At 36.8% G+C, this 144,179-nt stretch overlaps 2 protein-coding genes across 9 annotated transcripts; both read left to right on the forward strand.

Annotated features, from left to right (window-relative positions):
- The first annotated feature begins 21,167 nt into the window (after window positions 1-21,167).
- Window positions 21,168-67,076, forward strand: RNPC3 (RNA binding region (RNP1, RRM) containing 3). 5 transcript variants are annotated; one of them, XR_015161613.1, is made up of 18 exons: window positions 21,168-21,466; window positions 22,616-22,663; window positions 22,830-22,984; window positions 27,788-27,906; window positions 28,794-28,877; window positions 29,302-29,413; window positions 30,472-30,540; window positions 32,618-32,760; window positions 35,594-35,719; window positions 38,368-38,519; window positions 40,436-40,597; window positions 41,645-41,739; window positions 41,827-41,885; window positions 45,050-45,182; window positions 45,822-45,894; window positions 46,897-47,599; window positions 48,392-48,459; window positions 66,039-67,076. XR_015161613.1 is itself a non-coding variant. In XM_086394457.1 (15 exons), exons 1-14 carry the CDS (start codon window positions 21,275-21,277, stop codon window positions 45,879-45,881), a joined length of 1,554 nt encoding a protein of 517 aa, XP_086250583.1. In that variant the 5' UTR covers window positions 21,168-21,274; the 3' UTR covers window positions 45,882-45,894; window positions 48,392-48,588. The 5 variants fall into 5 exon arrangements, 1 of the variants encoding a protein (XP_086250583.1); XR_015161609.1 differs by lacking the exon at window positions 22,830-22,984; XR_015161612.1 differs by lacking the exons at window positions 22,830-22,984; window positions 46,897-47,599.
- Window positions 47,530-120,261, forward strand: LOC147375922 (alpha-amylase 2B-like). Of its 4 annotated transcripts, XM_086394461.1 has the most exons (13): window positions 47,532-47,599; window positions 48,392-48,459; window positions 101,816-101,949; window positions 109,031-109,244; window positions 109,580-109,726; window positions 110,780-110,977; window positions 111,372-111,602; window positions 112,417-112,550; window positions 115,289-115,411; window positions 115,505-115,604; window positions 118,335-118,453; window positions 118,561-118,686; window positions 120,007-120,261. In XM_086394461.1, exons 4-13 carry the CDS (start codon window positions 109,077-109,079, stop codon window positions 120,194-120,196), a joined length of 1,536 nt encoding a protein of 511 aa, XP_086250587.1. In that variant the 5' UTR covers window positions 47,532-47,599; window positions 48,392-48,459; window positions 101,816-101,949; window positions 109,031-109,076; the 3' UTR covers window positions 120,197-120,261. The 4 variants fall into 4 exon arrangements, with proteins under 4 accessions (XP_086250584.1, XP_086250587.1, XP_086250585.1 ...); XM_086394458.1 differs by lacking the exon at window positions 101,816-101,949 and having other exon boundaries at window positions 47,530-47,599; XM_086394459.1 differs by lacking the exons at window positions 47,532-47,599; window positions 48,392-48,459; window positions 101,816-101,949 and adding an exon at window positions 96,117-97,852.
- The last annotated feature ends 23,918 nt before the right edge of the window (window positions 120,262-144,179 follow it).

The raw sequence follows: 144,179 nt of genomic DNA on the forward strand, positions 1-144,179 counted from the left end.
TGGAAGTTGTGTAAAAGGAACATTTTTAAGGTATTTTTGGCAGGTGCTTTGGCTAGCTTAACTGAATCTATTCATTAGTACAAGGGGACATTTTCCACTAGTTGAAGACCAACCATAAGGTAAAGCTTACTGAGTAAACATTTCTGTTTACTTGTCATGGCAAATTATTTGATTTACATTTGAACTAGTTTGCTATAGACAATAGATTTCCTTGATAAATTAATAAATAACACATAGGGGCCAAGGTACATGGCTGGTAATATGTTAAGGACAACATAACATTGAAAGGTTTTAAATAAAGTGAATAATAATATAATTCAGTTCAGTTCAGTCACTCAGTCGTGTCCAACTCTTTGGGACCCCAGAATTGCAGAATGCCAGGATCTCTGTCCATCACCAACTTCTGGAGTTCACTCAAACTCATGTTCATCGAGTCTGTGATGCCGTCCAGCCATCTCGTCCTCTATCGTCCCCTTTTCCTCCTGCCCCTAATCCCTCCCAGCATCAGTGTTTTTTCTGAGTCAACTCTTCATATGAGGTGGCCAAAGCACTGGAGTTTCAGCTTTAGCATCAGTTCTTACAAGGAACACCCAGGACTGATCTCCTTTAGGATGGACTGGTTGGATCTCCTTGCAGTCCAAGGGACTCTGAAGAGTCTTCTCTAACATCACAGTTCAAAAGCATCAATTCTTCGATGCTCAGCTTTCTTCACAGTCCAACTCTCACATCCATACATGACCACAGGAAAAACCATAGCCTTGATTAGATGGACCTTTGTTGGCAAAGTAATGTCTCTGCTTTTTAAAATGCTATCTAGGTTGGTCATAACTTTCCTTCCAAGGAGTAAGCGCCTTTTAATTTCATGGCTGCAGTCACCATCTGCAGTGATTTTGGAGCCCAGAAAAATAGTCTGACACTGTTTCCACTGTTTCCCCATCTATTTCCCATGAAGTGATGGGGCCACATGCCATGATCTCAGTTTTCTGAATATTGAGCTTTAAGCCAACTTTTTCACTCTCCTCTTTCACTTTCATCAAGAGGTTTTTTAGTTCCTCCTCATTTTCAGCCATAAGGGTGGTGTCATCTGCATATCTGAGGTTAGTGATATTTCTCCCAGCAATCTTGATTCCAGCTTGTGCTTCTTCCAGCCCAGCGTTTCTCATAATGTACTCTGCATAAGTTAAATAAGCAGGGTCACAATATACAGCCTTGACATATTCCTTTTCCTATTTGGAACCAGTCCGTTGTATCATGTCCAGTTCTAACTGTTGCTTCCTGACCTGCATACAGGTTTCTCAAGAGGCAGGTCAGGTGGTCTGGTGTTTCCATCTCTTTCAGAATTTTCCACAGTTTATTGTGATCCACACAGTTAAAGGCTTTGCCATAGTCAATAAAGCAGAAATAGATGTTTTTCTGGAACTCTCTTGTTTTATTGATGATCCAGCAGATGTTGGCAATTTGATTTCTGGTTTCTCTGCCTTTTCTAAATCCAGCTTGAACATCTGGAAGTTCACGGTTCGCGTATTGCTGAAGCTGGCTTGGAGAATTTTGAGCATTACTTTACTAGCATGTCAGATGATCATACTTACCTTATCACTTTTGCTATTCTGGATAAGTAAGTTGTCTGCAAAACACTTCACTCTGACTTTTTTGATCTCCACTCCCACTCTCTAACCCTTATACCTACTTTGAAGACATTAATCCTATTGTTGCTGTTGTTTTAGTCACATTAATCCTATTGTTGCTGTTGTTTTAGTCACTAAGTCATCCTACTCTTTGGGACTTCATGGACTGTAGCCCACCAGGCTTGTCTGTCCATGGTATGACCCAGGCAAGAATACTGGAGCAGGTTGCCATTTCCTTCTCCAGGGGATCTTCCTGTCCAAGAATCAAACTCACATCTCCAGCATTGGCAGGTGATTCTTTACCACTGAGACACTAGGGAAGCCTCAAAATTAATCTTATGTTAGCCTTATTAAAAAATGCAAGCAGGCAATAAGTGGCATGTCATATGTTTCTCCCCTGCTGCCACTCCCCTTCTCTTCTCCTCTGCTTCTGTCTTCTCCCCTCTTCTCTTTGGTAGCCTCTAAGCCCAGGGACTTGTGAACACTGCTCTGGAGAGGTACGTTTGACATTAATACCTTACACAGGAGGGAATGAACACATGACAACTGGCCTAGTCAGGCAAGTGCAATAACAGCACCAAACTCTTAAGACCCGTCCTAGACAAGAGAGTGCAGAGGGTAAGATTTCTAATTTCTTACTCAATGCATAAGCACACTAACACATATATTTTGTAATTTTTAAAAATACGTAAAACATTAAGCCATCTAATTGGAATAACTCAGATGACTATGATATGCATTTTTATGATACACATTTCAAATATAGCATTACCAATGGCACAAATAAAACAGAAATTTATTCTCACACAAGTTAAGGGCCCATGCTGGTGTGGCAGTTGTGCTACACAAATTAATCACAGAGTCAGCTTCCTTCTATCCTGTGTCCACCTATGTGTTCATAGAAGATTCACTACCATCTATACAAAAGTAAAAAGGAAAGAGGGAAGGAAAGATATTTCCTTTTTCTTTAAGGGTATTATTTACAGGAGGTGGAGAGTAGGTCTGTTTATATGCCACTGTCCAGTACATAAATATATCTAGCTTGGAGGGAGACTGGAAAACTTCTTTTCCAGTCTAACTGATGTATCATTATTATAAGGGGAAAGAAAATGGATGAGGGGCATTAATAAATAGCAGTGTTGACCACAAATCTAAATTTTAGCTTAATAATTATTATATACATATATAATTTTATATATGTGATTTATATTATTTATATATAATTATTCTATTACATATATGTAAAAAATTAGGAACTGTAGCCTAATTTTCATTTTCACAGTGGTCAAAGTTTAAGTAATCCAAGTCTATGCCCCAAACACTAATGCCGAAAAGCTGAAGTTGAACGGTTCTATGATGACATACAAGACCCTCCAGAATTAACACCAAAAAAAGACATCCTTGTCATCATAGGGGACTGGAATGCAAGTGTTGGAAGTCAAGAGATACCTGGAATAAGCAGGCAAGTTTGGCCTTGGAGTACAAAATGAAGCAGGGCAAAGGCTAACAGTTTTGCCAAGAGAACGCAATGGTCATAGCAAATACCCTCTTCTAACAACACAAGAGATGACTCTACATAGGGACATCACCAGATGGTCAATGCCAAAATCAGACTGATTATATTCTTTGCAGCCAAAGTTGGAGAAACACTATGCAGTCAGCAAAATAAAGCCTGGGACCTGACTGTGGCTCAGATCATGAATTTCTTACTGCAAAATTCAGACTTAACCTGAAGAAAGTAGGGAAAACCACTAGACTATTCAACTATGACCTAAATCAAATCCCTTAAGATTATACACTGGAAGTGACAAATAGATTAAAAGGATTAAATATCATAGACAGAGTCACTGAAGAATTATGAATGAAGGTCGGTAACATTGTACAGGAGGTAGTGATCAAGACCATCCTCCCCCACAAAAAATAAAAAAGGCAAAATGGTTGTCTGAGGAGGCCTTACAAATAGCTAAGAAAAGAAGAGAGGCTTAAGGCAAAGGAAAAAAGGAAAGATTTATCCATCTGAATGCAGAGTTCCAGAGAACAGCAAGGAGAGATAAGAAAGCCTTCCTCAGTGATCAGTGCAAAGGAACAGAGGAAAACAATAGAATGGGAAAGAAAACTAGAGATAACCAGGGAAATTTTCATGCAAAGATGGGCACAATAAAGGACAGAAATGATATGGACCTAACAGAAGCAGAAGATATTAGGAAAAGGTGGCAAGGATACATAGAAGAACTATACAAAAAAGATTGTAATGACTCAGATAACCATGATGATGTGATCACTCACCTAAAGCCAGACATCCTTGAATGGGAACTCAAGTGTGCCTTAGGAAGCACCACTACAAACAAAACTATTGGAGGTGATGGAATTCCAGTTGAGCTATTTCAAATCCTAAAAGATGAAGCTGTGAAAGTGCTGCACTCAATATGTCAGCAAATTTGAAAAAACACAGCAGTGGCTACAGGACTGGAGAAGGTCAGTTTTCATTCCAGTCCCAAAGAAAGACAATGCCAAAGAATGTTCAAACTATCAGACAATTGCACTCATCTCACTCTAGCCAAGTAAGGCTCAAAATTCTCCAAGCAACGCTTCAACAGTACATGAACCAAGAACTTCCAGATGTGGTGTTGAAGAAAGGACATCTATTTTAGGTGTTAGTTCTAAAAGGTCTATAGGTCTTCATAGAATCATTCAACTTCAGCTTCTTCAGCATTTTTGGGCATAGACTTGGATTACCATGATATTGAATGGTTTGCCTTGGAAATGAACAAAGATCATTCTATCGTTTTTCAGATTGCATCCAAGTACTGCATTTTGGACTCTTTTGTTGACTATGATGGCTACTCCATTTCTTCTAAGGGATTCCTGCCCACAGTAGTAGACATAATGGCCATCTGAGTTAAATTCACCCATTCCAGTCCATTTTAGTTTGCTGACTTCTAAAATGTTGACGTTCACTCTTGCCATCTCCTGTTTGACCACTTCCAATTTGCCTTGATTCATGGATCTAACATTCCAGGTTCCTAGTTAATATTGCTCTTTACAACATCAGACCTTGCTTCTATCACCAGTCACATCCACATCTGGGTGTTGTTTTGCTTTGGCTCCATTCCTTCATTCTTTCTGGAGTTATTTCTCCACTGATCTCCAGTAGCATAGGTGAAAAGGAAAGATACACCCATTTGAATGCAGAGTTCCAAAGAATAGAAAGGAGAGATAAGAAAGCCTTCCTCAATGATCAATGCAAAGAAATAGAGGAAAACAATAGAATGGGAAATACTAGAGACCTCTTCAAAAAATTAGAGATACCAACAGAATATTTCATGCAAAGGTGTGCTCAATAAAGGATAGAAATGGTATGGACCTAACAGAAGTAGAAGATTATAAGAAGAGGTGGCAAGAATACACAGAAGAACTGTACAAAAAAGATCTTCACAACCAAGATAATGATGATTTTGTGATCACTCACCTAGAGCCAGACATCCTGGAATGTGAAGTCAAGTAGGCCTTAGAAAGCATCTCTACGAACAAAGCTAGTGGAGGTGATGGAATTCCAGTTGAGCTATTTCAAATCCTGAAAGATGATGCTGTGAAAGTGCTGCATTCAATATGCCAGCAAATTGGGAAAACTCAGCAGTGGCCGCAGGACTGGATAAGGTCATTTTCATTCCAATCCCAAAGAAAGGCAATGCCAAAGAATGCTCAAACTACTGCACAATTGCATCATCTCACACGCTAGTAAAGTAATGTTCAAAATTCTTCAAGCCAGGCTTCAGCAATATGTGAACCGTGAACTTCCAGATGTTCAAGCTGTATTTAGAAAAGGCAAGGAACCAGAGATCAAATTGCCAACATCCGCTGGATCATCGAAAAAGCAAGAGAGTTCCAGAAAAACATCTATTTCTGCTTTATTGACTATGCCAAAGCCTTTGACTGTGTGGATCACAATAAACCGTGGAAAATTCTGAAAGAGATAGGAATACTAGACCATCTGACCTGCCTCTTGAGAAACCTGTATGCAGGTCAGGAAGCAACAGTAAGAACTGAACATGGAACAATAGACTGGTTCCAAATAGGAAAAGGAGTATATCATGGCTGTATAGTGTCACCCTGCTTATTAAACTTCTATGCAGAGTACATCATGAGAAATGTTGGGCTGGAAGAAGCACAAGTTGGAATCAAGATTTCCAGGAGAAATATCAATAACCTCAGATATACAGATGAGACCACCCTTATGGCAGAAAGCGAAGAAAAACTAAAAAGCCTCTTGACGAAAGTGAAAGAGGAAAGTGAAAAAGCTGGCTTAAAGCTCAACATTCAGAAAACTAATATCATGGTATCTAGTCCCATCACTTCATGGCAAATAGATGTGGAAACAGTGGCTGACTTTATTTTTTGGGGCTCCAAAATCACTGCAGATGGTGACTGCAGCAATGAAATTAAAAGATACTTAATCTTTGAAAGGAGAGTTATGACCAACCTAGATAGCATATTAAAAAGCAGAGACATTACTTGTCAACAAAGGTATGTCTAGTCAAGGCTATGGTTTTTCCAGTAGTCATGTATGGATGTGAGAGTTGGACTATAAAGAAAGCTGAGTGCTGAAGAATTGATGCTTTTGAACTGTGGTGTTGGAGAAGACTCTTGAGAGTCTCTTGGACAGCAAGGAGATCAAACTAGTCCATCCTAAAGGAGATTAGTCCTGGGTGTCCATTAGAAGGGCTGATTTTGAAGCTGAAACTCCAGTACTTTGGCCACCTGATGTGAAGAGCTAATTCATTTCAAAATACCCTAATGCTGGGATAGATAGAGGGCAGGAGAAGAATGGGACGACAGAGGATGAGATGGTTGGATGGCATCCCCTTCCGACTCAATGGACCTGAGTTTGGGTAAAGTCCAGGAGTTGGTGATGGACAGGGAGGCCTGGCGTGCTGCGGTTCATGGGGTTGCAATGAGTCAGACATGACTGAGCGAATGAACTGAACTGAGATGAACTAAGAGACCTTTTTAAACATTGTTTTTTAACAAACAATTTTAACAAAAATTTTAAGAAAAAATTATAAATATAGTAATAAGAGGTTGGTGGAATGATAGAAATGCTAAAATGAATTACTATATAAAAAGATGAGCTAGTCAGAGGGTAAAGTACACAATGAAATGAAGCAGAATAAAATATATGCAATTCTTCTTTTATGCTTAAACTTTCAGATTCCTTTCATCTCACCAACCTTACAAACACATATATGACATTTGCCCCAATTTTGTGCCCTCATTCTTCAGTCTGAGGTCTCAATACCAGCAACATTTGCCTTGTCTATGACACGCTTGCCATCTAGTGACAATGACTTGTAACTACAGAATATGGGAATGTCGTTAGTGCATACAAACATGGATGTGCTTGTGTTTGTGCTTAGTCACTAGGCCCTGTCCAACTCTTTGTAGCCTGCCAGGATACTCTGCCTTTGGGGATTCTTCAGGAAGGAATATTCAAGTGGGTTGCCATGCCCTCCTCCAGGGCATCTTCCCAACCCAGGGATCAAACCCAGGTCTGACCCACATTACAGGCAGATTCTTTACCAACTGAGCCACTAGGGAAGCCCACAAACATGCATGCTTTACCTCAAAACAAACCATTCTTTTTTGTTTCCCCCAACGAATATTTATAGAGTTCATGTTATGAGTTGGAATGTGGAGAGACAATGGTTGGAAACAATTAATATGGCTCCTAAAAGTTTAGTGGAAAACAGATATCCAAATAATCACCAGTTAAATGCAAAAAATAGCAAATATAATTACATCTCTAGCACCAAAACTCTGCCAGAATAATTCACTTAATACTTACAGCAATTCTAAGATAAAGACATTGTCTTCTTACAGATCAGAAAACTGAAGAAGAGAAGTAACTTTCCCTATGTCACAAAGCAGAGCAAGATTAGAAGACACAGACTGTTTCACTCTCAAATCTATGTTTTTAAATTGACTATGAATGTAAAACTGAAACTGTGATATATGAAAGCAAGATAAAAATATGACTTGACAACATTCATTAATTCAATAAATATTTACCAACCTCCTACAATGTATCAGATACTATGTTTGGCCTGTAGATAAAGAAGCAAATAAAGACAAACATTCTAACCTCATGGAGCTTATATCATAAGCACATATATGCATGCACACACAAATACACATATAAGAATTAATATATAACTTTTAGGTTGTTATATGCCAAGAAATGAATAAGGCAAGTAAGTGATTACTACTACTACTACTACTAAGTCGCTTCAGTCATGTCCGACTCTATGTGACCCCATACACAGCAGCCCACCAGGCTCCCCCTTCCCTGGGATTCTCCAGGCAAGAACACTGGAATGGGTTGCCATTTCCTTCTCCAATGCGTGAAAGTGAAAAGTGAAAGTGAAGTCGCTCAGTTGTGTCCAACTCTAGCGACACCATGGACTGCAGCCTACCAGGCTCCTCCGTCCATGGGATTTTCTGGGCAAAAGTACTGGAGTGGGGTGCCATTGCCTTCTCTGAAGTAAGTGATTAGTGATGTTTAAATGAAATGGCATGCTACTTCCAGAGAGCACTGGCAAAGTCCTCTCTGAGGACAGGACATCTGAAAAGAGACTGAATAAATGTGAAGGATGTGCACATCTAAACCAAGAATGCTAGAAAAGAGTGACAGCAAACACAAAGGCATTAGAAGGGAGCCCGTTTTTCCTTTGGTGCCTTCACCCCAATATCCCCAACCCCCACTGAAGCAAGAATGACTAAAGGGAAGTATTCAAGAAGAATAGTAGTGGGATATCAAATTACAGCAGTACCCAGAAAACCTTAGAGGGCGTAAGAACTTTATATTTTATTCCAAGTGTGATGGGAAATCAAACTTTTAAGGAGGGAAGTAACATGATCAAATTAATTTTTTAAATTTCACATTAGTTAGTGTGAGGAAAGTAGACTTTAGAGTATATAAGGTAGAGGATAGTGCAAAATTCCAGGTAAGGGATATTGATGAAGAATCAAATCAAACTCACAAATAACCATAATTCAAAAAACTATAAATGTCGTAACAGAAGGTACAAAGTACATAGGGAATAAAAGAAAAGGTCACATTTGAATGAGGATCAAGAAAACATGAATCAGAGTCAAGTAATGGAGGGACCCAAAGAATTAGGGGAAAAAAAGATTAATCTCTATTTTTTTTTTTCCTCCATGCTTTCTTAACACAGCTTCCAGGTAGTCCTACAACAATTCTATTATTGCTGGTTTCTGACAATGTGATTAGTATATGTATTTTTAAGTTCTTGGAGTGTTGAGCACAGAAAATGTTGTTTGGAAATGATTAATAAATCTGCTCAAAGACCATTAAACTGCGGCACATTCATAGTCTGACAAAGTTATGTTTATTAATTTTCTGCAGTAAGAGATTGCACATCAGCAGAACTGGTGGAGAATTTCATCAGAATTAAGGAAGGAAAAACCAATATTCTCACTGGTATGGGGGCAAGGTGAAGTTTAAGTAAAATTTAAGTGAATAGTTCTTTGATAAGCTGAAAGCAAAGGATCAGGACTGGATTGAGAAATGGGCTTAAGGTCCTGTTTCCTTGGAAACTATGAAGTAAAAATGAATGCGGAATCATATCTGAGAACACATTATCTGACGCTTTACACTTGGGTAGGAAATTGAGGCTACTTCTCTGTATCAAAATAGCCACACAGTTCATTCCTCAGGAAGTATGGGGGTGTTCCCATCTCACTAAGGTGATTGCAAAAAAGCAAAGTTTCTTGTTGTCTATTATTTAAAGGAACAAAGTTTTTTCAGTGGTACATCACCGGAGTTAATTAACAAAGAGGTTTTTATCTATTTATTTTACAGTTTTTCACCCTCGTGCATAGCTTTTAACATTATTATCTCATTTATTAGAGAAAAATTTTTAAATGCGAATTTTGCCTAAAATGTTGAAGTTCAATTTAATAAAGCTCTTGAGAGTCCCTTGGACTGCAAGGAGATCCAACCAGTCCATTCTAAAGGAGATCAGTCCTGGGTGTTCATTGGAAGGACTGATGCTAAAGCTTAAACTCCAGTGCTTTGGCCACCTCATGCGAAGAGTTGACTCATTGGAAAAGACTCTGATGCTGGGAGGGATTGGGGGCAGGAGGAGAAGGGGACAACAGAGGATGAGATGGCTGGATGGCATCACTGACTCGATGGACATGAGTTTGAGTGAACTCTAGGAGTTGGTGATGGACAGGGAGGCCTAGCATGCTTCGATTCATGGAGTTGCAAAGAGTCGGACATGACTGAGTGACTGAACTGAACTGAACTGATGAAGCAGGCACATGCCTGTTTTGGGAATGAATGAATGAGAAGAGCACAGCAGTTTAGAGGTGAGTGGAGACATCTGCCATTTTCTCAGCCCACTTGTGAGTTAGTCATAAGAAAGCTGAAACTTCCTAGAAAGTAACCGACATTTAAGCTAGCAAATCACTGTAAGAAATAGCTGGATTACTTGTGCATAGGGTCTGTCCAACAGGGTCATTTCCTTGAATGAATGGCTCCAAGTGATTAGAAGCAGTAACTGAAGGGGACTCATAAGTAGTCAGCTAGAAGTGGAGTGGAGTGTTAGTTGCTCTTTGTGACCCAATGGACTGTAGCCCATCAGGCTCATCTATCCATGGAATTCTCCATACAAGAATACTAGAGTGGGTTACCATTCTCTTCTCAAGGGGATCTTCACAACCCAGGGATCAAATCCAGGTCTCTAGCATTGCAGGCAGATTCTTTACCTTCTGAGTCATCAGGGAACCATCAATATCATGAAGTTGTATGGCAGAGATCTTGCCCTTTAAAGGTCCACCAAAATGACCCATATAGTTGGATATCTGCCACAAAGAGGAAACCAAGAGCCAAGAAAGAACTACATCTTTTTCCAGGGGCTCTTAAAGCAGAAAGAGGTGAAGGAACGCTGAAAGAAAAGATTACCCTAGCTTCTTCACTACAGATTTCCACAGAGAAGGGTATATATAAACTTAGAACTGAGATTACTATTTTAACTAGACTGAATGATAAATAATAGTGTTTTTTTTAAATCAAAATGTAAAAAAAATAAATAAATAAAAAATAAAATAAAATAAAATAAAAATGTAGGAAACCTAAGGGACATGTCAGGGAATGCAGATCCAATAAAACATGTTTGAAGCTGTAAAATACATATATATTTGTTACCATGATTTACATCTTGAAGAAACTGCAGATAAAGTTTATTTGGAACTTACTTATGTCACTAAACTGGAATTATGGGAAATGTACATGTTATGAACAGAGGTCAGTACCCACATATTCATAATACAAAGATAGATGATTATACAAGACAAAGGTTTTCCAAAAACAGATCACAAAATTATTTTTAAGTAATATTTTTATTCCACAGTACTTCCAGAGACTTGAACTCATTTATCTCAAAAGAGAAAAATTAAATCCATAAAGAGACTAGTAGAATTATATATGTGTAAGCAGATGACAAAGGAAGAGATGGTTGGATGGCATCACCAACTCGATGGACATGAGTTTGAGCAACCTCTGGGATTTGGTGATGGACAGGGAAGCCTGGCGTGCTGCAGTCTATGGGGTCCCAAAGAGTCGGACATGACTGAGCAACTGAACTGAACTGAAGGTTCATGTGCAGAAAGCTAGTTTACTTACTACTCAGCAAACTAAGCTGTAAAGTGACAGGTGTAAGTTGTTAGGTCACAAAGAAAAGCTTGATTTGGGTCTCAGAAACATATATAATTAATTAAAAAATATATATATGTAATTAGGTTAAGATGAAATCATGATGGTGGGGCCCTCATAATGGGATTATGCCCTTTTAAGAGTTATACCAGAACATTCACTCTATCTATCTCCCTCTCCCTCTCTCTTCTACCATGTGAGAACACAGCTAGAAGGCCAGCCAGGAAAAGAGTTGTCACAAAAACTTGACAATGCTGACACTGATTCTGGACTTTCAGCTTCCAAAACTGTAAGAAAGTAAATTTCTTTAGGTAACCCACTCAGTTTATGGTATCTTTTTTATGGCAGCCCAAGCTGCTGCTGCCAAGTCACTTCAGTTGTGTTCAACTCTGTGCGACCCCATAGACCGCAGCCCACCAGGCTCCCCCATCCCCGGGATTCTCCAGGCAAGAACACTGGAGTGGGTCTAATGTAAATTCTGAAAACAGAATTGCTAGATGAAAAGGTGTATTTATATTTTATTTAAGCAAAGGTTAAGGATTTACTCTTCTGAAAGCTATGACAAAATCTACCATCATATGCATGCCAACATAAGATTTCACAGCTGGTTAAAAGGCTTATTTTACCCAGAAGTAAATCTACACAGGCTATCCATGAGATCCACACATCATCATCTCTCAATAAGTAACACAGTATAACACTGACATTTTGTCTTGACCAGCATGATAATTTTGCAATGAATTCTTTAGCCTAGTTTCTTAAAGTCAGCATGCAAATCAATGAATATGTAACCCCTAGTTGCCAGCAGGATATATTTTAGTTTCTTGTGAGCAATATTAATTTACATATTACATTCAGTGACCACTAATCTACTTATAAAGCATACGTTGGACCATTCAACTTCAGCTTCTTCAGCATTATTGGTGGGGGCATAGACTGGGATTACTGTGATATTAATGTCCTTTTCATTATAGGGGACCAGAAAGCAAAAGTATGAAGTCAAGAAACACCTGGCTGCTGCTGCTAAGTCACTTCAGTCATGTCCGACTCTGCGCGACCCCATAGACGGCAGCCCACCAGGCTCCCCCGTCCCTGGGACTCTCCAGGCAAGAACACTGGAGTGGGTTGCCATTTCCTTCTCCAATGCATGAAAGTGACAAGTGAAAATGAAGTTGCTCAGTCGTGTCTGACCCTCAGAGACCCCATGGACTGCAGTCTTCCAGGCTTCTCCATCCATGGGATTTTCCAGGCTAGAGTATTGGAGTGGGGTGCCATTGCCTTCTCCAGAAACACCTGGAGTAACAGGCAAATTTGGCTTTTGAGAACAGAATGAAGCAGGGCAAAGGCTAATAGACTTTGCCAAGAGAACGCACTGGTCATAGCAAACACCTTTCCAAAAACACAAGAGAAGACTCTACACATAGACATTACCAGATGCTCAATACCGAAATCAGACTGATTATATTTTTTGCAGCCAAAGATGGAGAAGTTCTAAACAAGACTGGCAGCTGGCTGTGGCTCAGATCATGAACTCCTTATTGCCAAATTCGAACTTAATTGAAGAAAGTAGGGAAAACCACTAGACCATTCAGGTATGACCTAAATCAAATCCCTTACGATTATACAGTGGAAGAGAGAAATAGATTCAAGGGATTAGATATGATAGACAAAGTGCCTGAAGAACCATGCATGGAAGTTCATGACATTGTAAGGAGGCAGGGATCAAGACCATCCCCAAGAAAAAGAAATGCAAAAAGGCAAAATGGTCATTTGAGGAGGCCTTACAAATAGCTGAGAAAAGAAGAGAAGTGAAAGGCAAAGGAGAAAAGGAAAGATACACCCATTTGAATGCAGAGTTCCAAAGAATAGCAAGGAGAGATAAGAAAGCCTTCCTCAGCGATCAATACAAAGAAATAGAGGAAAACAACAGAAAAGAAAGACTAGGGATCTCTTCAAGAAAATTAGAGATACCAAGGGAACTTGTCATGCAAAGATGGGCACAATAAAGGACAGAAATGGTATGGACCTAACAGAAGCAGATTTTAAGAAGAGGTGGCAAGAATACACAGAAGAACTATAAACAAGATCTTCATGATCCAGATAATCACAATGGTATGATCACTGACCTAGAGCCAGACATCCTGGAATGTGAAGTCAAGTGGGCCTTAGGAAGCATCAGTGAGAACAAAGCTAGTGGAGGTGATAGAATTCCAGCTGAGCTATTTCAAATCTTAAAAGATGAAGTTGTAAAAGTGCTACACTCAATATGCCACCAAATTTGGAAAACTCAGCAGTAGCTATAGGAGTAGAAAAGGTCAGTTTTCATTCCAATCTCAAAGAAAGGCAATGCCAAACAATGTTCAAACTACTGCACAATTGCACTCATCTCACAGGCTAGTAAAGTAATGCTCAAAATTCTCCAAGCCAGGTTTCAACAGTACATGAACTTCAAACTTCCAGATGTTCAAGGTGGTTTAGAAAAGGCAGAGGAACCATATATCAAACTGGCAACATCTGTTGGATCATCAAAAAAGTAATAGAGTTCCAGAAAAACATCTACTTCTTTTATTGACTACACCAAAGTCTGACTGTGCGGATCACAACAGTGGAAAATTCTGAAAGGGATGGGAATACCAGACCACCTGACAGATTTCTTGAGAAATCTGTATGCAGGTCAGGAAGCAACAGTTAAAACTGGACATGGAACAACAGACTGGTTCTAAATCAGGAAAAGTGTACTTCAAGGCTGTATATTGTCACCCTACTTACTTAACTTACATGCAGAGTACATCATGATAAATGCTGGGCTGGAAGAAGCACAAGCTGGAATCAAGATTGCCAGGAGAAATATCAATAACCTCAGATATGCAGATAACACCACCCTTATGGCAGAAAGAGAAGAGAAACTGAAGAGCCTCTTGATGAAAGTGAAAAAGGAGAATGAAAAAGCTGGCTTAAAACTCAACATTCAGAAAACTAAGATCATGGCATCCGGTCCCATCACTTCATTGCAAATAGATGGGGAAACAGTGGAAACAGTGGCAGACTTTATTTTCTTGGGCTCCAAAATCACTGCAGATGGTGACTACAGCCATGAAATTAAAAGATGATTGCTCCTTGAAGAAAAGTTATGACCAACCTAGACAGCATATTAAAAAGCAGAGATGTTACTTTGCCAAAAAAGTCCATCCAGTCAAAGCTATGGTTTTTCCAGTAGTCATATATAGATGTGAAAGTTGGACTATAAAGAAAGCTGAGTACCAAAGAATTGATGCTTTTGAACTCTGGTGTTGGAGAAGACTCTTGAGAGTCCCTTGGACAACAAGGAGATCAAACCAGTCCATCCTAAAAGAAATCAGTTCTGGATATTCATTGGAAAGACTGATGTTGCAGCTGAAACTCCAATACTTTGGCTACTTGATGCGAAGAACTGACTCACTGGAAAAGACCCTGATGCTGGGAAAGATTGAAGGTGGAAGGAGAAGGGGATGACAGAGGATAAGATGGTTGGATGGCATCACCAACTTAATGGACATGAGTTTGAGTAAGCTCCAGGAGTTGGTGAGGGACAGTGAGGCCTGGCTACTGCAGTCCATGGGATCACAAAGAGTCGGACACAACTCAGAGACTGAACTGAAGGCATACATTAATGCTTAGGGGATACAGAGAACAATACAGCAATTACTATTTTCAAGCTTACTAGCAAGAGGGAAACCATACACACATTCAGTTAACTATAATAAAATGTATATATGATGATTTGAACCATAAAAATAAATTCTGCCTTAGGAAAAGGAGTCTTTGGTGGTGGTTGCATTAAACTACAGAGTTTTGGCATGGTTTATTACACAGCAGTAAACAACAAAACCATTGAAAAATCTGCTGCTGCTGCTGCTGCTGCTAAATCGCTTCAGTTGTGTCCGACTCTGTGCGACCCCATAGATGGCAGCCCACCAGGCTCCCCCATCCCTGGGACTCTCCAGGCAAGAACACTGGAGTGGGTTGCTATTTCCTTCTCCAGTGCATGAAAGTGAAAGTGAAAATGAAGTCGATCAGTCGTGTCCGACTCTTAGAGACCCCATGGACTACAGCCTACCAGGCTCTTCCGTCCATGGGATTTTCCAGGCAAGAGTACTGGAGTGGAGTGCCATTGCCTTCTCCGTTGAAAAATCTAGTTTTCTGTATTTCAGCTGCTGCAACACAAAGGAGAACAGAAAGTGCAGAGATAGTGTTGATGGACAAGGAACAATATAGTGAAAATGTAACATTTGAACACATGAACAAAATTAGGAGCCAAAATGCAGATGTCTGTGGGAAAAATATTTTTGAAAGTTTTAGCTAGTATAAAGATCTTAGTCACGGGTCTGAAGAACTCAAGAACAGAGAGAAGGTTCATATGTCTATAGTACTGTGTGAAGGAGGGGGAAAAGAATAGATGAAGTTCGAAAAGTATTAAATACTACCCTGAAGAAGCCAGATCACATAAGCTCTTACAAATCAAAGGAAGAACTTTACCTTTTAGTCTAAGTGAGAGGAAAGGCCACTGGAGAGTTCCAAGGGCATAACAGAATCACTGTGGCTTTTGTAACAAAAACATATTGAGGAATGTATTATACATAATATTACACATGTACAATAAATTCTAAAATATAAAAATACATAAAATTGAGCATATGATTTATGAATGTATTTTCATACTTGAATAAATAAAAATAAAATTATATATTTATTATTGGGTTGGTCATAAAGTTTGGGTTTTTCTGTAACATCTTATGGAACATTTGAACAAACATTTTGTCCAACCCATTATATATTTATATTTTATAAAAATATATAATATCATTTATTTATAAATTAAAATATGTATTTATTTATATATTTTTAAAATATAAATATATATATTTATTACGAAGAATTCCAAGAAGGCAATGGCAACCCACTCTAATACTCTTGCCTGGAAACTCCCATGGACAGAGGAGCCTGGTAGGCTGCAGTCCATGGGGTGGCTAAGAGCAGGACACGACTGAGCGACTTCACTTTCACTTTTCACTTTCATGCATTGGAGAAGGAAATGGCAACCCACTCCAGTGTTCTTGCCTGGAGAATCGCAGGGTCGGGGGAGCTTGGTGGGCTGCCATCTATGGGGTCACACAGAGTTGGACACGACTGAAGCGACTTAGCAGCAGCAGCAGCAGCAGCAGTATGAAGAATTGGCTCATGTGACTATGGAGGCTGAAAAGTCCCATGATGTGTCATCTGCAAGCTGGAGATCCAGAAAAGCTGGTGGTGTAATTCAGCCTAGGTTTGAAAGCCAAAGAACCAAGGGGAATTGATGCTGCAGAACTCAGTCTGATTGTTGAAGATGAGATGTCTCATTATAATCAGTGAGGCATGATAAAGGGGATGATTCTTCTTTTCTCCACCTTCTGTAGTATTCTGGCCCTCAGTGGATTATATGATGCCCATTCATATTAGGGAAAGCAATCTACTTTACTGAGTTCACCAAGGCAAATGTTAATCTCATCTAGAAACACCCTCAGCTACATACCCATAAATAATGTTTCATCTGGGTACTTATGGTCAAACTGACACATAAAATGAGCTGTCACAGAGTATATTTTTAATGGTGAAAGAATAGGCTTTACTATGGAAAAAAAAATTAGCCCTAAACTAACAGTGTATTTATTTAATAAAAATGAATAAAAGCTATGTCTTACTTATGCAAAATTTGGAGAGAGTCAAGCATCTTTGATATGGTGACCAGGTAGGTATTCTATGTAGTGTTTATCTCACAGCTCTTTGACCTTAATATGTAGCCCCCACAATCACTGCTTTCACATCTCTTCTTCTATAATATAGTTTGAAATTGACACATGTTGCTTTCATTAGCAGCCCACTGACCAGACTGAATTGTACAGTCCCACCTAACAAGGGAGTTGGAAAATGTAGAGAAATAATATGGAATAATTGCTGAGCCTTATTGAGTCTGCCCAGGTGGCAGTGCCTCTTAAAAATCAAAAGGTAGGACTTCCCAGGTGGCCCAGTGGCTAAGACTCTGCTCTCTCAATCCAGGGGGCATTTCCAGGTCAGGAAACTAGATCCAACACGCCACAACTAAGAACTTACTTGTTGCAACTAAGATCTTAAAAAAAAAAAAAGAGGGATAATAGGCAACAAGGAAGCACTGAGGGATGTTGTGAAAAAATTACTAAAACAATAAGGGTACCATAAGCTGAGAAAAGTTTGGGAACCTCTGGGCTATAGCAAGAAAAGGAAATGAGAAAAGCACAACTCAAAGCAGACCACAGCCACTTCCACTTAAACATAAAAGAAATGAAAGCAAATTACATTTTCCTCCTATCCCTCAGGTCAAGCCTTATAAGAGGGGAGGGTAAAAATTGTGAATTTATTAGAGTTTGAAGTTGATATTTCAAACCAACTTGGACTGTTAGTAACTGAGGGTGACCAAGATATTATGAAATCCACCTGAGTTACTGTCAAGGGAAGGATAAGGTGTATTTAATTGAGTACCACTAAAAGCAATTAAGTATAGAGAAAATAAAATTCTGTCATGTTCTTATCTCACTGAGTTGTGACAGCTCAATTATAGTAAAGACAATTAAACTCATCTTAATGATTCATGTAGTTATTACTGACTATAAGAGGAAGTGGTAATACTAAAGTTAATCCATTCATGAATTCATTCATTGAACAAATATATACATATGCCTACCATATGCTAGGGCTTCCTTGGTGGCTCAGACAGTAAAGAGTCTGCCTGCAATACAGGAGACCCAGGTTCAATCCCTAAGTTGGAAAGATCCCCTGGAAAAGGAAATGGCACCCCACTTTGGTATTCTTGCCTAGAAAATCCCATGGACTGAGGAGCCTGGCAGGCTATAGTCCATGGGGTCACAGAGAGTCAGACATGACTGCTGACTAACACACACACACACACACACACACACCCCATATGCTAATTATATATGATAACTGTTAGAGATGCTGGAGAAAGCATGCAAAGATAGTGTTTAAAGCAGCATGCTCCAATCAGTTTGGGGTTCCCAGGTGACTGAGTAAAGAACTGGCCTGCCAAAGCAAGAGACGCAAGAGATGAAGGTTCAATCCCTGAGTTGCGAAGGTCCCCTGAAGGAAGAACTGGCAACCCACTCCAGTATTCTTGCCTGGAAAAACCCATAGACAGAGGAGCCCAGTGGGTTACAATCCACGGGGCTGTAAAGAGTTGGACACGACTTAGCAACTGAGCACACCAATCCGTTTCTCTCTCTACCTTGGCTGTAGTTTTTTTTCTTTCTTTCTCACTCAAAGCACTTATTAATTCTCCAAAAGGAACCCATTTACTTACTTATCCACATGTTTCAGTCCGTCTTTACTACTAGAATATAAGTGCCAAGAGAGAAAGGATTGCTTTGTTCTTCCTCCTCTCAATTCTCAACACTGGCATTCCCCATGGATCAATACTGGTCCTGTTTCTCTCTACCTACACTCTTACACCTTGGATATAAATATTATATGTGCTGATGCTACATATGTACCCAGTGTTGCTGTTTCACCAGAATGCCGTACTTACACATCTAATTGCTGCTGCTGCTGCTGCTAAGTCGCTTCAGTTGTGTCTGACTCTGTGTGACCCCATAGATGGCAGCCCACCAGGCTCCCCCGTCCCTGGGATTCTCCAGGCAAGAACACTGGAGTGGGTTGTCATTTCCTTCTCCAATGCATGAAAGTGAAAAGTGAAAGTGAAGTCGCTCAGTCGTGTCCTACTCTTACCGACCCTATGGACTACAGTCCACCAGGCTCCTCCGTCCATGGGATTTTCCAGGCAAGAGTACTGGAGTGGGGTGCCATTGCTTTCTCTGACACATCCAACTACCTACTTTAAAAACGGATACTGAATAGGTTCTTTAAATTTAATGTTTTCCTTCCTCCCCTACAGTTCTTAAACTAGCTGCAATTTAGGAACTCTACTCATCCTCAGTAAATGACATCATCATTCACCTAGATGGTTTGGGACTTAAGCCAAAACCCCCAACTTTATGTGTAACTACTCTTTTTCATCTGCAAATCTATTAATTCTACTTACAAAATATATCCCAATTTCTGTTTGTTTTCTCCATATCTACTGTTACCAAGGGCTTCCCTGTTGGTTCAGTGATAAAGAATCCATCTGCCAATGAAGGAGAGGTGGGTTCCATCCCTGGGTTGGGAAGATCCTCTGGAGAATGAAATAGCAACCCACTCCAGTATTATTGCCTGGGAAATCCCATGGACAGAGGAGCCTGCTGGGTTATATCCATGGGGTTGCAAGAGTTGGACATGACTTAGCGACTAAACAACAACTGTTACCATACTATTTCTAACAGTGTCTTTTGCCTAGGCTGCTGCAGTAGCCCAATTAGTCTTCCTGCTTCTACTCCATTTTTCATATTGCAACTAGAGAAATTTTCATATCTAAAATGTAATCATTACATACATATTTACACAGGGCTCTACTAAAAAATTGTGTCGGTTTCCAATTGCTTTTCAGATAATCAAGACTCCGAACTAACCCACAGGACCCTCATGGTCTGGCTCTCCATACATGACATTTTGTGGATGGGTTCGTCACGGTTTCTCTAGTTTTTATTCGTTTTTCCCTTCCCAGCTCCCCAATCTGTTTTCCATAGAAGCCAAACTTTGGTATACTATTTATTGCTATATAGTTATCATCTGATCGAGTAGCAAATTAAAAAGAGCAGTAAGAGGCACCTTAGACCTCCAGACTGTAGTAGCTGCACCTAAAATACCTCTACCTAGAATTCTCAAGGCCCTCACTGAATGGAATCAGTAAAACATCTCAGCTTCACTCCATTCAGAAACAGAGCAGAATAGTCTAAAGTCCAGTCTTACTAGCAGGGTCAAATTCCAGCTCTCTCATTTACTAGCTGTGTGATTTACACCTCCTTGTACACAACAGAGTCTTCAACTGTAAATAGGGACTGATGTTAGGGTATCTCTCCCTGCATGCCAGTCCTGTCCAACTATGTGCGACCCTAAGGACTGTAACCTGAGAAGATCCTCTGTCCTCATGGGAGAATCCCATGGAATACTGGAGAGGGTTGCCATTTCCTCCTCCAGGGGGATCTTCCCGACCCAGGGATCCAACCTGTGTCTCCTGCATTGGCAGGCGGATTCTTTTACCACTAAGCCCCAGAGGCCGCTAGTTTCATGAAAGGGAACAATGGCCATACCTTATCAGGCTGCTGTGTCCCATGATTCAACAAAACAAAACACTGTTTGTGTCTCAATTTTTTCATCCTTAAAACTGAGTTAGCCTGGCTATGCGAAGGCTGCTGAGCCGAAAAACAAACAAACTTGCAACCGTCAGGTATTACCATCCCAATGCCGTGGACAAACACCCTGTATTTGTCAGCCAATCACAAGCACTTGGAAATCTGCCAGGATTAGAAACCTAACCAGCGTCTTTCGGGACCGTCCCGGTGCCACGCCCAGACCGGCGCGCCGCTCGCACATGCGCAGCAGTAAGTCCTTCTGCCCTTGGGGTTACTTCCTCCTCGAAAAAGGAGGCTGAAGTCCATCGTACTTTAACATATTTTAATCCTCACACCTCTCTCGGGGGAATTTTAGTTTTAAACATCATCAGCAGCTACCTGGAATTTGAATCAGTTTGGTTTCCCATCACTGGAACTTCCCCTTTCAATCTAAGGAACTTGTCTCCGAAAAGTTGTCATCAGTCTGTATTGCAGGTCTCGCGAGAAGGCGACCGTCTCTCGCGTTATTTCCTTGTTTCCAGAATCCTTAGCGCGGAGTGGAAGAAGACTCTTTTAGCTCCGCTTCTTTTGATGACTGCGGTTTCCTCAGCGGCTTCCCAGGTGCTGAGTCTGTGTGAGAAATGGCGGCCCCAGAACAGCCGCTTCCGATGTCCAGAGGATGCCAGAATTCTGCTTCGCTTTCTCCCCCGCGGGGCGACCGAACCCTTCTAGTGAGGCACCTGCCAGCCGAGCTTACCGCTGAGGAGAAAGAAGACTTGCTGAAGTATTTCGGGGCGCAGTCCGTGCGCGTCCTATCCGATAAGGGGCGCCTGGTAAGAGCGCGCGAACCCCTAGTTTCCGGGGAAGGTCCTAGGCCGGTGACGTGGGGAAGGGAAGTTCTGACAGAAGGAAAAAGAAGAGTGGGGAAGATGCGCTGGTGGAGTGGAGGCTTCCTCTTCCCCTTCCCAGTCTTTCTTCTTTCATATCAAAATATCTTTCGTCCCAAATCAAGTTTTAATTGGCTTGTGCCTCGATTAGTCGCCGCGCTGCGGAAAAGGGCGATTGAGAAAGGCGAAGCAGAAAGAATGAAAAGTAACCTTTATTATATTCCGTTTCTCACCCACCCTGGGAATCTCGAAACTCCTCGGAATTTAGAAATATTTCTCTTAAACTCAAGAGTACTCCCAAAAATATGTAACAAAGGGATACTTAAAAATCTTGGTTTGCTTATAAGCCAGCGTTAAGATATTCATCAAAATAGAGGAGAAACTACAGAAGTCGGCAACTTGAGTAAGCTAATTACAGGATTTCTACTAGATTTTTGAGGAAGATGTTCTTCATAAAAATTGTACAGCGTAGTCTTTCAGGGAGTGATAATTTAAAACTATTAAAAGTCCAACCCAGGAATGTACAAAATTACTTTATTTTCCATTATACCCGAAGATGTTTTACATGATTGCTCTTCATTAAAATAGTGACGGTGATGTTATTAAGTTTCTGCCAGATGATCTATGACGGGACAGGACATCAATAGTTGTCTCCCTAGGTGATTTTAATATGCAGCCAAGGTTGTGAATTGAGTTAAAAGAAAGACCCATTTAAACTTTGCATTTGGCTATATAGTGAAAAGTTTAGATCTTTGGATGCGTTACACATGGAACATATTTTATGATTTTGGATAGTTTAAGAATGGACCTCCCTGGATAGTAGAGGTTTTTAAACTTAAGGATTGTTGAAGTACATGAAAATATATTTAAAACATGCTGTGTGTGTGCACTTGCAAGGCTTTCATTTCAAAGAAGTCTGATCCTAAACTGATTTAAAAACTGTCCTGAAATTCGTAATCAGTTAAATGATCTCGATTTCCTGCCTTTTCTGTGATTTTATTAGTGTCAAATCACTGTCAGCTGGTAAAATATCAGATGTCCTTATGAGAAATTGAAATTATATTTTAAATAATTTGTACCTTAATTGTTTTTCAGAAACATACAGCTTTTGCAACTTTCCCTAATGAAAAAACAGCTGTAAAGGTACGACTCCTTCTTTTGTGTTACTTATTACCAACTTTCTATTATCCAGGCATAGTTAAAAAATGAAACATTAGGCTAAACTATAATTTTTAAAAGCAAAGTGAAGTAAGTCAAAGTCGCTCAGTCCTTTCCTTTCCTACTCTTTGCGACCCCGTGGCCTATACAGTCCATGGAATTCTCCAGGCCAGAATACTGGAGTGGGCAGCCTTTTCCTTCTTTGGAGGATTTTCCCAACCCAGGGATCGAACCCAGCGTCTCCTGCATTGCAGGCGGATTCTTTACCAACTGAGCTACCAGGGAAGCCCTTTCAAAAGCAAAAAGGTTTGTATTTCCAGAATTTGCCTCATTGGCTACATTCGGCTTGTCAGTTGGCAGATTTTGCCCAAAGTGTAGATATTTGGGCATAAGACTATTATGAGTTGACCAAAAGATTCATTGGGGTTTTTCCTTATGATGTTATGGAATAGATTAACAGGAACATGAATAAAAATTGAATTGTAACCTTTTGTATAATTAAAAATGACAAGCTTTGAAGGATGAAAACATCCTTTAGACATAAAAATTGTAAGGCAAGATGCTTTAAGCATTAAATAGAGAATGTATATTTAAAAAATCCTGGGGGATCATTTGCAAAGGTGACCTTTGAGGTAGACCTTTAATGATTAGTTGGATCTTGAGACGAAAACAAAGGGAAATGGGCTTTCCATGTTTTGAGACCACTAAAGAAGACTGTGGAGCATGGAAAGCTCTAAGTGAAGCAAAAGCTGAGGGTTGAAATAGGACTTGGAAAGTAGGTTGAGTCTAAATTTGGGTTGAGGGGAGGAAGGGATTGAATTTTGTTTAGTAGTTATTCTTAAGGTACTTGATAAATTTAAGCTGACCAGTAATATAGTCAGCTCTATGAAAGATATCTTGTAGAGTTCATGTAATGGATTAGATGGGGAAAAAGATTAGACGTAGAAAAATCAAAAGGAAAACCTAGACAAGAGAACTGTTACAGTGGCCAAGGCAGGAGAAAAGATCTGAGTAAGGAAGTAAGAAGACAAAAGAAGAAGTAGATACACATTGGGTAGAGATTGTGTTTGTAGGTCCTGTGATCCCTGTAGATATGGTTGAGAGAGAGGGAACACTTGAAGATTTTCAGACTGAGTTCTTGGGTTATTACTTTAGCTGATATGAGGGGCAGGACTCAGAGAGTGTTTTCAAAGGTATGTAATGAATTCATATGTTATCTATTAACTGTGAGGAGTCGGTGGGCTACTTCTGTGGAAATATTTTAAAAAGCAATGAAAAATATGGGTCTAGAGTGGAGGTAGGCTTAAAAATGGAATTTCTTCAACAAAGTGAATGAATATGGCTGGCCAAAGGAAGAAGAACCAGCAAAGAAGACAGGGAGGGAGGGAGAAGTTAAAAAGGAAGTAGAACTAGAAAACAAATTCTCATGGATGCAAAGAGAAGAGAGTTTTAAGAAGACAAGATCCTCTAATGACACAAGGTGAAGAATTAACAGTCTAATAGTAAAGTACTTTTTATTGGGAAACTGTAGAAATGACCAAATTCTTAATAAGGGGAAAGGACACTTTAAATTGTAGTGTATCCATACACTGGACTACAACCCTCAGAAAATGAAGTCAAATGAATATGTATTGATCAGAAATGTAACCCAGATAGATTCATAAACAAAGTTGGGAAATACATATTATGTAACCTCGGAGTTCTTGAAAACTAGTACTATGTATGTTAGTGTATGCCTAGAACAAAATGTAGCAGAGCTATATACCAAATAATAAATGTTTTTCTCCCAGGGTGGAATTACAGAAGACTTTCACATTGTATATATTAAAATATAGGAAAACATTTTTTTCAAAAAAGATATTTTGAAATACAGTTTTAAAATATTGTTGGTAAAATATGGTAATGAACCACATTGTTTTAGAGTCAAGATTAACTTGTAGGAGAGGACATGGAGCCCGTCATTATCTTTGGGAAATACTTGTATCGAAAAGAAGGAATGAGAAGATGGTAGCAGTGATAGAGTTTTTAGGCTATAGTGCACCTGATTAATAGTTTTTTAAAACAAAGGGAGAGAGATGTTTATAGTAAGTAGCTGAGAAAGCTATGAGGACTAGTTAACATTAAAAATTAAAAGCTATAACTTTGAAGAGAACGTGTAACACATTTTGAGAGGAAGAAACTTGAAGTAATTCAGCTGTATTTCAGATAATCAGAGGTTCGTTGACAGTGAAGAGGTCTAGATTGAATTAAGGACTTGAAAATTATTAAAACATTTAGAAACTTGGTTTGTATAATGGAGTCAAATAAGAATGCATAAAGATGGTAAAATAAAATTATAGTCCCAGTTAAGCCCTAAAGTTCCATTTGTTCAAAAAATCCACGGTACCTGCTATGTGCTGGATGCTCCTTTAAATCTTGGGATCTATTAGTAAGTCAAACGCAGGTTTATGCCATCATATGAACTCATGTTCTTGAATGGAGAGACAGACCATAAATAATAAACTTAATAAGTTATTTAGTATTTTAGAAAATGAAGGATCAGGAGTGCTGGGTTGAGAAGGTTAAGCTACAGTTAAGGTAGTTAGGGTTATGTTTGACCAATATTTTGAAAGAAGTAAAGGAAGTTAGCTAAGGAAATAATATGGGGAAAGTGAATTCCAGTAAGGGGAATAAGCAAAATGCACTAGCTTGTGATCAAGGCATAAAAAATGGGGGGAGAAACTGAATTTGAGGTCAGAGAACTTAGAGAGGGCCATGACATGTGCATTCTAAGTACATTAGATTTTGCTGAATAAAATTGGGTGCCATTGTAGTACTGTGAGCAAAAGAGCATCATAATTTGACTTATATTTAGAAACTATGAGGACTAGTTGGGAGAAGGCAATGGCAGCCCACTTCTTTACTCTTGCCTGGAAAATCCCATGGACGGAGGAGCCTGGTAGGCTGCAGTAGAGTTGGACATGACTGAGTGACTTCACTATCACTTTTCACTTTCATGCATTGGAGAAGGAAATGGCAACCCACTCCAGTATTCTTGCCTGGAGAGTCCCAGGGACAGGGAAGCCTGGTGGGCTGCCGTGTATGGGGTCGCACAGAGTCAGACACGACTGAAGCGACTTAGCAGCAGCAGCAGAGGACTAATTAACATTAAAATTGAAAGCTATAACTTTGAAGAGAATGTGTGACACATTTTGAGAGGAAGAAACTTAAACTCAACACTTTGTGTTGAGAATAGATGGAAGGCAGGGAAGAGTAGAAACAGGAAAATGTGTTAAAAGATTAAACTGCTAGTTCAGTCCAAAGATGGTGGTTTCTTGGACCATGGTGGTAGCAGTGGAGATGGTAAGGAGTAGTTAGATTTTAGATTAATTTGGAGGTAGAAGCAAATAGCAATTTTTGATGGCTTGGTTATGCAACATGGGAAAGAGGTGTTAAGGGTTATTGCAAGATTTTTGACATGAGTAAATGAAAGAAGGGAGTTGCCATTGAAAGTTTCCAGATGGGAAACATTTGAGGTGAGGGTGGGGAGAGAAGATTCAATTCCTGGAGTGTTAATTTTAAAATGTTTAAAATTAAGAGAAGCTATCCAGTAGTTTGGAAATATGTTCCTTGACTTAAGGACAGAGATTTTGACTGAAATTATAAGTTGGGAAATTATCAGCGTAGAGACAGTCTTTAAATTTAGGGTACTGGATTAGATCCAAATATAGATCTCTGGAGTATACCAACATTAAGAGTTCAAGACAGCATAAATAAACCAAAGTGATTGAGGAGTAAAACACAATAACGTGGAAGAAAACTGTAGGGAAGTTATAATGTCTAGGGAAGTTATAATGTCTAGACTCCAAGTGAAGAACATGTATAAAAAAAAGAGTGATTGTGTTAAATACTATAAAATGAAGATTGAGAGTTGACCATTGGTGTGGCAGTACAGAATTTGTTTGTGACAGACAGTGTCAGTGGACTGATTAAGGTATAAACCTGATTGGAGTGAGTTTGAAACTGGATGGGAGAGGAATTTTAGATAGAGGGCATAGATGTTCCTCGAGGAGCTTTACTGTAAGAGTAATTTAAGGGGAGGGAGGGGGAAGGGGGGAATAGTGATAAGTGGGATCTATTAATGAGGAAAAAATACTTTGTAGGATGGGAGAAATCAGATTGTGTTTGTATGCTGTTGGGGACAATCCCGTAGAGGACAGAAAATTAGCAATGTAGGTAGGAACACACCCTGTACAGTTCCAGAAAGAAGAAGAGGGGCTGGGATTTAGTGTACAAGTGAAGTGAAGTGAAGTTGCTCAGTCGCGTCTGACTCTGTGATCCCATGGAATGTAGCCTAGTAGGCTCCTCCATCCATGGAATTTTCCAGGCAAGAGTACTGGCGTGGATTGCCATTTCCTTCGCCAGGGGATCTTCCTGATTCAGGGATTGAACCCAGGTCTCTCACATTGCAGACAGTCACTTTACTGTCTGAGCTACCAGGGAAGCATATACAACAAGTCAACTAGATTTAAATAAGAACATAGATCGTTGATATGTGATAACAGATAGAAGGTAGAATATGTGGATTCAGAAGATGGTAAATGAGAAATTATGGTTTGGAATCCGAAATTCTCATTTTGTAGCTTCAGTTTTCTTAAAGTAGGAAGCGATATCCAAGGCTAAAAGAATGGGACAGGACTATCATGAAGTTAAGGAAGAAGGAAATAGTGCAAAATATTATCTTAGAGATTGGTAGAAAAAAATGAACTGAGAATGTAGTATGTAACTGGTTGGCTTCATTAGAGGTTGCCCTCAGATTTGTGATTGTGATTGTGAATTTAAAGTGAGACCAGCCCAGTTCATTATGTTTGTTTTTCTAAACATTTTCTGCTGCATTAGCACAGGAAAAGTTGGATTTAACCAGATCTTAGTTTTGCTAAGCGATTGGAAGTGATTGCCTAATGAGTAATGAAGGCTTGGCAGCCTGACATTAGAAATGGGTGAAAAATAGCCAAGGAAATGTTATCAGCATTAACAAAAAAAGTGTATAAATTACTTTATATGTGGTCTGTAACAGATAACTTAGGTACAGTTATTAATTATTTTACTCTTTTGTTCTTCCAACTGAAGGCATTGACAAGACTTCATCAACTGAAACTTTTGGGTCATACTTTAGTTGTTGAATTTGCAAAAGAGCAAGATCGAGTTCATTCACCATGTCCCTCTTTGGGCACTGAAAAAAAGAAAAGGTATGTAGATAGGTTTTCCTAGCCTTTTAAAAGTTTATTATTATTTTTTTAATTTATTAAAAAATTTTTTTAAATTAAATTACTAATTTTTTTAAAGAGTTGTATCGCTCTTGGATTATTTTCAGACTAACAAGTAAATAATCTGAAACAGTAAATGATTGTATCTCTCTACTAAATCTAGTACTTGAAAGCAATACATTTGTTTGTTCCTAATTATGCATTCGTAACCTGAGTATTGATTTAATATTAGGACTTAACCAGTGTGAAATGAAAAGAGAGTAGGTGAAAGCGTTCAACTATTAAGTGGAGGGAAGGTAACTAGTATAAAGTCCTAATATATAGCAAGGTATCATTAATAGGCACAGACTTGATTCCTAGCTGTAATTCTTTGTAGCTATATAACCTTTATAAATTGCTTTACACCAGTGGTTCTCATAGTACAATCCCTGCACCAGCTGCATCATCTAGAATCTTGACTGAAGGAAAGATTGTTCGTCCTTAACCTAGTCGTACTGAATCAGAAATTTGGGTTGTTGGGGGTGGTGAGGAGGATAGGCCCCAGCTGTCTGATTTTTAAGAAACCCTTGCTGATGGACATTAAAGACATTTGTGTGCCACTATTTTATACCTGTGAACTTCAGTTTTGGTGGGTGAGGGCTGTCAGTAAGATTCATCATACCATCTTCGTGTCATTGCTATGAAGAATAAATGAAAACGTGGCTTGCCTTATATCTGGAATTAGTTTTCTTTTTCATTGGTATTTACTTAATAGCTGAAAATTGTACTTTCGCAGCTATTTTTATAATGCTGTGTTTGAAAAGATAGTGTCATTTTTGTCATTCTGTTTCTTCTATAGATAACATCAATTTTGATTCCATATTTCTTAGGTCTGATGATCCTGTGGAAGATGATAAAGAAAAGAAAGAACTTGATTGTTTAACCATAGAAAATGGAATTGCACCAAACCATGGGTTAGCATTTTTGTTTGTATTTCATTGTGTCTTTTGCTTTTATTTTGGATAGGTAGGTTTGTGTGTGGGGGTTATGTGTGTGTGTGTGTGTTGTCAAGATATTTTTAAAGGATATTTTAGTATATATAATGAAGATTTTTAGTGTGTTGATTAAACATATAGAGCATTAAGAGTTTGTCACTGAATTTGGTTCCATTAAAATGTTCAAAGTTGTAAGATAAGCTCTGAAAAGAAATGCTATATTCTATAATGCAGAGAGAAGGCAACTTGCTGTTTAAATGTAATCATTTAGATCTTTTAGGAACAGAGTACTCTTAGATTTACTGAATCATTTGAGCAATTTGTATGTTATTAGGTTACCTAAAATAAGTTATTGATATGAATCTTACTAAAACACAATAAGCATTTTAAGTATTTTTTTTAGGCTGACTTTTCCTCTAAATTCATGCCTCAAGTATATGTACCCACCACCTTCAAGTACAATCCTAGCAAATATAGTAAATGCTTTGGCAAGTGTGCCAAAGTTCTATGTGCAGGTAAGTAGAATAAACATTTCTCAAAGTAAATACTTTCTCGTACTTTTTAAAAAATAGTTGTATTAATCAGACTAATTCCTATAAGGGTGATAATATTACAGAATTTTAAAGATGCCTTAGATTGGGCTGTTATAGCTAAGTACCATGATCTGGGCGGTTTTTAAATAATAGAAAATTATTTTTCACAGTCTGGAGGTTGGAAGTTGTATATCAGTGTGCCGGTAGAGTCAGGTTCTGGTGAGGGCCCTCTTCTGGGTGGAAGATGGCCATTTTCTCTTTGTAACCTCATGTAACTGAAAGAGCGTGAGAGAGCTCTCAGTTGTGCTTTTTATAAGGTACACTAATCCCATTTATGGGAGTTCTACCCTTATGACCTAATAACTTCCCCAAAGCCTCATGTCTTAATACCATACCATTACATGTTAGGATTTAACATATGAATTTTTGAGAGGGACATAAACATTCAGTCCATTGCAGAAAGTATTGAAAAAATAACTACATTCAAGTAAGGGTTTTTATAAACTATAGTGTAAAAATACTATGTTTAGTATTAATACTAATAAGCATAAGCTAATTTGGGAAATGTAATTTCTGGTAATTCTTCATTACTTTAGCATATGCTTTTTCCTTTCTTAGAGGAAAAGATATAGAGGATCCCTCAATAAATGCTTAGAAATATGGACAATAAAAGATACTTTTAAGTACAAAATATAGATGATGATTTTCTTTATTTTTCTCTATGTTTAATAATTCGCAATAATCAAGGAAAAAACACTTTAGTAAATTTCACATTGTAAGAATATGACATTTTTAATAATGAGAATAATGGTATTTTGTACAATTGATAAATATTTTAGGAAGGTTGATCTTCTAAGATATACCAGTGCCTGAGATATACCAGTTTAGCCCTTTCCTGGTATTATAAAGGCAAGAGGTGATCCTTCCTTTGCACTAAATTAATCACTAGTATTATTGCAGAGTTTTTAAGTACACTATCAGATGTGAGTTGAATCATGATTTTTCTATTTGATTTCACATGTTTTATCCCTTTTATTAAGGTGCTTCATCTTATGAATAAAATGAATTTGCCCACACCTTTTGGACCAATTACTACCCGGCCTCCCATGGTAAGAAAGCTTTTGGAATTTTCAACATTCAAAATTTCGCTTCTTGTGGTGAGATTATTGAGGCTAAATTTTACAAATGTTGTGCCAGTGATCTCTAACGTGTATTGAAAATGAAGAACAAATACAAAGTTAACGTAATAATAGTCCTGTGGAGAACTGAAAGTGGGAAAAAGCCAGAACTTTTTTTTTTTTTTAATTTTTTCTTACTTGGCCATGCTGTGCAGCATGTGGTATCTTAGTTCTTTGATCAGAAATTGAACCCATGACTCCTGCAGTGGAATCATGGAATCCTAACCACTGAACAGCCAGTGAATTCCCCAGAATATTAAAGTAATGTTTTTGGTAATAGAGGCCATCATTTCTCTTAGGGTTATTCAGTCCTTTGATCTAGAACATTGTGCTATCCTACAAAATAGTAACATTTAACAAGCTGAATTGCCTAAAATTTCCATTTTTCTGGTTTTATTGCTAGTAAGTTACATTTGCAGAAAAACGGTTGATAATTTTTTTTATTAGAATTTACTATGCAAATCTATTGATACTTTTGTTGGTAGGTTATGTCTGCTCTTCAGTAATTTTAGTAGTTTTATTATTTTGCTGTAATACTCAGTACTTCGTTGTTGGTTTTTTTTTTTTTTTTAAATTAATTGGAGTATAGTTTACAGTGTTGTATTTCAGGTGTGCAGTCACACCTAAATCAGTTATATTAATACATATAGGTATGCTGCTAAGTCACTTCAGTCGTGTCTGACTCTGTGTGACCCCATAGACGGCAGCCCACCAGGCTTCCCTGTCCCTGGGATTCTCCAGGCAAGAACACTGAAGTGGGTTGCCATTTCCTTCTCTGATGCATGAAAGTGAAAAGTGAAAGTGAAGTCACTCAGTCGTATCCGACTATTAGCGACCCCATGGACTGCAGCCTACCAGGCTCCTCCATCCATGGGATTTTCCAGGCAAGAGTACTGGAGTGGGGTGCCATTGCCTTCTCCGACATATACGTATAGCCACTCTTTTTTAGATTCTTTTCCCTATATAGACCATTGTAGATTATTGAGTGGTTTCCTATGCTATACAGTAGGTTCTTATGTATATTATGTATAGTAGTATGTATATGTCAATCCCAATCTCCCAATTTATCCCTCCCTCACTTCCCACCTGGTAATCATAAGTTTGTTCAGATTCATGAGTGATTCTTAAGTCATGTTGTAACTCTTTTATTTCTGTTTTCTAAATAAGTTCATTGTACCATTTTTTTAGATTCCATGTATAAGCAATATTATATGATATTTGTCTTTCTCTGACTTAACTTCATTTAGTAAGACAGTTTCTAGGTCATCTGTGTCACTGCAAGTGACATTGCTTCATTCTCTTTAATGGCTGAGTAATATTCCATTGTATATATGTCCCTTTAGTACTTTTTCAGATAACAGCAATGAGAAATTATTTTAGAAGGCTAACAAATTGAAAATTTGCTTTTGTATTGTGCATTGATTGCTTTTCTAATGTCTATATTAGCTTCATAATTTTTCTTTGTAACTCCAAAACCTCAATGCCTGGCATGTTGCGAGGATAATAGTTAAAATTACACTAGCTGCTGTTAACAAAGCTCAAATCTTAGTCACTTAACACAATTCAGATTATCTCTTGCTTGTGCCAGGTTCATTCCAAAAGTAGGGCAGAATGGTGTTCTTTCCTGAGTTACTAAAAAGATTCAAGTTAATCTGCACTATGTGCATTCCCTGGTTGGTGAGGACGTTACTGTGCAGCCTGCAGATAAAGAAACGAGAGAATTTTATGTGTGGGAAGTCTTTATGCTTACCTTTTCATTGACTAAAACTCGGGTGAAATCTAACTGCAAGGGAAGTTTGGAAATTTAGTCCAGCTAGGTGCCAAGGCAGAAGAAACAAGTTTTGTGATCGACTAAAGTCTACTAAGGCAAGTGTTCCATCAATATATGTTGAATGTGTAAAAGAAAATCATGAGGAATAGAGAAATGTGAGAATCATGTACCTGAATGGAAATAGTTTTCTATTCATAAACATCATAGATTACCATAGTATTTTTTGTTTTTACTTAGTATGAGGACTATATGCCATTACATGCACCTCTTCCACCTACATCTCCTCAGCCACCAGAGGAACCTCCTTTGCCAGATGAGGATGGGGAATTATCTAGTAAAGAATCAGAATATGAAAGCAGTGATGATGAAGACCGTCAAAGGTATGTAATGTCAGATATTTGTGTAGATTCTAATAAACATAGAATATATGAATGAGATTCTCTTACTCTTCATAAATTTTGCATATAGTTCTTCCTAATTCAGGGTCCTTAGCATTTGTCCATTCCCAGCTCCCCATCATACTATAGATTAAGGCCTGAGACTAGAAATCAAGACCTAAGGAAAAATTTTTGCATGATGAGTAATTTTTTTGATTGATCATGGTATAAAGTTGATCATTGTTTTTTATTGATTCTGTATTTGAGAACTTGCCCACTTGTTACAGTTTATTTATAACTTCAACATCAGTAATTGCAGTGCTTTTACGGTCTTCTAGCAGACATGGGCATGTACGGAATGGTGAAAAATTTGAGTCATTTGATATGCACATCACTCATGAGGTAGAACAAAGTGACATTCTGTCTTCTTGTTTCAGCTTATACTATAAATAAGGGTCTTTTTCGCCATGCTTTTCACATTTTTGTGCTGTTTGTTGTTGGTTTTGCTGTTTAAAATGCCCCCAAGTGTAGTGTTGAAGTGCTGTCTAGGGTTTCCAAAATCAAGAAGGCTGTGATGTGTTTTATGGAGAAAATTCTGTGTGTTAGATAAACTTTGTTCAGGCCTGAGTTATAGTGCTGTTGACTATGAGTTCAGTGTTATTGAATCAAAAATATATATTAAATAAGATGTTCTTAAAAGTAAACAAACATAAAACGAGGTGTGTAATGATCAGTTGATGAAATGTGAGCACGTGCTTGCAGGAACCTAATCCAGAATTTCCTTTAGGGACAGTGATTGATTATTCACTAATTCAGTGTTTGCGAAGGCTTTACAGAACAAAGTTAGGTTGTATTTCTGTTTTGTCAGTTTACTTCCCTGGAATTTATTTACTTCAAAGTAATTTCTAGAGCAACTTTATAGAATTTTATACAAGAATATTCACAATAAAATTACTGCAAACGAATTATTCTTTTATTGGTTGTTCTTGACGATCTACATATATTTTATTTAAAGCTTCTGGCAAAGAGCAATAAGTTGTTAATAATGTTCAGCAGAGCCTAAAATAGAAATTGCTAAACATTTTCTGTAAAGAGCCAGAGTTCTGTTGTAGTGGGAAAGCACCAGTGGATGATACCTAAATGAATGGATGTTGCTATCTTCCAATAAAACTTTCTATTTAAAAATGAACAGACAATGACTAGATTTGGTCCTTTGGCTGTGTTTTGTCAACCCTAGCCTTGAAGACCTGTATAGGCAAATGGTGAGAATCATAGATACACACAGAAGCCACCAGATACAGAGGGAGTGTTTTAACAGGAGTCAGAATCCAAGCAGAGAATCTAGGCACCGTATACAAGTAATCAGCAGCAATTTGACTGTTATTGAGGCAACATCCACTTGTATAGTGTGGCTCCTTATACATTCTCTTTCTAGGGAGAGAGTTAAAAGTCAAAGCTTAGGTGGGGTTAAAACTACCAAAACGGGAGTTAATAGATCATCGGTCTTGAATAGAAATATTTTTAAGGCTGGCAGCTTTTGATAGACTAATTTGTTGCTAAATAAAGAACAAGAAGTATTACAGTGGATTAATTAACCTCTGTAAATTTTATTTTCTTTATGAAAACAATGATAATAATGAGAAATGTTTTATAGGCTGGCCACAACTGTTTTCGTTTTATTTGAATTTCCATTTAGGGATGTAGTGAGGAAGTCTGCAACTAATTCATCTCAAGTCATGAGAACAAAGCCTTTGAATGAACTAAGCTCTGGTTTCATGCTTCTCTGTTATCTTTTGGAAATATTATAAAACATGCTACTATATATTTATCAGCAAATATTTATTGATTACATAAAATATGCCTTGCACTGTTGTAGAGGCTTAGTATACTTTTGGAGAGCAATTTATGAATATAGATATATGTTTCATATAACTGGATTTATTCATAAAATTTCTGTTAAACCATGGTTTTTAAGAGGCTTTAAAAATTTGTAGCATATGTTTTCATTTTTTTCTTGCTTATGGAAAAAGGGTTTAATACTTATTTTAACTCTTCTTAACTACATTTTATTGTGCTTGTTTTCAAATTTCACAAATTTAACTCTGGAGAAGTAGAGCTGTGACTAATGGTTTTGAACTTGCTTTGTGGAAACATTGTATCTGATCCTGTGGAAGAGCCAATAAAGACTAGAGAAGATCTATTCTAAATATTCATAATCATAATGGAGATAAGTTATATACAAAGTATCAATTGTCGCCCTTTGGTTGATTAAGCTACTTTAGAGTATAATATTTGAAAACTGTGTTTTCAGGAACAGTGTAAGTTATCTTGTTTATATAAGGATGCTTTCCAACAATTATGCACAAAATATTTTAAAATTAAGTGTTTAAGTCTAGGTTTTCTTTAATAATTAGAATATTAATCAAAATAATTTTACTGTGTTTGTAAGATCTGTTGACTATCTGTCAAGGCAAGAGCAGTAAAGTTACATAGATTTTATTTAGTGTATCTTGTTTAACTTTTTGACACAAAGTTCAGTCATTTATTTGGGGAACTAATAATTTTCGTAATAAAACATATCTTTAAAACTTGACAAGTTGCAATTAAGTAAATTCCCAGTTCCTTCAGGCTAAGATGAAAATTGATCAAGGAGATTGATAACTTGAGCTTTTGTCAAATGAATTATATCTTAAATTATGACTTAGAAATTCTACTTAAGCCATACAAATCATTTTATAATTTATAAGCTCAAATAAAAATTTAAGCTTAACAAAAACAGTGGTAAATAACTGGGCTTTTACATAAATCTTTTTTACTCTTCTTTCCGCTAATGTAGAATGACCAAACTAATGGAACTGGCAAATCTTCAGCCCAAAAGACCAAAACCAATAAAGCAGCGCCATGTGAGAAAAAAGAGAAAAATAAAGGATATGTTGAATATACCATCATCTGCTTCACACAGGTAGTTTTGTTTTAGATTATACGATAAGAGTTCTTTATATAATTTGTTTAATTGCTTCACTGAAATCATTTCTCATTCTGACTTCTATCAGTGCATTTCGTTTACCAATGATTTCTTATTTGCCAAATTCACAAGTATCCCTAATTTTCTCAAAGTTGACCAGCATTTGATACTATTGACTATGCCAGGTTTCAAAACTGTCCACCTTTAATTTTTTTGTTTCTCATATTTAACTCCGTCTCTTCTTCTTTTTCTTCCTACTTTTTTCTTTTATGACTTTCACTGACTCCCTTACTTGCTTTTTAAGTATTGGATTCCATATATTCCTGTCTGTAGTCATTTTCTATTCATATATTTTTACTTCTTGTTAATATCATTAATTTTTATGATTCACCAGTTGTAACTGATAGATTCCAAATCTCCATCTCTAGATTTAAACTCCTGAGTTTTATTTCCAGTTTCCTGTTTGTATACTCAATGTCTTGTATGCACTTAAGGTAGTATTCAAAGCAAAATTAATGTACTTTCATTATGTCTTTCTCTTCCTGTACTGACAGTTTTGATAATGGCATCACCAGTGTGCTTATATGAAAGTTTGTTAGTTTTTCCTAACTTCACTACCTGATATCAAACATTTTTTTGCTTCAGAGTACCCTCGCAGGTAAAAGTTCACATGGCTTAGCACACAGGACCCACCTTTAAATATTTATTAAATGTGTGATAAGTTCTATGCTAAATATTGTGGGGTTTGGAGCATGCTTCCAAAGCTCAGTGCTATCTTTTCAAACAGTGAGTTAATAGTCTTATGGGCAGGTAAAACATACGCACAGATGACTGTTGTATTATCAATTATAATATTAAATGATATAACAAGATGTAACTGAGAATGAAAGATTGTGAGAAAGGAGAAGTCACAGCCAGTTAAGAAATCTGGAAAGACTTTAAGACAGAGGAGACAATTTGAGCTGGGCTTGAAGGACGAGAGGCAAAAATGAGTCAGGGAAGAGAGATGCAGTTTGAATAAAATAGTACATTTCCAGAGGTAAGGCAGTTTGGTGCGTAGGAATAGAAATGATGAAAGGGAAAGCTAGAAGGATGTGGAGATACCTGCCTTAAATGTTATGTAATGATATTTGAATACATTGAAGGAGCTGTTTTAATACATTAAAAAATGAAAAATTTCTCTCAGATTTTATCATCTTATAGTAAGCTTTCAGGAAATATACTGATGTGGGGTGATGATCAGGGCAATGCATATGAAAGAATTTTATTAGATATAAATTAACTTCCCAGTATGTCTTAAACTTTGTGTTAGAATAGAGAAATTGCCAATGTAATAGTGTTTATTACTGTGTATTTTGTTTGAAATGTATTATCCCTTTTGACTGATTATCTGACATTTTGCATTAACAAATTTTTTTTTGTTGAAATTATGGTAGAAATTATTAGCCTGTTTGCCATGGATTTCTGTGTACTTAAATATCTTAATCAATGAAAATTGCCATTAATTGCAGTTTTAATTCTGTTCAGCTTTTCTACAAGGTAAATTTCCTTTGAACTTGTAAGTAACTTCATAAATTGAGAAAAGTTTGTTAAAATGATGTTTTTACATTTTTCAAGGAATGGGTCTTTAATCTTTGGATTTTTTAGAATTATTTTCTCATGTTAAGTGTACATAATATGATGCATATTTCCCACCTATGTATGTTTTGACACCACAGTCCCGTGCTTTTAATCCCTATAACAGCACCAAACAATTAAAAACTAATATAGTTGACCCTTAAACAACATGGGTTTTAACTGTGTGGGTCCACTTGTATGCAGATTTTTTCAGTAAATACTACAGTACTACATGATCTGAGATTGGTTAAGTCCATGGATATGGATCCATGAATACAGAGGAACCATGGATATGGAAGGCTGACGAAGTTACATACATACAGGTTTTTGACTGCTGGGGTCAGGGCCATTAACTTCTTGAGTTGTTCAAAGGTCAGCTGTAATGTGAACCAATTAAATTTTCCAGTGACTACATTAAAAGGTGAAATTAATTTTAATAATGTATTTTATTTAACCAGTTATACCTGAACTGTTATTTCAAAATACAATTAATATAAAACATTGAAATGTTTTACATTTCTTTTTTTCCACACAAAGTTGTCAAACTCTGGTGTATATTTTGTACTTAGAACATAAGTACAGATTAGAACATAAGCAAGATTTCAAGTGCTTATTAGCCACATGTGGCTTATGGCTACTCCATTGGCCAGCATAGATATGTAGTATATAGAATACAGTGCATAAAATGCTTACATTACACACAGAATGAACTTTTTTGCATATTGGCCAATATCCTGACGTTTAGAATCAGTAGTCCTAAAGTTCTATCTCTTGTCATTTACTGACTGACTTTATGCAATTATTTAACATCCTTTAACCTCAAACTCCTTACCTGTCTAAACTGAGAATTTAATAATATCCATATGAGAATAGTTGTTAGGATTTTTGAAGCATTAAATGTAAGTTACTTTGTTCAGTGCCTCTAGTGTGTTTTATTAGCTTTTTAAATTTAAAGTTAATATGAAATTATGTTTTTCTCAAAATTTTGTTTGCAATTACAAAGTAATGCTATCATTGTTTATAAACAGCAGTTTACATCCAGTGTTGTTACCTTCGGATGTATTTGACCAACCACAACCTGTAGGTAATAAAAAAATTGAATTCCATATATCTACTGACATGCAAGCTGCATTTAAGAAAGATTTAGAAAAGCAACAGAATTGTGAAGAAGAAAATAGTGGTAAGCATATTCTAGTTCTTTAACATGCTATGTAAAAATTTTTCTCAGTCAGTTTTTTGTATTAGAATTAAATTTTATATGCTTCTGTTTTTAGTATTTGTGAGTATATTTAAAATGTGCAATTAGATCTTCCTTAGTGTCATGGAATACTATTCATTTTAAACTTTTTAAGTAAAACTAAAATTGGTGCTAAATGTGTTACCTTTTATTAGTAATGAACTCTAGGGTGAAATTTAGTCTGGTTTTTCCTGATGTTTACTTACCCCAAAAATATAAATGTTTCTTGTATTGAATTATTTTTCATTGCTTACTAAATGTGTGATGCTCTGTGGTTTTATTAGTACAGTTGAATTACTGGTTAGGAAAACAAGCTGTGAAATCTTTAGTAGATTTCATGTAATTTTTTTTTAATCCAAAAGACACGGAAGGTTGTTAAACAAGATACCATTCTTTAGTTTAAAGATAATATACTGATATTACAGATTTCTTTCCTGCTTATTTTAAACATTATTTTGATATTATACTACAATGGCATTTCTTTATTCTTTTAATTTTTAAATTTTAGAAATAATACCAGCCTATAGAAAATATAATCAGAACAGAAGCCTGTGAAATTTTAAAAAGTTAACACCTCAAACCCCACTTTTCCCTATTTGACTTCTTAGAGATAAGCATTGTTAGTAATTTGATATGAAGATAGTCCTTCCAGATCTCATCCTATGCTTGTGTATAAACATTTTATTTTCTCTTTTTTTTAATAATCATCATAGGTTACTTTTTGAGGCTGCATTACACTCCATGATAGAGTTATGTCAATATTTCAATCAAACTCTAATGATTGAAGTTGAGGTTTTCATTTTATTATTACAGAAATTCTGGTATGTACATTTTTGTACATATATCTTTAAAAGCCCTTGTATGAATATAGGGTAGAGTTCTAGTAAGTATTGCAGATGTACTGAATGAATAACTAGTTTTAAGTCTTGTCTCTCTGATGGTAGTGAGAACACGTTGCCTTTACAGATAACTCTTTTTTTTTTTCTTTCAGTGTCTGTATTTGATGGCTAGTGACCCTTTGATGCAAATTTCTATTTTTTAAGCATAATTTACTCAAAGACTTAGACCTTATTGAGGGGTGTGGCAGTCATCCCATTCTGCATCACTGTAGAGTAATGGTGAATAAACAATGAAAACAGTTCTAAAGGCTCTTTTCTTCCTGATGCCTTCAGGCCATAAAAGATCTCTTGGAACAATAGTTTTTCTACATTAGGAGACTTTTAAGATCCTAAATGTGGCATGCAAATGTGGCATGTTTGCATCATTTTCATAGCTTTTTTAAGGTTTTGTTTGCCTTTTTAGGTAGTATAACTGGGAATTTTTATACTGCATGTTTAATCCTGTTCTTCCCAACCCTCTACCCCAAATCAGTTTAACTTTCACTGAAGCTAAAATTCATGTTTTCTGAATGAAATTCATTATATTGCTATGTTGTGAATTTAAAATTTATAATGATTTTAATTTTCTTAATTGAGTAAGTGTGCAAATACATATTTTTCTTGACTTCTTGTAGGACCACCAGTATTGACCTTTGTGTTTTTTGTTTTTTTTTTGGTGGGGAGAAGTATAATGGATGGATTTTTTTTTTTTTTAGTATCCTCAAATGGAAGTGTCTTATTTTATGATTTTCATGTTATAGTGACAGAGTTGAACAGTCATGATAGAAACCATATGGCCTGCAAAACCTAAAATATTTACTGTTTGAACCTTTATAGAAAAAGTTTGCTCACCCGTTTCAAAGTGTTGAGAAAAACACCAAAGAGGTTTAGTGCTAGAAGATATCTTAAAAATTAAAAATGGAAAAGAAAAACTATTTTGAAGGGAAGATTTTTAATGGCTAATGTCAATGTTAACTCTAGATTTACCTGCTACTGAAGCTGATGCATCTAATATAGGATTTGGAAAAATCTTTCCCCAACCAAATTTGAACATCACAGAGGAGATTAAAGATGACTCTGATGAAATGCCATCAGAATGTATTTCTAGAAGGGAGTTGGAAAAGGGCAGAATTTCTCGAGAAGGTAATTGCATGAAATAAACCAGAACTTACTATTTTACATTTCTTTGGCCCTTCAGAAGCAAAATAAATCTCTTCATGTTATTTACCTTAACTAAAGCATGTACTTCAAGACATATCTTCAGTTAAATGTTTTTAATCATTACTTTTGGTTTTTAGTGCTCATACTTTTATAGGGAAGAAACTATCAAAGTATCGCTCAATACAATGTTCCCAAAGTATATTTGTTTGGAAGACTGTTTTCATTTCTGAGACTTTTATATGACATCTTAAGTCAGTGTGACCAACAGTTTGGAATTCTGTATTCAAGATACAGTTGATAGACCATCACAATACTGTGTCTGAGATGTATGCAAAGCAGTTGTTTGTCTAAAAATATAGTTTTAACTCTTTGGTAATTAAAAGCTTGTGTTTATGAATTTTATATCCTAATATGATAGTTTTTTTTACTTCTAATGGATTTTTTCCTATTTTAATATATCTTAAAATATTTAGGGATTTTAGATTGACATGTGACACATAATATTTTCATAATAATTGGAAACTGACTTTCAAATAGCATTTTTGCTTAAACATCTAGTTGTCAGGAACACATTTCAGAGACTGAATAGAAATAGCTAAATAGAGATTCAGAGCCCACAGTTTGTCTGAAATACTTGATAATTACATTTTGAGTAATTTATTTTACATTTGACTATACTGGTTTCTGGTACTTAGGGAGATTGACTTTAATCAGAAAATAACACAGATGTTTGATAGCATCTTTATTTGCTTCAGTCTTTCAAATAAAAATTAAGCTTTAATAAAAATATTTTGTGGATACATTTTAGTAATTTTAGATGCCTGATATTTTTTAACATCACTTTAGATTCTTAATGGGTATTTTTATACCATTAGTAACATTGTCATTAATTTCTATGATTTTAACATTTTCTTAATGCTTATTTTGTCTATTTAGCAGTTATATTTGATTTCTGTTAAAGTTTTTCTTCAAAAAATTGATGAAGCTGTCTTAATTTTGTATCCTTGTCTTGCTTTGTTTTTATGTAAGAAATGGAAACACTTTCAGTTTTTAGAAGTTACGAACCTGGTGAACCAAACTGTAGAATTTATGTAAAGAATTTAGCTAAACATGTTCAGGAAAAGGTAAGTTGAAATTTATAAATTGGTTTTATTATTTTGCATGTTTTCCCCTGGTTTTCCTTATTAGTCTTTTCTTTGTTGAAATTCTAGGACCTTAAATTTATTTTTGGAAGATATGTTGACTTTTCATCAGAAACCCAACGGATAATGTAAGTGGCATGTATATTCTCAAATTTTGTTTTGTTTTTAATCTGTTAGAAATTAACCCTTTTTAAATATCATTTTCCCTTTAGTGATTAAAATTATATGAAGAAATTGTTCATACCTATTGCATAATTAATCTTTTAGACATCTAGATCAGGATTCAGCAAATTTCTTTTTAAATGAACAGTAAAAATTTAATATTTTTATATTAAAATATTACAGTGTCTGTTGCAACTACTCAGTTTTGTCTTTGTAGCATGAAAGCAGCTGTAAACAATACATAAATGAATATTAATGACTGAGTTCCAGTAAAACATTTATAGAAACAGGCTTCATCATAAATTCTAGACTTCTTTCCTAACCCTAAAGCAGTGGTCCTCAAACTTTAACCTGTCTAAGAGTTTAGTAAAACCATTTCCTTGGCTCATCCTAGAAAGTTTGGTTTTCTAAACTGAGATAGGATGGATGAATTGGTGTTTCTAAAAAGCCTGTGGATAATGCCACAGCTGCTGGTCCAAAGATTAGATTTTGAAAACTAGTGTTTTAATGACTAAACCAGCAGTATATGGTACTAAAGCCAAGTGTTTTAGATTCTTCCTGTAGTGGCAGCTTCTCTCTCAGTTGGAAAGACTTCCGTTTTATGAGTGCAAAAGAGAAGGATATGACTGTAAATGATTTAAAAGGTAATGTTTGAAGTTAGAATTTCATTCTTTGAAATTTTATAATTAGTTAAGTCTAAAATATGTATGACCTTGGCCATATAAATTGGAAGTAAAAATTAGAAAATGTAAGGAGGGAGACTCTTGAATGGAAGTTAGATAGAAAGTGACTAATTAATGTAAAATTAATATTTTAAAATCTTAACCCGGGCAATATACTTCTTTATATAAGCATGCACTGTATTTTAAAAATGTCCCATTTATACTCATTAGTGGCAGATACCTCTTTTTATTGGGATACCAAAAGTTTATTTTGCTGGACGTGCAAAATGGTAACCCTTGTTCCTGTTGTTGCTTTTGTATAAGTGGAAAAAATTTAAAAATATATACATTTGTGTGTGTGTGTATGTAAATGTATGTATGTCACACACAAATGTATTGTGTTATTGTGTGTGCCGAAAAACATCTATTTCTGCTTTATTGACTATGCCAAAGCCTTTGACTGTGTGGATCACAATAAACTTTGGAAAATTCTGGAAGAGATGGGAATACCAGACCACCTGATCTGCCTCTTGAGAAATTTGTATGCAGGTCAGGAAGCAACAGTTAGAACTGGGCATGGAACAACAGTCTGGTTCCAAATTGGAAAAGGAGTACATCAAGGCTGTATATTGTCACCCTGCTTCTTTAACTTCAGTGCAGAGTACATCATGAGAAACGCTGGACTGGAAGAAACACAAACTGGAATCAAGATTGCTGGGAGAAATATCAATAACCTCAGATATGCAGATGACATCACCCTTATGGCAGAAAGTGAAGAGGAACTTAAAAAGCCTCTTGATGAAAGTGAAAGTGGAGAGTGAAAAAGTTGGCTTAAAGCTCAACATTCAGAAAACGAAGATCATGGCATCCGGTCCCACCACTTCATGGGAAATAGATGGTGGAATAGTGGAAACAGTGTCAGACTTTATTTTTGGGGGCTCCAAAATCAACTGCAGATGGTGACTGCAGCCATGAAATTAAAAGACGCTTACTCCTTGGAAGGAAAATTATGGCCAACCTAGATAGCATATTCAAAAGCAGAGACATTACTTTGCCAACAGAGGTTCGTCTAGTCAAGGCTATGGTTTTTCCTGTGGTCATGTATGGATGTGAGAGTTGGACTGTGAAGAAGGCTGAGCGCCAAAGAATTGATGCTTTTGAACTGTGGTGTTGGAGAAGACTCTTGAGAGTCCCTTGGACTGCAAGGAGATCCAACCAGTCCATTCTGAAGGAGATCAGCCCTGGGATTTCTTTGGAAGGAATGATGCTGAAGCTGAAACTCCAGTACTTTGGCCGCCTCATGACAAGAGTTGACTCATTGGAAAAGACTCTGATGCTGGGAGGGATTGAGGGCAGGAGAAGGGGACGACAGAGGATGAGATGGTTAGATGGCATCACTGACTCGATGGACGTGAGTCTGAGTGAACTCCGGGAGTTGGTGATGGACAGGGAGGCCTGGCGTGCTGCGATTCATGGGGTCGCAAAGAGACATGACTGAGTGACTGATCTGATATATATATATATATATATATATGCGCATGTGTGTGTGTATATATATATGTGTGTGTGTGTATGTACACACCATGTTTATGCATCCTTTCTATTTCCAGTATTGCCTCCCATTAGCATTTGAGAGGAAAAATAATTCTGTATTGAGAAACTGTACACATCAAAATGATAAATTAATAATTGTTTCCTGTGGGACTAGTCTTGTGAATTTTTTAGAAAAAAATTTAACTGCACATTTTGATTCTTAAAATTTCTTTATATGCTTTTGCTAGTCTCATAGACTAAATGCTAGGCAGTATTTTAGTTGTAAATTATAGTCTGTTTTTTAAGTAGTTTATAGTTTCCTCCCCTGAAATATGGACAGGAGAATACACTGTGGAATAATAGAGTAACTTGGAATGCAAAATCTGGTTTGTATTTTTGGCCCTAACTTTAGCTATCGGTATAACACTGAAGAATTCACTCAATCTCTGTACACATTGTCTGTAAAATGGTAATTTTTGACTAGGTGATCGATAAGGTCCCTTTCTCTTCTGAAATTCCATGTTACTTTTCTATAGTTTCTGTCAACCCTTTTATTCTTGGTTGTATAGTTGTTTTTGTCACTTGAGTAAACAGTATTAAATTGGCTGCATAAAACTTTTAAAAAAGAGAGATGAAAGAAAAACTTATTTACTTTTATAGTTGCAAGTATATATGATTTTTTAAAATCATATATACTTTTATGATAGTTAAAAAATGATAAGAACATCATCAAACTTATATTACCTACTTATGAAAACAATTTTAAAACAGAATATAAAATATAATTTTAGAATGCCTAAATAATGTGCTAATCAGATAGTGGAGTCATTTTTATTCTGAAATAGCAGAATTTTAACTTAACACATTCTCATTCACTTTATCAGAATTCTTTGACATTCTTTAAGTCAAAACATTATTTCTTCCTTGACTTCTAGGTTTGATATACGCTTGATGAAAGAAGGTCGCATGAAAGGACAAGCTTTCATTGGCCTTCCAAATGAAAAAGCAGCGGCAAAAGCGTTAAAGGAAGCTAATGGATATGTTCTTTTTGGAAAACCTATGGTGGTTGTATCCTTCAAATTAGTTGGTTCCAGATTGAGTTTATAGCAGTAAGGGTATAGTTGAAACTAATTTTTATATTATGCTTTGGAAATCTCAACAGCTTGCATTCCAGCTTGAGAATATTCAGTTATAATATTTATAATACAAACATTTGAGTCAGATGACAATGTTATTTAGATTTTTATTGGAAAATAAGCATAATGAGGCTATTAAAATCCAGCCAAGTCTAAACATTTTATTTAATACTTAAAATATATATACTTGCTAAACCAAAGATAGTACAGTATCATTTTATTGTATTGTAATTCATATTTATGTTTAAGAATTTTAATAACAATATATCATTGATTAGCCATCGTGCTTTCTGCAGTTAATGCAATTTCAAACTAGAAATTAGTGGGATAAATGAAGGAGCAGAGGTATAGGTGTAAAAAATGACTATAAAAGAAAGGGAAAATTTTTTACTTCTCCCCCAGGTCATAGACAAGTAGGAGGCAGTCAAGAAATACTGACGAATGACTGAGTAGGAAGACAAATAGAGAAATTAAAAACTCTGCTCCTACCCTACATTAGGATGTTCTTGATAATTCTTTAGAAAAGATTCCTTTCATGTTTGTGAAGTTAACCTTAATTTTTAAATATTAGCAATTTGCTCGATCTGCTAGACCAAAACAAGATTCTAAAGAAGGAAAAAGAAAGTGTTAAAAATTAGTTAAAGGTAAGTGTGGCGATAACATACTAAAAGGACAAGACTTTCTTGAGAGAAAATTAAGAAAGGATAACAGCCTGAGTAATGTTTTTAAAGGATGCATCACTCTGACTGTCTAACTATGCTGTTAATTTTCATTAAACTTCACAATTATGCAATAAAGTTCATTTGTATGTAAAAAATTAAATTTGGACAGAATGAATTTTATAAGGGCAATGTATCTTTATTATTCTTAATTTACTTTCTTTTCTTAGAAAAAAAGAGTACTTCTTAAATTTTAACGTGTATTATAATCACCTAGAGAGCCTGATAAAACACAGATTATGGGGTTTCCTCTAACCCCTACACAGAATTTCTGATTCAGTAGGTCTGCAAGGGTGTTTGGCTTTGGGTAATCAATTTTCCTAGTTTTCCGGTGAATAAGAGATTTTCTAGGATACTGGACTTTTTAATGCTAACACTGGGAAGATGTCTGCCAAGTCAGGACAAATTGGTTACCCTTGGTGGGACCTGAGAATTTGCATTGCTAATTACTAATTGTCCTCCTCACAGAAATATGTCCATATTTTTTGGAATGAAGTATTTCAGCTTTAAAATAAGTAATTTTAATTCATAATTAAATAATTTCATAATTAAGAAGTGGTAAAATGAAGCACTTTATGTCAATGTTGATTTAAGAAAGATGAGTGGAACTATATTCATTTTGTTTTAAATCTTTCTGCTTTAGAATAATGAAGAACATGAATAAATGGGCCAAAATTATTGATGGTTAAGCTGAAAAAATTATATAAAGAAAGTTTTGCTAATGTTTATTCCTTTTGGGAAGCACCTTGAATATTTGAATTTTGTAATAAAGTATCTATACTGATATAGTCAGACAGATGTCTTACAAATACTTTAGAAGAACAGATGAAAATAAACCATTTTCTATGTGTTTAAAAAAAATTACTTGTAAATTTAACATGAAATATGAGAAAAAAAATTAAACTACATTCTGCTGTTCTTCTTTAGAAGCATCCCTGCGTAAATACTGCTGTAATACTGTCATACAAAGTGTATCCTTTCTTGTCGTATCCTTTTGGGGCAGTGTTTTTTTATTTTCATAGAAGTGTTTTGTCTCTCCCCAACCCACTGATCCAGCTTATGCAATAATTTTTCTTTTTAACAATGTACTGAAATTAAGTATTTCTAAATTATCTGTGTTGATTGAATAGATCTTTTATGTGGTTTTTAGATTTGTTGCTGAATTTTCTGTGCTATCCTTTAAGTTATGTAGTTTTTCCAGAGAAAGTTAGTGAATCAGGTCAACTTATTTACGTGGAGAATGGATACATTTGTTTTAACACAGATTTTATTCTTGCTTCTTCTATTTATGTATTTTCTAATTCAGTAACATAAATGCTTTCTCTTTCATGATACATGTGGTTTAGGCATTCTGTATAACCTATTATAAAATTTGGGGAAAAGGGTTTTTCCCCCCTATAAAAAGTACATGTGTTGAAATTTTAAATAACTGAATTTCAGTGTGAATTCCAAATAAGAGTAGCAGACATCTGAGGTTTTATTATTGAAATCTCCTTTGAGATAGCAACTAGAAGTATCTTTTTTCCCTTTCTTTTTCGAAACAAAAGGATTAAGAAAAGAGTAACAGAGAGGAGAAGACATAAAGTTGACTCAGGGTAGCACAATAAGTGGAAAGAAACAGTTCTGGAAGGTATGTAAGTGGTTTCCAGACCTGTTGATAATCAGAACTGCCCAAATAGTGGTTCTCAATTTTGGCTGCATATTAGAATGACTTGCAGAACTTAAAAAAAAAAAAAAACTAAAGAAAAATAATAAAAAGGGTTTCTTCCCAGAGTTTTGTTTTAATTGGCCTGGATTTCTGCATGGATATCAATATTTTCAAACCTCACAGAGTATTGGTTCTAATGTGCAACCAAGATTGAGAACCACTGAGGAAGGATTTTTATATGTTAAGATTCCTGGACTCTATCCTAGAACTGATAGATAAGAATCTCTGGAATCAGGACCAAGAATCTAATTTTCCCTTATTCTAAGGACTGACCAATTTGAATACTGCTTTGTTAGATTAAACTGATTACATGGATCCAAGATATCACCCTAGCCATCTAAACTTTTCTTAGTAGGAAAATACAGCATTGGAGTCTTTACATCCCTTTTCTTACTAATCCTACTAATAGTAGGATTTTCTTACTAAATCCTACTAATAGTACAATGAAAACAATGCAAAATTCTGTTAATCATTATCATTCAAAGATACAAAAAGCAGGAGATATTGAAATTGCTGTTGCTTTTTTCTCTTGACACAGTTAAATATTTGATTTTTTAATGTTATAAATCAGTTTACGTGCTGTTAGATAATTAAAATTTTCTTGCACTGACATGATTCACTAATTTTCCAAATATAAATGTTCTAGCTTTTAGTTATTTTAGAACTAGTGAACTGTTCAATAATCATTTTTAATGAATTTTTATGGTGTTTTAGGTTCCTTTTATCTCTCAAGTACTTTCCACCTTTGTGGAGATGAAATTGACCACCTGGACTATGGAACTGTGCGTAATAGCTTTTAAAGTGTATTTAAAAATTAAATCTATATGCATTTAAATCAGTTTATTAGAGATCTATCACATGTATTTTAATCATCTTCCTCATATAATAAATTATTTTCTTTCCAATTAAAATAATGATCTTAATTTTTCTTTGTTATTTATATGTTGAGGAAAGTATAATTTGATAATTACATAAATTTTTTATCAAGTAATTTTATAATACTAAATATAAATTTTCTTTTATGGTTACAAATATTGCCCTTTTTCATTCTTACTTGTATACTGATGCACTTAATACTTTTTTTTTAATAGTAATCTTATTTTTTGTAGTTATTCTCAGAGTAGTTTTACTTGGTTGAGTTTTGATGATTTTGATGTTGTTGTTTTGATTTTGTTTTTTCTCTTAAGTGGTGGGGGATTTTTCACAGGTTAGGGAATTTGTATACTTGCCCTAACAGGTTTTCATTGTTGTGTCTCCCAGTGTATCAGAATGTCACTCAATAAATTCTTCCTATATAAAATTATTCTGTTCCCTTAGTAAAATTAATTTCAGCTGTATGTTAAGTAGGAAACATTGATATGTTTTATTGAATTTGTTCTGGTTGATACTCTTCTGTGAGTATGTAGTAACAGTTTTACCTTAGAGCCACTTAGATCTTTGTTGGAATGATATTGTGTATCACAGCTTCTTCCCTTTTACTCATAGCTTTGTGAAGTAAGGTAAGTGAAAAGTTTAAAGGTAGGAAATAGAAGAATGGGATTTGAACCCTGGAACAATTTAATATTTAGATGTCAAGTGGTAAGAAAATGTAACTAAGAGTAGGTAAACCCAAATGAAGAAAGAAGCCCAGCTAGGAAGGAGTGATTAAATATGTTAGGTCTGTTGATGATGTAAGAAAGATGAGTTCCAAAGACAACTGTTAAGGAGTCTTGCTTTCTGAGGGAATAGTGAAATGGGTTGTTAATACAAGGGGATATAGTATCAAGAAGGTTTTGTTTTTATTTGCTAAAGATTGAAAATATAGCCGATTTGTATGGTGAAATGTAGTAGAGAAAAAACAGAGACATGATACAGGAGTGAGAGGAATGTCACTGGAACCATAGTTATGGTGTATAAATAGAAGAGTTAGTTTTAAAGATGGGTGTGTAAACAGCTCATTAATAGCAGTGGAAGGAAGGACAGATTATAAAGATCTAGATATTTGCAGTTTGGTATAGCTAATGGGAGCATATAAAATTTTTGTTGTATTTTCTCAGTAAATAGTAAGCAAGGTCATAAAGTAGAGGGAAGAACTCTTGGGGGAAAATGGATTGAAGAAAGAAGATATAGATATTTAGGGAAGTGAGAAAAAAATGCTTAGAGGGATTGCTGGATATTACTTAAAAAGTGCCTACTTGAAGTCCATGGTTGTTAATTTAATTGAGATCAGTCAATGTGGTTTTGTGTTTTTCCCAATTTAGCCTTTGTACTGCTATTGAGTAGACAGTCAGATTTTTAAAATTAGTATTTTCTCACATGAATATAACAAAAAGGGAGAAGGGGAAAAGTGTTGACATAATCAAAAGAATGATTATGAAGGATGGACATGGAAAGTAATTTGGTAATAAGCAAATTGAGAAAATGGAGTTTCAGGCACAATAGACAAATGGTATGATCCATTGAGATTGCAGTGTGGTTGAAGATGTGTTGTTATTTCTTAGAGGTAGGAAATTTGGGAGGTTGAAATAGAGTAAGGGACTGAGATTGAAAATATTAGAGCACAGTAATTAGTGACGTCTAGAATGTGAGTATGGTAGTTGAGTGAAAGTGAGGTTATGGAAAGAGATGAATTCAAGAAATTGAGAAACTTGGATTACAAAAGGATCATATGTGTTATTTGAAATTATCATTAATTATGATAGGAGTAGTGAGCCAAAAGCTAAATTATTCCTTGGAATGTGTGAGTTTGTCAGGTCTATGACAGTCCACTCCAGTATTTGTGCCTGGAGAATCCCATGGACGGAGAAGCCTGCAGGGCTACAGTCCCTGTGGTTGCAAAGAGTTGGACACAACTGAGTGACTAACACAAACTCTATCAAAAAAGAATATTTTTAAAAATCAACCTAAATAAAATCCTGGAGTACCTATCCTCCTGTAGTGTTAAGAATTTCACTCTTAATAGTTCACTGAAAAATAGTGTATTAAAGTTGTTTTACAGGTATAGGTTCAAAATTCAAATCTTGTGTCCATGCCTTAGTTTGCTTTATGACTTTTTCATTTTTTTTGCATCTTCCATGGGAATAATAAAAATGCCTAATTTGGGATTGTTTTAAAGTTGATTAGATGGATATAAAGTACTTACGTCTGATTGTGTGTGTGTGTGTGTATATATATATATAGAGAGAGAGAGGGAGTCACATTTTCAATAAATATTAGCTCTCATAAAGCGGTAGTTGTGGTGGTTCTCAACTCGCCTTGATATTGAAGGTGATAAAAAATTCTGAGATTTTCAGTAAAACATCAGTCATCTTTCCGCCTTAATTATCACTGAGATGCCCAGATTCTTCCTTGCCACACCAAGGGAGCAAGAGACTATTTGAAAAGTTTAGGATCTTTGGTGTCTAGAAATTATGGAGCTGGAGAAGTACTTACAGAGCAAGAGCCCAAATAGCTAGTGTGTCATTGGATTTTTCAGTTACTTTAAACAATAAGTACCTTTTTCCTTTTGCCAGAGAGATTTGGCACACTGGCCAAGTGTGGGTCAGACATGTCACCTCTGAGGCGAGAAGTGAAGTTTCATATAAACCATGTGAAATGAGAGTTGGGCTTGTTCTCTAAAGGAAAAGCATAGCATTGTAAAATCAGAAAAGAAACTTAGATATTAGGCAGCTAAAAACAAATGTTTTGCTACAAAAAATATACAGTATATAAAACTCTTTTTGCCATGTGATTGTTTTCCATTTATGCCTTTTACAAGGGCCTGGACTAGTGTAAAGCAAAGGAAATTCCTAGGGTGTAAAATTTAAGGAGGCATATACTTTCAAGTAATGCAAGTGCTCCTCACTGTACCCTAGTCATTAACAGAATTAGCATAATCCTGATTAGGTAAATCACCACATTAAAAAAAAAAATGGTAGCATACAAGTTGGGCTTTCCTGGTGGTTTGTAGTAAAGAATCTGCCTGGCAATACAGGAGACGTGGGTTCGATCCCTGGGTCAGGAACAGCCCCTGGAGAAGGAAATGGCAATCCACTCCAGTATTCTTGCCTGGGAAATCCCATGGATAGAGGAGCCTGGCGGGCTACTGTCCAAGAGGTTGCAAAAGAGTTGGACACAACTTAGCAACTAGACAACAACAGCAAAGCATACAAGTTGCTGGTTTAGATGATTTGGAAAGTATTTGCTGTGCAAGTGAAACTCCTTCAGAAACCAGTGTCTTGAGAGATTAAGTCTTTGAAATTTGAAAGGAAGTAAGACAAAGGAATCAATACCTATTAAAAGTACCTTTGTCTTTAAAGACATTGTACTGTTTATGTATAGTAGTTTGATCTTTAACACACTATAAGAAGAGAACACTTCCCTTTGTGAGTAATGAAGTTTTTTGATAAACTTCAACTGTAAATTAAGATACTTTATTACATTTAATTGTTTTTACTAATACATGTAAAGCAAAAGATAGTGACTTCAGTAGGACTGTTCAGTAGAGATGACAGCTAAACTACATGTGTTAGGCACATAAGAGAGAACTGATGATTCTCAGAAATAGAATTCCCACCCCCATGACTTAAGCTACTATATATTATACACTGGAATTTCCTGAAAGCAAACTATAATAGAGATACAGCATTCACACAAAGGATAGTATAGGGAATTTTAATTAAACAACCCAAGACTCACCAAATACTGAAAAAGTACAAGGAAAGAGAGATTCTGTACCCACTGAGCTTAAGCTTTATTACCATGGGGAAGAACTGGGAGATCAATTAATTAATTATGATTTAATATACAAAGATTTAAAGGGATGATATTTTAAAATATGGGGAGGGAGGAGGGTTCAGGATGGGGAACACATGTATACCTGTGGCAGATTCATTTTGATATTTGGCAAAACTAATACAATTATGTAAAGTTTAAAAATAAAATTAAAAAAAAATAAATAAAATATATGTGTATATTTATATGTATATCAGAAATCAGTAAAAGCGTATTTGACATTTTTTTTTTACATTATGGTATGGCATCAATATACCATTTCTCTAGTACTTATATACCAAGATCTTTGAAAATTTAAGAATTCCAGAAGAACATATGAACAGTTGATTAATTTCTTTATCATGAATCTTTTCAGAGCTTAGTATACATAAAATGTTATATATTATTTATGAAAACATTTAATATCTTTCTGTTGAAGAAGAATATGGAGGGGAAAGATTGAAATTTGGGTTGTTCTCTATATTGGATTTTTCTTTAAAAAAGATATTTGTATATTTTTCTAAATGTTAACATTATTAAATTTGGGTCTTGGGATATGGGATCTGTTACACTTTTTCACACTTTTCTGTATGACAAATATATCACCTCTTAAATGAAAAATAAAATAGTGAAACAGCTCTAATCCAGTGTTTCTTAGCCATTTTTTGTCCTTTTACCGCCATGAATTTTTAGACTTTTTTTTTTCCTAATCATCCTTATGAAATTTTAATACCACAGTATAATCTTGTCTCTTTTGGACTATTTGTGTATCTGTTCTTATGTTTTAAGAGTAAGGTTTTTCTTCCTGCACAACCCAGTGAACTAACCAGCAGTAGAATTTAGAAGATAATTATTCTTATTAGCGAACTAAGAATCTTAAATCATGCAATTCTCTGATCTTAGCTGAACAAAATCAGATATTGGTAACAAATATCTGAAAAAAATTCAAGTTTATAGATACTAAGTAATGCATTTCCATGTTATATGTATGGATCAAGATAGACTTTTTAAGAGAAATTAGGAAATACTTGAATGAAAATGAAAATACTACATCAGAATTAGGGAACTCCAGCTAAAAGGAGAGAATTTGGCATATTAGAAAAGAAGAAAAATAACAGATTTAACCTTCTACCATAAGGAACTGAAAAAGAATAAACAGAATGCAGAACAAGGAAATAATGAAAATAATTATAAATCAGTGAACTTGTAGACAGAAAAGAGTTGAAAATATTGGAAACAGAACTAGTTCCTGAGAAGATCAATTGAAAAAGTTCTAGCCTGAAGGCAAAGGAAAACCCCTCTTCCCTCTCAGGTTGTAAGAAAATGATTCTGGAGTATTTTTAGTAAATTTATTTCCATAAATATGACAACTTTGATGAAATGAGCTAACTTCCTGAAAGTATTAAATTAATTTGAGAAGCAGGTAACCTACTTCTCAACTCTGAATAACTCTGTACCTAATAAATTTACTTTGTAGTTAAAAGTTTCCCTGGAGGCCTGAAGGGCTTCACTTGTGAATTCTGCAAAACATTAAATGAAGAAACCAACAATACTGTACAACAAAACACTTCCAAATTCATGTTGAGATGCATGCATTACCTTGGTCATAAAAGAAAACTTTCTATTTCTTGTAAGTATAGATGCAAAAATCTGCAACAAAATATTAGCAAGTTGAATGAAGCCATATATAAAAAGGATTTAAATCATGACCAAGAGAACTTTATATTGGGAAAGGCAGTCTGTCGAACCTCTTGAGATCAATAAATGTAAATTATCCTGTTGACAGACTAAAGAAGAAAACGCATATGATCATCTTAATAAATGAAAGAAAAGCATTTGACAAAGCTAAATATCCATTCTTGGTAAAAACTCAGTGAACTGGGAATGGAAAAGAGCTTCCTTAAGCTGAAAAGTGTCCACAAAGTCTCCCAATTGTTCTTCAAAGTGAAGTCACTCAGTCGTGTCCCATTCTTTGTGACCCCATGAACTGTAGTCTAACAGGCTCCTCCATCCATGGGACTTTGCAGGCAGATGTACTAGAGTGGGTTGCAATTTCCTTCTCCAGAGGATCTTTGTGACCCAGGGATTGAACCTGGTTCTCTTGCATTGTAGGCAGATGCTTTGTCGTCTGAGCCACAGAGAAGTCCTAAAGGCTAAATGTTTTTCCCAAAAGTAAGGCGAAACAAGTCAAGGAAGGCCCCACTCATTACTATTCAACATCTCACTGACAGCCAGTTCATAAAATGAGAAACAGAAGAGTATACATATTGGAAATTAAGAAATAAAACTATTCCTATACAGAGGTGATATGATTGTTCATGTAGAAAATCCCAAAGATTTAAAGACTCCAACAATTGAGTTAAACAAGATTGTAAGATTAAAAGTAAATATGTAGAAGTCAGTAAATAAGCTAGCAATGAACTACTAAATCTTGAAAATTTTTTCTACAATTAACATTTGCAGTAGTACCAGAATTGAAATAATTAGGTATCAGTTCAGTTCAGTTCAGTCGCTCAGTCGTGTCCGACTCTTTGCGACCCCATGAATCGCAGCACCCCAGGCCTCCCTGTCCATCACCAACTCCGGAGTTCACTCAGACTCAGGTCCATCGAGTCAGTGATGCCACCCAGACATCTCATCCTCTATAGTCCCCTTCTCCTCCTGCCCCCAATCCCTCCCAGCATCAGGGTCTTTTCCAATGAGTCAACTCTTCGCATGAGGTGGCCAAAATACTGGGAGTTTCAGCTTTAGCATCATTCCTTCCAAAGAAATCCCAGGGCTGATCTTCAGAAGGGACTGGTTGGATCTCCTTGCAGTCCAAAGGACTCTGAAGAGTCTTCTCCAACACCACAATTCAAAAGCATCAATTCTTGGGCGCTCAGCTTTCTTCACAGTCCAACTCTCACATCCATACACGACCACTGGAAAAACCATAGCCTTGACTAGACGGACCTTTGTTGGCAAAGTAATGTCTCTGTTTTTCAATATGCTATTTAGGTTGGTCATAACTTTGCTTCCAAGGAGTAAGCGTCTTTTAATTTCATGGCTGCAATCACAACCTGCAGTGATTTTGGAGCCCCCAAAAATAAAGTCTGACACTGTTTCCCCATCTATTTCCCATGCAGTGATGGGACCAGAGCCATGATCTTCATTTTCTGAATGTTGAGTTTTAAGCCAACTTTTTCACTCTCCTCTTTCACCTTTGTCAAGAGGCTTTTGAGTTCCTCTTCACTTTCTGCCATAAGGGTGGTGTCATCTGCATATCTGAGGTTATTGATATTTCTCCCTGCAATCTTGATTCCAGCTTGTGCTTCTTCCAGCCCAGCATTTCTCATGATGTACTCTGCATGTAAGTTAAATAAGCAGGCTGACAATATACAGCCTTGACGTACTCCTTTTCCTATTTGGAACCAGTCTGTTGTTCCATGTCCAGTTCTAACTTGCTTTCTGACCTGCATATAGGTTTCTCAAGAGGCAGGTCAGGTGGTCTGGTATTCCCATCTTTCAGAATTTTCCACAGTTTATTGTGATCCACACAGTCAAAGGCTTTGGCATAGTCAGTGATCAGAAATAGATGTTTTTCTGGAGCTTTCTTGCTTTTTCGATGATCCAGTGGTTGTTGGCTCTTTGGTTTCTGATTCCTCTGCTTTTTCTAAAACCAGCTTGAGTATCTAAGTCTACCAAAATGTGTACTAGACACTTATGCCAAAGGCCCTTCCCCAAATTTTGATAAAAAATAAAGACCTAAGTAAATAGAGAACTATACTGTATACATGACCTGAAAGAGTCATGATTATTGTGATGTCACCTCAAATAGATTCATTTCAAATTGAAAATCGTAGCAGGATAATTTGTTGATATTGCTAAACTGACTTTCAGAGCTCTTTGGAAAAACAGCAACCAGAATGTCCAGCACAATTTAAAAAAACAAAACAATTATATGACTTGTTACATACTTCTAAGGTTTATTATAAACCTAGAATAGCAGTGTATTTGGCAGAAGGATAGATGCATAGATCACTGAAATAGAAAAGTCCACAAGTAGACCCACACGTGTATGGCACATTAATTTTTGACAAAAATGAGAAGACAGTTCAGTGGAGAGGATTGCTATTTAAATATAAGATGTTGGAATAATTGGACACCTATACCCCCCCCCCCCACACACACACACAAAAGGGAAACCTTTAAAAAATTTCTCTCACACAAAATTTGAAATACAGACCAAAAGTTACAGGAAAAAATATCTGTGTGACATTGCTTACACAAGGAATTCCTGTATACAACACCAAAAGTTTTCTCCATTGAAAATAAAGATAAATTAGATGTCATCCAATAAAAATCTTATTCAGAAGATGCTATGAAAAATAAAGAGGCAGTCACACACTGGGGACAGTCTTTGGGGAGCATATATTTGACAAAAGAATATCCAGGATATATATAAATAACTAAAAATAAAAATGAACAATAAATTTGTAAACACCAAAGATTTACAGATGACAAATAAGCACATGAAATGATGCTTCACATCATCATCCATTCAGTTCAGTCGTGTCCAACTCTGCAACCCCATGAACTGCAGCACACTAGGCCTCCTTGACCATCACCAGCTCCTGGAGTTTACCCAAACTCATGTCCATTGAGTTGGTGATGCCGTCCAACGATCTCATCCTCTGTCGTCCCCTTCTGCCCTCAGTCTTACCCAGCATCAGGGTCTTTTCCAATGAGTCAGCTTTTTGCATCAAGTGGCCAAACTATTGGAGTTTCAGCTTCAACATCAGTCCTTCCAGTGAACACCCAGGACTGATCTCCTTTAGGATGGACTGGTTGGATCTCCTTGCAATCCAAGAGACTCTCAAAAGTCTTTTCCAACACCACAGTTCAAAAGCATCAATTCTTTGGCCCTCAGCTTTCTTATAGTCCAACACTCATATCCATACATGACTACTGGAAAAACCATAGCCTTGACTAGATGGACCTTTGTTGACAAAGTAATGTCTCTGCTTTTCACATGCTGTTTAGTTTGGTCATAACTTTTTTTCCAAGGAGTAAGCGTCCTTAAATTTCATGGCTGCAGTCACCATCTGCAGTGATTTTGGAACCTTCCAAAATAAAGTCTGCCACTGTTTCCCATCTATTTGTCATGAAGTGATGGGACCAGATGCCATGATCTTAGTTTTCTGAATGTTGAGCTTTAAGCCAACTTTTTCACTCTCCTCTTTCACCTTCATCAAGAGGCTCTTTAGTTCCTCTTTCTGCCAGAAGGGTGGTGTCATCTGCATACCTGAGGTTATTGATATTTCTCCTGGCAATCTTGATTCCAGCTTGTGCTTCTTCCAGCCCAGCGTTTCTCATGATGTACTCTGCATATAAGTTAAATAAGCATAGTGACAATATACAGCCTTGATGTACTCCTTTTCCTATTTGGAACCAGTCTGTTGTTCCATGTCCAGTTCTAACTGTTGCTTCCCGACCTGCATACATGTTTCTCAAAAGGCAGGTCAGGTGGTCTGGTATTCCCATCTCTTTCAGAATTTTCCACAGTTTATGGTGATCCACACAGTCAAAGGCTTTGGCATAGTCAATAAAGCAGGAATAGATGTTTTTCTGGAACTCTTACTTTTTTGATGATCCAACGGATGTTGGCAATTTGATCTATTTAGACAAATACAAAATACAACCACAATAAGATGGCATCACACACCTATTAGAGTGGCTTAAAATACACTCTGATAGTACTAAGATTAGTCAAGAATGTGGAGCAACTACAGCTTTCATACATTGCTAGTGAAATTACAAAATGGTACAACCTGTTTTACAAAACAGTTTGAGGAAGTTTGTAGTAATGTTAACATGTGACCTATCCACCACACTTCTGAGTATTTATCTAAGAACAACGAAAACTATGTTCACACAAAAATCTATACCTAAGAGTTTTCTGGGAAGATGATGGAGTAGGAAGTACCAGGAGTCCAACCTAACACCTAATATAGTTGCACCAGAGTCACTATTTTGGAATTCTGGAGTCTAGGGCTTGCAACTTCCAGACGAAGCCTTGGACAATAAATTGTAGTTAATTTAGGCCAGTTTCAGCTCTTAGCATAGTAATAGCAACCAGTTTCCCAACCCCAACCATGTGGCAGGCATCCATATATGTATCCTGGAGCACCTTGCTGATAGGAGTCAAGGTGGGCAAAGAGAACACTGAACTCTTAAATATTGAGGGATCTATGCCATAATTGTTTATGCCACTTTTGATCACAGAGGTGCAGAGATTGGCAGTCATAGCTGTTATACCTCCCACGTTTGTAAGCCATATATCCTATCTCTACCACCCCCAGTGAAGTGACTTACAGGGGAATAATAAGCCAGGTCCCCCCCTTTTCCTTTCCTCTTTAGTTTTCCCACTTTGGAGAGTCAGACATGCTTAAAGACTAGGACATTCCAAAAAACTGCACATATGGGGAAGATTAGAAATTGACCACTAAACCCAGGGAAAGGGTAAAAAATATGAGAAGACTTTGATTTTACAATTCAGGTTGATCCTTAACACAGATACAGCATGCAATAATTTAAAAACCAAAAACAATAACCAATGAGCAAACTGTAGAAGGGGGAGAATCTGAACTCCAGAGTTAACATAATGTAAAATCAAGTGACTAGTTTTCAACAAAAGAAAAATTTACAAGGCACACAAAGGAACAGGAAAATTTGAGTGATTCAAAGGAAAATAATGTATGGAAACTGTTCCTGAAGAAGATCTGATGGTAGATATACTAAGCAAAGAGTAAAATAACTGTTCTAAAGATGCCCAAGAGACTAACAGAAGATGTGGAGGAAGTAAAAGCAAAGCAATTTATGAATAAATGGCAGTATCAATAGATAGGAAACCTAAAAATCAAATATTTTTAGAGCTGAAAAGTACAATAACTGAAACAGAGAATTCACTAGAGGAATGCCCAGGAGATTTGAGTATGCAGAAGAAAGAATCAGTGTACACCAGACAAAAAATATAGGACAATGAAAATTATCAAATTTGAGGAACAATCCAAAGATTGAAGAAAAATGAACATAGGCTAAGTGTCCTGTGGAAAGCCATCAAGCAGGCCAGCAGGCACACTGAATCACAGGAGAGACAGAAAGAGAATAATTGAGGAAGTAATAGCTGAAAACAAATCTGATGAAAGTTATGAATATAAATATCCAAGAAGTTCAGTGAATTCCAAGTAAAACTGACTCAAAAGTCCATATCAAGACATAATAAAATTGCATAAGACAGAGAAGTGAATACCCACATAAAAGGGATTCTCAAAAATTATCAGAAGATTTTCCATCAGGAACTTGGGAGGCCAAAAGAAGTGGGCTGATATAAAGTGCTAAAAGAAGAAAAATTCAACTAGGAATTTCCTATCTGGCAAGACCATTTTGTTTGTTTTTTTCTCTTCAAAAGTGAAGGAGATATTGACATTCCTACATAAAGCTCAGAGAGTTTACCACTAGACTTTCCTTGCAAGAAATGCTCATGAAAATCTTGCAAGGGTCAAATGAAAGGACACTAGATCATAACTAAAGTCATATGGAGAAATGCAGAGCATAATAAAGAGAAATATAGGAACAATTATAAAAGCTAATATTGTAAAAGTGTTCAGTTACTACATTTGTTATCTACAGGATTTAATAGACTAATACATTGAATAGACAATGTTTAGTCAATACGTTTGTTTTATTGTAATTATGGTCTGTAAATCTACATGTTTTCTACTTCATTTAAGGGACTAATGAATTTAAAATAGTTGTTTATGTTTAGGGGCACACAGTGTATAAAGATTTAATTCAGGGAACCTCAATGACTGAAGACTGGAAACAGAAGTGTAAAGACATTTTTTGTATGTTATTGAAGCTAAGCTAGTATAAAATGAATTAGAATTTATAACTAGTATGTTAAGTGTAAACTCCATGGTAACCACAAGGAAAAGAGCTATAAAATACACACATAAAAAAATGAAGAAGTATTTAAACCTTTTACTACCAAAAAATGTCAACGTAAAAGACACTGTGGTGCTGGAGTGGTGGCAGTGTGGCACTGAGCGAATTTGAAGAGATACCCCACATCCAAGGGCAAAGGGGAAACCCCAGCAAGATGGTAGGAGGGGTGAAATCACATTTAGACTCTAACCCCATACCTGCCAAAGATGCTCAGAGGGATCAAACATGCTTTGTGTGCACCAGAACACAGAGACTGAGACAGAACAGTCTTTGAGTATCTTCTGAGGAGACACATCACAGAAAAATAACCAGTCTGATCACATGGACCACAGCCTTGTCTAAATAAAACTATGAGCCATGCCATTCAGGGCCACCCAAGATGGATGGGACATGGTGGAGAATTCTGATAAAACGTGGTCCACTGGAGAAGGGAATGGCATACCACTTCAGTACTCTTACCTTGAGAACCCTATGAACAGTATGAAAAGGCAAAAAGCAAGGACACTGAAAGATGAACTCCCCAGGACAGTAGGTGCCCAATATGCTACTGGAGATCAGTGGAGATATAACTCCAGAAGGAATGAAGAGATGGAGCCAAAGCAAAAACAACACCCAGTTGTTGATGTGGCTGGTGATGGAAGTAAAGTCTGATGCTATAAAGAGCAATATTGCATAGGAACCTGGAATGTTAGGTCCATGAATCAAGGCAAATTGGAAGTGATCAATCAGGAGATGGCAAGAGTGAACATTGGCATTTTAGGAATCAGCAAACTAAAATGGACTGGAATGGGTGAACTTAACTCAGATGACCATTATATCTACTACTGTCAGCAAGAATCCCTTAAAAGAAATGGAGTAGCCATAGTTAGCAAGAGTCCAGATGCAGTACTTGGATGCAGTCTCAAAAAATACAAAAGGATTTCTGTTCATTTCCAAGGCAAACCATTAAATATCACAGTAATCCAAGTCTATGTCCCGACAAGTAATGCTGAAGAAGCTGAAGTTGAATGTTTCTATGAAGACCTACAAGACCTTTTAGAACTAACACCCAAAAAAGATGTCCCCTTCATTACAGGGAAGTGGATGCAAAAGCAGGAAGTCAAGAATTCCCTGGATTAACAGGCAAATTTGGTCTTGGAGTACAGAATGAAGCAGGGCAAAGGCTAATAGAGTTCTTCGAAGAGAATGCACTGGTCATAGCAAACACCCTCTTCCAACCACACAGGAGAAGACTCTACACATGGACATCACCAAGTGGTCAATAGTGAAATCAGATTGGTTATATTATTTGCAGCATTGGAGAAGGAAACAGCAACCCACTCCAGTGTTTTTGCCTGGAGAATCCCAGGGACGGGGGAGCTTGGTGGGTTGCCATCTATGGGGTCGCACAGAGCCGGACACGACTGAAGCGACTTAGCAGCAGCAGCAGCAGCATGCAGACGCTCTATACAGTCAGCAAAAACAAGACTAGCAGTTGACCGTGCCTCAGATCATGAACTCATTATTACCAAATTCAGACTTAAATTGAGGACAGTAGGGAAAACTGCTAGACTATTCAGGTATGACCTAAATCAAATTGCTTAAAATTATACAGTGGAAGTGACAAATAGATTCAAGGAATTAGATCTGATAGACAGAGAGCCTGAAGAACTATGGGTGGAGGTTTGTGATATTGTACAGGATACAGGGATCAAGACCATCCTCAAGAAAAATAAATACAAAAAAGCAAAAGGCTATCTGAGGAGGCCTTACAAATAGCTGTGAAAAGAAGAGAAGTGAAAAGGAAAGATACACCCATTTGAATGCAGAGTTCCAAAGAATAGCAAGGAGAGGTAAGAAAGCCTTCCTCAGTGATCAATGCAAAGAAATAGAGAAAGACAATAGAATGGGAAAGACTAGAGATCTCTTCAAGAAAATTAGAGATACTAAGGGAACTCTTCATGCAAATATGGGCACAATAAAGGACAGAAATGGTATGGACCTAACAGAAGCAGAAGATATTAAGAAGAGGTGACAAGAATACATGGAAGAAGTATACAAAAATGATCTTTATGACCCAGATAACCAAGATGGTTTTTTCACTCACCTAGAGCCAGACATCCTGGAATGTGAAGTCAAGTGGGCCTTAGGAAGCATCACTAGAAACAAAGCTAGTGGAGGTAATGGATTCCAGTTGAGCTGTTTCATATCCCAAAAGATGATGCTGCGGAAGTGCTGCACTCAATATGTCACCAAATTTGGAAAACTCAGCAGTGGCCAAAACTGGAAAAGGTCAGTTTTCATTCCAATCCCAGAGAAAGGCAATGCCAAAGAATGCTCAAACTACTGCACAATTGCACTCATCTCATGCTAGCAAAGTAATGCTCAAAATTCTCCAAGTCAGGCTTCAACAGTACGTCAATGGTGAATTTCAAGATGATCAAGCTAGATTTAGAAAAGGCAGAGGAACCTAGATCAAATTGCCAACATCTGTTGGATCATCAAAAAAGCAATAAAGTTCCAGAAAAGCATCTACTTCTGCTTTATTGACTATGCAAAAGCCTTTGATTGTGTGGATCACAATAAACTGTGGAATGTTCTTCCAGAGATTGGAATACCAGACCACCTGACCTGCCTCCTGAGAAATCTGTATGCAGGTCAAGAAGCAACAGTTAGAACTGGACATTGAACAACAGACAGGTTCCAAATCGGGAAAGGAGTATGTCAAGGCTGTATATTGTCACCCTGCTCATTTAACTTATATCCGGAGTACATCATGAGTAATGTTGGACTGGATGAAGCACAAGCTGGAATCAAGATTGCTGGAAGAAATATCAATAACCTCAGATATGCAGATGACACCACCCTTATGGCAAGAAAGTGAAGAACTAAGGAACCTCTTGGTGAAAGTGAAATAGGAGAGTGAAAAAGTTGGCTTAAAACTCAGCATTCAGAAAACTAAGATCGTGGCATCAGGTCCCATCACTTCGTGGCAAATGGAGAAACGATGGAAACAGTGAGAGACTTTATTTTGGGGGGCTGCAAAATCACTGCAGATGATGACTGCAGCCATGAGATTAAAAGACGCTTGCTCCTTGGAAGAAATGTTATGACTAATCTAGACAGCAAATTAAAAAATAGAGACATTAGTTTTCCAACGAAGATCTGTCTAGTCAAAGCTATGGTTTTTTCAGGAGTCATGTATGGATGTGAAAGTTGGACTATAAAGAAAGCTGAGCACCGAACAATTGATGTGTTTGAACTGTGGTGTTGGAGAATATCTTGAGAGTCCCTTGGACAGCATGGAGATCCAACCAGTCAATCCTAAAGGAAGTCAGTCCTGGGTGTTCATTGGAAGGACTGATGCTGAAGGTGAAACTCCAGTTCTTAGGCCTCTTGATGTAAAGAACTGCTGCTGCTGCTAAGTCACTTCAGTTGTGTCTGACTCTGTGCGACCCCATAGATGGCAGCCCACCAGGCTTCCCCGTCCCTGGGATTCTCCAGTCAAGAACACTGGAGTGGGTTGCCATTTCCTTCTCCAATGCATGAAAGTGAAAAGTGAAAGTGAAGTCACTCAGTCGTGACCGACTCCTATCGACCGCGTATACTGCAGCCTACCAGGCTCCTCCATCCATGGGATTTTCCAGGCAAGAGTACGGGACTGGGTTGCCATTGCCTTCTCTGGATGTAAAGACCCTGATGCTGGAAAAGATTGAAGGTTGGAGGAGAAGGGGATAGCAAAGGATGAGATAGTTGGATGGCATCACGCACTCAATGGACATGAGTTTGAGCAAACTCCAGGAGTTGGTGATGGACAGGGAAGCCTAGTGTGCTGCAGTCCATGCAGTCACAAAGAGTTGGACACAACTGAGCGACTGACCTAAACTGAAAAGTCACTAAAGGAATTAATGAGCTGCCCCCCACCTTAAAACAACAACTATGAGGCATATAGTAAGCAAGCAAAATAATAGTCTCTTTAAAGTATAAATGAATTAAACTCTCCCAGCAAAACACCAAGATTGAGAAAATGGATTTAAACACTGGAATCCACTGTGTACTCTAACTACAACAGTCACTTCAGATCCAAAGGCCAAATAGTTTGAAATTTTGAAAATAATACTCCATGCAAATAATAAGCAAAAAAGTTCAGGTGTGGCTGTATTAAAATAGACATATACAAAATAGACAAAGTCTAAAAAGTTGGAAGAAACAAAAACATTAATGCAAATTTCAATAGAGAAAAATGATATTATAATTATTTACATGCCTACTGACAGATTGTCAAAATATATGAATCAAAAACTGACAGTTGGAAGAGAATAATAGATAATTCTACAATAATAGTTGGAAACTCCTGGGCTCTGGTAATGATAATGTGTAGTTCAGTTAAACAGAAGTAAGGAAATAAATGACTAAGTAACTCCCTGCCTAACAGCCATATACAGAACACCATAGCCAACAATAGCATACATGTTTATCTCAAGTGTCCATGGAACATTTTCCAGAATAGACCATATGTCTGGCCACAGATTAAGTTTCAATAGATTTGTAAAAAGATGTATAAAGTATCTTCTCCAACTACAATGGGATAATGTTAGAAATAAATAAAGGAGGAAAACTGGAAAATCCACACTATTGTTGAAATTAAACAGTACACTGTTGAACAACTAGTGGGTCAAAGAAATTACATGGGAAATTAGGAAGTACTTAGAAACAAAAACAGAAACGCAACATGCCAAAACTATTGTTCATCGCTAAGCTGTGTCCAACTCTTTGTGACCCTATGAACTGCAGCACAACAGGCTTCACTGTTCTTTGTTATCTCCTGGAATTTGTGCAAACTCATGTCCATTGAGTCAGTGATGCCGTCCAACCATTTCATCCTCTGTCACCCCCTTCTTCTCTTGCCCTCAATCTTTCCCAGAATCAAAATCTTTTCCAGTGAATCAGCTCTTCTCATGAGGGAGCAAAATTACTGGAGCTTCAGCTTCAGCATTAGTCCTTCCAATGAATATTCAAGGGTTGATTTCCTTTAAGATTGACTGGTTGCTTTGACCAAAACTATGGGATGTATCAAAAGTAGTGCTTAGAGGAGATTTTATAGTTAGAATCACTAACATTAAAAAACAAAGATTTCAAATCAATGAGTTAGCTTTATAACTTTAAAGGACTAGAAAAAGAAGAACAAACTAAACCCAACGTAGGAACATAATAAAAATTAGAGTGGAGATAAGTGAAATAAGGAATTTAAAAAATTGAGAAAATCAATAGAACCAAAAGTTGATTGCTCAAAAACAAAATTGACAAACCTATACCTATAGTGATAAAGGAAAAAAAAAAATCACTAAAATCTGAAATGAAATTGGAGACATTCTACATTACAGATTCTATAGAAATAAAAAGGACTGTAAAAGTACTGTAATAATTCTCCACTAATGAAATATATAACTAGATAAAATGGACAAATTCCTAGAAACACAAACTTACTAAAGACTAAACTGCAAAGAAATAGAAATTCTGAATAGACCTGTAACTAGGACAGAGATTGAATCAGTGATCACAAATCTCCCAACAAAGATAAGCCTTGAGCCTTATGGCTTCACTATTGATTTCTGGCAAGCATTTAAGGAATAATTCAAACTGATTTTTCTTAAACTTTTCACAGAAATTGAAGAGGAAGGAAAGGTTCCTGATTGATTCCATGAGACCAATATTACCCTAATATCAAATAAAGAGAAAGACACTTCAAATAAAGAAGACTGCAGGCCATATCCCTTTGGTTCAACACTGATGCAAAACTCCTTAAAAGGAGCATATTAAAAAGATTTTACATCATGACCATAAGGGATCTATACTGGAATATAAGGATGGTTCAGCATTGAAAGTCTATCAAACCTAACAGAATGAAGGACAAAAACTACACTATCATCTTAATTGACAGAAAATAATTTGACATAATTCAATATACTTTCATGATAAAAGCATTCAACGAACTGGGAACAGAGGAAACTACCTCAGTATAATAATATTCTTAAATGAAAAACTCATAGCATCATACTCCATGGCAATAGACTTTGAAAGCATTTCCACTAAGAACCAAAACAAGTCAAGGAAGCCCACTGTTGCCACTTTTGTTCAACGTAGTGCTAAAAGTTGTACCCAGAGCAATCTGGCAAGAAAAGAATAAAAAGGATTCAAAGTGAAAAGGAAGAAGTAAATTATGTCTGTTCACAGATGATCTTTTTTTTTTTTTTTCCAGCTTTAGGGAGATATAGTTGACATATAAAATTCTAAAAGTATACAACACAGTGATTTAACATATGTATACACTGGAAAAGAATATCCACATTGATTTATTTCACACATCCATCATACCACATATTTTTGTTTCATTTTCTATTTTAATGAGAACATTTAAGTACTACTCTTTTGCTGCTGCTGCTGCTAAGTTGCTTCAGTCATGTCTGACTCTGTGCAACCCCAGAGACAGCAGCCCACCAGGCTCCCCCATCCCTGGGATTCTCCAGGCAAGAACACTGGAGTGGGTTGCCATTTCCTTCTCCAACTACTCTCTTAGCAAATTTTAATTATAGATTACATTGTTACCAACTATAGTCATTATACATCATGTCCTTAGTCCTTATTCATTTTATAACAAAGTCTGTAACCTTTACCAACCTTGCTCTACTTCCCACCACCCAGCCCCTGGCAGCCACTTTCCTACTCTCTGGATATGAGCTTAACTTTTTTTTTTTAAATAGAAATGATACCATGCAGTATTTGGTTGTCTTCTGTCTGGTTTCTTTAATGCCTCCAAGCTCATTCACACACAGTGAAATATTATGCATAAGTGTATGTATTCATGTGTGTGTGTGCATACATATATACGTATATCATGTTTTCTTGATCCATTGATTTGTTGATGGCCCTGTAGGTTCTCTTGCAATGAACATAGTAGTACAGATACCTCTTCTAAATAATGTTTTTTTGTTTTTTGTTTTACTTTGAATATATACTAAAAAGTGGAATTAGTGGATCATATAGTAGATAGATTTTAATTTTTTGAGGAATTCTCATGCTGTTCTTCATAGTGACTACCAGTTTACATTTCCACCTGCAGAGTATAAGCCTTCTCTTTTGTTCACATTCTTGCTGGCATTTCTTATCTCTTTCCTTTTTGATGATAGTCATACAAACAGGTGTAAGGTGGGTGATCTCATTGTGATTTTGGTTTGCATTTTTCTGTTGATTGGTTATGTTGAACGTCTTTTCATGTACCTGTTGCACATTGTATGTCTTATTTGGAAAAAAAAAAATCTGTTCCAGTCCTTTGCCTATTTTGAAATTGTTTTTTTTTTTTTTCTATTGAATTGTAGATACGATCTTATTTAGAAAACCCTGAAGATCCCCCCACACACACACACAAAATCAACATACAAAAATCAGTTGCATTTCTATACATGAATAATGAACAATATGAAAAGGACTGATCAATCTGTACATGGAAACAATTCAGTTTACAATAGCATGAAAGTAAGACCAGAAACTATAAAACTCCTAGAAGAAAACATAGGCAAAACACTCTCTGACATAAACCACAGCAGGATCCTCTATGACCCACCTCCCAGAGTAGTGGAAATAAAAGCAAAAATAAACAAATGGGACCTAATTAAACTTAAAAGCTTTTGCACAACGAAGGAAACTATAAGCAAGGTGAAAAGACAGCCTTCAGAATGGGAGAAAATAATAGCAAATGAAGCAACTGACAAAGAATTAATCTCAAAAATATACAAGCAACTCCTGCAGCTCAATTCCAGAAAAATAAACGGCCCAATCAAAAAATGGGCCAAAGAACTAAACAGACACTTGTCCAAAGAAGACATACAGATGGCTAACAAACACATGAAAAGATGTTCAACATCACTCATTATCAGAGAAATGCAAATCAAAACCACAATGAGGTACCATCTCACGCAGGTCAGAATGGCTGCTACCCAAAAGTCTACAAGCAGTATATGCTGGAGAGGGTGTGGAGAAAAGGGAACCCTCTTACACTGTTGGTGGGATGCAAACTAGTACAGCCACTATGGAGAACAGTGTGGAGATTCCTTAAAAAAACTGGAAATAGAACTGCCATATGACCCAGCAGTCCCACTGCTGGGCATACACACCGAGGAAACCAGAATTGAAAGAGACGTGTACCCCAATGTTCACTGTAGCACTGTTTATAACAGCTAGGACATGGAAGCAACCTAGATGTCTATCAGCAGATGAATGGATAAGAAAGCTGTGGTACATACACACAATGGAGTATTACTCAGCCATTAAAAAGAATACACTTGAATCAGTTCTAATGAGGTGGATGAAACTGGAGCCTATTATACAGAGTGAAGTAAGCCAGAAGGAAAAACACCAATACAGTATACTAATGCATATATATGGAATTTAAAAAGATGATAATGATAACCCTATATGCGAGACAGCAAAAGAGACACAGATGTATAGAACAGTCTTTTGGACTCTGGGAGAAGGCAAGGGTGAGATGATTTGAAAGAATAGCATTGAAACATGTAAATTATCATATGTGAAACAAATTGCCAGTCCAAGTTCAATGCATGAGACAGGGTGCTCAAGGTGCACTGGTGCACTGAGATGACCCAGAGGGATGGGATGGGGAGGGAGGTGGGTGGGGTTTCAGGATGGGGAACACATGTACATCCATGGCTAATTCATGTCAATGTATGGCAAAACCACTACAATATTGTAAAGTAATTAGCCTTCAATTAAAATAAATAAATTTAAAAAATAGCATGAAAGTGAATAAAATGCTTAGGAATTAATGAAGAAGATGAAAGACTTGTATAGTAATAACTATAAAACATTGCTGATAGAAATAAATAAATGGAAACAAATCCCATATTTATGGATTGGAAGATCTAATGGTGTTGAAATATAAATTCTATGGAAAGAGATCTACAGACTCAATTCAGTTCTTATCAAAATCCCCAATTTTTTTTTTTTTTTAGCAATAAGAAAATTCATTCTAAAATCTATATGGAATTTTAAGGGACCCCAAATGGCCAAAACAGTCTTTTGAAGAACAAAGCTGTAATACTCACACTTCCTGATGTCAAAACCTACTACAAACCTAAAATGTGATAATGTCATAAAAACAAACATATAAACCAATGAAATAAAATAGCTCAGAAATGAATGAATGTGTTATACGTATGGTGAAATGTTTTTTGACTAGGTTTCTAAGACCTGTTAAAGAGTCTTTTTAACAAATGGTGCTGAAAAAACTGAATAGTCACATGTAAAAGAATAAACTTGGTCACTTAGCTAACACTATATACAAAAATTATCTCAAAATGGATCAAAGATATAAATTTAAGAGCTAAAACAATGAAACCTTAGAGGAAAATATGGGATAAAGACTTCATAAGTCATGCTTTATCTGGCAATGATTTCTTAGATATGCCACCAACAACACAAGTAACAAAAACCAGTCAAATTGGATTTCATGATAATATTTAAAACTTGAATGTCAAAAAAAACAAACCACTATCTATAGAGAAAAAAATCCACCCACAGAATGGGAGAAAATATTTGCTAGTCATGTATCTAATAACAGATTAATATCCAAAGAGCAGTTAGACAGGTTCTGGGCCTCACCTCTCTTCCCTGAAGTTGCTTCTCTATCTTGTGGTTGTCAGTGAGGTGGAGTTATGTTTCCACACTCAGAACAAGAAGCTTCCTGGATATTTGTTGAAGTGCTGTCATCTTCACATATCGTAGTAGGGGCCAAAATTCCATCCTCAGTGCTGAAATGCATTAACAACAGAAGGATAAAGAAGGCAAGGTTCCCAGCCCAAAGGAAACACAGAGATGAAAGCCTCAATGACAATTTAATGAGAGCATATACATTTGGAGTCAGGAACTGCTGTGACAGACCTGTGACCTTGAAGCTACCATTTAGAGAGACTTTATGGAGAGGCTTCTTGGAAAGGAGAAGCTGCTATTCAACAGCGACAAACATAAGATAGATTTGGAAGAGATGAAATAATCATCTCACTTTAAACCCCAGAAAAGGAGGAGACTACTAGACAATTCGTGGATTACAGCCTTGTGGTGGTGAAGGGGCTTGTGTAACTCACTGAAGCTATGAGCTATGTCATGCAGGGCCATCCAAGATGGACAGGTCATAGTGAAGAGTTCTGACAAAATGTGGTTCTCTGGGGGAGGAAATGACAAACCACTCCAGTATTCTTGCCCGGAGAACCCCATGGACAGTATGAAAGGGCACAAAAATATAATGCCAGAAAATGAACCCCCCAGATTGGAAGTTGTCCAGTGTGCTACTGGGGAAGAACAAAGGCCAATTACCAAAAGTTTCAGCAAGAATGAAGCAGCTCGGCCAACGCAGAAATGACATTTAGTTGTGGATGTGCCTGTCAGTGAAAGTGAACTCCAGTGCTGTAAAGAACAATATTGCATAGAAATCTGAAGTATTAGGTCTATGAATCAAGGTAAATTGGGACAAGGTCAAGCAGGAGATGGGCTTGCCAGGTTGTTCAGTAGTAAAGAACCTGCCTGCCAACCAGGAGATTCAGGTTCAATCCCTGAGTCAGGAAGATCCCCTGGCAAAGGAAATGGCAACCCATCCAAGTATTCTGGGCTTCCTTGGTGGCACAGCAGTAAAGAATCTGCTTGCCAATGCAGGAGATGTAGGAGACCCAGATTCAATCCCTGGGTTGGAAAGATATCCTGGAGCAGGAAATGGAAACCCACTCCAGCATCCTTGCCTGGAAAGTTCCATGGACAGAGGGGCCTGCCAGGTTACAGCCCATGGGGTAGCAAAGACTTGGTTATGGCTGAGTGAGAGAGCACATAAGCAGGAGATGGCAAGATTGAACATTGATATCTTAAGAATCAGTGAACTAAAATGGATGGGAATGGGCGAATTTAATTTGGATGACCATTATATTTACTATTGTGGGCAAGAATCCCTTAGAAGAAATGGATTAGTGCTCATAGTCAACAAAAGAGTCCAAAATGCAGTACTTGGGTGCAATCTCAAAAATGACAGAATGATCTCAGTTTGTTTTCAAGATACACCATTCAGTATCACAGTAATCCAAGTCTATGCCCAACCACTGATGCTGAAGAAGCTGGAGTTGACTGATTCTGTGAAGACTTAACAACATGTTCTAGAACTAACACTAAAAAATCATTTCCTTTTTATCATAGGGAACTAGGATACAAAAGTAGGTAGTCAATAGATACCTGGAGTAACAAGCAAGTTTGGCTTAGGAGTACAAAATGAAGTAGGGCAAAGGCTAACAGAGTTTTGTCAAGAGAACACACTGGTCATAGCAGGCACCCTCTCCCAACAACACAAGAGACAACTCTACAAATGGATATCACCAGAAGGTCAATACTGGAATCAGATTGACCATATTCTTTGCAGCCAAAGGTGGAGAAGCTGTATACAGTCAACAAAAACAAGATATGTGCTGACTGTGGCTCAGATCAAGAGCTCTTTCTTGCAAAATTCAGACTTAAATTGAAGAAAGTAGGGGAAACCACTAGGCCATTCAGGAATGACCTGATTCATATCCTTTATGATTATGAAGTGGAGGTGATACATAGATTCAAGGAATTAGATCTGACCGACAGTGTCTGATGAGCTAAGGTCAGAAGATGGTAACATTGTATAGGAGGAAGTGATGAAAACTGTCCTAAAGAAAAACAAATGCAAGAAGGTGAACTGGTTGTCTGAGGATACTTTACAAATAGCTGAGGAAAGAAGAGAAATGAAATGGAAGGGAGAAAGGGAAAGCTGTAGCCAACTGAATGCAAAGTTCTACAGAATAGCAAAGAGATATAAGAAGGCCTTCTTAAATGAACAGTACAAAGAAATAGAGGAAAACAATAGAATAGAAAATACCTGAGATTTCTTCAAGAAAATTGGACATATCAAGGGAACATTTCATACAAGGATGGGCACAATAAAGGACAGAAATTGTAAGGACCTAATTGAAGCAGACGTGATTAACAAGAGATGGCAAAAATACACAGAAGAACTATACCAAAAAAAAGTCTTAATGATCTGGAAAACCACAATGGTGTGGTCACTCACCTAGACATCCTGGAATGTGAAGTCATGTGGACCTTAAGAATCATTACTAAAAACAAAGATCGTGAAGGTGACAAAACCCCAGCTGAACTATTTCAAATCCTAAAAGATGATGCTGTTAAAGTACTGCACTCAGTTCAGTTCAGTTCATTCACTCAGTTGTGTCCAACTCTTTGCAACCCCATGAATCGCAGCACACTAGGCCTCCCTGTCCATCACCAACTCCCGGAGTTCACCCAAACTCATGTGCATTGAGTCGGTGATGCCATCCAGCTTCTCATCCTCTGTCGTCCCCTCCTCCTCCTGCCCCCAATCTCTCCCAGCATCAGGGTCTTTTCCAATGAGTCAACTCTTCACATGAGGTGGCCAAAGTACTGGAGTTTCAACCTCAGCATCAGTCCTTTCAATGAACACCCAAGACTGGTCTCCTTTAGGATGGACAGGTTGGATCTCCTTGCAGTCCAAGGGACTCACAAGAGTCTTCTCCAGCACCACAGTTTGAAAGCATCAGTTCTTTGGACTCAATACGCCAGCAAATTTTGAAAACTCAGCTGTAATCACAGGACTGGAAACGGGCAGTTTTTATTCCAGTCCCTAAGAAGGGAAATGCCAAAGAATGTTCAAACTACCATACAATTGTGCTCATTTCACATGCTTTCCCATTATACCAAGGTTATAGACTTCTTGGTGACTCAATAGTAAAGAATCTGCCTGCAATGCAGGAGATATGGGTTCAATCCCTAGGTCAAGAAAATCACCTGGAAAAGAAAATGGGAGTCTATTGCAGTATTCTTGCCTTGAAAATCCCATGGGCAGAGGAGCCTCCAAGGTCACACTCTTGGGTCACAAGAGTCAGACATGATTTAGCAAGTAAACCACCAGCTGCAACCTCAGCACCGTTATGCTCAAAATCCTTCAAGCTAGGCTTTGGCAGCACGTGAACCAAGAACTTCCAGATGAACAAGGCAGGGTGTTAAGAGGTAGAGGAACCAGAGAGCAAATTGCCAACATTCTTTGGATCATGGAGAAAGCAAGGGAGTTAACAGAAAAATATCTATTTCTGCTTCATTGGCTACCCTAAAGCCTTTGACTGTGTGGATCGCAACAAATTGGAAAATTCTTCAAGAGATGGGAGTAGCAGACCACCTTACCTGTTTCCTGAAAAATCTGTATGCAGGTCAAGAAGAAACAGAACCCAACATGGAAACGCTGACTGGTTCAAAATTAGGAAAGAATTATGACAAGACTGTATAATGTCACCATGCTTATTTAACTTGTGTGCACAGTAAATCATGCAAAATGCTGGGCTGGATGAATCACAAGCTGGGATCAAGACTGCCAGGAGAAATGGCAACAACCTCAGATATGCAGATGATATCATTCTAATGGTAGACAGTGAAGATGAACTAAAGACCTTCTTGATGAAGGTAAAAGTGGAGAGTGAAAAAGCTGGCTTGAAACTCAATAGTTAAAAAAAATAATAAGAAGAAAATGGCATCTGGCCACATCAGTTCATGGGAAGTAGAAGGGGAAAAAGTGGAAGCAGTGACAGATTTTATATTTTTGGTTTCCAAAATCACTGTGGACCATGACTGCAGCTATTAAATAAAAAGTCACTTGTTCCTTGGAAGGAAAGCTATGACAAACATAGAGTATAGAAAAGCAGAGGCATCACTTTGCCGACAAGAGTCCGTATAGTCATAACTGTAGTTTTTCCAGTAATCATGTCCAGATGTGAAATTAGTCCATAAAGAAGGCTGAGAGCTGAAGAATTTATGCTTTTTAATTGTGGTGTTGGAGAAGACTCGTAAGAGTCCCTTGGACTGCAAGGAGATCAAACCAGTCAATCCTAAAGGAAATCACCCCTGAGTACTTATTGGAAGGACTATTGCTGAAGCTGAAGTCCCAATACTTTGGCTACTTTATGCAAAGAGCTGACTCATTGAAAAGTACTCTGATGCTGGGAAAGACTGTAGACTAAAGGAGAAGGTGACTTCAGAGTATGAGATGGTTAGATAGCATTACCAACTCACTGGACATGAATCTGAGCAAACTACAGGAGATAGTGAAGGACTGAGGAGCCTGACATGCTGCAGTCCATGGGGTCACAAAGAGGTGGACACAAGGATGGAGGAATGGGGAGCTGAATTGGTACAGAATTTCAGTTTTACAAGATAAAAAGAGTTATGTAAATCAGTGGTGGCAATGGTTGTACAATTTAATACCAACTTATTTGGTATTAAATACCAATACCAATTTATTAATACCAATTGAATTTAATACCAATGAACTATGCTTAAAAAATTAATGGTAAATTTTTATGTATGTGTTTACAGGAATTAAAAAAACCTGCCTATAAATAAATATCCTGCTTTATTCATCATCCTCCAAATTGGAAACAACCCAAAAGTTTTTCAGTTATTTTTGTACCTCTACATAAAACAGTGACAACTGATCATGGAATTGTATGGATTTATCTCAAGTGTATCATATTTGGTAAAATAAACCAGACTCAGAAAAACACATACTATAGGCAAAACACTCTATGACATACATCACAGCAGGATCCTCTATGACCCACCTCCCAGAATATTAGAAATAAAAGCAAAAATAAACAAATGGGACCTAATTAAACTTAAAAGCTTCTGCACAACAAAGGAAATTATAAGCAAGGTGAAAAGACAGCCTTCAGAATGGGAGAAAATAATAGCAAATGAAGCAACTGACAAACAACTAATCTCAAAAATATACAAGCAACTCCTATAGCTCGATTCCAGAAAAATAAATGACCCAATCAAAAAATGGGCCAAAGAACTAAATAGACATTTCTCCAAAGAAGACATACAGATGACTAACAAACACATGAAAAGATGCTCAACATCACTCATTATCAGAGAAATGCAAATCAAAACCACTATGAGGTACCATTTCACACCAGTCAGAATGGCTGAGATCCAAAAGTCTACAAGCAATACATGCTGGAGAGGGTGTGGAGAAAAGGGAACCCTCTTACACTGTTGGTGGGAATGCAAACTAGTACAGCCACTATGGAGAACAGTGTGGAGATTCCTTAAAAAACTGGAAATAGAACTGCCTTATGATCCAGCAATCCCACTGCTGGGCATACACACTGAGGAAACCAGAATTGAAAGAGACACGTGTACCCCAGTGTTCATCGCAGCACTGTTTATAATAGCCAGGACATGGAAGCAACCTAGATGTCCATCAGCAGATGAATGGATAAGAAAGCTGTGGTACATACACACAATGGAGTATTACTCAGCCATTAAAAAGAATACATTTGAATCAGTTCTAATGAGGTGGATGAAACTGGAGCCTATTATACAGAATGAAGTAAGCCAGAAAGAAAAACACCAATACAGTATACTAATGCGTGTATATGGAATTTAGAAAGATGGTAACGATAACCCTGTATGCGAGAGAGCAAAAGAGATGTATAGAACAGTCTTTTGGACTCTGTGGGAGAGGGAGAGGGTGGGATGATTTGGGAGAATGGCATTGAAACATGTATAATATCATATATGAAACGAGTCGCCAGTCCAGGTTTGATGCACGATACTGGATGCTTGGGGCTGGTGCACTGGGATGACCCAGGGGGATGGTATGGGGAGGGAGGAGGGTTCAGGATGGGGAACACATGTATACCTGTGGCGGATTCATTTTGATGTATGGCAAAACCAATACAGTATTGTAAAGTTAGAAAAAAAAAATCACATACTATGTGGCTACATTTTTAGATAATAGTATAAAATTAAAACTATAGAACAGCTAGTGAATTGGATAACCTGGTGAATGGTTACCAAGGGGCCAGGTCTGGTAGACAAGTTGACTACAAAGAGAATTGTGAAGTGTGATAGAAATATCTATTGTAATCTTTTCAAAAGTTCCATAAATCTTTATTGAGCTCCCATGGGTTGCAACATAGAGATATAATTTTATTGTTCTCTGTGTGTTTATCCAGTTTGCCAATACCAAATGTTGCAGAGACTATCCTTTCCCCTTGGGTGTTCTTTGTTCTCCTATACAGTTGACTGTATATTTAGAGGTTTTAATTTGGGGCTTTCTGATCTGCTCCACTAGTCTATTTTTGTGCCATTCCCTACTGTTTTTTTGTTTTTATTACTATAGATTTAAAGCATAATTTAAAATAAGGAAATGTGATACTTTCAGTTTTGTTCTTTTTCCTTAGTACTGTTTTTGTTATTTAGGGTTTTGGGGGGATCCATACAGATTTTAAGATTGTTTTCTTCTGTTTCTATAGAGAAAGTCATTGACATTTGATGGGAATTGTGTTGAATCTGTAGGTGGATTTGGGTAGTATGGGTATTTTAGTAACATTAATTCTTCCAACCCATGAACACAGGGTATTTTTTCATGTGTTTGTGTCTTCTTCAGTTTCTTTTGCAAACTCATGATTTTTGTTGTACCAATGTTTCACTTTCTTGGTTAAAATTATTCCTAAATATTTTGTTATTTTGAATGAGATAGATTTCTTTATTTTTTTAGATGTTACATGATTAAATCAATGTATAGAAATATAATTGATTTCTGTATGTTAATTTTGTATCTTGCAACTTTACTGAAATTGCTGACTAGTTACAATACTTTCTTTGGCTGAGTCTTTGAGATTTTCAATGTACAAACCCATATTATCTGGAAATAACTACAGTTTTACTTCTTCTTTTTGGATGTGAATGCCTTTTGTTTCTTTGTCTCACCAAATTGCTCCAGTTAGAACTTCTGCTGTATTAAATAAGAGTGATAAAAGAGGACCTCTTTGTTTTGTTACTGATCTTAGATGAAAAGGTTTCAACTTTTTTCCTTTGAATATAATGTTAGGTGTGTATTTCTTGTATATGGCCTTTATTTTGTTGAGGTATGTTCCTTCTATGCCCAATCTGTGTAGTATTTTTATCGTGAAAGGATGTTGTGTTTTGTAAAATGATTCTTCTATATCCAGTGAGATGATTGAGATATTTGTCTTTAATTTTCTTAAAAAGTTACATTTATTATATATGTTGAACCATTCTTGCATCCCAGGGATAAATCTTACTTGGTCATGATGTATACGCATTTTAATGTATTCTTTAGTTGAATTTGCTAATATTTTGTTGAGAATTTTTACATCTATATACACCAGAGATACTGTCCTATAGTTTTCTTTTCTTGTGGTGTTCTTAGGTGACTTTCATATCAGGATAACATGGGCCTCATGGGATAAGTTGGAGGTATTTCTTCTCAATTTTCTGGAAGAGTTTCAAGAAGGGATGGTGTTAATTCTTCTGAAAATGTTCAGTAGAATTTGCCAGTGAAATTGTCTGGTCCTGGGGTTTGGGTTTTGGAAGGGCTTTGATTACTGATTCACTTTCTTTACTTGCTAATTTATTTAATAACTTTCATGATTCAGTCTTAATAGGTTGTGTGTTTCTAGAAATGTTTCTACTTCTTCTACATGATTTAATTCATTAGCATCTAATTGTTTTTAATAGTTTCTTATGACTTTCTGTATTTCTTCAGTATTATCATCTTCTTCGTTTCTTTCTAGTTTTATTTCTCTTTTCTTCATAGTTAGCCCAGCTAAGGCAATGGCAACCCACTCCAGTACTCTTAACTGGAAAATCCCATGGACGGAGGAGCCTGGTAGGCTGCTGTCCATGGGGTCGTGAAGAATCGGACACGACTGAGTGACTTCACTTTCCCTTTTCACTTTCATGCATTGGAGAAGGAAATGGCAACCCACTCCAGTGTTCTTGCCTGGAGAATCCCAGGATGGCGGAGCCTGGTGGGCTGCCGTCTATGGGGTCACACAGAGTCAGACACGACTGAAGTGACTTAGCAGCAGCAGCAGCAATCCAGCTAAAGATTTGTAATTTTTAAAAATCTTTATGAAGAAGCAGCTTAATTTTGTTGAACCTTTTTATTTTGCTGATCTCTATTCATATTTTTTCCCTCTAATCCTTACTACTTTCTTCCTTATGCTAACGTTGAGCTTACTTTGCTCTTTTTTCCTAGGTCCTTGAGATATAAAATAAGACTTTTTTGTAATTTTTCTACTTTCTTAATATCTACATTTAACACAATGAACACATCTCTCAAAATTGTTTTTGCTTTATACCATGCATTTTGATATGTTGTATTTCCATTTTCGTTCCAGATAGTTTTTTTTTTTTTTTACTTTACTTTTTTTTTTTTTATTGATTTACACAATTTTGTGTTTTCTGTCAAAGCTCAACATGAATCAGCCATAGGTATACATATATCCCCTCCCTTTTGAACCTCCCTCCTATCTGCCACCCCAGCCCACCCCTCTAGATTGATACAAAGCTCCTGTTTGAGTTTCCTGAGCAACACAGCAGACTCCCATTGGCTGTCTATTTTATGTATGGTAATAAAAAAATGCAAAAAAGCAAAATGGCTGTCTGGGGAGGCCTTACAAATAGCTGTGAAAAGAAGAGAAGCGAAAAGCAAAGGAGAAAAGGAAAGATATAAGCATCTGAATGCAGAGTTCCAAAGAATAGCAAGAAGAGATAAGAAAGCCTTCCTCAGCAATCAATGCAAAGAAATAGAGGAAAACAACAGAATGGGAAAGACTAGAGATCTCTTCAAGAAAATCAGAGATACCAAGGGAACATTTCATGCAAAGATGGGCTCGATAAAGGACATAAATGGTATGGACCTAACAGAAGCAGAAGATATTAAGAAGAGGTGGCAAGAATACACAGAAGAAATGTACAAAAATGATCTTCACAACCCAGATAATCACAATAATGTGATCACTCACCTAGAGCCAACATCCTGAAATGTGAAGTCAAGTGGGCCTTAGAAAGCATCACTACGAACAAAGCCAGTAGAGGTGATGGAATTCCAGTTGAGCTATTCCAAATCCTGAAAGATGATGCTGTGAAAGTGCTGCAGTCAATATGCAAGCAAATTTGGAAAACTCAGCAGTGGCCACAGGACTGGAAAAGGTCAGTTTTCATTCCAATCCCAAAGAAAGGCAATGCCAAAGAATGCTCAGACTACCACACAATTGCACTCATCTCACATGCTAGTAAAGTAATGCTGAAAATTCTCCAAGCCAGGCTTCAGTAATACGTGAACTGTGAACTTCCTGATGTTCAAGCTGGTTTTAGAAAAGGCAGAGGAACCAGAGATCCAATTGCCAACATCCACTGGATCATGGAAAAAACAAGATAATTCCAGGAAAACATCTATTTCTGCATTATTGACTATGCCAAAGCCTTTGACTGTGTGGGTCACAAAAAAATGTGGAAAATTCTGAAAGAGATGGGAATACCAGACCACCTGACCTGCCTCTTGAAAAATCTGTATGCAGGTCAGGAAGCAACAGTTAGAACTGGACATGGAACAACAGACTGGTTCCAAATAGGAAAAGGAGTATGTCAAGTCTATATATTGTCACCCTGCTTCTTTAACTTCAATGCAGAGTACATCATGAGAAATGCTGGGCTGGAAGAAACACAAGCTGGAATCAAGATTTCTGGGAGAAATATCAATAACCTCAGATATGCAGATGAGACCACCTATATGGCAGAAAGTGAAGCACTAAAGAGTCTTTTGATGAAAATGAAAGAGGAGAGTGAAAAAGTTGGCTTAAAGCTCAACATTCAGAAAACTAAGATCAAGGCATCTGGTCCCATCACTTCATGGGAAATAGATGGGGAAACAATGGAAACAGTGTCAGACTGTATTTTTGGGGGGCTCCAAAATCACTGCAGATGGTGACTGCAGCCATGAAATTAAAAGACGCTTACTCCTTGGAAGGAAAATTATGACCAACCTAAAGAGCATATTAAAAAGCAGACATTACTTTGCCAACCAAGGTTCATCTAGTCAAGACTTTGGTTTTTCCAGTGGTCATGTATGGATGTGAGAGTTGGACTGTGAAGAAAGTTGAGAACCGAAGAATTGATTCTTTTGAACTGTGATGTTGGAGAAGACTCTTGAAAGTCCCTTGGACCTCAAGGAGATCCAACCAGTCCATTCTGAAGGAGATTGGTCTGGGTGTTCTTTGTAAGGACTGGTGCTAAAGCTGAAACTCCAGTACTTTGGCCACCTTGTGCAAAGAGTTGACTCATTGGAAAAGACTCTGATGCTGGGAAGGTTTGGGGGCAGGAGCAGAAGGGGACGACAGAGTATGAGATGGCTGGATAGCATCACCAACTCGATGGACGTGAGTCTGAGTGAACTCCGGGAGTTGGTGATAGACTGGCTTGCTGCAATTCATGGGGTCACAAAGAGTCAGACACGACTGAGTGAACTCAGCTGAACTGAATGTAGGTTTCCATGTTACTTTTTCCATATGTTTCCCCTTTCCTCCCCTCTCCCTATGTCCATAAGCCTAACCTCTATGTCTGTTTCTTCATTGCTGCCCTGGAAATAAATTCTTCACTACCATTTTTCTAGATTCCATATATATGCATTAGAATATATTTGTCTTTCTTTTTTTTGACTCACTCTGTATAATAGGTTCTGGGTTCATCCACCTCATCAGAACTGACTCATATGTGTTCATTTTTATGGCTAAGTATTATTCCATTGTGTATATGTACCACAATTTCTTTATCCATTTATCTGTCAATGGACATCTATGTTGCTTCCATGTTCTAGCTATTGTAAATAGTGCTGCAGTGAACAATGGGATACATGTGTCTTTTTCAGTTTGGTTTCCTCAGGGTATGTGCCTAGGAGTGGGATTGCTGGGTCTATGGTGGTTTTATTCCTACTTTTTTTTAAAGGACTCTCCATACTGTTTTCCATAGTGGCTGTATCAATTTACATTCCCACCAACAGTGAAAGAGCATTCCCTTTTCTCCCCATCCTCTCCAGCATTCATTGTTTATAGACTTTTTGATGATGACCATTCTTACTGGTGTGAGGTGATATCTCATTGTAGTTTTAATTTGCCTTTCTCTAATAATGAGTAATGTTGAGCATCTTTTCATGTGTTTGTTAGCCACTGGTATGTCTTCTTTGGAGAAATGTCTCTCTAAGTTTTTTTCCCACTTTTTGATTGAGTTGTTTGTTTTTCTGGCGTTGAGTTGTGTGAACTGCTTATATATTTTGGAAATTGATCCATTGTCAATTGTTTAATTTGCTATTATTCTCTGCCATTCTGAGGGTATGTAGTCTATTCACCTTGCTTATAGTTTCTTTTGCTATGAAAAAGCTTTTAGGTTTAATCAGGTCCCACCTGTTTACTTTTGTTTTTATTTCCATTACTCTAGGAGGTGGGTCATAGAACATCTTGCTTTGATTTATTCATTGAGTGTTCTGCATATATTTTCCTCGGAGTTTTGTACTTTCTGGTATTACATTTAGGTCTTTAATCCATTTTGAGTTTATCTTTGTGTGTGGTGTTAGGAAGTGTTCTAATTTCATTCTTTAACGTGTTCAGTTCAGTTCAGTCGCTCAGTCATGTCCGACTCTTTGCGATCCCATGAATCGCAGCACACCATGCTTCCCTGTCCATCACCAAGTCCTGGAGTTCACTCAAACTCATGTCAATCGAGTCAGTGATGCCATCCAGCCATCTCATCCTCTGTCGTCCCCTCCTCCTCCTGCCCCCAAAACTTCCCAGCATCAGAGTCTTTTCCAATGAGTCAACTCTTCGCATGAGGTGGCCAAAGTACTGGAGTTTCAGCTTTAGCATCATTCCTTCCAAAGAAATCCCAGGGCTGATCTCCTTCAGAAGGGACTGGTTGGATCTCCTTGAGGTCCAAGGGACTCTCAAGAGTCTTCTCCAACACCACAGTTCAAAAGCATCAATTCTTCGGCACTCAGCTTTCTTCACAGTCCAACTCTCACATCCATACATGACCACAGGAAAAACCATAGCCTTGACTAGATGGACCTTTGTTGGCAAAGTAATGTCTCTGCTTTTCAATATGCTATCTATTTGGACAGTACTTTCCTTCCAAGGAGTAAGCATCTTTTAATTTCATGGCTGCAGTCATCATCTGCAGTGATTTTGGAGCCCAAAAAAATAAAGTCTGACACTGTTTCCACTGTTTCCCCATCTATTTCCCATGAAGTGATGGGACCGGATGCCATGGTCTTGATTTTCTGAATGCTGAGCTTTAAGCCAATTTTTTCACTCTCCACTTTCACTTTCTTTTTTTTTTAATTTAATTTAATTTTTTAAACTTTACAATACTGTATTGCTTTTGCCAAGTATCGAAATGAATCCACCACAGATATACATGTGTTCCCCATCCTGAACCCTTCTGCCTCCTCCCTCCAGAGGCTTTTTAGTTCCTCTTCACTTTCTGCCATAAGGGTAGTGTCATCTGCATATCTGAGGTTATTGATATTTCTCCCAGCAATCTTGATTCCAGCTTGTGTTTCTTCCAGTCCAGCGTTTCTCATGATGTACTCTGCATTGAAGTTAAAGAAGCAGGTGACAATATACAGCCTTGACGTACTCCTTTTTCTATTTGGAACCAGTCTGTTGTTCCATGTCCAGTTCTAACTGTTGCTTCCTGACCTGCATACAGATTTCTCAAGAGCCAGGTCAGGTGGTCTGGTATTCCCATCTCTTTCAGAATTTTCCACAGTTTATTGTGATCCACACAGTCAAAGGCTTTGGCATAGTCAATAATGCAGAAATAGATGTTTTCCTGGAATGCTCTTGCTTTTTCCATGATCCAGTGGATGTTGGCAATTGGATCTCTGGTTCCTCTGCCTTTTCTAAAACCAGCTTGAACATCAGGAAGTTCACGGTTCACGTATTACTGAAGCCTGGCTTGGAGAATTTTCAGCATTACTTTACTAGCATGTGAGATGAGTGCAATTGTGTGGTAGTCTGAGCATTCTTTGGCATTGCCTTTCTTTGGGATTGGAATGAAAACTGACCTTTTCCAGTCCTGTGGCCACTGCTGAGTTTTCCAAATTTGCTTGCATATTGACTGCAGCACTTTCACAGCATCATCTTTCAGGATTTGGAATAGCTCAACTGGAATTCCATCACCTCCACTGGCTTTGTTCGTAGTGATGCTTTCTAAGGCCCTCTTGACTTCGCATTCCAGGATGTCTGGCTCTAGGTGAGTGATCACACCATCGTGATTATCTGGGCCATGAAGATCATTTTTGTATAGTTCTTCTGTGTATTCTTGCCACCTCTTCTTAATATCTTCTGCTTCTGTTAGGTCCATACCATTTATGTCCTTTATCGAGCCCATTTTTGCGTGAAATGTTCCCTTGGTATCTCTGATTTTCTTGAAGAGATCTCTAGTCTTTCCCATTCTTTTGTTTTCCCCTATTTCTTTGCATTGATCGCTGAGGAAGGCTTTCTTATCTCTTCTTGCTATTCTTTGGAACTCTGCATTCAGATGCTTATATCTTTCCTTTTCTCCTTTGCTTTTCACTTCTCTTCTTTTCACAGCTATTTGTAAGGCCTCCCAAGATAGCCATTTTGCTTCTTTGCATTTCTTTTCCATGGGGATGGTCTTGATCCCTGTCTCCTATACAATGTCACGAATCTCATTCCATAGTTCATCAGGCAGTCTATCTATCAGATCTGGGCCCTTAAATCTATTTCTCTCTTCCACTGTAAATCATAAGGGATTTGATTTAGGTCATACCTGAATGGTCTAATGGTTTTCCTACTTTCTTCAATTTAAGTCTGAATTTGGTAATAAGGAGTTCATGATCTGAGCCACAGTCAGCTCCTGGTCTTGTTTTTGTTGACTGTATAGAGCTTCTCCATCTTTGGCTGCAAAGAATATAATCAATCTGATTTTGGTGTTGATCATCTGGTGATTTCGATGCTAGAGTATTCTCTTGTGTTGTTGGAAGAGGGTGTTTGCTATGACCAGTGCATTTTCTTGGCAAAACTCTATTAGTCTTTGCCCTGCTTCATTCCGTATTCCAAGGCAACTTTGCCTGTTACTCCAGGTGTTTCTTGACTTGCTACTTTTGCATTCCAGTTCCCTATAATGAAAAGGACATCTTTTTTGGGTGTTAGTTCTAAAAGGTCTTTTACATGTAGCTGTCTGGTTTTCTAGCACCATTTATTGAAGAGGCTGTCTTTTCCCCATTGTATATTCTTGACTCCTTTGTCAAAAATAAGGTACCCCTAGGTGCATGGGTTTATTTCTGGACTTTCTATCTTGTTCCATTGGTCTATATTCTGTTTTTGTGCCAGTACCATACTGTCTTGATGACCATAGCTTTGTAGTATAATCTGAAGTCAGGAAAGTTGATTCCTCTGGCTCCATTCTTCTTTCTCAGGACTGCTTTGGCTATTCAGGGTCTTTTGTGTTTGAATATGAATTGTGAGATTTTTTGTTCTACTTCTGTAAAAAATGCCATTGGTAATTTGATAGGGATTGCCTTGCATCTGTAGATTGCATTTGCTAGTGTACTCATTTTCACAATATTGATTCTTCCTACCCAGGAACATGGAATATCTCTCCATCTGTTTATGTCATCTTTGATTTCTTTCACTAGTGTCTTATAATTTTCTGTGTACAGTTCTTTTGTCTCCTTAGGTAAGTTTACTCCTAGATATTTAATTCTTTTTGTTGCAATGTTGAGTGGGATTGATTCCTTACTTTCTGTTTCTGTTTTTTCATTATTAGTGATAATGCAAGTGATTTCTCAGTATTGATTTTGTATCCTTCAACCTTGTTAAATTCACTGATTAGCTCTAGTAATTTTCTAATACTATCTTTGTGTTTTCTATTTACAGTATCATGTCATCTGCAAACAGTGAGAGATTTACTTCTTCTTTTCTGATCTGAATTCCTTTTATTTCTTTTCCTTCCATGATTGATACAGCTAGGACTTCCAGAACTGTGTTGAATAATAGTGGTGAGAGTGGACACCCTTGTTTTGTTCCTGATTTTAGGGGGAATGCTTTCAGGTTTTCACCATTGAGAATAATGTTTGCTGTGGGCTTATCATAAATGACCTTTGCCATGTTGAGGTAGGTTCCTTCCATGCCCATTTTTTGAAGGTTTTAATCACAAATGGGTGCTGAATTTTGTCAAAAGATTTTTCTGCATCTATTGAGATGATCATATGGTTTTATCTTTCAATTTGTTAATATGGTGTATCACATTGATTAATTTGCATTAATTGAAGACTTCTTGCATTCTTGGAATAAACCCAACTTGATCATGGTGTATGAGCTTTTTGATGTGTTGCTGAATTCTATTTGCTAAAATTTTGTTGAGGATTTTTGCATCTACGTTCATCAATGATATTGGCATGTAGTTTTCTTTTTTTGTGTTGTCTCTGTTTGTTTTTGGTATCAGGGTGATGGTGCCCTCGTAGAATGAGTTTAGAAGTGTTCCTTCCTCTGCAATTTTTTCAAAGAGTTTTAGAAGGATAGGCATTAACTTTTCTCTAAATGTTTGATAGAATTCTCCTGTGAAGCTATCTGCCTGGGCTTTTGGTTTTTTGGGGGAGATTTTTGATCACAGCTTCAATTTCAGTGCTTGTAATTGGGTTGTTCATAATTTCTATTTCTTCTTGGTTCACTCTTAGAAGATTGAACTTTTCTAAAAATCTGTCCATTTCTTCCAGGTTATCCATTTTATTGCCATATAGTTGTTCATAATATTTATTGCCATATAGTTGTCCATTGTATTTCTGCATTGTCATTGTAACCTCTCCTTTTTTCATTTCTAATTTTGTTGATTTGATTCTTCTTTTTTTCTTGATGAGTCTGGCTAAAGGTTTGTCAATTTTGTTTATCTTCTCAAAGAACCAGCTTTTAGTTTTATTAATCTTTGCTATTGTGTCTTTCATTTCTTTTTCATTTATTTCTGCTCCAATCTTTATGATTTCTTTCCTTCTAATAATTTTGGAGTATTGTTGCTCTTCCTTTTCTAGTTGTTTTAGGTGTGAAGTTAGGTTGTCTGTTTGATGTTTTTCTTATTTCTTGAGGTAGGATTGTATTGCTATAAACTTCCCTATTAAAACTGCTTTTGCTGCATCCCATAGGTTTTTAGTTGCCGTGTTTTCATTGTCATTTGTTTCTAGAAATTTTCTGATTTCTCTTTTGACTTCTTCAGTAACCTGTTGATTATTTAGAAATGTGTTGTTTAGTCTCCATGTCTTTCTGTTTTTTGCAGTTTTTTTCTTGTAATTGGTGTCTAGTCTCATAGCATTCTTATCAGAGAAGATGCTTGATATAATTTCAGTTTTCTTAAATTTACTGAGGTTTGATTTGTGACCTAAGATGTGGTCTGTCCTGGAGAACGTTCCATGTACACCTGAGAAGAAGATGTATTCTTCTGCATTTGAATGGAATGTCCTGAAAATATCAATGAGATCCATCTCATCTAATGTATCATTTTAGACTTGTGTTTCCTTATTAATTTTCTGTTTTGATGATCTGTCCATTGGTGTGAGTGGGGTGTTAAAGTCTCCTACTTTATTCTGTTACTGTCAGTTTCTCCTTTTATGTCTGTTATGTATTGAGGTACTCCTCTGTAGGTTGCATAGATATTTACAATTGTTATGTTTTCCTCTTGGATTGATCCCTTGATCATTATGCAGTATCTTTCCTTATTTCTTGTAATATTCTTTATTTTAAGGTCTATTTTCTCTAATAGGAGGATTGCTACTCCAGCTTTCTTTTGCTTCCCATTTTCATAGAAAATATTTTTCCATCCTCTCACTTTCAGTTTATATGTGTCTTTAGGTCTGAAGTGGGTTTCTTGTAGACAGCATAAATATGGGTCTTGTTTTTGTATCCATTCAGCCAGTCTGTGTCTTTTGGTTGGAGCATTTAATCCATTTATATTCATAGTAATTATTGATATATATGTTCCTATTGCCATTTTCTTAATTGTTTGGGGTTCATTATGTAGATCTTTTTTCTTCACTTGTATTTGTTAGCTATATAAGTCCCTTTTACATTTTTTGTAAAGCTGGTTTGGTGGTACTGATTTCTCTTTACTTTTGCTTGTCTGAAAAGCTTCTTATTTCTCCATCAATTTTGAATAAGATCTTTGCTGGGTACAATAATCTTGGTTATAGATTTTTTTTCCCTTTCAATATTTTAAATATATCATCCCATTCTCTTCTGGCCTGTAGAGTTTCTGCTGAAAATTAGCTGTTAAGCATATGAATTTTCCTTGTACGTTACTTGTTGCTTCTTCCTTGCTGCTTTTAATATTCTTTGTGTTTAGTCTTTGTTAATTTCATTAGTATGTGTCTTGGCATGTTTCTCCTTGGGTTTATCCTGTAAGGGACACTTTGTGCCTCTTGGACTTGATTGACTATTTCCTTTTCCATGTTGGGGAAATTTTAAACTATAATCTCATCAAAAATTGTCTCATAACCTTTCTTTTTCTCTTCTTCTGACACCCCTGCAATTTGAATATTGGTGTATTTCATATGGTCCCAGAGATCTCTGACACTGTCCTCAGCTCTTTTCATTCTTTTTACTTTAGTCTGCTCTTTAGCAATTATTTCCACCATTTTATCTTCACTGATTCGTTCTTCTGCTTCAGATATTCTGCTATTGATTCCTTATGGAGTATTTTTAATTTCAGTAATTGTTTTGTTTGATTCTGTATATTTATTCTTTAATTCTTCTAGGTCTTTGTTACTTGATTCTTGCATTTTCTCCATTTTGTTTTCAAGGTTTTTGATCATATTAACTATCATTATTTTGAATTATTTTTCAGGCAGTTTGCCTATTTACTCTTCATTTATTTGGACTTCTGTATTTCTAGTTTGTGCCTTCATTTATGTAGTATTTCTCTGCCTTTTCATTATTTTTTTAACCTATTGTTTGAAGTCCCCTTTTCACAGGCTTCAAGGTTAAATTCTTTCTTCCTTTTGCTTTTTGCATGCCTAAGGTTGTCCCAGTGGTTTGTGTAAGCTCCCTATAGGGTGACATTTGTGTGGAGTTTTTGTTTGTTTGTTTGTTTTTCCTCTGATGACCATGCCTGAGTGAGGTGGCAATCCTGTCTGCTAATGATTGTGTTTGTATTTTTGTTTTGTTTGTTGTTTAGATGAGGCATCCTTCACAGGGTGCTACTGGTGGTTGGGTGACCAGGTCTTGTATTCAAGTGGTTTCCTTTGTGTGAGTTCTCACTATTTGGTACTCCCTAGGGTTAGTTCTCTGGCAGTCTTGGGTCTTGGAGTCAGTGTTCCCACTCCAAAGGCTCAGGGCTTGATCTTGGTCAGGAACAAAAATTCCACAAATGATTTTTTATGGCATTAAGTGAGATTAAAACAAATATCCAACAATGAGAAACCAAAGATGAACCCCAGACAAATGGCAGTTACAAAATCAGGGAAATAATAATTAAAATAATGGAAGATACACATATACACCCTTGAGCAAAGTGAATACAGTCCACCAAAAATAAAGTACAGCAGATTGACCTGGCGAACAAATTAAATCAAAAATTGTATTTACTACTTAAGAACAAAATTAACTAAGGCACAAAGCACAAAAATGGAAAACAAAACTAAACAAGGTGCCAAGTGAGGAATAAAGCAATCAAAACAAAACTAACAAATACATTGAGAAGAGAGGAAAGAAAGAAAGAACAGATATGCAAAGTTAAATAGAGGTAGATGAAGAAGATTTATATATATTAAAGATTAACTGTAAGGGGAAAAGAAGAGTAGGAAAGGCAAACGAAGTAATAAATGTACCAAAAAATATAATAGGTTTTTTTTTTAAATTAAAAATATAAAAAAGAGAAAAGAAAAATAATGGAAGAAGAAAGAAAAAAGGGGAGGGGGAAGGAAAACTCCACAGAACTGCAAAAGCCCAATGTAGACACCAAGGTTTATAACAACAAAAAGTGTGACTGCATATTCGCATATACATATACACCCATAAGCAAAATCAAAACTGTCCAACAAAAATAAAGTACAATAGATCAACCCGGTGAACAAAGGAAACCAAAAATTATACCTACCAGAACAAAACTAACTAAAACACAAACTGGAAAACAAAACTACAGCAAGGTGCCAATTGGGGAATAAAGCAATGGAATAAAACTAACAATGTTGAGAGGAAAGGAAAGAAAGAACAGATATGCAAAGCTAAATAGAGATAGATGAAGATTTACATACATTAAAGATTAATTGCAAGGGGCAAAAACAGTAGGAAAAGCAAACAAAGGAATAAATTAGAAAAAATAATAATAGGTTTAAATAATTTAAAAAGAGAAAGAAATAAGGAAAACACAGAACTACAAAACCCCAACACAGAGGCAGTTTTATAACAACAATTTAAAAAAAAATGTGATCGAGAAAAGAAAAAGCTCAAAAGCTTAATTAGATTTCATAATGCCAATAAAATCAGCAACTATAACATGGGGTGGGGGGAGAAAAAAATACAAAAGAATCTATCAAGCAAATCAAAACATAAGAATAATAAATGTTTTTCTTGAGTCACTGCTGTCAGCTCAGATTCTAATCTGGCCTTACACCTATGTGATCTTTCTTCCAATGTCCACAGCTATCAGAACTAGTGCATTTTCTTTTGTGGGCACTCTCAATGAGCTTTTATATATTCCATAGACACAGAGTCTGCCTAGTTGATCGTGTGGATTTAATCTGCAGTTTGTACAGCTGGTGCGAAGGTTTTGTGTCTTATTCCTTAGCCACACTGCCCCTGGGTTTCAATTATGGTTTTATTTCCACCTCTGCATGTGGGTTGTCCACTGGGGTTTGCTCCTGAGGCTGCCCTGGAGGACTTGGGTTTGCCCCTGTGAGGGCCAGATGTGGAGGTGGTACAGCTGCTTGGGTTGCAGGGGTTCTGGCATCACCAGGTACTCAGGGGAGTTGGTGGCTAGGGCAGCAGGAAATATACTGGTCTAGAAGGGTATGGCAACCAGTATTGGCCAATATGCTCCAGTGTTTTTGCCTGGAGAATCCCCCTCCCTGACAGAAGCCTGGTAGGCCACAGTCTATAGGGTGGCAAAGAGTCGGACATGACTGAAGCAACCCTTCATGCATAGACTCAAGACTCTTTTTTTGCCTGTGACACCTATGCCCCAATAAGAGTTGAGTGTGAAGGTGGCACAGCTGCTTGGGTTGCAGGGACCTAGCAGCACCAAGTGTGCAGGAACACGGACTGCCTCTACTGCAGGAGTTATGGCCCTGTCAGAGTCTTTTTCTGAGCCCCTTGTAGCTGGCGATCAGAAGGCCTCTTTGGCCAGTCTTTCTCCATAGCTCCGCCTGTTCAGGTACTTAGAGGACTCCCTTGCCTGGGGTCCTTCTCTGTTGTTTGGAGCATCAGGCACATAGAGGGGGCCCACCTGACTGGGCTCCTACTCTGTGGATCAGCACATCAGGCCCTTAAAGGGGCTCCCTGGGTGGGATCCTACTCTGTAGTTCGGCACATCAGTCACTTAAAGGAGCACCCTGGGTGGGGTCCTACCTTGTAGTTCAGTGCCTCAGGTGTTTGATGGGCTAGCTTCTCTATTGTCCAGCTGCTGATGCTGGCATGTGGAGAGAGAGAGGCTATGGTGATGGCTCCACTCCCTATGGATGACTCAGCAGTATCGCCTTGCTTTCATGGCTGCCTGGCTTTCTTCCACAGGCATATCCCACCATGATCTCCTCTCTCCCATCCCTCGATCTGTCTCTCCTCAGTCAACAGCAGCTCTCACCCTGGGATTGCTCCACATTCCCCAAACTCCAACTCCCAGCCACTGCACCTTCCAGGGGCCCCTAATTCTTGTTTGTAGTATGTATGACTGGCAAGGACTATCTGATTGTCATTCCATTTAGGCTGCTACAGATCAGCTGTTTCACTCTCAGCCATAAATGTTTCTCCTCTAACTCAGACAGTTGCCCTGATGTGGGGATCAGACCCTTGCTTTAGTTCCCCCATCCGCCGAGGGCAGGTCCAGTGCTACTAACACTCCTGTTTTTCCCCCTAGTTCCTTCGTCCTACAGAGTTTTGGATGGTTCTGTATATTATTTTCCTCTGCTCAGGTACTACTGTCCACTCACAGCTGGTGTTCTCCATGCACTTCTGTGTCTGAGGGTGTATTCCTGATGTATCCTTGGAGAGAGATGTACTCTAGGTCCACCTACTCTTCTGCCCTCTTGTTCTTCTCCCAAGATAATTTTTAATTTTCCTTTTGATTTCTTCTTCTGCTCATTGGTTATTCAGAAATGTTTTGTTCAGCTTCCACATATTTGTAGACTTTACAGCTTTTCTCTTGTAGATTTCAACTTCATACCATTCTGGTCATACAAGACAGTTGGTATGATTTCAGTCTTCTTAAATTTGCTAAAGTTTGTTTTAAATCCTATCATATGATCTATCCTGGAGATTCTGTGTTCACCTGAGAGGAATGTATTCTGCTACTATTGGGTGGAATGTTTTATAAATGTCTGTTTGGTCCATTTGTTCTAAAGTTTGGTTCAATCCATTGTTTTCCTTTTGATTTTCTGTCTGTATGACCTCTCCATTGCTTACAGTAGCATCTTAAAGTACCCTACGATTGTACTGTTGTCATTTTCCATTTGCTTAATATATTTTAGTGCTCTGTTGTTGGTTTCATGTATATTTACAGTTGTTACATCTTCTTGAAGTATTGAACTCTTTGTCATTATATTATAACCTTCTTTGTTGCTTGTTCCTGTTTTTGTCTCTAAGTCTATTTTGTCTTATATAAATATGGGTAACTTACTTGGAATATTTTCTTCTGTCCCTTCACTTTGAGCCTATGTATGTCTTTAGACATGAAATAAGTCTCCTATAGGCAGCATACAGTTAGGGCTTGTTTTCCCCAGCCCACTCTGCCTTTTGATCCATGAATTCAATATCTTTACAGTTAGAGTGATTATTGATATGAAAGGACTTACTACAGTTATCTTATTATTTGCTGTCTGCTTATATTTCATCTCTATTTTTTTCTTTTCCCTCTGTTTTTACCTACCTTTGTAAATTGGTGGCTTTCCCTAGTGATTTTCTCAGTCCCTCTTTTTATATTTTGTGTCTATTGTAGATTTTTGCTGTTTGGTTATCCTGAAGCTTACATAAAACATCTCATGGGAATAAAACAGTCTTTTTTTTTTTATCCTGATAGGAACTTTTCTTTTCTCATATATAAATATTCCATCAGTTTACTCCTTTTATATTTTTGATATCACAATTTTCTAATTTTTTTCTGTGTATTCATTACCAAATTATACTAGCTAGAGTTATTTTTAATGCTTTTTCATTCCACCTTTATACTATAATTGAATGGTTAACACACCTGTATAATATAGTTTTATAAATGTGATCTTTTATTTTTCATCTTTACTGAAGTATTGCATATTTTCAGATGTCTTTGTGTCACTAGTTGCATCTTTCCATCTCAGCTTGAAGAGCTTTTTTAGCATTTCTTGTAAGTCAGGTCTAGTGACTTCAGCTTTTGTTTGTATAGGAAAGCCTTTCAGTTCAGTTCAGTTCAGTCGCTCAGTCGTGTCTGACTCTTTGTGACCCCATGAATCGCAGCACGCCAGGCCTCCCTGTCCATCACCAACTCCTGGAGTTCACTCAGACTCGCGTCCATCAAGTCAGTGATGCCATCCATCCATCTCATCCTCTGTCGTCCCCTCCTCCTCCTGCCCCCAATCCCTCTCAGCATCAGAGTCTTTTCCAGTGAATCAACTCTTCGCATGAGGTGGCCAAAGTACTGGAGTTTCAGCTTCAGCATCATTCCTTCCAAAGAAATCCCAGGGCTGATCTCCTTCAGAATGGACTGGTTGAATCTCCTTGCAGTCCAAGGGACTCTCAAGAGTCTTCTCCAACACCACATTTCTTCTCCAACACCACATTTCAAAAGCATCAATTCTTTGATGCTCAGCTTTCTTCACAGTCCAACTCTCACATCCATACATGACCACTGAAAAAACCATAGCCTTGACTAGACTGACCTTTGTTGGCAAAGTAATGTCTCGGCATTTCAATATGCTATCTAGGTTGGTCATAACTTTCCTTCCAAGGAGTAAGCGTCTTTTAATTTCATGGCTGCAGTCACCATCTACAGTGACTGGTTCCAAATAGGAAAAGGAGTACGTCAAGGCTGTATATTGTCACCCTGCTTATTTAACTTCTATGCAGAGTACATCATGAGAAATGCTGGGCTGGAAGAAGCACAAGCTGGAATCAAGATTGCCGGGAGAAATATCAATAACCTCAGATGTGTAGATGATACCACCCTTATGGCAGAAAGTGAAGAGGAACTCAAAAGCCTCTTGGTGAAAGTGAAAGTGGAGACTGAAAAAGTTGGCTTAAAGCTCAATGTTCAGAAAATGAAGATCATGGCATCTGGTCCCATCACTTCATGGGAAATAGATGGGGAAACAGTGGAAACAGTGTCAGTCACTCACTTGTATCCAATTTTTTGTGACCCCATGGACTGCAGCACACAAGGCTTCCCTGTCCATCACCAACTTCCGGAGCTTACTCAAACTCAGGTCCCTTGAGTTGGTAATTTATTTCTTCGTTATATCTGAAGGATAACTTTGCCTGTTAAAGTATTCTAGTGGCAATTTTTAATCTTTCAACATATTTAATGTATCATGTCATTCCTTCCTGGCCTGTAGAGTTTCTTGTGAGAAATCCACTGATAGTCTAACAGAGTTCCTTTGTAGATCATGTTCCTTTTTTCTCTGGCTAAATTTAGGATTCTTTCTTTATCATTGATTTTTTTTAACAGTTTTCATTGAATGTGTATTGGAAAGATTTTGATATTGAGATACTAGGCTGTTCTATTAGCTTCATGAATGTGTATGTCTAATTCCTTCCCCAAGTTTGAAAAGTTCTCAGCTATTATTTTTCAAATAAATTCCCTGCCCCCTTTTACCTTTCTCCTCCATCTGGTATACCAATTATTCTTATATTTGCTTCTCTGATTAAATTCTTAGGGTTCATAGTGTTTCTTTATTTAAAAAATGATCATAGTTCTTCTAACTGGATCATTTCTAAATTCTTATCTTCGCAGTCACTTATTCTTTCTTTCATCTAATCTGTTCTGTTACCTTTGCTGTCTAATGACTTCTTTATTTTATTTATGGGTTTATTCAGCTTCAGAATTTCTGTTTGGTTCCTAAAAATTCAGCTTATTTGGTAAACAATTCCTTCTAGTCATTAATTTTGTTCCGGAATTCATTGACTTTCCTTTCTGAGTTTTCTTATAGCTTATTGAATTTCTTCATAATAGCTACTTTGAATTCTTTATCAGATCTCAGTATTCTATGCCTTTGAGTTCAGTTCCTGGAGAATTATTATTTTCTCCTTGTGATACCATATTTCCTTGATTTTTCATGTTTGACATATGTGCCTCTGCTTTCACAGTTGAAGCAGCAAATAATTTCTCAGCTAAGAATTGCTTACTTGGGCTGTTACAGCTCAGTAGGCTGACAATTAGAAAGCTTTCTTTTGTTTTCCAGAAGGAGGCACTGTAGCTCAAGTTTTGCTGGCTCTTGGGACTGTGCTTGGGACTTTAAAAAGAGTTGGCATCAAAATGGGGGTAGGCTTGCTTAGGTTTAGCAACTGAGATTTTGAGGGTGCCAATGCTTGATAGGGGAATCCTAGAGTTAGGGAATTCAAGGATCCTGAAGCAGATAGTAGGAAATAGGTTCCTTCAATGCCTTTATCTTATCTGCCCCTTTTCCTTTCCTCCCCTCCTTCCCATCATAGAAGTCACTCCACAGAACTCCAGATCTACTAGGGAAAAATGGGACCTTGCATGTGGTCAATTTGTCACTCACCACTTTCGTTTTTCTCCTCCTCCTCTAACACAGAGGTAGCTACTTCCACTGCCAAAAGCCCAGTGTCATTTAAGGGTTACCTTGGAAAGGAGAGCTGCCTCAGCAAGTTCTTCCTTCTCCTCTACCTACAACCATGTCTCAGTCCTGCTCCAGTGGCATGCTGGGTTCCCTCATCAAGCTGGCTGGACCTCCGCAAATTCTGTCTCTAGTGAGGGTCCACCCAATTGTGCGTTCTCCAGGTTATACTTCTCCCAATTGGAGCAAATGAGAGTGGGGCAGACTCATCCATTCCCTTGGATCTGTAGCCCTCTTTGAGGCCCTATCTACCTATAGGAGGGTAGAAATCTTCTAAGTGTCCTGTATAAAAAATTCAGAGGACTTTTGTTTGGTTATGGATGTCCAATTAGTTATAAGTCAAATGGGAGAGGAAAAAAAGGAACAATTCATACCACCATGATGCTGATATCATGTCAGTTTTGCTCCTTTTTAGAGTGGTTATTTATCTAGTGTTAATGCTGCTTGTCTTGCTCTTAGTTCTTATTTTCTACATCAATAAAATGATTAGATAAGTGTTTTAAAATGACCAAAAGTAGGACAAGAACAATGTATTAATGGCAGATTTTTTATAAATCTATAATTTCATGATTTTATATTAAATATATATATATATTTGAAATTTTGGTTATTACTGAAAATCTAGAAACCACTGGACTAGTTTTTTCCAATAATCTCTCTCAATGTTAACATTCTCTGATCTTATGGTTTATCCTTCCCTTGACTTCTTATATTCCAAGAGAAAGAAAATGTCATTTAAGAATATTTTATAAATCAAAGATCTTAAGGGAATTTAGTGGTTGTATCGGGAGAAGGCAATGGCACCCCACTCCAATACTCTAGCCTGGAAAATCCCATGGACAGAGGAGCCTGGTAGGCTGCAGTCCATGGGGTCGCTAAGAGTCAGACATGACTGAGCGACTTAACTTTCACTTTTCACTTTCATGCATTGGAGGAGGAAATGGCAACCCACTCCAGTGTTCTTGCCTGGAGAATCCCAGGGACGGGGGAGCCTGGTGGGCTGCCGTCTATGGGGTCACACAGAGTCGGACAGGACTGAAGCGACTTAGCAGCAGCAGCAGCAGCAGTGGTTGTATCACTCAGGAGAGAATAGGTTATGCTGTAGTAACAACTAAAAATTCTCAGTGCCTTACAGTAACAAAGTTTTTCTCTCATGTTCATCTCAGATTAACAAGGGGATTCTTCATATTAGTCACTTTATAATCTGTCACAGAAAATCATCTTGACACATGTTTTACAATCATAGAAGCCTCAAAGTAAAACGTTACTTCTGTTTGCATTTCATTGCCAAAGCAAATCACATGAGCACACCTGAATTCAATAGGACAGGGGTGTATATTTCACCTGCAGGGAGGAGCACTGAATATTTATAAGCAACGTATTATACCAGAAATAAAAACTAACAGAAGTATTAATTTTTATTTAGAATGAAAGAAAAAATAGGAAATTTTGGAATAACTCTTACTATTTCTATAATCTTCTGAACATATTAATATTAACTAAACAGAAATTTCCATATTTTAAGATATTGTCACATATAATTTTTTGTTTGATTTTTTAGAACCACCCAGTGAGGGAGATTAAAAAGACTGAATTGTGATAAAAACTCACTGCAGTGTTATTAATAGATCACTTGGTTTTGAATTTCAGTGTCAACATTTACTAAAATATAATCATGGACAAACTGCATTATTCCATTTCTTAGTTTCTCAGGTTTCTTCTTTAAAGACTGAGTATAATCATAGTTCTATCCTGAATTTATATATCTGTGAGGAGTCAAAGTGATAATACATGGAAAAGGCACATAGTAATACTTGATGCACATCGTTAGTTGTAATTTTTTGAAATTTTATCATATTTATCAACAGTACTAGTATTCTCATTTTTCAGATGAAGACCTAAATGCAATCTACAGATTTTAATGTTTTCTCTAAGCTTCACATAGTAAATGGCAAAGCTTGGATTCAAAATTAGATTTCCAGTTTAGAGATTTTGTTTATAGTCTACTTACACTTAACTAATTTGACACAATTATACTCTAATCTGTGTCTTTAAGGTTATTTTAACAAAAAGTACCCCACCATAGATTTATATAAATGGATCAGGGGAAAAAGACTGATTGAGATTGGGAGAGGATATTGAGAATGAGAAAGGAAAACAAATAGAAAGTAAGCAACTGAAAAGGCGTGGTGTCATTAGAAGAGGAGGCAGGGGAGCAAACTGAGCTGGGGGAGGGAAGTCAACAGTTTGCTCAGGAAGCAGGAGGCAGAGTGGCCAAATCTGGTGTCATGTGGAGCTCAGAGTATACTTTTTGTACAAATTAGATTTGGAGACTTTGAGCAGGATTGTAAGAGCACCTCTTGAAAAGAAGAGTATAGGAAATCTATAAAATCCTGAATTCAGATTTTTTTTTTTCCTAACTGAAAAGAAAACTAAACCAGAACTGTGTGATTTTGTTGTTTTATAATTGGAAAGACTGAACTATGGATTTGGGAGACCACTGACTTAGGGAAGTTGATGTGGTAAGTTATTAAAATGGTTTTGAGTGTCATATAGTTCTTCCATTTTTTTCTCAAAATGAGTGATTTCTGTCATATGCTTTGATACGTTCAGAGTTCACAATCTATTTTAAACTTGTTGACAACTCAAGTTTCAGTATCCAGCAGCACAAAATGTACTCTGTGTTGAAATGCATCTGGGCCGTGGCTCAAAATGTTTCTCTCATTTTATAAGTGTGGTATGTAAATTTGATTGTCTTTACCTTCATTTCTCTAATCTTTACATGTGACTTATCCTGAGAATAAACCTTGTAGATAAGTCTAAGTAAACAGAACTTTTTTTCTTCTTAACATTAGATATGTTTTATTGAAACTTCAAATATAAATGCTCCCTAAAGAATATTGCTTTGTTAAAATATTATCAAAGATCCTATTTAATGTTTTTTAGGAATTCCTAAGACATGTCATTTGGTAAATTATAGTAACTATTAGAGTTTTAAAATAAAAATAAATTTCCACTTTTTAGAACAACCCAGAAAATATGAGGTGTGGGCAACAGAGCACTGATACTAGTATTACTGTGAATAGCTTCTCTGAGTAGAACCACTTTAGAAAGACTATAATAGCAAGTAGACTATAATAACAATAGAAGTAGATATAAAAACTACTTCAAGTTCTTATTTTTCTGTTTTATTATTAATGCCAAAGATGTCAAGAATTTGCAGTATTTACTTTTCAAGATATAAATATCTGTTTTAATGTCTCTGCTCTGAAGTTTATAATTCTTTAACTTAGATGAAAATTAAGATTACGTGAGAAAACATATGACAATGGCTGATCCTTGGTAAAAGTTATTATATGTTTTCATATCTCCACCTATGCTCTAATACTAATAAAATCCCCCAAATTGTGTCTGCAGGTTATCCTTTATTCTAATAATATTTTTATATGCTTTGTGAAAAACGCTTGTTGTTTAAAGGACAGTTCAGAGATAACTGATGAGGCAATGATGAGAAGTTTTTACAAAACTAATTTGTAGTCTGCCAGAACCTCTAAAGAGGTTTAAAAAGAGAGAGCTGGAAAGAAAGAAAAAGAAAAGAAAATGGGGAAAAATTACAAGTGAAAAACATTCCTAGTTTCTTCTTATCACCATCTGTTCCTCTGGGGGGATATGAAAATACTCTGAGATGTAGGAAATACTTGAGAATTTGGGAAGAGTGGAATGGAAAGACAATATTTAAGATGAAAAGTGAAAGTAGGATGAGAGCATGAGTTTCTAGCAGTTGAATAGCATCAGAAGTAAAAATAACAATATAATAATAACATTACAGCAATGAAATATTGATACATTGAGCTTTTACTGTATCCATGCACTGGTATAACAACTTTACATGTATTGATCAGTTTAATCATCATAACAGCTCTATGCAGTACATATTGCTTTTTTCTAGTTTATAGATAAATTTTAAGGTCACACAGCTGATAAACATCAAGGTCAGGATTTAAACTATATTTTGTGTAACTCCTAAAGTCTCATTCTTAACCATTACATTTTAATATTTGAAGCCTTGAGTCAAGTGTGAAGTTCAAATGATGCTCTTTTTCTCTCTCAACTCTTTATCACCATCAGTGCTATGTCATCCACTCTCTACTCAGTCTTTGCTATTCTGTTTCTAATATTCATCTATATTCAATTAGTTTCTTGTCCTCTTTGCAAATTTTCCTTCCTTTCTTGTTATTGAAAACATTTATTTGGTAATTAAACTCCTCTCCCTACTTTGAAGGCAACTTTATATGTTCCCTCCTAGCTGACCCGTCATATAGACTGCAAAGCTATAACACTGGATTCAACATCCGTATTGGTATCTTGTCAACTTTCAAGAGTCTAGCTCTCCAGGTCTGATAATCCCACCAGAGTGCATTGGCCTATACATGCTAGTTGCTTATAATGGCATTTGTTTTGATTGGTTGGCGTCTGTGCTAAATCAGTTGTTAAATATTTTGTGCGTCATTTCTGAAACTATCATTTCTTTGTTGAAAACTGCCAAATCTCTCTTCTTTCTCCATATCTAGTGTTTTTTAATACAGTAAACTCAATATATCCCATAATCACTCTTCAGGGTCCCTAAACCAAGTCTGCCTCTAGATTACACTATGAATAATAATAGTATTGTCATTGTTCTACTCACTAACTTTTAAATCATAGAGTCACTAACCTTTAAATCATAGAGTTCTCTTTGATTCTTCCTTTTCTCTATTCCCCTACATTTGATTAGCTACCATTTTTGTAGAATTGTCTCCACCAAATGTATTGTTGGGCTTCCCTGGTGGCCCCGACAGTAAAGAATCTCCCTGCAATGTGGGAGACCCAGGTTTGATCCCTGGGTTAGAAGATCCCCCAGAGAAGGAAATGCCAACCCACTCCAGTATTTTGCCTGGAAAATTCTATGATCAGAAGAGCCTAGCAGGCTATAGTCCATGGTGTCAAAGAGTCAACACGACTGAGCAACTAACACACACAAATCTATTGTCTCTCTCCCCTTTATATCATTTCATTATTGCTGAATAACAATAATAACTTATTATGTCTCAGATATCTCTTTGTCGACTAAGTAGTTGTTCTATTGATTTAGCTATGGAACAATTGTTCAACTACAGTTAGCTGGTAGGTCAGCTCACATGATTGGAAAGGCTCAGGCCACTTAAATCTCTCCACATGGTCTTCTATCCCAGTTATCGCACCACAATGGTTCTCAGATTTTCAAGAGATGTACAGATGACAATCAAACTTCTGACTGTGTCTGTATCTTGTTTGCTGATATCCCTCTGGACAAAACAAGTTATAAACCAACTCCATAATCTATGTAGGAAGAGATTCCACAAAAATATGGATACTGGCAAATGTCATTCATTGGGTGGCACTTATTGGTACATAGTCTCCAATTTTTATTTTACTACTGAAATCCTAGTTCAGGTTTTTCATCACTTGTCTGTTTTACTACTGCATAAGTTTCTATCTTTGCCTGCCAGTTCTCTTTGCCTGCCAATCCAATCCATCTGCTATACTCCAGAAACTCTAATCTTGTTACATTCCATTTTAAAAACAAGCAAAACCTTCTGTAGCTTCTCATAATTTTCAGGAAAGTCTGCTTACTTCTCCCTGACTTTGCAAGACTCTCAATATAATTTTACTAAGTCCTATTGCTCCAACACTTCTAATTCAGTGTTCTATAAAACTATATTCAGTTCAGTTCAGTCGCTCAGTCATGTCCGACTCTTTGCAACCCCATGAATCTCAGCACCCCAGGCCTCCCTGTCCATCACCATCTCCCACAGTTCACTCAAACTCACGTCCATCGAGTCAGTGATGCTATCCATCCATCTCATCCTCTGTCATCCCCTTTTCCTCCTGCCCCCAATCCCTCCCAGCATCAGAGTCTTTTCCAATGAGTCACCTCTTTGCATGAGGTGGCCAAAGTACTGGAGTTTCAGCTTTAGCATCATTCCTTCCAAAGAACACCCAGGGCTGATCTCCTTTAGAATGGACTGGTTGGATCTCCTTGCAGTCCAAGGGACTTGCTATTCTCCTTGCCCAATTCCTACAATTGATACACATTTTTTTCTTATTTAAAAACCATTTCACTTTATTTTTTTTTCATTAAAATAAAACTGATTCTTCAGGGCAGTTTTCAGTCAGTTCAGTTCAGTCACTCAGTTGTGTCTGATTCTTTGTGACCCCATGGACTGCAGCACACCAGGCCTCCCCTTCCTCCAGCTCCTGGAGCTTGCTCAAACTCATGTCCATTAAGTCGGTTTTGTCATCCAACCATCTCATCCTCTGTCATCCCCTTCTCCTACCGCCTTCAATCTTGCCTAGCATCAGGGTCTTTTCCAATGAGTCAGTTTTTTGCATCAAGTGGCCAAGTATTAGAGTTTCAGCTTCAGTATCAGTCCTTCCAATGAATATTCACAACTGACTTCTTTCAGGATTGAGTGGTTTGATCTCCTTGCAACCCAAGGGACTTCAAGAGCCTTCTACAACAACACAGTTCAAAAGCATCAATTCTTTGGGCAAACCACTTCAGCTCTTGTGTTAAGAACCCCATGAACAGTATGATAAGGCAAGGCAATTTTACATTCCTCTATTCCTGTCAGTCACAAGGGATTTTCCTATAAATGGAATCCCAGAACACTTACTCACATGTCTCTTAAAATAATGATTATGTCTTTCACTTTATTATTGTTATTTGTATTTGTGCATGGACTTGTCCTTTCTCAGGCTTAATATGATAAAGGTGCTACAACAGTGCTGTCCAATAGAAATATAATGAAAACCACATATGTAATATAAAAGTTTTAGTAGCCATATTAAAAGAGATAAAAAGAAACTAAGGGATTTAATGTTAATAATAAAATTTTATCTAGCCTAATTGGGCTTCCCTGGTTGCTCAGATGGTAAAGAATCCTCCTGTAATAGGGGAGACCTGGTACGATCCCCGGGTTAGGAAGATCCTCTGGAGGAAGGCATGGCAACCCACTCCAATATTCTTGCCTGGAGAATCCCCATGGACAGAGGAGCCTGGCGGGCTATAGTCCATGAGGTCGCAAAGAGTCAGGCGCAACTGAGTGACTAAGCACAGCACAGCCCAGTGTATCACAAAGTATCTCATCATACAAATAAATTTTTTACATTCTTTTTCATACTAACTCTTCAAAATCTGAAGTATATTTTCCATATATAACATGTTTCTGTTTCAGTTCAGTCACTCAGTCATGTCCGATTCTTTGCAACCCCATGGACTGCAGCACACCAGGCCTCCCTATCCATCACCAACTCCTGGAGTTTACTCAAACTCATGTCCATTGAGTTGCTGATGCCGTCCAACCCCCTCATCCTCTGTTGTCCCCTTCTCCTCTTGCCTTCAATCTTTCCCAGCATCAGGGTCTTATCAAATGAGTCAGTTCCTTGCATCAGGCGGCCAAAGTGTTGGAGTTTCAGCTTCGGCATCAGTCCTTCCAATGAACATTCAGGGCTGATTACCTTAGGATGGACTGGTTGGATCTCCTTGCAGTCCAAGGGACTCTCAAGAGTCTTCTCCAACACCATAGTTCAAAAGCATCAATTCTTCGGTGCTCAACTTTCTTTGCAGTCCAACTCTCACATCCATACATGACTACTGGAAAAACCATAGCTTTGACTAATGGAGATTTGTTGGCAAAGTAATGTCTCTGCTTTTTAATATGCTGTCTAAGTTGATCATAATTTTGCTTCCAAGGAGGAAGTGTCCTTTAATTTCATGGCCTCAGTCACCATCTGCAGTGTTTTTGGAGCCCCAAAAAATAACGTCAGCCACTGTTTCCACTGTTTCCCCATCTATTTGCCATGAAGGGATGGGACCAAGTGCCATATTCATTGTTTTCTGAATGTTGAGCTTTAAACCAACTTTTTCACTCTCCTCTTTCACCTTCATCAAGAGGCTCTTTAGTTGTTCTTCACTTTCTGCCATAAGGGTGGTGTCATCTGCATACCTGAGGTTATCGATACTTCTCTGAGCAATCTTGATTCCAGATTGTGCTTCTTCCAGTACAGCGTTTCTCATGATGTACTCTGCATTGAAGTTAAAGAAGCAGGGTGACAATATACAGCCTTGACCTACTCCTTTTCCTATTTGGAACCAGTCTGTTGTTCCATGTCCAGTTCTAACCTGACCTGCATACAGATTTCTCAAGAGGCAGGTCAGGTGGTCTGGTATTCCCATCTCTTTCAGAATTTTCCACAGTTTGTTTTGAGTCACACAGTGAAAGGCTTTGCCATAGTCAATAAAGCAGAAATGGATGTTTTTCTGGAACTCTCTTGCTTTCTCACTGATCCAGTGGATGTTGGCAATTTGATCTCTGGTTCCTCTGCCTTTTCTAAAACCAGCTTGAACATCTGGAAGTTCACGGTTCATGTATTGCTGAAGCCAGGCTTGGAGAAATCTGAGCATTATTTTGCTAGCGTGTGAGATGAGTGCCATTGTGTGGTAGTTTGAGCATTCTTTGGCATTGTCTTTCTTAGGGATTGGAATGAAAACTAACTTTTCCAGTCCTGTGGCTACTGCTGGGTTTTCCAAATTTGCTGGCATATTGAGTGCAGCACTTTAACAGCATTATCTTTCAGGATTTGAAATAGCTCAACTGGAATTCTGTCACCTCCAGTAGCTTTGTTTGCACTGATGCTTCCTAAGGCCCACTTGACTTCACATTCCAGGATGTCTGGCTCTAGGTCAGTGATCACACCATCGTGATTATCTGAGTCATGAAGACCTATTTTATACAGTTCTTGTATTCTTGCCACCTTTTAGTATCTTCTGCTTCTGTTAGGTCCATGCCATTTCTGTCCTTTATCAAGCCCATCTTTGCATGAAATGTTCCCTTGCTGCTGCTGCTAAGTCGCTTCAGTCGTGTCCAACTCTATGCGACCCCATAGATGGCAGCCTACCAGGCTCCCCTGTCCCTGGGATTCTCCAGGCAAGAACACTGGAGTGGGTTTCCATTTCCTTCTCCAATGCATGAAAGTGAAAAGAGAAAATGAAGTCGCTCAGTCATGTCCGACTCCTAGCGACCCCATGGACTGCAGCCTACCAGGCTCCTCTGTCCATGGGACTTTCCAGGCAAAAGTACTGGAGTGGGTTGCCATTGCCTTCTCTAAATGTTCCCTTGGTATCTCTAATATTCTTGAAAAGATCTCTGGTCTTTGCCTTTCTATTGTTTTCCTCTATTCCTTTACAATGATTGCTGAAGAAGGCTTCTTATCTCTCCTTGCTATTCTTTGGAACCCTGCATTCAAATGGATATATCTTTCCTCTTCTTTGCTTTTCAATTCTCTTTTCACAGCTGTTTGTAAGGCCTCCTCAGACAGCCACTTTGCTTTTTTGCATTTCCTTTTCTTGGGGATGGTCTTGCTCCCTGTCTGCCGTACAATGTCATGAACCTTTGTCCACAGTTCATCAGGCACTCTGTCTATCAGATCTAGTCCCTTAAATCTATTTCTGACTTCCACTGTTTCCCTACTTTCTTCAATTTAAGTCTGAATTTGGCAAGAAGGAATTCATGATCTGAGCCACAGTCAGCTCCTGGTCTTGTTTTTGCTGACTGTGTAGAGCTTCTCCATCTTTGGCTGCAAAGAGTATAATCAATCTGATTTCCATGTTGACCATTTGGTGATGTCCATGTGTAGAGTCTTCTCTTGTGTTGTTGGAAGAGGGTGTTTGCTATGACCAGTGTGTTCTCTTGGCAAAACTCTATTAGCCTTTGCCCAGCTTCATTCTTTACTCCAAGGCCAAATTTTCCTGTTACTCTGGGTGTTTCTTGACTTGCTACTTTTGCATTCCAGTCCCCTATAATGAAAAGGACATCTTTTTTGGGGTGTTAATTTTAGAAGGTCTTGTAAGTCTTCATAGAACCTTTCAAATTCAGCTTTTCATCATTACTGGTCAGGGCATAGACTTGGATTACTGTGATATTGAATGGTGTGCCTTGGAAAAGAACAGAGATCATTCTGTCGTTTTTGAGACCGCATCAAGTACTGCATTTTGGACTCTTTTGTTGGCTATGAGGGCTGCTCCATTTCTTCTAAGGGATTCTTGCCCACAGTAGTAGACATAATGGTTATCTGAGTTAAATTCACCCATTCCAGTCCATTTTAGTTTGCTGATTCCTAAAATGTTGATGTTCATTCTTACCATCTCCTGATTGATCACTTCCAATTTGCCTTGATTCATGGACCTAACATTCCAGGTTCCTAGGCAGTATTGCTGTTTATAGCATCGGACTTTACTTCCATCACCAGTCACACCCACAACTGCGTGTTGTTTTTGCTTTGGCTCTGTCTCTTCATTCTTTCTGGAGTTATATCTCCGCTGATCTCCAGTGGCATATTGAGTACCTACCTACCTGGGGAGTTCGTCTTTCAGTGTCCTATCTTTTTGCGCTTTCATACTGTTCACAGGGTTCTCAAGGCAAGAATATTGAAGTGGCTTGCCATTCCCTTCTCCAGTGGACCACATTTGTCAGAACTCTCCACCATGACCTGTCTGTCTTGGGTGGCCCTACACAGCATGGCTCATAGTTTCATTGAGTTAGACAAGGCTGTGGTCCTTGCGACTAGATTGGTTAGTTTTCTGTGATTTTGATTTTCAGTCTGTGTGCCCTCTGTTGGAGAAGGTTAGAGGCTTATGAAAGCTTCCTGATGGGATAGACTGACTGAGGGGGATCGTATTTCAAGGGTTTAATAGTGAAGTGTTCCTTGTGGCTACCATATTGGACATTACAACTCAAAAATTCTATGAGAAACTTTGTTGTAGTACATAGAATGTTGACCTGTGCTAGGGCGATTATCAAATTTCAACTTTGTAACTTATTATGTGAGCCTGAACAATTTGTTCAGTCTCTCTAAGCCTTAGTTCCTTTATGTGTGCAAAGTTTCTGCAATGATTAGAGTAGACTATATTATACAATTTCTGACATAATGTTCATTTGTTTTAAAAAAAATCAATGTGGACATGACCCAAGCTACACCAGTGTCTTACACAATACCTGAATTTTAGAGTCTGTATGTTGCAAACATTTATTGATTATGCTATTTGTTTTGCAAGGACCATTAACTATGAAGTCTACCCTTAAGAAAATTTGTTCCAGAATCATGGCCATATAAATATTTACTTTTTACAGAATTAATCAAATATCACTTATTAATATCATATAAGTTCAAAAACTATCATAGAGAATAGTCCTACCTTACTATCAAGATAAACTTCATAAAGATGCTTTATGCATCTGAAAGGAAGAATAGTTACTAGGTATTCAAGGGTGATAGAAGGGAACTTGAAAATACTTGAAAGTCATGAAGGAATAAAGTTGCTTGTAAAATATAAAAGAATTTTAGTTTTGCAATGGATGGGTGTTAGGGACCGTGTTTGTGTTTCACTCCACCACAAAATTCAGATGTTGATACGCTACCTCTCAGTGGGATGATATTAGGCAATGACACCTTTGGGAAGTAATTATGTTAAGGTAAAGTCATGAGAGTGAAGCTCCCCTGATAGAATTAGTGTCCTTGTAAGAAGCAAAAAAGTGTAAAATTCTCAATGGTCTATACCATGTGAGGATACAGGAAGAAAATGTCCATCTGTGATCATGGAAGGGAGCTTTCACCAGACACTGGATTTCTGATATTTTGATCTTGGGTTCCCCAGACTCCACGAATGTGAGAAATAAACATTTAATTATAAGCCATCCAGTCTATGGTATTCTTGTTACAGCAGCTTGAACTAAATTATAATTTTTTAAAAAATTTGAATATAGAGATTATTCACAAAGTGGGTTGGAGAAAGGACTGAAGCAGAGCATTAGGATTCATAGAGTGCTCTTGGTATTTCCTCCACGAAGCTAGTACTTCATTTTTCCTCATCTTAGTAAATGGTGTCACCAAATACCCACTTCTTTAGTTTTTCTCTTTCCCTTATTCTTGAGCTCTAATCTATCTGTAAACCTATTGCCTTTTTACCTGTGAAATGTGTTCTGTCACTGCCCCAGTCCAAACCATTTACTTCTTTCCTAGACCACTGAAAAAGCCTACTGATCTGTTTGCCTCTATTCTTGTCTTCCTATAAGCTACTTTCTTCACAGCAGAGCACTAATTATTTTTAAAAGCTAATCAGAATCTTTTAGGTCCCTTTATTTGACCCTCAGTGGCCTTCTCTTTCATTATATTCCATAGGGCCCTACATGATCTGGCCTATTTCTCTTGACCTCATCTTGTTTTCCTCTCCGCTTTGCCACCTGCTTTAGTTGCACTGACTTTTATTTATTTTATTTTATCTTTTTAGTGTCATTTGAGTATTCTTAGCTTTTTCCTACTTTGGGCTTTTACTATTGCACTTTCTTCTAACTAGATTACTCTTTTTCTGATCTTAAAATAACTGCCTTCTTCTAATCTTTCAAATTCTACCTGAAAATCACTTTGTCAAAGGTACCTTCCCTGACTATTCAGTCTAAAATACACTGATGGTGAAGTCATTTTCTATTTTATTACACTGTTATTTAATACTAGTTCTTATTGTCATCTTACATTGTTTTACTATTATCTACTCATGTATTTTCTTTCTTTTCCACTATAATGTAAGTTGCTTGAGAACAGTATCTTGTCTGTCTTGTTCATCATTGTATCCTGAATATTATCCATGTTCTTAGCAAAAAAACAGACACTTAGTTAATGCTTGTTGAATGACTAGATTAACTTTTTTCCACCAGTACTATATTCTGTCTAGTAGAATTTCATGTATATTAAGAAGGAAAATGGATGTGAATTTATTAACAGTGTTTTATCATATATAAGAGATACTCGGTTATAAGAAATAAGAGGGGGAAAAAAGCCACACTCTACTGCTACAGCCAATGCATTAAGCACAGGATTTGATGAAGAGGGGAGGAAGGAAACTCTGTTTCCTCAATTCACGGTCATTCATCTTCCAAGTGGTTTCTTAAATCTTGGTGCAGAAAGTTAAATGATTACAAATTTTGGTTGAGGGTAAAACCAGAATGGAATTGAATAGTCTGTTTTTGTTTTGTTTTATTTTTTGAAACTGAAATGTTACGAATATTTGAAATATTTTGACTGTGAATTCAGTTGACTCCAATTGTTTTTTCCTTCTATTAATAGAGGACTTCAGAAATAAGGTCTAATCCTAGCTAAGTAATGCATGATTATGAACTTTATATATATTTTAATATTCTCTCAATAAGGAAAACATTGTTATAAAAGGTCATTTAGGTCACGACTCTCCAAACTCCCAGCCATGGACCAGTACCAGTACCAGTCCATGACCTATTAGGAACTGGGTCTCATAGCAAGAGGTGTGTACAGCTTATGAGCCAACAAGGCTTCATCTGCCACTCCCCATTGCTCCCAACACTTGAATTACCACCTGTACCATCCCCCACCCCTGGTAGCCATGGAAAAATTGTCTTCCATGAAACAAGACCCTGGTACCAAAAATGTTGGTGACCGCTGATTTAGGTGGTATTCCTATGAGATTTTATGGATGTTCTTCATCCATTTAATGTTATTATTAATAGTTCTGTTCAGATTATGAATAAAGAGTCTGTGGTCCAAGTGTTTATTCATGTTAACATTTACTTTGTAAAATATTCTTCTTACAGGAATACAGATAGTTGCTGGAAAGAACACTGACAACTTCAATGCAAAATGAAGTTCTTTCTGTTGCTTTCAGTCATTGTGTTCTGCTGGGCTCAGTATGCCCCACACACCAAAACTGGACGGACATCTATTGTCCATCTGTTTGAGTGGCGCTGGGTCGATATTGCTCTTGAATGTGAGCGATACTTAGCCCCCAAAGGATTTGGAGGGGTTCAGGTGAGTATTGTTCATTGTATAAGTTGCAGACTTTGCTGTGCTGAGAGTAAGTGGTAGTATCCTCTGTGTCTGAAAGCTGGGACAACATTTTACCTCACAATTAAAGTACTCTAAGTAAAACAGTTTTCTGAGGGAAAAAAAAAATTGAAATTGTTGGCGACTTTGTTTTATTTCTAAGATAATTTTTTTCACCAGGATATTCAATAGTTGCAAAGAAATGTAGCTGCAAATACAAAGATTCAGAAGTAATTTTAGACTATTGATTAGTTTCTAAAATATTCAGTGATATAAAGTAAGCCATAATTTGATGCTTATTAAGCTTGTTTTATTTGTAGATCTCCCCACCCAGTGAAAATGCTGTGATTACTGACCCTTCAAGACCTTGGTGGGAAAGATACCAACCAGTTAGCTACAAGTTATGTACAAGATCAGGAAATGAAAGTGAATTCAAAGACATGGTGACTAGATGTAACAATGTTGGTGTAAGTGAATTAAAGTTTTCTTTAAACATATTATATAGAAAAATAATTTATCTCTCTTGCCTCTTGTTCCTTTTAAGCAGAATAATTTTCATATATTTTGAAATTTTACTTCATACTTTAGCTACAAATAAATTTTATATTTTTTTAATTTTATATTTTAAAAATATAAAATTTAGTTGTTACCTAATATTCAGCTTTTTTAATTATTTGTATATATGCCATTTGTCCACTAAAGAAGATGAAGGAAAAGTTTAAGGCCACAAGCTTAAAGCAAAATAGCAAGTTTTAACCCCTTTTTCTGTACACATTCCTCGGAAATACTTTTCCAGTTTTGAATAGGAAATTCTACTTATAATATTTACTGATAGGTTCATGTGACTTGTTTCTCCACCCATAATCCCAGGTCTTCCTTCCCACAGGTTTTATGATGATATGTAATTATTTTCTCTTTGACAAGGAGGATAATGAGAGACAATACCTAATTTTATTTCTTCTGATCCTAAATAGATACTAGAGGCTGGCTTCTGTTTTTTAGAATGACCCATGTAATTTCAAAAATCAATAATCTCTCCTTCCTCAACTGATTCTGATCTCCTGCCAATAATAGTGTCTTTGCATTTTTTTCATAGTTTGGGGTTCATTTAATTTATCATACTCAGCGCTTACGCGGTCATGTCTGACCCGTTGCAAGCCTATGGACTATAGCCCGCCAGTCTCCTTGGTCCATGGAATTTTCCAGGCAAGAATACTGGAGTGGGTTACCATTTCCTTCTCCAGGGGATCTTCTCTGACCCAGGGATCGATCTCATGTCTCCTGCATCTCCTGCATTGCAGGCAGGTTCTTTACTGCTTGAGCCATTTGACCAAGTGGCTGGAATGCATGTAGGGCTTCAGTTCACAATGCTTTCTTTTACACTTGACTGTTGCTTTTCTAAGATGGTAAGTTATAAAATAACAAATATTTTGGAGTGTCATCAATGTGCTATAAACTCTAAATAATAATATAAATTTCTACCTCTGTAAGCCAAACTGAAATAGAAATTTTTCTTTCAGGTTCGCATTTATGTGGATGCTGTAATTAATCATATGACTGGAAGTGGTGTGAGTGCGGGAACGAGCAGTACTTGTGGAAGTTACTTCAACCCTGGAACTAGGGATTTCCCAGCAGTCCCATACTCTGGATGGGATTTTAATGATGAAAAATGTAATACTGGAAATGGAGAAATTAAAAGCTATGATGTTGCTTATCAGGTACTTAGAAAAAACGAGCTATCTATGCTTTTTATTATCCACATGTAGTTTACTGATCTCCATTTTAAATGTTAGTTTAGATTGTTTAGAAAAACAAGATTCCAAGTCTGACTGTTAAAAATAATAATTTCAAATCAATATTTAAAACATTTTCTGAAATCTAATTTTTCACAATGAAAAATGTCATCCACTGCATTTTCTACATTCTCTATTTTTATAATGAAAAATATTTCTAAGGTATGTCCATAGTAGGATGTCAGTAACTTAAGAGACCAGTGCAAAGAAGGCACTATAGAAATATCTATGAATATTAATGAATAAATGAAAATAATTAAATGGATTCTCAGGCGGAGGTGATGTTCCAAGGATCAATCACAAAGTTTTACTTCTGTAGGTCAGAGATTGTCGTCTGGTTGGTCTTCTTGATCTTGCATTGGCGAAAGATTACGTGCGCTCCACAGTTGCTGAATATCTAAACCGACTCATTGACATTGGTGTAGCAGGGTTCCGAATTGATGCTTCTAAGCACATGTGGCCTGGAGACATAAAGGCAGTTTTGGATAAACTGCATAATCTAAACACAAGCTGGTTCCCTGAAGGAAGTAGACCTTTCATTTACCAGGAGGTATGTCAATACATGTGTATGCTAAGTCACTTCAGTCTTATCTGACTCTTTGCAACTCTATGGATCGTGTCCATATAAAACAATACCATTTATTATTCATCAGAGTATAATTCATCAGTATTCATCAATAATTTATCAGAAAATAAATGGCAGATTTCATTAAAAACACAGTTTCTGTAGATTAATGGATGAATCATTTATATAGAAGAGTGTTCCTTAACCTCCTTTTATTCAGACTGTATGTTTATCATAAGAGGTTTTTTATGCAAGTTCTGATAATTTATATAGGTTGCAAAAATCTCTATGTCATATAATGTCCCCAGAAGTCATTATAGAAGACAGATAATAATATAGTAATTGTCTTAAGACAGGTTATCTGACTTTAAATCTTGGCTAGAGCACTATTTAGATGTATAGTAAATTGATCAACCTGAGGAGCAATTTTTTCAAAATTTATCAAAAAGAATAATGATAATGGTTATATCTTTATATTATTTGGAGAATTAAAGAGGTAATATTTATCAAACACTGAGAAATATTGTCAGCCAGGCATTAAGTGCTATATAAATATGAGCTACTTTTATCATTTATGATTAAGACTAATTTGGACAGCATTCTTACAGGACAACAGGTTACTTTGTCATGCTCCTTTTAATACTGTAGTATATATTTTAGCAAAGAAAAATAAGAATTTTGATATAAGGAAAACTATTTGGGGCATTTCATAAAAATAGATAAAGCTATTTTCTATATAATTTTAACTTATTAGTTAAAATTCTTTCTTAAATGATATTTTTTTCTTCATTTCTATGAGGTAATTGATCTGGGTGGTGAGACAATTACAAGCAGTGATTACTTTGGAAATGGCCATGTGACAGAATTTAAGTATGGTGTGAAACTAGGCACAGTTCTACGCAAGTGGAGTGGAGAGAAGATGGCTTACTTAAAGTAAATGAAATATGATTTATCCTTTGAATTATTTCACAGATTTATTTGTGATATTACCCCAGCATGAGTTTTCTTCTTAATACATTTTATTTAGACAACTTTCAAGGATTCATTTATTAATAACAAGTGTTATACTTCCCTAACTGCTAAGGGATCATCATCATTATTTAGAATGTCAATCACAAAGAGGTGCTTTTTGAGATCCAAAGCATAATCTAGAGATTTTAATCTGTGATTTTGATCTAGAGATCTCAACATGACTCTACTAGATTTGACTAATGTTTGCATATAATTTTCAAGCCCAGGTTATTGTTAAAATGATTCTATAATTTATGAATGGCTTCCTACAATGAAGCCATGCTATAGAATTACATATATTAATCAACTAATTGATTTCAAATATTAACATTATAACAATATAATACTGAAGGCTTATTTAAACCCAGTTTCTCATTCTGTATAGTATGATAGTGGATGTTGGTCCTTCTAAAGCCCATCTAAATTATAATATACTGAAAATTTTAAAATATCTTTTATAACAAAAATCTTATATCTGTAACATGAATGTAATTTAAGTAATTCCTACATATATACATGCATGGAATATATTCCTAGATAAAATTAAGGTTCTTTCAGTTTTTAAGTATCAAAAAAGACACATTTTTCATTTTTACCAAGAATTTTATTGAACAACATATTCACCATTTAGTTCCACTATCTTCTGCCAGGCAACTTCATAATTTTATCTATTATACAGTATCTACTTTTCATTCTTTGTTGCAATTTTGTTTTTATTTATTTATTTTTTAATTAAATTTTATTTTATTATTATTATTATTTTTTTTTTTTACTTTACAATATTCTGTTGGTTTTGCCATACATCAACATGCATCCACCATGGGTGTACACGTGTTCCCCATCCTGAACCCCCCTCCCACCTCCCTCTCCATACCATCCCTCTGGGTCATCCCAGTGCACCAGCCCTAAGCTTCTTGTATCCTGCATCGAACCTGGACTTGCGATTCATTTCTTATATGATATTATACATGTTTTAATGCCATTCTCCCAAATCATCCCCCTCTCCCTCTCCCACAGAGTCCAAAAGACTGTTCTATACGTCTGTGTCTCTTTTGCTGTCTCACATACAGGGTTGTCGTTACCATCTTTCTAAATTCCATATATATGCGTTAGTATACTGTATTGGTGTTTTTCTTTCTGGCAGTTTTGTTTTTAAAATGGAATTTTTTATTTATGTCTAATTAGAGAACTGCATGCAGAAATATAATCAAGAAGTTTTTTTCCCCACTTAACGATGTGGAACCCAAATATCAAAGCGATTAACCTAACCACGCTGGTACAAATGATTTTCAGTTCCTGATTTGGGTATTTTGAATGTGTTGGCTATCACATGTGTGGTATAACATTGATTGCTCTCAAAAGTGTCTCAATTTGATTACTATAAACTTCATCTGGTCTACTAGACCATGGAACATCATCTAGTGTGGAATCTCAAACATGAAGATAATGTAGTTTAAAAAAAAAAAAACGATATAAATTCCTCCTTTTCCTCTGGCTTAATGAATATCATTTATTCAGTATAAAATCTTTATATGTTCCACATGTTAAGAATAAATGTACATTAAATCTTGAAAAAAAAAAAAAGAAACTTTGTAAAACTTCACAAAAATTTGCACTTTTGACACATTCAATCAGTAACAGTGCCTTCTCCATAACCTGCTCAAATCGTTTTTTGCATTTCTGCTGCTGCTGCGTCACTTTAGTTGTGTCCGACTCTGTGTGACCCCAGAGATGGCAGCCCACCAGGCTCCTCTGTCCCTGGGATTCTCCAGGCAAGAACACTGGAATGGGTTGCCATTTCCTTCTCCAATGCATGAAAGTGAAAAGTGAAAGTGAAGTCGCTCAGTTGTGTCCGACCCTTAGCGACCCCATGGACTGCAGCCTACCAGGCTCCTCCACCCATGGGATTTTCCAGGCAAGAGTACTGGAGTGGGGTGCCACTGCCTTCTCCTTTTGCATTTCAGTTGCATTTAAATGTTTCTTGAAATAGTGGGCTTCCCTGATAGCTCAGTTGGTAAAGAATCCACCTGCAATGCAGGGGACCCCAATTCGATTTCTGGATTGGGAAGATCTGCTGGAGAAGGGATAGGCTACCCACTCCAGTATTCTTGGGCTTCCCTTGTGACTCAGCTGGTAAAGAATCTGCCTGCAATGTGGGAGACCTGGGTTCTATCACTGTGTTGGGAAGATCCCCTGGAGAAGGGAAAGGCTACCCACTCCAGTATTCTGGCCTAGAGAATTCCCTGGTCTGTATAGTCCATGGGGCCTCTAAGAGTCGGACATGACTATAATGAAGCATGGTATGCCAAAAATGCTGCTTTTTCTCTGCATCATTAATATTAAAATGGCTAACAAAAACTCACCAATTTTGATATTTTTTTTTTAAATGCATACTGCTATGACAGCTGTCACAACACAATCTAACTAAGTTGTTTCAGTTGAAAGATAACTAAGCACTACTAGAGCCATCTAATGGCAAAAACCAAATGCAACCCAATATATCTATATATATTATATTTTAAAAGCCTTGAGAATAATTGTTTAATTAGAGAGAGCATTTCATTACAGGGTGCTATAGTGAAAGGAATACACATTTAGGTTATTCTAAAGTCATTGTAAAAGAATGCATATATGTGTTTTTAAGATTTGTTTTTTAATAGGAACTGGGGAGAAGGCTGGGGTTTCATGCCTTCTGACAGGGCACTTGTCTTTGTTGATAACCATGACAATCAGCGAGGGCATGGAGCTGGGGGAGCATCTATTCTTACATTCTGGGATGCTAGGTAAGAAACAAAGTTCTCCATTTTTAAACCTACATTTTAATAACGTTAAAAATATTATTTTCTTCTATAATGTTATAATTTTATGCCTTTTAGACTGTACAAAATGGGAGTTGGATTTATGCTCGCTCATCCCTATGGATTTACACGAGTAATGTCAAGCTACCATTGGCCAAGACATTTTGAGGATGGAAAAGTGAGTTTTGGTGCTGTCCAAAATATCTTTTTCTCAAACAAAAATAATTAATTTTGGTTTAATTTCTCATGATGGTATTACATTCACTAGTTTATCAAATATTTATTAAGTGTAAATCTGATATAGTGCTCTTTTAACAATGCAGTGGATATTTAAAAATCAAAAATGAATGGTCTCTGTTGACAGAGTATGTAGGTTGTTTCAAACTATAACAAATATACACTCTCAGCCAACCGGCCTACAAAAAAAAATACCCCTTAAAAATAAGGATACAGTGAGTAAAATGTATATTAAGGTATTTGGAAATTTAGTGAAGTTTACTTTTCAAACTGGAGATTTCAAATGTAGCATCATACAGCAACTTCATACCTCAAGGGGTATGAAGGGTATGAAGATAGATATTTCTCTAATTTCTAGTAGGTCCTTTTCAAGTTTAGAAGTCCACTACTACTTTTTACAGCAACTCATTCTATTCTTAACAGCCTTAATATTTAAGTGTTCCTTTATATTGACCCAACTTATAATTTCCAGTACAATTAGTCTTTTTTTTATTTCTGATGTCAGGAGTCATGGCATATGTTCATTTTCCTTTCTCCATAACATTTGCAAGGCTTTTTCAAGACTTCTGCATGCTAACAACTCTTAGTTTTATCCGTCATTCATCATACCATATGATTTAAGACAGATATTGATAACCTTCCTTGACATAATCTGTCTTTTCCTATGATTATCTTTGAAAGTACCAGTCAGAAATTTGGTCAATTTAGTAAAGGATATTGTTATATTTTGATTAATATATTTATTGAAAAAAGGAGAATGAAATAAAATAATATGTATTTAGCAATTATCATCTGTAAAGCATTTTTACATATCTTATTCAATTTTTATAGAAACTTAAGTCATATCTTCATTTTATAGAAGAGGAAAGTGAGGCACAGAAGTTATGTGTATTAACTAAGTTTTCCTTGTTAGTAGTAACAGAACCTGTTACTTATTCTTAGTAATAGAACCTAAGAATAAGAATTTAAATCTTGCTTTTTCTAACAATAAAGTCCTTGCCATTTCAATGACATTATACTCACTTCCAATAGTGATATTGAAAAGTCATTGTAATTCCTTGGAAAGATAATGAGAGGGTTAAAAAAAATCATTCCCTTGTTTGAAATACGGCACTAGAGAATGAAAAGTTAGGGATAAGAGAAATTCAGTAAAAATACTGAGCAAGTTGGATAGTAAATGAAGACACTACAAAGACACAAATAGGACAGATTGGGTTCGGTGTACTAAATGAGTGGCTCAGATGGTAAAAATAAGGACACATGTAATGTTAAAAATGTAAGCTTTTATCAATAAATGGTGCTGGGAAAACTGGATAACTACATGTAAAAGAACGAAATTAGACCACTTCCTAACACCATTCAAAAATAAACCCAAAATGGATTAAAGACCTAAATGTAAGGCCAGAAACTATAAAACTCTTGGAGGAAAACATAGGCAGAACACTGACATAAATCACAGCAAGATCCTCTTTGACCCACCTCCTAGAGTAATGGAAATAAAAACAAAAATTAAAAAATGGCACCTAATCAAACTTAAAAGCTTTTGCACAGCAAAGGAAACTATAAACAAGATGAAAAGACAGCCATCAGAATGGGAGAAAATAATAGCAAATGAAGCAACTGACAGAGGATTAATCCCTAAAATACATAAGCAGCTCATGAAGCTCAATATCAGAACAAATAACTCAATAAAAAAAGATGGGGGGGACATAAGACCTAAACAGACATTTCTCTAGAGAACACATACAGATGGCCAGTAAACACATGAAAAGATGCTCAACATCACTTATTATTAAAGAAATGCAAATCAAAACTACAATGAGGTATCACCTCACATCAGTCAGAATGGCCATCACCAAAAGATCTATAATTGAATGCAGGAGAGGATGTGGAGAAAAGGGAACCTGCTTGCACTGTTGGTAGGAATGTAAATTGATACAGTAACTATGGAGAACACTATAGAGATTTCTTTAAAAATTAGGAATAAAATTATCATATGACCCAGCAATCCCACTACTGGGCATATACCCTGAGAAAACCATTATTAAAAAATACACATGTACCCCAATGTTCATAGCAACCCTATTTACAATAGACAGGACATGGAAGCAACCTAGATGTCCAGTGACAGATGAATAGATAAAGTTGTGGTACGTATACCCAATAGAATATTGCTCAGACATAAAAAGGAATGAATTTGAGTGAGTTAAACTGAGATGGATGAACCTAGAGCCTGTTATATACAGTGAAGTAAGTCAGAGAAAAATAGATATATTAATGCATATATGTGGAATCTAGAAAAATGGTATGTTTGAACCTATTTGCAGGGTAGGAAGAGACTTAGACATAGAGAAGAGACTTGTGGACACTGCAGGGGAAGGAGGGATGGAAAATTGAGAGTAACATTGAAACATACATCACCATATGTAAAATAGATAGCTAGTGGGAAGTTGCTGTATTATTAAGGGAGCTCAACCTACTGCTCTGTGACAATGTGGAAGGGTGGTATTGGAGGGTAGGGCATTCAGGAGGGAGGAGGCATGTGTATACTTGTGGCTGATTCATATTTTTAAGCAGCAGAAGCCAACACAACATTGTAAAGCAGTTTTCCTCCAATTAAAAAAAAATTGAGCTTTTAAAATTGATTTTTTTTTTTTTTTTGCTAATTGAGGATGTTAATGATTGGGTCGGGCCACCAAATAATAATGGAGTAATTAAAGAAGTTACTATTAATCCAGATACTACTTGTGGCAATGGCTGGGTCTGTGAACATCGATGGCGTCAAATAAGGTAGGAATACTTATTTAGACATATCCTCTAATAATAAACTTTCTTAACATTTTATTTTAAACTATTGAAGCAGTCATCATTATTTCACATGCTCTTTTTTTTTTTAGGAACATGGTTATATTCCGTAATGTGGTTGATGGACAACCTTTTACAAACTGGTGGGATAATGGTAGTAACCAAGTAGCTTTTGGAAGAGGAAACAAAGGATTCATTGTTTTCAACAATGATGACTGGTAAGTAAATATCAGTTAAAAATGATATTTTATGCTAATATTCTTGGTTTATTCTTTTCCTGCTCATTTGCTTTTTTCATCTCTGAAAAATTCTTTAGATGGCAGATTAAGAAAACATAATGATCAGAAAAGGCCAGAAGAAAAATGATGATGATGACTCTTATTCTTTTGAGCTCTGTTTATACGTACTTTCTTTTCTAAGTGGAGTTATTTTTTGTGCACTCTTGCATATCTTTGGTAGATATGATGCACATGTATATGCCCCTCATATAAAGTACACAGCATAGTTAATAAAAACTTTGTGAAATTTCTAGAAGAATGTCTTCTAGGGATTTTAAATCAATAATGGGAAAATGTTCCCTCTAGTCTGAAATATCTTTTTCTATAACTTTTTTTCACCTACTCTACTATCTGGTTTTTTGGTCTTCTTTTTCACTTTCCTGTCTCTTTGTGACAAATACTTTTTAAAGCATATATATAATGAATACATATAATACATATATAGGTCATTTAATCACCTCAGGAGATTTTTGAGTTTTTGTCTGAGACATCTCATACTGATTTTCATTTATGATACTTATAATTCTCTACCTCTAGCATACTGTTTCCCTTATAGAACTATAGCTCAGAAGACCTCTTTGCAGGCAGTTGCAATGTCTTAATCCAAGGCCAACTTCCATTCTTCTTAGCCCACTCTAGGCCGACATATATTTCACTGACAAAAAAATAAATAAAGTATATACTTATCTTCCCCAAGAATTCATTGCTAGTCCTTTGATGTCTGTCTTTTGTATGTCTGTCTTTTGTAGATGGGAGAAACAAGTTTATGAGACATCTTTATATTTTGAAACTGTATACTTCTTCATAGAAATGTGAGATTATTTTTATCTGCAACCTCAATTTATTTTAACTTCTTAAAAATTTTTTGAAGAAATAATCAAATTTAAATTCTTGAAAGTAATAAGTATATTCTTAAGTTCAGACAAAAGCAAATTAAAAATATTTGTGTTTACCAAAGGTAGTAATTTTCTCTAAGGGACATAAGTCACTCAAATCTTCACTGATACTCTTCAAACTTTTTTTTTTTCTATAAAATTTATTATTGACTAAGAAACTCTGAAGTCCTCTATAAGAATTTTGTTGGCTCTGATAAAACTATTTACATCCACCGAAGAGGTCTTTGTGTTTGAATTTTATTTTAATTGCGAAATTGACTGCTTAGAGTTCTATAGCACACAGTTAAACTATTTTAGAGACAGTCTCTAATCTTGATTTTACTTGTGGAGAATTCAAGTTAAATCTTAAATTTCATTTTTACAGGGCGTTATCTGCAACTTTGCAAACTGGTCTTCCTCCTGGTACATATTGTGATGTTATTTCTGGAGATAAAATTGGTGACAATTGTACAGGAATTGAAATCAATGTTTCTTGTGATGGTAATGCTTATTTTTCAATTAGTAACTCTGCTGAGGATCCATTTATTGCAATTCATACTGAATCTAAATTATAAAATTTAAATTAAATATATGTATATATATGCCCAGAGAAATAAAGTTTCTTTTATTATATATGTAATATGTAACTTTTCATGATTCATTAATTTTGGTAAAAGCTATAATAATCAACTTGAACAACTCAGAAAAGCATAAAAAATGATAATTATAAGTACAATCAACATTTTGTTTCATTTTAGAAGATTCTCATTATTTCTCAAAATAATTTCTAAGAACTCAGAAAGGCATGTTGAAAAATGTTTGTTGCCATTAACACCATTTGCCCAGCTATGTATCTTTAATCCACATCTGTATTTCTTACATAAAATGTTTCTAACAGCAGCACAGCATAGCTTATTTAATGATGATTCCCATACAGTCATACAGGTATAACACTTGGGTATTTTTCACAATATAAAGACCCTTTCATGGTTAAGAAATTAAAAAAATAAAATAAATTATGTAGTCTATAGTTCTTAATTCTCTTGAGCTCACAGGTATCTTCTCCTACTTTATATTCTTTCTTCTTTTTCTTTCCCTTTCATGTTAATAGCTTTAACATGATGATGATGTATGGCTTTTGTTCCATCTCTTAACCCCTAATGTGGATGTATGTTTAGGTAGGGCTTTCATGGCACCCTATACTCAGATTTTCTTCCTGATCTTTTAGCTATTTATTCTCCTTCACTTTGACTGTAAATTTGGAATTTGTTAAGTCTCTCATCTAGGGTTTCTTATAACTCTCAGTTGTTTTATTTTCATGATTGAATCAGAAAATAGAAGCCATATCTTGGAAACTCTCTTTTCACCCATAAATCTTGTATCTACATTTGCCCCTTTCATATTCTTCTTTCATCCTATCATAATGAGCATAGAGCACTTCATTTTACCGAAGTCCATGCCCTCCATTTTCACCTTTTTGAGGACTTTATTTCTTAGATTATCCCTTTTCTTCTGACTTAACAATCTTTCTTTTTTAGTCCCCTCTCTCAGCTAAATAAAATCCATGACTCTCAATTTTTCTCTTCCTTGTCAAACTCCTAAGTTTTCATGACACAGTCTCAACGTCCTCAACACCAGTCATTTTTCATCCCCTTACTCCAGTTTCCATCATTACTTCATTTAATCTGCTGTTGTCAACATAATCGAAAATATTTTTGTTACTAATACCATGTACTCCTTTATCCTCATCTTGCTCTGTTTCACTACACTATTCAATATGGAGAGACACTCTCACTTCCTCTCTTCCTTTGGTCTCTATGATTCTACTCTTTCCTTATTTTCCTTTTCCTTTGCTGATTGCTCTTTTTCAGTTTTTTTTTTTTTTTTGGATTAGCTTCTGTTTCACCTAAGAACTCAGTTGGATTTAATTCTCTGTCTCTCTAACCTCTCTCTAAGTGATTGCAATCATTTCCATGGATTTAAAACACATGCTTTGGCATAGAGACCTGAATCTGCCAACCAGAGCTCTTCTTCACCTTCACGTTTACAACAAATGCTTCACATCTCTACTTCAGTATTTCACAGACATCTCATATGTGGCATGTCCAAAATGTGACCTTCAATTTTTGTCTTCAGCAAACCTTTCATACTCCCTGCTGCTCTGTTTCACCACTTATTTAGAGACCTGTGATATTTCCTTCATTTTTTCCCTTTCTCTTAACTTGCCCTTTTCCCCCACATAAACCTTAAATCTACTAATTTTTATTCAAAATATTTCTTAATTCCTTGCACTTCCTTTCTTGTATGCTCTTCATTTTTCTTACCTGTGTTTCAAAACAACTCGTATCCTATTTGTACTGCTTTACTTCCTCAACTGATTTACTGGATTCCTTGATCGCTCAGTTGGTAAAGAATCCACCTGCAATGCAGGAGACCCCGGTTCAATCCCTGGGTTGGAAAGATCCACTGGAGAAGGGAAGGGCCAGAATACCCACTCTAGTATTCTGGCCTGGAGAATTCCATGGACTGTGTAGTCCATGGGATCGCAAAGAATTGCACAGATTCACTTTCAGATTGAGTTCTTAAACAATATGTACCAGACTCTGTTCTGAGACTCAAGATTCAATAAAGACCAAAATAGAATACTATCTCATAGTATTATGGTGAGTGGTAAGAAGGAAAGTATAGAAAGTCATGAAAATACGAGGGGAATTTGACCTAATCCTGGATAAATATCTTTGTAGAAGTGGCCTTTGAACTGAGATTTGAATGATAAATTTGAGTTAGTTAGGGAAAGAGATGAGAAAAGAACATTCCAAGTAGAAGAGACAGAATTTCCTAGATGGGTGAAGGAGCTGGGTGAGTTTGAGTAACTAAAGATTAGTATGGCTAGAGGAAAATATAAAGAGGAGAGTCTGGGAGATGAGGCTTCAGATGCAGACAGGTATAACCATCCTGTAAAGAATTTTGGCCTTTTATCCTAAGGTAAGTGGTAATCCACTGCTTAATTTTGGAAAGGTGATGGTGCTGGTAGTGGCTTTCTAATTTGAAAACATCACTCTGGATGCATATAGAGAATACAATGATTAGAGAAAGGGCTAAAGTAGATGCTGATATTGCAATGAACCCCTCCATAATCAAAAGAATAGGAAGTTCTGTTAGTCAGGTATTCTAATAGTAACAATTTCAGTAGATATATCCTTCATGTTTTATTTTCCTGGACAAGATCTTTAAACTCTAGACAAATATCCTTGCTGTCAAATACTGTTATCCAATAACAGAATGCCTTTCAAATATCCTTTTTGAAGTTTGCAACCTTAAGGTCATAATGTTCATCTTCCTTTCCCTTCCCCGGGTGGGTATAGACCTTATTATCATGGTTACTGACTCCTCTCTTGAAAGGGTCCTCTGGATAGAATTTTATATAAAAGAAAGCAGGTGATTCTGATATGTTACAAAACTGCTATGAATTGTTCCCAGGCCCTGGCTTGTGATTAGTTTCCTTGCATCCATCCTGCAATGCATTTGTTATAAACAATAAAGTCTGACTTTAAATTGTGAGTCTGTGGTGTTTTGTATATAATAATATTAGTAAAATAAGAGAGTTTAGTCATTTAAGAAAAGGATGGCTAGATAGTAGCAGTGGAGAGAAAAGAAAAGTCAAGAAATATTTAGATGGTAAATTAAGAATGTGATGCTGAATTGGACCTGAGTGACATAAAAGAACAGGGCTTCAATAGATGAAACCAGATTTCTGGTTTGCAGAACTGAATGACTGGTGATGCCAGTCACTGAGTTATGGGACCGCTTATAAAGAACAGGACTTCCCTTGTGGCTCAGCTGGTGAAGAATTTGCCTGCAATGCGGGAGACCTGGGTTCAATCTCTGGGTTGGGTAGATCCCCTGGAGAAGGGAAAGGCTACCCACTTCAGTATTCTGGCCTGGAGAATTCAATGGACTATACAGACTCCAGTATTCTGGCCTAAAAAATTCCCTGGAGTGTACAGTCTATGGGTCACAAAGAGTTGGATACGACTGAGTGACTTTCACTTCACTTCACTTCATAAAGAACAGGAGCCAGCTGAGCTAAAACCTGGGTTAAGAGCATCTGAAAAAAAGTAGGGGCAAACATTCAAAAATGTCTCCAAAGCGAAAAATAACATGTCATATTTGAGAAAATGAAGAAAAGCCAGCATGACTGAAGGTGTGGTATTGGCAAGGAAAGAGCAAAACTGAGGCTGGAGAGCTGGGTTCATACTAGGTAATGTATAGTTCTATAGGTTATCATAAGGGGTTGAGAAATTATACAAAATGTTTTAAAAATTTAGTGGTTTTAAGCCTGGAAGTTTGTAGTTTGACTTAAATGCTATGACTAGTATTCTGTGAAAGTGAAAATCCCTCAGTCGTGTCCAAATCTTTGGACTTCTATACAGTCCATGGAATTCTCTAGGCCAGAATACTGGAGTCTTTGTCTTCTCCAGGGGATCTTCCCAACCTCGGGATCAAACCGGGGTCTCCTGCATTTCAGGCAGATTCTTTACCAACTGAGCTATAAGGGTAACTGTTTGTAAAATAAATTGAGATAATGAAAGAGGAAAGAAAAATATGTCAATTTTTGAAAAGTAGAAACTTCTTAAGGATAAGGCCTTGGAATAGACATGCGCCTCTCAACCTCTTTCTGATTTTTCCCAAATTTAATTAATTCCCAATTACCCTGATTTCTCAGGTCATAAATGTCATAGGATCTCAATAAAAATATTATAAGCTTAGTACCAGATCACCATAATGATGAGAATATCTTAAAGCAATTCATACAAATTCTTTGGTTTCCCTGTACATATAAAAGTTATCTTTATACTGTAGTCTGTTAGGTATGCAATAGAATTAGACCTTTAAAAGTGTACTTACCTTAATTAAAAAATATTAATACTTTATTGCTAAAAGAGGCTCTCATCTGAGCCATCAGTGAATCATAATCTTTTTGAAGTAATATAATCAAAGATCACTGATCACAGATCACTATAATAAATATAATGAAAAAGTTTGAAATATTGTGAGAATTGCCAAAATGTATCAGAGAGACACAAAATGAGCACATGGTGTTGAAAAATTGATACTTATAAATTTGCTCATAGACCTTCAATTTTTAAGAAGTGCAATATTTGCAAAACAGCAAGGAATGAGATATGTGTGTATTTGACAAAATTCAATATCCTCTCAACAAATGAAGCACAGAAGGAATGTAACTCAACATAGGGCTTCCTTGATGGCTCTTTGGTAAAGAATCCACCTACCAATGCTGGAGATGAGGGTTCAATCAATAGTATCCTTTCCAGAAGGAAATGACAACCCACTCCAAAGTTTTGCTGACAATGCTCATGGACAGAAGTGCCTGGCGGGCTACAGTCCAGGATCATGAAAGAGTTGAACACGACAACTAAACAACAAGCTCAACATAATAAAAATCATACATGACAAGCCCACAGATAACATCATACTCAAATGTGAAAGTCTGAGAGTTTTTTCTTTAAAATCAGGAACCTCACAAGGATGTCCATTCTCTCCACTTCTATTCAAAGCAGTATAAGAACACATTAGGCAAGATAGAGATGTAAAAGGCATTCAAATTGGAAAGGAAGAAGTAAAATTGTCTCTGTTTGTAGATGATAAGATATTATATATGGAAATTCTTAAATACTCCAGAAAGATACCTTTTAGAATTAACAAACAAATTCAGTAAATTTGCAGGATACAAGATCAACATGAAAAAAATCATTATAATAACAACAAGCCATCAGAGAAATTAAGAAAGCAATCCTGTTTTCAACAGCACCAAAAATAATAAAATACTTAAAAATAATTAGTCAAGGGAGTGAAAGATCTGTTGGCTGAAAACTGTAAAACATTGAGGAAAGACACTGAAGAAGACATAAACAAGTAGAAAGATATCCTGTTTTGGGGTTGGAAGGATTAACACTATTAAAATGTACATATCACCAAAAATGATCTACAGATTCAATGCAATCCCTGTCAAAATTGCAATGGCATTTTTTCATATAAATAAAAAGCAATCTTAAAATTCATATGATATCACCATATACCTTGAATATCTGAGGAAATCTTGAGAAAGACAAAAAAAATCTGAAGCATCACTCTTCCTTATTTCAGACTAAATTTCAAAACTATAGTAATCAAAATAATACAATATTGGCACAAAAATAAGGCACATAGGCCAGTGGAACAGAGCTTAGATATAAACCCTCACATATATGGTCAAACAATCTTTGACAAGGGTGCCAACACCAGTCAGTATGGAAAGGATAGTCACTTCAATAAATGATGCTGAAAAAAATTATTTTCTACAGGCAAAAGGATGAAAATGGACCCCTGTCTTACAGCACTGAAAAAAAAAATTTGAAATGACTTTCAAGACTTAAATGGTGGCTCAGATAGTAAAGACTCTGACTGCAACGTGGGATACCCGAGTTCGATCCTTGGGTCAGGAAGACCCTTTGGAAAAGGGAATGGCAACCCACTCCAGTATTCTTGCCTGGAGAATTCCATGGACAGAGGACCCTGGCAAGCTATATAGTCCATGGAGTCGCAAAGAGATGGAAATGACTGTGCAACTAACTCTTTCACTTTTCACATGCAAAAGAATGAAACTCAAATACAGTGCATTTAGATGCTGGACCAGTATATGATAAAGGCTTCCTAAAGACATTTATGTTCAAGAAACCAAAGAGATTATACATTCTGTGGTATCAAGCAATAAGTCATAAGGTTTTTGCAAAAATAGAAAAATCTTTATTTAAACCAAATTTTTTAGAACATTTGCCTTTTGTTCTTATGACTGTATCAAAACAAATTCCTTCCTTCCAATTTGAAAGTAACTGGAAAAAATTCAGGGCCTTTATTTAGGGCTGGTTTAATTGATTTAATCTTTCTCTTCTTTTGTTTCCCTTTGCAAGCCTCTTTTTAAAAATCTAAAGATAAAGAGAAAACAAATCTAGATTTATCAAATGCAGCTTACAGTTTGTTGCAGAAAATTATAAAGTTTTAGAAGAAATTATTTGAGTGCCAATAAAAATAATACTTTAAAAAAACAGAAGGGAAAGTGATATATTTTAAAAAAACAGAAACCTTCAAAGGTCTTTCACAAGAAATTGAACAGATGGGCAAATATGCAGCCTATTTGCTCTTTTTGTCCTTGAACATGAACTCTGGGGAAAAAGTGAAGTATGGCTAAGAGCTACTCACATAATTTGTTTTTAGTGTGTTGGAAGAGTTTAGGTACAAAAAGCACCATTTACACTAGAATGAAAGCTAATATTTATTATTTCTCTGTAATTGCAAAATACAACCCATTTGAGAGGGATATTTTTAAAGGACTTTTTTTTTTGTCATGAAATGCTTATATTTTCATCAATTCAATTAATGGACATTTTGGAAACACTTCTTTGAACCTCAGTTTCCTCACCTCAGTTTAATTTTAATAAAATTAATATCTACTTTTGTAACCTGGTATATTAAATGAGAAATTGTATAATATACTGAAGCTGAAGCTCCAATACTTTGGCCACCTGATGCGAAAAACTGACTCCTTAGAAAAAACCCTGATGCTGGGAAAGATTGAAGGCAGGAGGAGAAGGGGATGACAGAGTATGAGATGGTTGGATGGCATCACCGTCTTGATGGACATGAGTTTGAAGCAGAGCTCAAACAGAGCTGAGCAAGCTCTGGGAGTTTGTGATAGGCAGTGAAGCCTGGCATGCTGCAGTCCATGGGGTCACAAAGAGTTGGACAACTGAGTGAACTGAACTGAACTGAACTGACATAATATACTAACCATTATTCCTGGATAAATGCATATTTCTTCAACTTCTCACTAAATATGTGGTTTTTATTCTTTTTAAAAATAAGGTATAGCTGATTAATAAACAATGTTGTGATAGTTTCAGGTGAACAGCAAAGGGACTCAGTCATACATATACATGTATCCATTCTCCCCGAACTCTCTGCCATCTAGGCTGCCACATAATATTGAGCAGAGTTCATGTGTTATACAGTAGGTCTTTGTTGATTATCCATTTTAAATATAGCAGTGTCTGTATGTCCATCCCAAACTCCCTAATTATCTTTTCCCCCATTTTTTCCCCCAGCAACTACAAGTTCATTCTTGAAGTCTGTGAGTGTTTTTAAATTCACTTGTATCATCTCATTTTAGATTCCACATATATGGTATGTCACAATATTTCTCCTTCTCTGTCTGACTTACTTCACTCAATATGACACTCTCTGTGTGTGTGCATACTAAGTCGCTTCAGTCATGTCTGACTCCTTGTGACCTTGTAAACTGTAGCCCACCAGGCTTTTCTGTCCCTGGGATTCTCCAGGCAAGAATACTAGAGTGGGTTGCCATGCACTCCTTCAGGGGGACCTTCCCAATCCAGGGATCAAACCCACATCTCCTGCAGCTCCTGCATTACAGGCAGATTCTTTACCACTGAGCCACCAGGAAAACCCACGCCACTCTCTAGGTTCATCCATATTGCTGCAAGTGGCATCATTTCATTATTTTTAATGGCTAAGAAGCTGTGTTATTTATTCTTAATGCTGACGTCAGTCAATGTGAACTCTCCTAAAATCTAACTCAAATAAGAAAATCACAAAGCACTGGAATTGGAGCAGAAAGTAAAATGCACCTCTAATTTGAAATCTTGCCAGAGTCAGTCTGTGTCATTAGCTAAATGTTCATTGACAGAAAATCTATGTCTTAATTTTAGTATTTATAATTCAGTTCTAGATCATAGGATTTGTAGGAATGCCACTATCAGAAATGTCAGACTTAGCTGTGTATATTTTCTTACATGTGCTGTAGGGCCACAAGTAAAGATTAAGTAAACTGTATGTTTTAATGCAAGTGCATATCAATCAATCCAGTGTATATTTATTAAGTGCATAGAACTCTTTAGGTACTTCAAAACTTGTTATCCATGTTTATGTACCAGGGTAGTTGGGAGAACAAAATAGAACTGCATCATACATTTATAAAAATAGAGGGAAATACTTAACATTGCACAATAAAATATAGATAATGTGTTGTTTGCTGCTCCATAGAACATACACAATCTTGTCATGGTGAGAGACTTGCATAACTCAGTGAAGCTATGAACCATGCCATGCAGGGCCCCCCAAGATGGATGAGTCATAGTGAAGAATTCTGATAAAACCTGGTCCACTGGCAGAGGGAATGGCAAACCATTCCAGTATTCTTGGCTGGAGAACCCCATGAACGGTATGGAGAGGCAAAAGATACAAAACAGGAAGATGAGGCTCCCAGGTTGGAAGGTGTCCAACATGCTACTGGGGAAGAGTGGAGGGCAATTACTAATTGCTCCAGAAAGAATGAAGTGGCTGAGACAAAGCATAAATGGCATTCTTTGTGGATGTGTCTGACAGTGAAAGTAAATCCAATGCTATAAAGAACAATATTGCATAGGAACCTGGAATGTTAGATTGATGAACCAGGGAAATTGGATGTGGTCAAGAAGGAGATGGCATGATTCAACATCAACATCAGGAATCAATGAACTGAAATGGACAGGAATAGAAGAATTTAATTTATATGGCCATTATATCTACTACTGTGGGCAATAATCTCTTAGAAGCAATGGAGTAGCCCTCAGAGGCAACAAAAGAGTCTGAAATGTAGTGCTTGGGTGCAACCTCAAAAATGAGAGAATGATCTCGTTTCATTTCCAAGGCAAACAATTCAACATCACAGTAATCCAAATTTATACCCCAATTACTAATGTTGAAGAAGCTCAAGTTGACTGGTTCTACAAAGACATACCAGACCTTTTAGAACTAACACCAAAACTAAAAGATGTCCTTTTCAACATAGGGGATTAGAATGCAAAAGTAGGAAGTCAAGAGATACCTGGAATAACAGGCAAGTTTGGCCTTGGAGTACAAAATAAAACTGGGCAAAAGCTAACAGTTTTGTCAAGAGAATACTGTGGTCATACCAAACAACCCTTTCCAACAACCCCAGAGATGATATGAATGTCAACAAATGGTCAATACCAAAATCAGATTGATTGCATTCTTTGCATCCAAAGATGGAGAAGCTCTACAAAGTCAGGAAAAACCAGACTTAACTCAAATTTGTTGTGATTATACAGTGTAGGTGATGAACAGATTCAAGGGATTAGATCTGCTAGACAGAGTGCCTGAAGAACTATAGATGATGGTTCATAATGTTGCACAGGAGGCAATGACCAAAGCCATCCTTAAAAAAAAAAAAAAAATTGCAAGAAGGCAAAATGGTTGTCTGAGAAGGCTTTACAAATAGCTAAGGAAAGAAGAGAAGTGAAAGGCAAGGGAGAAAGGGAAAGATCAACTGAATGCAGAGTTCCAGAGAATAGCAAGGAGAGATAAGAAGGCCTTCTTCAAATAAACAATGCAAACAAATAGAGGAAAACAATAGAATGTGAAAAACTAGATATCTCTTCAAGAAAACTGGAGTTATCAAGGGAGGATTTCATGCAAGTATGGGAATGTTAAAGGGCAAAAATGGTAAGGACCTAACAGAAGCAGAAGAGATTAAGAAGAGGTGACAAGAATACACAGATGAATTATACAAAACCATTTTATTGAGCCACTCACATAATTTGTTTTTAGGTAGAATAGTGACTCAGATAAGCAAGATGGTGTGGTCAGTCTAGAGTCAGACATCCTAGAGAGTGAAGTTAAGTGGGCCTTGGGAAGTGTTACTATGAACAAAGCTAGTGGAGGGGATATAATTCCAGCTGAGCTATTTAAAATCCTCAAAGATGATGCTGTTAAAAAGTCCTGCATTCAATATGTCAGCAAATTTGGAAAACCCAGTAGTGGCTACAGTACTGGAAAAAGTCAGTTTTCATTCCAATCCCAGATGCAAAGCTAAAGCATGTTCAAATTATCATACAATTGCACTCACGTCATATGCTTGAAAGGTTATGCTAAAATCCTTCAAGGTAGGCTTCAGCAGTATGTGAACTGAGAACTTCCAGAAGTACAGGCTTGATTTAGAATAGGCAGAGGAACCCGAGATCAAATTGCCAACATTTGTTGGATCATAGAAAAAGCAATGGAATTCTAGGAAAACTTCTGCTTCATTGACTACAGTAAACCTTTGACTGTGTTGATCACAACCAACTGGAAAATTCTTAAAGAGACAGGAATACCAGACCACCTTACATGTCTTCTGAGAAACCTGTGTGTGAGTCAAGAAGCAATAGTTAGAATGAAACATGGAACAACTAAATGGTTAAAAACTAGGAAAAGAGTATGACAAGGCTGTATATTGTCACCTGTTTATTTATCTTCTATGCAGAGTTCAGTTCAGTCATTCAGTCTTGTTCAGCTCTTTGTGACCCCATGGACTGCAGCACACCAGGCTTCCCTGCCCATCACCTACTCCTGGAGCTTACTCAAACTCATGTCCATCAAGCTCATGGTTCCACACCATGGGAAATGCCAGGTGGATGAATCAGAAGCTAGAATCAAGATTGCTGAGAGAAATATCAACAACCTCAGATATGTAGATGATACCATTCTAGTGGCAGAAAGTAAAGAAGAACTAAAGAGCCTCTTGATGAGGGTGAGTGAGAAGAGTGAAAAATTGGTTTAAATTAAAAAAACTAAGATCACAGCATCTGGTCTAATCACTTCCTGATGAATAGAAGAGGAAAAAGTCAAAAGTTAAGGCAGTGATAGATTTTTTCCTTGGGCTCCAAAAATTACTGCTGACCATGTCTGCTGCCCTGAGATTAAAGATGCTTGCTCCTTGGAAGGAAAGCTGTCAAATCTAGACATTGTATTAAAAAGCAGAGACATCACTTTGCTGACAAAGCTCTGTATAGTCAAAGCTTGGGTTTTCCAATATGGATTTGAAAGTTGGATCATAAAGAAGGCTGAGTCCTGAAGAATTGATGCTTTCAAAATGTGGTGCTGGAGAAGGTTCTTTAGAGTCCCTTGGACAGCAAGGAGATCAAGCCAGTCAATCCTAAAGGAAATCAACCTTGAATATTCATTGGTAGGACTAACGCTGAAGCTGAAGCTCTGATAATTTGGCCACCAGATGTGAAGAGCCAACTCATTGCAAAAGACCCTGATGCTTGAAAAGATTGAAGGCAAAAGAAGAAGGGGCTGGCAGAGGATAGATGGTTAGATGGCATCACTGACTCAGTGGCTATGAATTTGAGTCAACTCTGGGAGATAGTGAAGGACAGGGGAGCCTGGAGTGCTGCAGTCCTTAAGGCCGTAAAGAGTTAGGACTGAACAACAACAAATAGGCTGTTTGACTTCAAAGGAGGGAAATGATGCATGTTCTGAGATGGTCTGAGAAAGCTTTGTGGAGAAGGAAGGTGTTGATAATTAGATAAGTAGGTTTTAAAAGGAGGATAAAAGAGGAAGGAGTATTCCAAGAAGAAAGGTGTGAAAGAGGCACAAAGGAATGAAAGAGACTGTGTGGTGATAAATAGATCAGTTGATTACTGAGGCTGTAGAGGGAGATTTATAAGATACTATTGGAAAATATTTTGGATAAGTAGAAAGAGACTAATACATTTCCCCTCAAGTCTTTCCTATTAGGTTTGATGTATTAATACCAACAATAGCATTTCCAAATATATAGAATATCTCTACCTATGCAAGATAATTATATGTTACCATGGGGAAATTCTAGGAACTATCAGTCCTTAATTGATAGAATTAGTTTATTAAGTTTTAGTTTAAATTACTTTTATGGTTTTCATACTCCTCCTACCAGCCCCCAGCTGTGCAGTTTAAATGAAATTAAATTATACTGTAGTCCACTAGCAAATAGGTCTGCTAATATATGAACTTTTCAAGTTTGTGTAAATCTGTATTTGTCAGTCCTCACTACACATTTCTATTGTCATGTGTTAAAATATTTGATTTTGAATGACATCCTACTTCCTACTTACTATTTTTATATCACTGGGGATGGAAATAATAGGATTATCCCTTGATTTAACTGTCAGTCAAGGGACACTTCTCTTGGGAAAATCCCATGGACGGAGGAGCCTGGTAGGCTGCAGTCCATGGCATCACGAACAGTCGGACACGACTGAGTGACTTCACTCTCATTTTTCACTTTTATGCATTGGAGAAGGAAATGGCAACCCACTCCAGTGTTCTTGCCTGGAGAATCCCAGGGATGGGGCAGCCTGTTGGGCTGCCATCTGTGGGGTCGCACAGAGTCGGACACGACTGAAGCGACTTAGCAGCAGCAGCAGCAAGGGACACTTCAAGCTTAATATAAAATTTTGAAAAGCCCCTCAATCTGCCAGAAACTAATGGTTTTAGGAATATTCCTGGCTTTGTAGAAGAGAGCTCAATTATAAAATGTTTTCCTATATCATAATGAGTATTAATAAATTTTATCCAACAAAATTCTCCTTAACTGAAAATATATTAATTTTTTTTTTCATTTGAGAAGGAAAAGCATCATTTGTTACAGGGTATTTTCTGCCTTATATATATTCTAAAGTTACCAAATCAATGAAGAAATTGATATCCATTTTTTGTTTAAAAAAAAAAAAACAGCCAACAAAGGGAAGGAAAATAAAAATGACTAATATTTAAATAGAAATTTTTCTGAGAAAAGCATATTTTGGTAAATATAGTTTCATTTCATAGAGGTTTAGTTTTAAATTTACCAAATGCTCCCAGTTTCTGGGGTGAAATTTATTGAAAAACCAAAGAAAAGTGTAAGGAAGATAGAAACCAAAGCATTGCCTTTATTTAAAAGCTAATAATATAAGAGAGAGCTTCCCTGGTGATTAGACAGTAAAGAATCTACCTGCAATGCAGGAGACCCTGAGTTGGGACAATCCTCTGGAGAAGGAAAGGGCTACCCACTCCAGTATTCTTGCCTGAAGAATTTCATGGACAGAAGACAGTGGTTGTTTTTTTTTTTTTTAATTTATCTTTTATTTTAATTGGAGGCTAATTACTTTACAATATTGTGGTGGTTTTTGCCATACATTCACATGAATCAGCCATGGGTGTACATGTGTTCCGCATCCTGAACCCCCCCTCCCACCTCACTCCCCATCCCATCCCTCAGGGTCATCCCAGTGCACCAGCCCTGAGCACCCTGCCTCATGCATAGAACCTGGACTGGTGATCTATTTCACATATGATAATATACATGTTTCAATGCTATTCTCTCAAATCATCCCACCCTCAGCTTCTCCCACAGAGTCCAACAGTCTGTTCTTTACATCTGTGTCTCTTTTGCTGTCTTGCATATAGGTTCATCGTTACCATCTTTCTAAATTCCATATATATGCATTAATGTACTGTATTGGTGTTTTTCTTTCTGACTTACTTCACTCTGTAGTTTTTATTAGTGGGCAAATGACAGTCTTAAAAGTGAACTTAAGAATTAAATAGACATTTATACTCAACAGGCTGAACTGGAGCAGGGCCCCTGGAAAGGCAGAGTGACTTCAGAAGAATATCTTTATCAACATATAAAAATCATTGCCTTCTACTAACCCTGGGGTTCTTAATTTCTTCCTTTTCTAGTTGCTTTAGGTGTAGAGTTAGGTCATTTATTTGACTTTTTTCTTGTTTCTTGAGGTATGCCTATATTGCTATGAACTTTCCCCTTAGGACTGCTTTTACAGTGTCCCACAGGTTTTGGGTTGTGTTTTCATTTTCATTCGTTTCTATGCAAATTTTGATTTCTTTTTTTATTTCTTCTGTGATTTGTTGGTTATTCAGCAGCATGTTGTTCAGCCTCCATATGTTGGAATTTCTAATAGTTTTTCTCCTGTATTTGAGATCTAATCTTACTGCATGTGATGAGAAAAGATGCTTGGAATGATTTCAATTTTTTGAATTTACCAAGGCTAGATTTATGGCCCAGGATGTGATCTATCCTGGAGAAGGTTCTGTGTGTGCTTGAAAAAAAGGTGAAATTCATTGTTTTGGGATGAAATGTCCTATAGATATCAATTAGGTCTAACTGGTCTATTGTATCATTTAAAGTTTGTGTTTCCATGTTAATTTTCTGTTTAGCTGATCTATCCATAGGTGTGAGTGGGGTATTAAAGTCTCCCACTATTATTGTGTTATAGTTAATTTCTCTTTTCATACTTGTTAGCATTTGTCTTACATATTGCAGTGCTCCTATGTTGGGTGCATATATATTTATAATTGTTATATCTTCTTCTTGGATTGATCGTTTGATCATTATGTAGTGACCTTCTTTGTCTCTTCACAGCCTTTGTTTTAAAGTCTATTTTATCTGATATGAGTATTGCTACTCCTGCTTTCTTTTGGTCTCTATTTGCATGGAAAATCTTTTTCCAGCCCTTCACTTTCAGTCTGTATGTGTCCCCTGTTTTGAGGTGGGTCTCTTGTAGACAACATATGTAGGGGTCTTGTTTTTATATCCATTCACCAAGTCTTTGTCTTTTGGTTGGGGCATTCAACCCATTTACGTTTAAGGTAATTATTGATAAGTATGATCCCGTTGCCATTTAATCTATTGTTTTGGGTTCGAATTTATACACCCTTTTTGTGTTTCCTGTCTAGAGACTATCCTTTAGTATTTGTTGGAGAGCTGGTTTGGTGGTGCTGAATTCTCTCAGCTTTTGCTTGTCTGTAAAGCTTTTTATTTCTCCTTCATATTTGAATGAGATCCTTGCTGGGTACAATAATCTGGGCTTTAGGATATTTTCTTTCATCATTTTAAGTATGTCTTGCCATTCCCTCCTGGCTTGAAGAGTTTCTACTGAAAGATCAGCTGTTATCCTTATGGGAATTCCCTTGTGTGTTATTTGTTGTTTTTTCCTTGCTGCTTTTAATATTTGTTCTTTGTGTTTGATTAGGGCAGAAATAAATGCAAAAAAAAAAAAAAAACAAAACAAAAGAGACCATAGCAAAAATCAACAAAGCCAAAAGCTGGTTCTTTGAAAGGATAAATAAAATTGACAAACCATTAGCCAGACTCATCAAGAAACAAAGGGAGAAAAATCAAATCAATAAAGTTAGAAATGAAAATGGAGAGATCCCAACAGACAACACAGAAATACAAAGGATCATAAGAGACTACTATCAGAAACTATATGCCAATAAAATGGACAACGTGGAAGAAATGGACAAATTCTTAGAAAAGTACAACTTTCCAAAACTGGACCAGGAAGAAATAGAAAATCTTAACAGACCCATCACAAGCACGGAAATTGAAACTGTAATCAGAAATCTTCCAGCAAACAAAAGCCCAGGTCCAGACAGCTTCGCAGCTGAATTCTACCAAAAATTTAGAGAAGAGCTAACACCTATGCTACTCAAACTCTTCCAGAAAATTGCAGAGGAAGGTAAACTTCCAAACCCATTCTATGAGGCCACCATCACCCTAATACCAAAACCTGACAAAGATCCCACAAAAAAAGAAAACTACAGGCCAATATCACTGATGAACATAGATGCAAAAATCCTTAACAAAATTCTAGCAATCAGAATCCAAAAACACATTAAAAAGATCATACACCATGACCAAGTGGGCTTTATCCCAGGGATGCAAGGATTCTTCAATATCCACAAATCAATCAATGTAATGCACCACATTAACAAATTGAAAAATAAAAATCATATGATTATCTCAATAGATGTAGAGAAAGCTTTTGACAAAATTCAACATCCATTTATGATAAAAACTCTCCAGAAAGCAGGAATAGAAGGAACATACCTCAACATAATAGAAGCTATATATGACAAACCCACAGCAAACATTATCCTCAATGATGAAAAATTGAAAGCATTTCCTCTAAAGTCAGGAACAAGACAAGGGTGCCCACTTTCACCACTACTATTCAACGTAGTTTTGGAAGTTTTGGCCACAGCAATCAGAGCAGAAAAAGAAATAAAAGGAATCCAAATGGGAAAAGAAGAAGTAAAACTCTCACTGTTTGCAGATGACATGATCCTCTACATAGAAAACCCTAAAGACTCCACCAGAAAATTACTAGAGCTAATCAATGCGTATAGTAAAGTTGCAGGATATAAAATCAACACACAGAAATCCCTTGCATTCCTATACACTAATAATGAGAAAATAGAAAGAGAAATTAAGGAAACAATTCCATTCACCATTGCAACAAAAAGAATAAAATACTTAGGAATATATCTACCTAAAGAAACTAAAGACCTATATATAGAAAACTATAAAACACTGGTGAAAGAAATCAAAGAGGACACTAATAGATGGAGAAATATACCATGTTCATGGATTGGAAGAATCAATATAGTGAAAATGAGTATACTACCCAAAGCAATTTATAGATTCAATGCAATCCCTATCAAGATACCAACGGTATCCTTCACAGAGCTAGAACAAATAATTTCACAATTTGTATGGAAATACAAAAAACCTCAAATAGCCAAAGCAATCTTGAGAAAGAAAAATGGAACTGGAGGAATCAACCTGCCTGACTTCAGGCTCTACTACAAAGCCACAGTCATCAAGACAGTATGGTACTGGCACAAAGACAGAAATAGAGGTCAGTGGAATAAAATACTAAGCCCAGAGACAAATCCATGCACATATGGACACCTTATCTTTGACAGAGGAGGCAAGAATATACAATGGATTAAAGACAATCTCTTTAACAAGTGGTGCTGGGAAAACTGGTCAATCACTTGTAAAAGAATGAAACTAGAACACTTTCTAACACCATACACAAAAATAAACACAAAATGGATTACAGATCTCAACGTAAGACCAGAAACTATAAAACTCCTAGAGGAGAACATAGGCAAAACACTCTCTGACATACATCACAGCAGGATCCTCTATGACGCACCTCCCAGAATATTGGAAATAAAAGCAAAAATAAACGAATGGGACCTAATTAAACTTAAAAGCTTCTGCACAACAAAGGAAACTATAAGCAAGGTGAAAAGACAGCCTTCAGAATGGGAGAAAATAATAGCAAATGAAGCAACTGACAAACAACTAATCTCAAAAATATACAAGCAACTCCTACAGCTCAACTCCAGAAAAATAAATGACCCATTCAAAAAATGGGCCAAAGAACTAAATAGACATTTCTCCAAAGACATACAGATGGCTAACAAACACATGAAAAGATGCTCAACATCACTCATTATCAGAGAAATGCAAATCAAAACTACTATGAGGTACCATTTCACACCAGTCAGAATGGCTATGATCCGAAAGTCTACAAGCAATAAATGCTGGAGAGGGTGTGGAGAAAAGGGAACCCTCTTACACTGTTGGTGGGAATGCAAACTAGTACAGCCACTATGGAGAACAGTGTGGAGATTCCTTAAAAAACTGGAAATAGAACTGCCTTATGATCCAGCAATCCCACTGCTGGGCATACACACTGAGGAAACCAGAAGGGAAAGAGACACGTGTACCCCAGTGTTCATTGCAGCACTGTTTATAATAGCCAGGACATGGAAGCAACCTAGATGTCTATCAGCAGATGAATGGATAAGAAAGCTGTGGTACATACACACAATGGAGTATTACTCAGCCATTAAAAAAATACATTTGAATCAGTTCTAATGAGGTGGATGAAACTGGAGCCTATTATACAGAGTGAAGTAAGCCAGAAAGAAAAACACCAATACAGTATACTAACGCATATATATGGAATTTAAAAAGATGGTAACAATAACCCTGTATACGAGACAGCAGAAGAGACACTGATGTATAGATCAGTCTTATGGACTCTGTGGGAGAGGGAGAGGGTGGGATGATTTGGGAGAATGGCATTGAAACATGTATACTATCATATATGAAATGAGTCGCCAGTCCAGGTTCGATGCACGATACTGGATGCTTGGGGCTGGTGCACTGGGATGACCCAGAGGGATGGTATGGGGAGGGAGAAGGGAGCAGGGTTCAGGATGGGGAACACATGTATACCTGTGGCAGATTCATTTTGATATATGGCAAAACCAATACAGTATTGTAAAGTTAAAAAAGAAAATGAAGAAAAATTAAAAAAAATAAAAATCAATGCCAAGAGAGAGAAGGAACTAGGCTATATGTGTCCAATATTTCCTTCCAAACTAATCAAAAGACTACCCACTCCTCTAGTGAGTGAAGTGGCAGAAAGAAGCCAGAGCATTCTGTAAAGATAGCTATTCCTTAAAAAATAAAAAATAATTGAATAAGGAAAAATAAATCTCCTTCATGGTTCTTTGTGTTTTAAAGATGTAATAAGCATTTTATGTCAAAATAAATAATTTTAATAAAGAATATGAATAAAAAAGAACCTCAGTTATGGTTTCTTTCTATACATTTTCTCTATTCTTTACTACTGACATTTTAATAAATATTCAGAGTTCTCTCTAATACTTAATTTGCTTTGGAATTCCTGGAATTCTTATCTATGGCCCACGATTGTCTTTGATTTTATCTCCCTTTTGAAACCTTCCTACCCTTATGCAACATTTGGTCATGCAGAACTCACAAGAATTAGTTAGGTTCAGTAGCTCAGTCATGTCCGACTCTTTGCAACCCCATGGACTGTAGCATGCCAGGCTTCCCTGTCCATCACCAACTCCCGGAGCTTGCTCAAACTGTCCATCAAGTCGGTGATGCCATCCAACCATCTCATTCTCTGTCATCCCCTTCTCCTCCTGCCTTCAATCTTACCCAGCATTAGGGGCTTTTCCAATGAGTCAGTTCTTTGCATCAGGTGGCCAAAGTTTTGGAGTTTCAGCTTCAGCATCAGTCCTGCCAATGAATATTCAGGAATGATCTCCCTTAGGATTGACTGGTTTGATCTCCTTGCTGTCCAAGGGACTCTCAAGAGTCTGCTCCAACACCACAGTTCAAAAGCATCAATTCTTTGGTGCTCAGCTTTCTTTATAGTCCAACACGCACATCCATACATGACTACTGGAAAAACCGTAGTTTTAAAGGCTTAATAATATTTATGTCAACTGAATTAAATTTTAATGATTATTTTAAGAGTCTCCTGGAAATGATCTTAACTCAGAGGTATGACTGCATTGGTAGTAATATCATAATGGGGAAGATATGTAAGTGGACTCTGAGCAGTCTTCCAGCCACTAAATATCAGTTTCTGCCTACTCTACCATTTTTCACTTAAGACTAAAGAATGCTCTGACTGACAAAACCTGTAATAATCATTTCTACTTACACATCAGCTGAAAAGTTGCTTGGAAGTATTTTTATTTTCTATGTAGCAGTAACACATATATTCCACAGATGGAGACTTATGAATGCAAATGATAGAATATCTCACTTCCTCTCTCAAGAGTACCCTTCACACGTAGCTAGAATCTTTTATATTAACAAGGTTTAACGTGGCACATATTCTAGTAAAAGCTTGGTTAAAGGGGTGATAGGGAAAATGCCTACTTTTTATAACGTGGTTATTTAAACTGATCAGGAAAGGAAAATTTCCTCTGTGATGAATCACTGGATCATGGAAAAAGCAAGAGAGTTCCAGAAAAACCTCTATTTCTGCTTTAATGACTATGCCAAAGCCTTTGACTGTGTGGGTCACAATAAACTGTGGAAAACTCTGAAAGAGATGGGAATACCAGACCACCTGACCTGCCTCTTGAGAAACCTGTATGCAGGTCAGAAAGCAACAGTTAGAACTGGACGTGGAACAACAGACTGGTTCCAAATAGGAAAAGGAGTACGTCAAGGCTGTATATTGTCACCCTGCTTATTTAACTTCTATGCAGAATACATCATGAGAAACGCTGGGCTGGATGAAGCACAAGCTGGAATCAAGATTGCCAGGAGAAATATCAATAACCTCAGATATGCAGATGACACCACCCTTATGGCAGAAAGTGAAGAGGAACTAAAAAGCCTCTTGATGAAAGTGAAAGAGGAGAGTGAAAAAGTTGGCTTAAAGCTCAACCTTCAAAAAACGAAGATCATGGCTTCTGGTCCCATCACTTCATGGGAAATAGATGGGGAAACATTGGAAACAGTGTCAGACTTTATTTTTTGGGGCTCCAAAATCACTGCAGATGGTGACTGCAGCCATGAAATTAAAAGACGCTTACTCCTTGGAAGGAAAGTTATGACCAACCTGGATAGCATATTCAAAAGCAGAGACATTGCTTTGCCAACAAAGGGCCCATCTAGTCAAGGCTATGGTTTTTCCTGTGGTCATGTATGGATGTGAGAGTTGGACTGTGAAGAAGGCTGAGTGCTGAAGAATTGATACTTTGAACTGTGGTGTTGGAGACTCTTAAGAGTCCCTTGGACTGCAAGGAGATCCAACCAGTTCATTCTAAAGGAGATCAGCCCTGGGTGTTCTTTGGAAGGAATAATGCTACAGCTGAAACTCTAATACTTTGGCCACCTCATGTGAAGAGTTGACTCATTGGAAAAGTCTCTCATGCTGGGAGGGATTGGGGGTAGGAGGAAAAGGGAATGACAGAGGATGAGATGGCTGGAATGCATCAATGACTCGATGGACGTGAGTTTGAGTGAACTCCAGTAGATGGTGATGGACAGGGAGGCCTGGCGTGCTGCGATTCATGGGGTTGCAAAGAGTCGGACACGACTGAGCGACTGAACTGAACTGAACTGATGAATCATTAGCATAGTTATTTTGTTATTTTAGCTATTTACATGTGGATTTAATTAGTGTATATATAAACAAATTACCTTTAGGAGTAAGGGGAAAATTTGTTATTTTCTATTTAAGATGATTTTGTAGTCAAGTAGGCTACAAATTTGTTTTTTAATTTATCAGGAGAATCTCCTCACTCTGCCCTTTTTAAAATTAAAACATTATGTGAAATACCAAAAGAAAAATATAGTAATGAGGCTACTCTGTATGGAGTTGCAAAGGGATGTTTAGGGGCTGGATTGCCTGTCCTCACATTCTCCCTCCTTGTCCTTGGCAGCTTGAAAACATCTATAGGAGCATGATATGTTGCTTTTAAACTTAAGCACAGGAAGAACCCTTTAAAATATTATATTTTGATGTTTAATTTCAATATTTTACATGGGAAATTTTTTTGGAGAGGGTGTGTGTTAGTCACTCAGTCATGTCCAACTCTCTGCAACCCCATGGACTGTAGCCTGCCAGGCTCCTCAGTCCATGAAATTCTCCAGGCAAGAATACTGGAGTGGATTGCAATTTCCCTCTACAGGGGATCTTCCTGGCACAGGGATCAAACCTGGGTCTCCTGCATGCAAGCAAATGCTTTACCCTCTGAGCTACTGCTACTGCTAAGTCACTTCAGTCATGTCCGACTATGTGCGACCCCATAGACGGTAGCCCACCAGGCTCCCCCATCCCTGGGATTCTCCAGGCAAGAACACTGGAGTGGGTTGCCATTTCCTTCTCCAATGCATGAAAGTGGAAAGTGAAAGTGAAGTTGCTCAGTCGTGTCCGACTCTTAGCGACCCCGTGGACTGCAGCCTACCAGGCTCCTCTGCCCATGGGATTTTCCAGGGTGGGAAATTCCAGGGATTTTCTGAGCTACTAGGGAAGCCCAAAGTGAAAGTGACTCAGTTGTGTCTGACTGTTTGCGACCCCATGGACTGCATAGTCCATGGAATTCTTCAGGCCAGAATACTGGAGTGGGTAGTTGTTCCCTTCTCCAGGGGATCTTCCCAATCCAGGGATTGAACGCAGGTCTCCCTCATTGCAGACAGACTCTTTATGAACTGAGCCACAAGGGAAGGCCATTTTTGAGAGGTTTAACAGTTAAATTTTTGTAAAGTCATTTATGAAATGTATGTATGTGTGCTCAGTCATGTCTAGGTCTTTGTAGCTCCATGGAGTCTGCCAGGCTCCTCTGTCCATGGGATTTCTCAAACAAGAATATTGACGCAGTTGCCATTTCCTACTCCAGGGGATCTTCCAGACCCAGGGATCTAACCCTTGTCTCTTGCATATCAGCATTTGCATGTGGATTCTTTACCACTAGCTCCACCTGGGAAGTCTGTATTATGAAATAATCTGTAATATGTCAAAATCTTCTTACTATTTTTTATAGCACTATTTTTATACAGCAATGTATAATGTTGAAAATAAGTAGAATGTAACTCACAAATAGTATAAAAAGTTGAATAGTTTTCAGTTTTAATAATGCTGCATAATCAATAAACTCAAAATCTCAGGCAGTTAAAACAACAAATGCTTATATTTCTTGCTCTGAGGTCTGCAGGTTGAGATATCTCTGCTTCATGCTGCAGTTTACCTGGACTTGACTTCAGGCTGTCAATTAAAGTCACATCTGATCCATTTTCTTCAATCAGTGGCTACACAAGGTATATTCTTTTTATGGTTCAAGGCAGAAATACAGGGACCAAGTCTAATCAGGAAAGGACACATAAAGCCTTTGCTTGCTTCAGTGTGAAAATATTCCATTGATTAAAGGAAGACATGTGGATCAGCCTAAGAGCTATATTTAGTGGCTTTGAGGATAATGTCATTTGCGTAAGAAAATATACTCTATATACTTTAATAGGAAGAATCTCAAAGTCATATGGAAAATACCTTCAGAATTTGTAATAATAATATAGGACAAAAATAACAAAGGCAAGTATATATATGAAATATCAAACAAAAACCAAACTCAGCTTTTATCATAGACACCAATGTATTAGCATACTTACATGTGCATGATACTTTCCATTACCATAATTCTGATTATATAGCTTCCATAGTTAGCAATGACTTTTAGTGATAATATCTTCTAGGATACTATACACATGAACCAGAAGATTTCAACATGTGAAATGTGATGAGTATTTATCCCTGTCAAGCATCTTCTCCTCCTTTATTGGTAACAGCACATAGCTTTCCTGTAATCACACAGAGACCATATTTCACCCATTCTGTTAAGGCATGAAAGTGAAAGTGTTAGTCACTCAGTCGTGTCTGACTCTTTGCGACCCCATAGACTGTAGCCCACCAGACTCCTCTGTCCATGGAATTCTCCAGGCAAGAATCCTGGAGTGGGTTGCCATTCCCTTCTCCAGGGGATCTTCTCGACCCAGGAATCAAAGCCAGGTCTCCTGAATCACAGGCAGATTCTTTATTGTCTGAGCCACCAGGGAAGCCCTGTCTGTTAATGCATAGTTAGCCTTATTTCTCACCTGCAGTGGTAGGCATATGATCTAGGATAGGACAATCAAGACAATCCATTTCCTTGTCACAATATTCTGTTCAGGGATGGGTTTATAAACCAAGTCAGAAACCAATTAAGAATCAGTCTTGAGTCTTTGGCTTAAACTGTTGAGAAAGAGGTGCTTATTTTTTTCCCTGAGTTTGCCAGACTGGTGGGAAGTAAACTTTGCATTTGAACAGTTTTGCCACTGTGCGGCAAAAGCCTGCCTGAGAATTAAGCCAAGAAAGACATAGAAATGCAGAGCCAAGAGATAGAGACAAAAAATGTCTTGAGGTTTTTTGAGTTTTTAATTCTAGTCCAAAGCTATCTGTATCCCTTACTTCCTAGTCACAAAACTAACATATTTTACTTGAT

Source organism: Bos grunniens, chromosome 3 (assembly GCF_055505025.1).
Source record: "Bos grunniens cultivar Pamir isolate PY7600 chromosome 3, Bosgru_T2T1.0, whole genome shotgun sequence".
NCBI lineage: Eukaryota > Metazoa > Chordata > Mammalia > Artiodactyla > Bovidae > Bos > Bos grunniens.

Coding starts and splice junctions, on each gene's coding strand:
- LOC147375922 (XM_086394458.1), top strand. CDS start 109,077: ATGAAGTTCTTTCTGTTGCTTTCAGTCATTGTGTTCTGCTGGGCTCAG. Junction 110,978..111,371: donor GCTATGATGTTGCTTATCAG/GTACTTAGAAAA, acceptor TTACTTCTGTAG/GTCAGAGATTGTCGTCTGGT. Junction 112,551..115,288: donor GAGAAGATGGCTTACTTAAA/GTAAATGAAATA, acceptor GTTTTTTAATAG/GAACTGGGGAGAAGGCTGGG.
- RNPC3 (XM_086394457.1), top strand. CDS start 21,275: ATGGCGGCCCCAGAACAGCCGCTTCCGATGTCCAGAGGATGCCAGAAT. Junction 38,520..40,435: donor TTGTGAAGAAGAAAATAGTG/GTAAGCATATTC, acceptor TGTTAACTCTAG/ATTTACCTGCTACTGAAGCT. Junction 40,598..41,644: donor GGGCAGAATTTCTCGAGAAG/GTAATTGCATGA, acceptor TTTTTATGTAAG/AAATGGAAACACTTTCAGTT.